The following is a 143,888-nucleotide window of genomic DNA, read 5'->3' as shown; positions in this document are numbered from 1 at the left end:
GTTTGAGGACTGACAATGGAGGATAATTTACTAGCGATGAGTTTAATGAATTACGTCAAAATGAAGGTATTAAGAAACAGTTTACTATAGCATACATTCCACAACAAAATAGAGCGGTAGAGCGGATGAACAGAACCTTGTTGAAGAGAACAAGAGCAATGTTGAAAACTACAATTCTAACTAAGTCGTTTTGGGCAGAAGCAGTCAAAATCGCTTGTTACGTGATCAATTGATCTTCATCAACTACGATTGATCTGAAAATGTTGATGGAAATGTGGACTAGTAAGCTAGTTGACTATTCTTACCTTCATATGTTTGGAAGTCTTGTGTACAACAAAACTGGATTCAAAATCCAGAAATTGTATCTTCTTGGGATATGCTGATGGAGTCAAGGGGTATCACTTGTGGGATCCCACTGCTCACAAAGTTATCATCAACAGAGATGTGATATTTGCAAAAGATAAATTGCAAGGAAAAGAAAATGATGGCATTGAAAAAGAGAAACAAGAGACTACTACAATTCAAATAGAAAATAAATAAGACAAATAAGATACATATTCTTCTAAAGTAGTACTGGAACACGATGTACAAGAACTAATTCAATCTGAGGCTTTTGAGGTTCAAAGGTTAGCTCGTGAGAGAAGGCCCCCGACTTGGCACTCAAACTATGTTACTAAGATCAACATTGCATATTGTCTTTTAACAGAGGATGGAGAGCCATCAACTTTCCATGAGGCTACTAAGAGCTTAGATGTATCCTTATGGATGATAGCAATGCAAGAAGAGATAGAAGCCCTACATAAGAACAAGACATGGGATCTTGCGTCATTATCACAAGGAAGAAAAGCCATTTGAAACAAATGGGCTTACAAGATCAAGCGTGATGCCAATGACCAAGGGGAGCGGTATCGTGCAAGATTTGTGGTAAAATGATATGCTTAGAAAGAAGGTATTGACTTCAACGAAATATTTTCTCTAGTGGTATGACTTACAACAATTAGAACAGTCTTGTCGATGTGTGCTACATTTGACCTACATCTAGAACAACTAGATGTGAAAACTGTATTTCTTCATGGAGAGCTTGAAGAATAAATTTACATGCTTCAGCCAGAAGGTTTTGAAGAAAAAGGGAAATGAAAGTTGGTTTGTAGGTTAAACAAATCTCTATACGATTTTAAATAGGCGTTGAGATGTTGGTAAAAGAGATTTGATTCTTATATCATGAACCTTGAGTACAACAGACTCAATTCAGACCCTTATGCTTATTTCAAGAGGTTTGGTGATGAAGATTTCATCGTTCTACTATTGTACGTGGACGACATATTTGTTATAGGCCCCAACAAAGATTAAGTCCAAGAGTTAAAGGCACAGTTGGCTAGGGAATTTGACATGAAGGACTTGGGACCAGCAAACATGATTATAGGGATGCGAATTCATCGAGACAGAAATAACAGGAATATTTGACTTTCTCAAAAGAACTACTTGAAAAAAATCTTGCAGCGTTTCAACATGTAAGATTGTAAGTCAATTTCTACCCCACTTCCTATTAATTTCAAGTTATCCTTAAGTATGTGTCTTAGAAATGAAACAAAGAGGAAGGAAATGTCTCGAGTATTGTATGTATCAGCAGTGGGAAACTTGATGTTCGCTATGATCTACACAAGACTAAACATTGCACAAGCAGTGGGAATGGTTAGCCGGTATATGAAGAGGATTCTGAGATGCATTAGAGGAACCTCATATGTTGTATTATGTTACGAATGATCAGAATTTATTGTCAGAGGCTATGTGGATTTAGATTTTGCAGGTGATATTGATAAAAGAAAATCTACTATAAGCTATGTGTTTACACTTGTAGGAGGAGTTGTAAGCTGGTTTCGAAACTGCAAACAGTTGTGGCATTATCTACAATAGAGACAGAATACATGGCAACTACACAAGCTTGCAAAGAAACAATTTGGATTCAAATGTTATTGAAGGAGTTTGGGCACAAACAAGAGAAAATTTCTTTGTTTTGTGACAGTCAAAGTGCCTTGCATATCATAAGGAATTCATCATTTCATTCACGAACAAAGCACATCAAAGTTCAGTATCATTCGAGAAGTAGTAGAGGATGAATGTATAGACATGCTAAAGATACACACCAAAGAGAACCTAACAGATGTGTTAACTAAGCCAATCAATACTGACAAGTTTATATAGTGTAGGTCCTTTATCGGCTTAGCAAAAATGTAAGCAGCATGAAAATGGAAAGTGCAGAATAGATAAGAAAGAATAGTGCAAAAATTGATTGATCCTTAATCAAATCTTTAAGTGAGAGATTGTTGAATGTGGAAAGGCAAAAAGAGTTGTAATTTTTGACAAAGAAAAATTAGGCAAGTCACAACCTTTGACATATGAATATTTTAAAGAAAAATATAAGAAGATGAGGGGCGAGGTTCAAGTATAAAGACCTTCCTCTCCATAAGGTTTAAGCATCCTCAAATCTCATTCCTCATTATAAGAGATGTTTTACTTCTATTGTTAGAGAGAGAAAGAGTGATAATTGTTTTTTTTTTTTTACAATTTGAGAGTAGTTGTAATTTCTTTATTCTTTCTAGTGAGATTCTTCTTTCACTTGCCTGTGGACGTAATCTATATTGGGTGAACCATGTAAAATCTTTGAGTTTATTTTATCTTTAATTTTTCTCATTTCAACTATTAGTTGCGAGCCATCTATGATCCATTATTTCCAATAACAATTATTTGAACAACAAACAAAAGTACTACAAACCAAACGAAAAAAAATAGTAAACTATACAAAATTCTGTGGCAAGTTCTAACGATTGAGCTAGCTAGGCAGTCGATGGGTAGTGACTTTGTAGCCTAATGAGAACAAAGACTGGTGCCCAGGGCCGACCCAAGGCTTAATGGGGCCGTCCTAGGCTATAATAAATTTTGTGCTCTCCAAAAAATAATAAAAATTATTGAAAATCACATTTATTGCATGGCACACTTTTCATTGTTTGGTTTGGAAGCATTTTTCTCACATTGGAAAGAATTTATTGTATCTACTTGTATTTTTTGGGGCCCCAACCAGCAGCTCCTATATTTTTTGGGGGTCCCAAAAAATTGGGGGCCCTAGGCATAGGTCTCAGTAGTCTATGCCTTGGGCCGGCCCTGCTGGTGCCACAACCACACCCCATGCTTGCATAAGATGAATTATATTGATGACTAGTTAGCTAGATCAACGTACGACTTCTGATGATGATGAGTTGTGGTGGTGGTCGTTGTATATATCCCACCATTTTTTCACAAGCATCAAGCCCCAGCTTAAGGCATAGACGGCATAGGCCACTAAGGCCTATGCCTAGGGCCTCCAAAAAGAAGGGACCTCAAAATCACTTTAAAATGTATTTTTTTTAAATGTAAATAATTAATTCTAATTTATGTTGATTTTTATTTGAATTTATATTCTGTTTATTTTGTTGTTCTATTTGGAGGAGGAGACCCCCACTTCCCAAGTCCATGAATTATTTTTTAATATTAAGTAGTGAATAGTAAGATGTCATTTAGACGAGAAGGCTCTCCAAGTTCACGGATCATTTTTCAATATTAGGTAACGAATAATGAGGTATAAACTAGTAACATAACAAAAAAAAAAAAATAAGAAGTGACGTTATTTTAAGAGAATAATTTGATAAAATGATTCTTTGGATGGTGAAAACTTTATCTGAGGAATCCACATTGATTTAGGTATTAAAGAAAAAAAAAATCGGTGACTTTTTAATTTATAAAACTTGACTGTGAATTCTTTATATTTTTTGTTTATTTAACTCATTTGTTTTCATTTATTTTCTTCTTGTGTATTATCAATTGGAAAAGATTTATTTTCTAAACTTAAATATAAAAATTTAATTAATGATTTTGTATCTCAAAAAATATATAAAATAAAAATTAAATATTTATCTATATTATTAAAGGTCACCAAAGTATCTTTCACCTAAGGGCACAAATATTCTTAAGCAGGCTTGCAAGCATCTTAACATTTTCTCTGTCCGTATTCTTTTCCTCGCCATTGTATCTCCATGGCTTCAACCCCTAATAATAATTAATACAATAATGATGGATCGATGATCCACAAACTTAAGATATTTAGATACTCTCTCTTAAATAATAAAATTAATATTAATTAATTACATGAGGAAATGAAGATTGAATCCATATGTCCATCATCAATCAATAGATATCATCAATCGATACATCGGAAGCTTGAAGCTGGCTAGTGATCATGATGATCGCCCAGCTACGTCCATATATACGTACCTTGGCACAGTTGTGAACAGCTTTGACTGTGCTGAGGCCATTAATAGGGTTAGGGTAACGCCACAGCATGGTCACAAGAAGATTCTAAGCTGGGGGATGGGCTTGTACATGTCCTTGAAGTACATATTTAAAAAGGGTCCTTGCTATTTGATAGATTCTATTCAAATAGAATTATTTTTTTTTGTCATTTCAATAATTGACGTTAAGATAATTATATCATTTAATATTTTATTTACCAACAATACTATCTTCAGTTACAATTCAAAATTTCATTCTCTCTCTTCCTTATTAAATTTAAATTTTAGTCTCTCACCTGATTTAATAAATTTTAGAATCTCAAGAGTCATAATAGCTTTAAATACAAATTATTCTACTCTATTTAAATTGATTGACGCACGAGATCATTAAAAATATCAAATAACAAAAATATCAGTAATGAAACCCGTCCAGTAATTCAGATAACCCCCAATTTCTAGCAGGACTACATCTAAATGCAGTTCGCCAGATACAGTGTTGGCGGACTACATCTTAGATGCAACCCACCAAGCACTGCATCTAAGATGCAGCTCACTGGCGGGCTGCATGATGCGCAGCGGACTGCATCTTAGATGCAGTCCGCCCAGTGTGGGCGCACTTCAACACAGATGAAGTTCATTCGTTTAATTCAAGGCAAGGCGATAATTTCAAGATAAAGATATTTTTATCATTTGATGTCTTTAATCATCTCATGCGTTAATCAGTTCAGACAAAATAAAATAATCTATGAATGAAATAAAATAGAAGAAGAATGTAAAGAGAATACATTGATTATAGTCAACAGTGTGATGCCACCTAAGTGTTATGATTGTCATTATTCATTTTCATAACTAATTTTTTTTACTTCGAAAATGTGCAGCTTTAATATGTTGGGTAGTAGTTTTATGTAGGAATTTTAGACGAGTGAAGAGTTAGAATTTTTATAAGATTAAAATTGTCTTTCTGTTTTGTTTAATATAATTAAAATATTATAAAATAATATAAAACAAGCATTAAATGTCTTTCTATCCGGATAGATTCTATCCAAATAGATTTATCGTTTAAAAAGTCCTCCAATTAATTAATATATATATAATAATTCAATTCAAGTTCAACCCACAAAGATGATATTAAATAAGTGAGTAAAGGATTATTAATTTGGTGATTGTTATTAATTAATATTGCCTGCTCAGCATAAGGAGTGGGGGGAGTGAGTTTGAGTTTGACGAGGAGGTCCTAAGAGGTAGGAAGAGTGGGTTCAAATTACACGAACATGCCGGCATTGAAGTAGAGGGCTGGCTCCTCCCCCAACTCCTCCGCCGGCCAGCGAACTTTTTCCGGGCACACTTGTGCTCCAAATCCATTAATGTTGCACACAGGCAGTGCCGTCCGGCAACTCAACACAGCTCGTCAATGTTGTCCAACACCTGGATGTCTCCGTCCAAGTATACCATCTTATCGTACTCCACAAACTGCATTCATGCATATATTCGTCCTCATTACTGTATATATTTGAAATTTGGTGGATACATTAACTATTGGAACGGAGAGAGATTTGAGAGAAAGGGAAGTAGGTAGGTTGGTGCAGTACTACGGTGGGAGCTTGCATGGAACAATCAATATCTGCATTCATAAACAAACGTCATAAAGTAATTAATTATTACTTAAAACTTGTAACCTCCTAAAAAGCATACAATACCCATCAATCTACCATTCCACTTAAAAAAAGGGAAAGAAATTGTTGAATAGAAACAATCAATATTCCTTTCTTTCTAATAAAAAAAATAAACAACTCTAGTTATGAAGAAAATAGCCGTCCACATAACAGAAGAATTATATGACGTGTATATCAGCAAACTTTAGACACAGAGTTATATAAAGAAAATATTATTTTGTCCTAATATAGTTGACGCATGGAATGATCGAAGGCATAAAAATAATAAAGTTACTCTCACTTAGAGAAAATGCTTCCGCTTTTCTTCTATAATCGGTTTTTTTTTCCTCTCTTTTTCATAATCATCTTCACTTTAACTGTCGCTGCATTGTCTCGCTGCCTCGCCTCTAGCCAACCGCCACTGCCTCGCCGCCTCCCCATTGTCTCCTCGTTATAAACTCCAATCACTTCATCCGGAATGAAGTTCGATCAATCCCCTTGTGCGTCGTTCAAATTCGGATAATGTAGTATGATCTGTTGGATAAAGGGTGCGGGTTGCAAGGAGAGTGTCCACCGCGCACCATCCATTCAACTTACTGATGGGACTAAGCGCCCCGCCAAGGCCACGTATCCTTTCCTTCACCACGTGGACATCAGCCCAAAGACACGCTGAAAGCCATGGTAACGTGTCTGTTTCATAGTACTTTATCGCACAAAACAACACGAGACGACAATTAAATCCCGCTTCAAGGATTTATATATATGTACGTATATATGGGTGGATATATATATATATGCTTGTATATAACGAAGTAATTTATATATTTGTTCACCATTCCATTACAAGTTCCACGAGTGGTCGTAGTGCTAAGTACGTAGCTAGTACGTAGTACTAGTTCAACAACACAAAGTAATTATATATATATAATAATTATCTAATTATTAATTAATCAAGCAGCTGATGGGGCTTCTAGCAGGCACTGGACGTCGACAGCGGTGCCGCCCGTCTCCGACAACAGAGCCAACAGCTTGCCACCAGCTTTATTGGGCGCCGGTAAGACGTCGGTGTCGGGCTTGAAATCCAAGGAGTCGTCCTCGTAAATGTCCCACCACTTCTTGACCAGCATCTTGATGTCTTCCCTGTCCATGTTGTCTTCTTTCCCGGTATGCCTCCACGGTTTGGACCCCTCAACGCAATAGTGAACGACTTTGACAGTGTGAAGCTGGACGCTTTGCGGGTGGCGCCACAGCATGGAAGGAAGGAGGTTGTAAGACGGATGGAGAGGCCTGTACATGTCCTTGAAGAACATATTGAGAAAGTCCTGTTCAGCGAAGGCAGTGACAGGGGTTACGTTGAGAGTGGTGAGGAGGCTGGCGTAGGTGCGGTGGCTGGGCTCGAACATGAAGATGCCAGCGTTGAAGTAGAAGGGTGGCTCCGGTCCCAACTCTGCGGCGGGCCAAGGCAGCCTCTCGGAGCAGGGTCGCTCCCACGTCGCGCACACGCAGTCCACCACCGCGTAGAAGTAGCCGTCTGGCAGCTCGAACAGATGGTCGATGTTCTCAAACACTTGAGTGTCTCCGTCCAAGTATATCATCTTATCGTACTCCACAAACTGCGTCCGTACATGTACATGCAACATTAATATTCATAGTCAATATTCCACCACAATTAATTTCCTTAATTTCATCATATACATACACATTTAACTAAACGTTATTTATTCAATTAATGTCAGTAGATATCACTACACTCGCATCACCATTAGTTAGTTAATTTGGTTTAATTTTTTGGTCTGATTCAGTTTAAAAAGATGGAAACTTAATTATTCATATCATTCTCTAATTAAAGTTACAAAATAGCTAATGATTAAGATGTCTTAAAGTTCAAGTCATATGATCAACCGCCTGATCACTTTATTGTATTTAGTCTTGACCGGTGACAAACTTATAATACTGTCTGTCCCTTGAGTGTAGGTGCAATCAGAAAGCAATTTAACGTGAACTTCATTAAAAATTGGCCTGTATTCGCCCTTGAATTATACACTAATCCTTTGTTTTTTTCTTTTTCATAATGTACGCTAACCCCTTCTTACTCAAAAAAAAAAAAAAAAGAGAGTTAATGGTACTTTGCAGCTCTAGTGGTACAAGTTTATTTTATTTTAAATGGGTAATTGGTATGTTGAATTAATATTAATTAACTACCTCCCAGATGCGAAGTTTGGAATAGTTAATGATGTAATAAGGGCGGGCGAAGCGGGCAGGCTGCAAGCAGTGGAGGGCGTCCAGTGCCTGAATCTGGCGGACAATGCAACCTTGAGCAAGCAGCATGCGGCGGTGCTCCTCCGGGACGTCAGGCAGCACAGCTACCACAAGGGGGTAAGCAGACTTCACTTTCCTCAACCCCTTGACCAGTCCGATCACAGTAGTCACCGTCCCCTGCCAGGAATGTCACGTAACCCCGGCTCCCATTCGCCTTACGACTCAGATGGCCTGTGGTGGTGGTGCTGGCGGCGGCACTAATTTCCTCTGGAGGAGCCATTAATTATTGAAACGATATCGAAGAAGATTGAGATTGATAGATAGTATTCAGACTGATCGATCAGAGCACTGAATTAGAGAGCTAGCTAAGCTAAGCACTGGGGTGTTCTTGGGGGGTGGGGATAGGGAGAGAGAGAGGCGTAAGTGGGCTGGTGGGGAATTAGGTAGAGAAGAACGATGCTCATCCCTCTCAAGCTTCCTCCTTATATAAACAATAACAATGCTAGCTGCCTCTTTAAAAAGTACTTCTCTTTTAACACTTTCAAGTATATAATTAATACCGTTTTGACTTGTTATATATACCATTTTGTACCGTATCATACATGCAATCATAATATTGTTTATACAGTTTGATCATATCTCAATCTCGCTCTCTCCCTCTCTGTTGTATAAGTGAAATAAATAGTGTATTTTACTCAATATTAATGCCATTAATATACATAGCCTCAATAATTAAAAAATATAAAATTTGATCTATTAAATATTATTAAAAAAATACAAAATATCAATGATTAATATTTAAATTATTAAAAAATATTATTTTAAATTCTTATTATAACTACTCATTAGCACCGCACATGTTTCCGTTTCTACAAGTAAATATCACATCAATAAAACATATCATATTAGATTTAATACATGAATATGATATTTAGTTTTATCAATAATTAAAAAAAATTGATATTTAGTCCCTAAAGTGAAAAAAGGACCAAATTTAATAAAAAAAATACTTGAATTTCATATCAGACCTAAAAATATTCAAAAAGTGACTTAAATTTCATTAAAAATATTAAAATTTCATAAAAAAATACCTAAAAATAATTAAAAGAATACCTAAATTTTATTAAAAAAACCCTACAAATTTCATAAAAGGAGCTAAAAATATTCAAAAATACCTAAATTTCATAAAAAAACCTACAAAATCCAAAAAATAACTAAATAAAACATATAAAATTAAATTTAGGTCTTTTATGAAATATAAAATTAAGGTTTTTTTTTAATTATTTTAGGTATTTTAATAAAATTTGCAGGTCATTGTTTTTGAATATTTGTAGGTCTTTTTTTGAATATTTTTAGGTCTTTTGATGAAATTTATGTTTTTTTTTTATATTTTTAGGTATTTTTTATGAACTTTAGGTCTTTTAAAAGTATTTTTAGTTCTTTTTTATGAAATTTTTAGGTATTTTTATAAAATTTAGGTCTTTTAAAAATAATTTTAACTCTTTTTTTTTATAAAATATATGCTTTTTTAATTATTTTTAGTTATCTTTTATGAATATTTTAGTATTTTTTTTAATGAAGTTTAGAACATTTTTTTTGAATATTTTTAGATCTTATATGAAATTTAGTTTTTTTTTTAAATTAAATTTGGTATTTTTTTCATATCGAGAACCAGATGCATGTCAAAAATTTTTAATTGTTGAGATAGCAAATGGCATTTTTATATATAAGTCTAATTTGATATATTTCGTTATCATAGTTATTTTCTATAACGCGATATAGATTATGATTTTATTTACTCTTAATTACAATAAATACTTAAAATAATAATTTTTAATAATTAAGATAGTGAATCTTGACATTTTGTATTTCAATACCAAACGTTATATTTTTTTAATTATTAAGAGATCAATGTATATTAAATTTTTATATTAATATGGTAAATAATATTAGACACAACAAATATAACCTTAAATATTAAAATTAAATTAGTTTTAAAAACTAATATTATATTAGAAGTGGTTAGTCAGTATTTAAAATCATACATAATACATGATGATTAATATGACACCGGCACATAGTGTTAGTATTTTCGTAAAGTTATGAAGGATATCTTAAGTATCTTCTTCATACAAATTATGGTTAGCCTGATTTTTAATGGCAGCATAAGCATTGGTTAATCAAATTAAGATATTAAGAAGAAATTAAGGCGGGTGAGGATGTGCCTGAGGTTTGCAAATCAGATATTTAACCGGGCATGCGCGGTGGGGGGCGGGTCTTCACTTTCTTTCTTCATTCACCGCGCCCCCGCCGACAGCAACAGGGATGACACGTGGAGGACACGTGGCAGGCAAAAAGGAGCTGCAATGGATGGATAAGGGCCATAAGGCAGCCTCTGCCACCAGTCACCGATCTGAAGGCCACGTTTCCGCATGCACCAGATTAATCACGTGCTGGTGCCGACAGATGTCAATCAACCGTGTCGTGTTGGCCCCACCAGTTCGCCTGGGCTGCACATACTATTCCAACTATGTTACTTCGGCCCAGCCCACGAGAAGAGTGAGCTGCCTAAATGGGCAGAGCCTGTCAAGTTTTTAATGAGTTGAGGCCCCTATGAAGTTATATAAGCCTAACCCAAACCCATAGGAATAAAAGTAAAGTAAAGATAAAATATTAGGAGCTCGTATCAAATATTTATTTATTTATTTATATATACACAAAACCCAACAAGACACAAAGCAGGACAGATACCTATCTAACTCCCTATGCATGCATGCATGCATGCATATTCAACAATCTTAATTTCACTACCGTGTTTAAAAAAATAAGCGAAACGGCCGCCCTTTAATTTAGCAACTATCAACTATGTATACATACATAAACCTAGTAAATTAACTATGTATAGTATATAGGAAGGCTTCCAATTAATGTTAGCCTGTCTAAGCCGCGGATGGGACCATAATGTAGTGAACAATGCTAGCCTCCGACAACTCCTTGAGCTCTGAGGGTGAGGAGCTAGGGCAGCTGAAGGAATAGTCTTCCAAACTTTTCTACTCTCGTGCAAAAAAGAGTTTTGCAAAAAATAAGATTAATGATATCAATTATTGGCTCGCTTCCCAACTCAAAAGTCCCCTCACCCTTCTCATGGCTCTCAAATAACTCTATAAAAAGGGAAGTGGACATGGTCCCCTCCTCCTAAACATTATTGGAGTGAAAGTATTCTTGGAGTAGAGTAAAAGGTAAAATGCCTCTCCCCACTCTCTTCTTTCTTTATTTTTTTATTATTTGTTTTTTGTGTGGCCAAGACCAGCAGTCTCGGCCTTACTGGCGGAGGCCGCGGACTGAGGCCCCACTGGCTGAGGTCACGTGGCTCGATCGCGTTGGCCTCGGTCGCACGAGCTGAGGCAACAAGGCCTCAGCCCCGCTGGCCGAGGTGCCGAGGTCACGCGGCTTGGTTGTGCGCCGCTGCCTATGGGGATCCCACCGACCCCTTTTTTTTGTTGGGATCTCTTGGCCCCTGCCTCTAATTGGCTTTTCTTGGCTGTTTTTCTTTTTTTCATGCAGGCTTGCCACGGGGTACGAGAGACTTTGAGCAGCGCCTTCAAGTTCAACAAGGGACGAACCGACTCCTTTCTAAGGGTTCTCCCGTGCATTTCGCTTTCATCTCTGGAATTCTTCTCATCAGCCGATATTCCTTTGCCTCACTTCTCTTATTTTCTGTGGTTTTTCGTTGTCTCTCTTTCCCGTGTCATGTTGTTTTAGTAAGCCAATCCCCATGACCTCTTCTAGCAACTCGGATGGGAATAGTTCGAACTCTTTTAGCTCCTCTAGCTCCTATTCCCAGTCTGGTATGCAAATAGGAGATGCTGCGACCTCCCGGCCCCACCCTGATGCCTTCTCTTTTGATGACGATATTGACATAGAGTTAGATCCCGATCGTAGTGGTCTCCCTAATGACCTAACCCTTGATTATTCTACCTTGTCCGAGGATGAGATCTCCGGACTCGTTCAAAAATATCATCTCCCCATTAAGGGCTTTTGGTACGCTACACCCTCCAATCTTAGAGCCCATCAATTCCCTCATGGTGGTTTAACCATCTATGAAATCTCTTTTGAAGTCGGGTGTTGATTTCCTTTCGAAAACAACCTAGCTAAGATCTTTCGTCTCGTAGGGTTATGTCCTTCTCAACTAGTGCCCAATGGGTGGAGGAGTTTAGTTGCTTTCGTTATATGTTGTCGGGGGAGAGGTATCGTCCCTAAAACTGAGCTCTTCTTAAAACTATTTCGCCTTGTATGCGTTGATAAGTCCGAATTTCACTATTTCTTCATGGTATGCCCTAGTTGTAAGTTCCTCATAGACACCCTGTTATCTTTGAAAGGTTGAAAAAATCGATTTTTCTTCATAGGATCTTCCTCTGTTACTATGGGTGTGCCTTCTGCCTGGCGTCATCCTCCCTTTACAAGTTTCCCACGTGAAATGTCCCTATTAGAGAGAAGGGATGCTGACTTTTTGATGGGTATGGAGCACGTCAGTACCATCAGATTGATTAATGAGCAAACTCTATTTCTTGGGGAAGTGTGTCGATACCCCTGCCTAGCAACCGACATTCCCTTAGGTTGATTTTTTCAATCCTCTCGTTTCGCTTCATGTCTCTAATTTATGTGTGCTTCTTTATCTTGACACTCAATCTTATTTTGTTATGCTTTGTAGCCAAGATGATTGACGACGTGGAGCTATGAGGGACTGATAAACAGGCCGTTGAAGAGGCCAAACGGGTCCAAAAGAATGCCAAGAGACATACCAAAGACTCTCGGTTCATACCTCGGCACAAAAAATCGAATGCCTCTAGGTCCCGCTCTTCTTTGCCCCGACCCGAGGCAGGGGACTCTCAACCCACCGAGCACCTTTCTGACATGATCTAAGAGGAGGCGTTCATTCCCGCCTAGGCTCTTCACCGACCAAACTCGAATGTCCATGAGTCAGATCACAACAGCGAGGCTTGGGTAGCGACTCAGCTTATTCAGGGCCTACCAACTCAGGCGGACATAAAGGGGGCCGCAGATTTGAGTTCGAAGACCTTGGAGTCGTGCTACTGCAGGGCTTGGTTCAAGTTAGTCTCTTGGTCCTCTATCATGGAGAACTTTCAGCACCCTATATTCTAATTTTTGCTATTTGAATACAGAGTATTGTCGCTCAAAATAAGCTCTAGAGGCAAATAGAGAGGAACTCATGAAAAATGCTTGAGTTAGATAATGCCCTTGCTGACTGCCATAGGACCATCGAGCAGCGGGATGAGGATATGAGGGCTTAACATCAACGAGCCGCAAAATTGGAGGAACGCCTCCAAGGGCTTGAGATTAGTCACCATGCAATGGAGGGAGAGTTGGGGCGGTCTCAACAGCGCGTCCGGGAGCTAGAAGAGAGATATACAGACCCCACACAACTTCCCGAGGTGAAAGGGTTTATTAGACGGGAGTTACAGGGTGTCTGGAAGAAAGGCTTCATTCGCTCCAAGGAGGAAGTGCAAAAAGCCTGCCCCGACTTTGATTTCTCCCTGTCAGGTCCATAAAGGACATGATCGCAGAGCTCAGCCGAGCATCATCCTCCCAAGCCTCCGTTATTGAATCCAAGGAGTCTGAAGAAGAAGAAGCCTAGTCGTTAGTTCTATGTTCGTATGTATCTTCTTGCCGTGAGTATGAGTTGTACTAGACCTTTGATCCTTTGTTAAATAAAATGTCTCGAAATTATGCTTTTCTGCAATAGTCCGAGTTGGGTGGTCTCTATTATCTGATTTCTTGCACCTCCACCGTAACTCTCATGTTGACGCAGTGGTGAATGCTGTTATACTTGATTCCTTTTTATTAGGGGTGATCCCCTAGGGTCACATCTGTCCCTATTATTTTTAACCCTCTTTAACTCCGATATGGAGGTGAGGCCTTAGGGGTCTCCTCCGGGATCCCTTAGGTGGGCTTCTTTGGGGGTCGTTTCCACCCCCTTAGCCTTTCTTTCCTTTTTATTTTAGGGGTGGTCCCCTGGGGCCATATCTGGTCCCTTACTTTTTTTTTTTTTTTTTTTTTATCTTTAGGGGTGGTCCCCTAGGACCATATCTGGCCCATTGGTTTTTCTTCATCCTCGTTATCTTTGATGACGAAAAGACTCAAAAAATTTCTTTGGAGGTTTCTGAAGTCGGGGGAAAAACAGTTCCTTCCCGCCCTTTCGTTCCCTCTTTTTTTATTTATATTCTGTAGGATAAAAATCTGCATATGTAACAAAAAAAACATAATGAGATTTTATTGAGAAAATATGTAGCTCCAAATTCCTTGGGGTAAACCTATTATTGATAAAATTTCCTCAAATTCTGAATATTCCAAGTATTCTTTATGGGAGTGCCGTCCATGGTCTCGAGCCGGTATGCTCTAGGGCTGAGGGTCTCGGTAACCCAATAGGGGTCTTCCCATGTCGGCAACAACTTGTTAGAGTCTCGAGGGTTGCTAACGCTTGCTCGTCGAAGGACTAGATCGCCAGGTAGAAAACTTCAAGATTTCACCCTTCGGTTGCAGTACCTCTCAATCCGCTAATTAGAAACCGCCTAGCGAACCTTTGCTTCATCCCAAAGCTCCTCTACTGTATCCAAGTTATTCCTCAAGCCTTGCTCACTAGACTCTGGGTCAAAATGCTCTACTCTAAAAGTTGGGATCCCAATCTCTACCGAAATAAGGGCATCTGAGCCGTAACATAAGCTGAATGAGGTCTCCCCAGTGGACCCCCTTCTCATGGTCCGATAAGACCAAAGAATGCTCGATAACTCGTCCACCCAACTTATATCTACCTTGTCAACCCGGGCTTTTAATCCATGGAGCATAGTTATATTGACAAGCTCAATCTGTCCGTTAGCTTGTGGATGAGCTACAGAGGTGAAGTGCTGCTTGATCCCCAACTCCTGACACCATTCCTTAACCTTCTAATCTGTAAATTGGGTCCCATTATCTGAAACAATCACCCGTGGGATCCCAAATCGACAAACCACGCTCTTCCATAAAAATTGCTTCACTTTTCGCGTAGTGATGGAGGCCAGGGGCTCAGCCTCTATCCACTTGGTGAAGTAATCTATAGCTGCAATCAAGGATTTTACTTGACCCACGACAGGCAGGAACGGACCTAGAATATCAATCCTCCATTGGACGAAGGGGCACGGTTGAACCAAGTGGGTGAGCATGGCACTAGGAACATGAATTAGGTTGGAGACCCGTTGGCATCTTTCACATTTCTTGACTAGCTGCTCTGCATCAGACACCATAGTCAGCCAGTAGTACCGTTGTCGAAGGGCTTTCTGATAAAGAGTTCGGGCTCCTATGTGACTCTCACATATTCATTCATGGATCTCTTTTAAAATATAGCCAGCTTCGCGTGGCCTCACGCACTTCAAGAGTGGTTGAGTGAAGGATCTCTTATACAACTCCTCGTTGATTAGTATAAACTTCTTAACCCTTCTTTTTAGCTCACGGGCCTCTAAGCCACTCTTTGGTAGCTTGCCGTCTTTTAGATATTTGACAAAAGGGTCCAACCAACTTGGTTCTAGTTTGAGACATAATTGCTCCACAATCTTGTCAATACTTCTCTAGGGTAGTGTCTTGATAAAAATCTGTATGGAATTGGTTGGGAAAGAGGCCGACGCGATCCGGGACAAGGTGTTTGCTTCCACATTCTGGGATCGAGGCACATGCTCTATTTTCACAAATCAGAAATGACTCATCAATTCTTGAATGAAAACCAAATATTTGGACATGTGGTCCTTCCTGGCCTCGTATTCTCCCTTCACCTGCTGAACAACAAGGTTAGAATCAGACTGTACGTTGAAATGCCTCGCCCTAAGTTGTGCGGCGAGCCTTAACCCCTCTATGAGGGCCTTATACTCTGCTGCATTGTTAGACACTCGGAACTCAAAATGTAGAGTGTATAACCAAGACTGACCCTCGGGGCTCTTAATCATCAGCCCAGATCCTCCACCCCCAGGGTTTGAGCTACCATTCACTGCCAACATCCATGGTCCTAGGTTGTCCTCTAATGATCTGCCAAGCCCAAATCCTTCGGCGATGAAGTCTATTAAAGCCTAGGCCTTAATAGTTGAACAAGGTTTGTATTATATGTCGAATGCTATTAACTCCATCGACCACTTCAGCATTCTCCCTGAGAGCTCCGGCTTCCCCAAAACCTGCCTTAGAGGCTGGTCAGTAAGCACGATGATAGAGTGCGCCTGGAAGTAGGGTCCCAACTTCCTCGCTGAGACGTCCAGGGCAAATGCTAATTTCTCCATTGGGGAATACCAAGCCTCTACCACAGACAATTGTTTGCTTGTTTAGTATACTAGCCTCTGCCTTTTATTCTCTTCGCACACCAGTATTGAGCTCACTGCCTCCTCTGCTACCGCCAAGTAGAGGTATAGCGGGTTGCCCATCCTTGGCTTGGTGAGGATTGACGGTGAGGCCAGACATGCCTTAAGCTCGTTGAAGGCCTCCTGGCACTTGATGTCCCAGACAAATTCCTTGGTCCTGGATAGGACTTTGAAGAAAGTGAGGCTTTTTTCTGCCGACCGGGAGAGAAATCTCCCTAGAGCCACTATCCTTCCTGTGAGCTGCTGGACCTCCTTAATGCTTCTTGGAGTCGGCATTTCTAGTATCGTTTTAATCTTCTTGAAATTCACCTCGATCCCACGATGATGCACAATATACCTGAGGAACTTCCCTGTAGAGACACCAAAAGCGCACTTAGAGTGATTAAGCTTCAATTGGAACCTGTGCAAGGTTTTGAAACACTCTTCCAGATCTTCATGATGCTCCTCTGTTAGTAGACTTTTTACTAGCATGTCATCCATGTAGGCCTCCATGTTGCGTCCTAACTGATCCTGAAAGAGCCTATTTACAAGCCGTTGGTATGTAGTTCCTGCATTCTTCAAGCCGAAAGACATAACAGTATAACAATAGGTGCCCCGGTCCGTAATGAATGTCGTCTTCTCTTGATCCTCTTTATGCAACGAGATCTGATGATATCCCTTCTCCCTTGGGGACCATAACCACATTTGCGAGCTATTCTGGATAATCGACCTCCCAAATATATCGTGCTGCCATTAGTTTTTCCACCTCGGCCTCTATAGCCCTTGCCCTATCTGAGGCAAAATTTCTTTTGTTCTGTATGACAGGTCGGTACCCCAACTTCAGTCCCAAATGGTGCGTCATCACTTCCGGGTCTATGCCAGGAATGTCGTGGACCGACCATGTGAAAATATCTACATATTGGCGAAGAATGGATACAATTCGAGCCCAAAGAGGGTCTTTCAATAGGGCGCTTACCCTCACGCATCTATCGAGTCAGTCCGAGTCCAATGGTACCTCTACGAGCTCATCCACCAGCTCAGCAGTTTTCGGGTCCTCTGGACCCTCCAGCAAAAAACTAACAGTGGCAGGAGGGGAGATTCCGACCTCTCTTACCTTGGGGTCATGTCCTCGTCCTGAATCTTCTTGGGGTTCTGATTGTTCCTGCACGATACCCCTAACTGTATTGATGGATGACATGTAGTACTCTTGGGCGGACCTTAGGTCTCTTCTGACTTCGCCAACCCCCGCAGCAGTAGGGAACTTAAGCACCATGTGGTAAGTACTCAGCACGACCCGTAGAGCATTTAACCTCGATCTCCTCTGGATCATATTGTAGGCCGAGGGGACCTCTACTATTAAAATGTCTAACATGACCTAGGCAGACCAATAACCCTTTCCAAGAGTTAACGAGAGCTGAAACATACCGTCCGCATACACCACTTCCCCATCAAATCCAATCAAAGGGAAATGAGTTGGCTTCAACTGTTCCATCTTGTATCCCATGCCCAAAAAGGCCTGTCGATATAAAACCTCATAACAGCTTCCTGGGTCCACGAGTATCCGCCGAAGCTCTCATTTTTCCAACTTTGCTGTGATGACCAGTGGATTATTAGAAACCGGATACCCGGGCAAGTCATTGTCTGTAAAGGAGATAACATCCCCTGGTCGAGCCCTCTTGACTCCACTATTTCGATGCAGATTAGAGCTTTCTCTCAACTCCTTACCTGGCACCATCCCAGCCGCTAAAGCGTGAAAAATTAAATGTTGTGGGGGACTCCCCTCCCCATGGTGACTCTCTCTCCTAGGCGGAGTTCTGGTTCTGCGCCTTTCCTAGGATCTACCACGTCTACGATGGGGCTTCTTGATCTCTGACGTTCTCCCCTTTGTGGCTCAGTATCCTTAGCTATGAACCTCTTTAGGAAACCCTGATTGATGAGCTCATGAATCTCCTCTTTCAGCTGATGGCACTCCTCCGTGTCATGTCCATGATCTCGATGGAATCAACAATACTTGTCTTTACTCATTTTGTTAGCCAGGGCCTTCATGGGTCTCGATTTTTTCAAGTAATCCTTATTCTCAATTGTAGCTAGGATCTCAGTCCGAGGGGTATTAAGTAGGGTGAACTTGACCGAACTCCATCGGGGGCCCGACCTTTCCCCCGTTGGCCTGGTTTATCTTCAGACTTCTGCTTCTTATTCTGACTTTTCTTCTCTTTCTTGTTCGAGTATTCAATTCTCTTGGCTCGTATTACCTCCTCGGTATTAATGCACTTGGTGGCTCGGCTCAGGATCTCCGTCAACGTCTGGGAAGGCCTCTTAGCCAGTGATTGGGTAAAAGGGCCAACCTTCAAGGCATTTTGAAAAGCCACCATGGCAATACTCTGATCAAGATTCTCAATGCTCAAATGCCTCCATATTAAATTTGGTTACAAAATTTGTTAATGACTCCCCTTATTTCTGCTTGAGTTTCAAAAGGGTCATAATTGACCTTCGGTGCCTTCGGAAGGGAGCAAAATGCGCCAAGAACTTGTTCTGAAGCTGTCCGAAGTTAGCAATTGACCGGTGTGCTAGGCTTAGATACCAGGCCCATGCATGTCCTCCAAAGTGGCCGGGAAGACTCTACACTGATTAGTGGTTAATTTTATAAAAATTTTGTTATAATTATACCCTTCTTTCGATCTTAAATATGGTTTAAATTAGATATTAATATATATTTTATGGTTATATGTAAATTTAAATTGAAAGATAAATGAAATGAAGTTCTAAAGTAAATAATAATAATATATAAAATTATATATAATACATATATATCATTATATGCATGCATGTAATATATATATAATATAATCTAATATATATGTGTCATGTGTAATACATATATATAATATATAATTTATTAATAACATTAAATTATTTTTATTTTTTTTAGGCATGAAGAATTCAAGTCCATGAAGAAATCAAACCCATGGAGAAATCAAGTCCATGAAGAATTCAAATCCATGAAGAAATCAAACCCATGAAAAATTAAAGTCCATGAAGAATTCAAGCCCATGAAGAATTAAGGCCCAATTTGAGCAACCCATGGAAAATATTATTTGGAGAAGGCCCAAGGATTATTTTTAATCCTAATGAAGATTAAAAACCAATTTATAGAAATCTATTTTTATTTTTTATGTGAGAGCTTTATTAGGTGTGTTTTTTAGCTAAAATCCATTTAACTATTAGGTGGATATTATAGCTAAAATCCATTTAACTTTATGAGTGCTTTATTAGGTATGTATTTTAGCTAAAATCCATTTAATATTAGGTGTGTATTATAGCTAAAATCCATTTAACTTTAAGTGTGTGAGTGCCCATTAGATATAATTATGTCTAATTGAATAATTGAAATTGTGTGGTTTGTATTGCATCTTGTGGCCTATAAATAGCTCACTTGATTGCATTTGTAAGTGTGATTATTATTCTTGAATAAAAATTTAGTTGTTTCCTTATAATTCTCTCTTTGAGAATTGTTCTTGTTTTTTCTCATTTTCTTTAGTACTTTCTCTTATAATCTTACTTTTTTCTTTCTTCTTTTAAATTCTTATGTCATTTATTATTACTTTATTATTCACCGCCTAAATGGCCGGTTAATTTGTGCCTTTAAATTTCTGCAATTTTAATTCTTGTCATTTAATTATTCACCGCCTAAATGGCCGGTTAGTTTATGCCTTTAAATTTCTTGTCATTTAAATTCTATTATTTAAATTACGTCATTTAAATTTATGTCAATTAACTTTCAAATAAAAATGAGTAGTTAAATCTAATCTTGGGTTAAGGCAAGAACAGTGTCCAACGCCAATGATTCCCAAAGAAAGCTGCGTTTTAAATAAGTAACATTAATTTAAATTTCAGTATGAGTGTGTATTAATTATTAAAAAATCACTAGGTTTGGATTGGAGCGTAAGCCTAACTTAGAGCTTTCATGCCATGTATGAGAGTTACTAGAACTGGAAACGCTATCATACCCAAATCCGGATGATTAATTTAGTTGTTTTGTATATTAATTGTAATTGAATTTATGGTAGTTGCTTAAATTAGAATCCCGCATATCATGTATGGGGATTGCTTAACCTAGAACTATCATCATCTCTAATTGCATTTAATAACAAATCCTCATATCTGAAATTAAATTAATGTTGCTAATCTTTTATGCTAAAATTTGGGAATCAACGGGTTAGTACTGAAATTGTCTTAACTCAAGCACTATCCAAATTCATATTTTTACGTTTAATGTTTATTTCAATTTTTGCCTTACTTTATTTTCTAGTATCTGTTGTCTAAAAACAAAACCATAAAAAATCTTGTTGTCAATTTGTCCAAATGCGTGTGCGTGACATTCTTTTTCTTTTGCCATAAATAAATCTCTCAGTGGACGACCTGGATTCATCCAGAAAATATAAATATAAATTTGGACTACAACTGCACTCGTACACTGGCGAGTATAAACCTCTCACTAAAATAAAAAAAAATATAAAAGTTTTATTATGATTTGTTTTTATTGTGTTTTAATTGCAGGGTGAGAGTGCAGTCATACACCACATAGCATCAGATGCTGCCTAGACCATCATGTGAGAGGCGAAAAGATTCAAGTGGTCAGCAGGGTCGGTTGTGCCTCCATATGGCTTGATGGCTGGGATTCGGAGGCGCTCGAATGGAATAATTGCCATGATCTCCTGACTTAATGGCTACTTAAAAACAATGTCATGTGGCTCTTCCTCCCTCCGTCTCAACTCTGCAACCTCCCTCTCTAAATGTCGCAGACGCCTTTCTCGTTGAGCCCCTCCGGCTTGGGCATAATTGGGACTAGAGGACTCACTACAAGAAAAATGCATTTTAGCGATGAAATTTAGCAACGGAATTTTTGTCGCTAATTTTTTTTAATATTTTTTCAATTTAGCGACGGACACCCCGTCACCAAATTTAGCGACGGAAATTCCATTGCTAAAAAATAAAAAAAAATTAAAAACTTAAATAAAATAATTCAAATTTAGCGACGAGACCAATCCTGTCGCTAAAAAATAAAAAATAAAAAAATAAAAAAAATAAAATTTAGCGACGGGCAAATCCCCATCGCTAAAAAATTAAAAAATAAATTAATTAATTAAAATTTAGCGACGAGGCCAATCCCGTCGCTAAAAAATAAAAAAGAAATTTAAAAAACTTAAATAAAATAATTCAAATTTAGCGACGGACTCAACCCATCGCTAAAAAATAAAAAAATTAAAATTTAGCAACGAGGCCAATCCCGTCGCTAAAAAATAAAAAAATAAAAAATAAAATAAATAAAATTTAGCGACGGGTAAAACCCCGTCACTAAAAAAAAAATTAATTAACTAAAATTTAGCAACGGGGCAAATCGCGTTGTTAAAAAATAAATAAAAAATTAAAATTTAGCGATGGGTAAAGTCTCGTGGCTAAAAATTTAAAAAAATAAATTAATTAATTAAAATTTAGCGACGGGGCAAATACTGTTGCTAAAAAATAAAAAATAAATTTGGAAAACTTAAATAAAATAATTCAAATTTAACAACGGGCTCAACCCGTCGCTAAAAAAAATAAATAAATAAAAAATTAAAATTTAGCAATGGGGCCAATCCCGTCGCTAAAAAATAAAAAATAAATAAATAAAATTTAGCGACGGGCAAAACCCCGTCGCTAAAAAACAAAAAATAATAATAATTAATTGAAATTTAGCGACGGAGCCAATCTCGTCACTAAAAAATGAATAAAAAAATTAAAATTTACTGACTAACAAAGCCTCGTCGCTATAAAATTAAAAAAAAAAATTAATTAAAATTTAGCGGCGAGACCAATATAGTTGGTAAAAAATAAAAAATAAATAAATAAAATTTAGCAACCAACAAAACCCTGTCGCTACAAAAAAAAAAATTAATTAACTAAAATTTAGCAACGAGGTCAACCTGTCTCTAAAAAATAAAAAATTAATTAATTAATTAATTAAAATTTATCGACACGGCCAATCTTATCACTAAAAAATAAATAAAATAACTAAAATTTAGCAATGGGAAAACCCGTTGCTAAAAAATAAAAATAAATAAATAAATTAATTAAAATTTAGCGATGGGCTCAACCCCGTAGCTAAAAAATAAAAAAAAATTAATTAATTAAATCAAAAAGTTTAAATTTAGCGACGGGTGCTCCTGTCGCTAAACAATAAAAATAAATAATTAAAAAAATGAAAATATAGCAACAGGGTCACCTGGTCGCTAAAAAAATAAAGTAAAAATTAAAATTTTTACATTTAAACATATCATAATAATTTTTACTAACATTAATATTAGTAAAAATTAAAATAATAATTTTTAAATATGTTACAAATTAAAATTAAAATAAAAACATAATTTTTCTCTACTAATATAATAATTAATAAATTTTTATTTGAATTAATAGGGAAATAAAATTAAAATTAAAATCTATTTCCCTTTACTAACATTAGTATTAAAATTAATATTATTAAATAAATTTAAGAAATTTTGGTGTATAAATATAATTTTGAAATATTTGGAAGATAATACTATAAATATATTTTATGTATAACAATAAGCAAGAAGGCTTCTAGATCAGCTGGCTCGCGCGTGAAATTTGATTATGAGAGGTTGGGGGTTAGAATTCGGTAGAAAGTTTGAGAATAATAGTTGGGGGAGTAATATCCCAGCGTTGCCATGTGGCGAGCAGAGGCGCAGCCACATGGCGCACATAGGGGAGGTCGCGGGGCCCGGCGCGATTTGAATTTTGAAATTTAGGATTGAATTTAGCGATGGGTTAACCTCGTCGCTAAAAAATAAAAAAAAAATTAATTTAGCAACAGGGTCAGCCCCGTCACTAAAAAATAAAAAAAATTAAATAAAAAGTATTTAAATTTAGTGACGGGCTCACAGCCGTCGCTAAAAAATAAAAATTAAATTAAATAAAGAATATTAAATTTAGCGACTGGTTAAACCACATCACTAAAAAAAAAATATTAAAATTTAGCGACGGGATCAACCCTGTCGCTAAAAAATAAAAAAAAAATTAAATAAAATAATTCAAATTTAGAGATGGGTCGACCCATCACTAATCAGCGACGAGTACAACTCCCGTCGCTAATTCTGTCACTAAAAAATGCCTGTCGCTAAATTTCAGCGACGGAAAGGTACCCGTCACTAAAAAATTTAGCGACGGAATTTGATGTTTTAGTAACGAAATTTTTCATCACTAAAACGCTGATTTTTTATAGTGATTCCTCCTCCTCTGAGCTCGGCCTCTCATACTCGCCACGCCTAGAGGGTCTGCTCCGTCTCTCGTCCCGATAGGACTCCTTCCCAGCATGGGGGGAATTCGCCATCTTGGAATTCTCTATGACTAGAGTGGCGGTTTCCCTGGTGCCGACTATTGTGGTTGGAGTGCTGCCCTTATCTCACATCTGGAGGCTGTTGTTGGGTAAAAAAGGTGCTGAGTAATTCTGTCAAGCGTTGGACCTGTTCCTCTAACTGGGCGACACGATCTTGTGATGGCGAGGGATCTGGGGGATGACTCCTTATGTGTTCACTCTCCGGTGGTTATTGTTGACTCTGATCTGGGACAGGTTGGGTATTAGCAGCTTGCGTTGGATTTCTTCTTGTTGCCATAACAGGGGGAAGTTGAGCTCGTCTAAGGTACTTGACGAACAAGAGCAGATAGAGCAACCGGCCCCACGGTGGGCTCCAAATGATGATACTGGACTGATCACCGAGGTCTATCTCGAAGCAAGTACCTGCAAGGGCAGGGCTTTAATCCCCCGGGAGGAATCTGAGGCTCAAGTTAGTAGAAGAAGATACCCGAAATGAAAAGTCACTCAGTAGTTAGATACCCATACCTGTAGAAGTTGACCTCTATTTAAAGATGTCGTAGAGTTTACTCTTAAAAGATAGGATAACCTTTGAAAAATTAGTTGGAGAGAATCTCGGTTGACTGAGTCACTCTCGTTCAAAATCAAATATGGGATGAAGATATGAAGGACACGTGGCGCTTCCTGAGACAGGCACGTGGCGGCACCAACGTAGTAGTCTTTGAGGATTGTATAGTAAATTTGCCCTTAGTAAAATATCCCATCACCACATGGTGAAGCTGAACGTTCTTCGGGTGGCGCCACAGCATGGGCAACACAAAGTTGTAATTAGGCGGTATGGGCTTGTAGACATCTCTGAAGAACATGTTCAAGAAATCCTGCTTTTCCAATGGGGTTGGAGGGATGACTTTGAGTGTTTTCAAGAGGTTGCCGTAGGTGGACAGGCTGGGCTCGAACACGAACATCCCAGCGTTGAAATAGAGCGCCTGCTTTGGCCCCATCTCCTCCCTCCATCGCACCTTCTCCGGGCACTGCTGGCAGTGCCCGATCTTGTACTGTGGGCTGTGAGACCACATCTTCTTGCAGAAGCAGTCCATCACCGCGTACAAGTGGTCGTTCGGCAGGCCGAAGAGGTGATCGATGTTGTCGAACACCTGAATGTCCCCGTCCAAGTATATCATCTTGTGATACTCCACAAACTGCCTCAACATATTCAATATTTAATCAAACTTTATATATATATATATATATTCTTTAATCAAACTAAAGATGATCAATCGGAAACTAATGATAACATGAGGAGGTTTAATTAATTAATTACATACGTACCTCCTAGATGCGAAATTTGGAGTAGTTGATGACGTAGTAGGCCATGGCTAACTGGGTCTGGTTCTCCGATGGGTACACGGGCTCGATCTCCCGGACAATGCAGCCCTGAGCGAGGAGCATGCTGTGGTGCTCCTCCGGCAAGTCCGACAAGACAACCACCACAAGCGGGTAGGCGGTCTTGGCCTTCCTCAAGCCCTTGGCTAGTCTAATCACGCCCTTCACGTAGTCCCCTTTCCCAACCAAAAAGGTCACGTACGCCCTGCTCATCAAGTTGGCCACCTTTGCCAGGTACCAGCGGTGGCGGTCTTGGCAGTCGCAGTGAAATCTAGACTAGAGAGAGTGAGAGAGAGAAAGAAGATAAAGAGAAATCTAGCTATTTGGATTGGAGGATATATGAGTTGGTGAGTTTTGAGCGGCAGGGAAGAAGTTGTATTTATAATGCACAAAGCGTCGGTTAACTTAATAATATTCTGAAATTGTGTGGATTAGCGGATGGATGAGTCTAGACAGGGCCGGACCTTTCATGAGGCCCGTGAGGCAGTTGCCTCAGGGCCCATGAAAATTTATGTATTTGGGGGCCCATAAATTGGAACCCCCCCTTTTTGCTAAGGGCCCAGCCGCCACGGTTTACCCCCTCCCCCTCTCGCTCTACATTCGCCCTTGCCCTTCTTCCCCTCTCGCTCTCGCTTTCGCTGCCGTCTCTCGCTCAGTCACTCTGTAACTCCCTTCGTCATCGTCATCCTCACGCCTCGCCTTCATCGGTTGCCCTCGCCGTCGGTGGGTGGCTCACCTTCGCTCTCGCCCCTCTCTCATTTCGCTACTCCGTCGGATCGTCGCCCTTATCCTTCGCTTTCTCGCCTCTTGCTGCTCGGTCGGCAGTCGCTTGCCCTTGTGGCCGATCACCGATGGCTCACTGTCTCACTCTCTCTTAATTGCTCCAGGTGGCTTGCCTTCGCTCTCGCCTCTTGCTGCCTCTCTCTCCTTTCGCTACTCCGTGGCGTCGGATCGTCGCCCTTCACCCTCGCTTTCTCACCTCTTGCTATGCTTGGTTGGCAGTCACTCGCCCTCGTGGCCGGTCACCGGTGCCTCTTTGCCTCGCTCTCAGTCGCTCCAACCTCCAGATCTGTGATCTTGCTGCCTCAGATTCGGTCCTTAAAGTAGATCTCCTTCTCCAGAATCCAGATCTACTTAATGCTTAGCTTCAACCGGTTAGTTTCTCCTTCACAAATCATTTTCATTTTGTTTAGTTTGTGATACATTGGGAGATTTGGATTATTTGATAGGTTGCCTATATCTATTTTATTGATGTTGGCTTTATTGATGTTGGCTGAATCTGGCAAAAGAAAATTTAATTTTATTGATGTCTCATTTTATTTATATACGTGATAATTGTTTTATTTTTAAAAATTGTAATTAGAGTATAGAGATGCCTGGTTCATTTTATTCTTCTTCTTATTATTACAAGTCTAGATAAAAATTAAGTTTAACATTATTATTACTTAAGTGTGTCGTGTAATGTCATAATATTTTTTTCCTTTTGACTTTTGTTAGGTTTAGGCAATAGTCACAAATCTGTTAGATATGAGCCCTAAAGACCAGTTCCAGTGACACAAAGGGACTCGATCTTGTAATTCTTTAAATATTATTTAAATGGCAAGTTTATGTTTTTATTTAAATTGCAATATGGTTTAAATTATAAAACATATATCCATTAGTATAATAAGAAGTGGATACCATTCTTAAGTGTTAAGAATACGAGTTACGGATAATCCACAATTTGTTATACTATAAACATGTTCCTGGCCATAGAATTCCTATCATGGATGATAGCAACTCGTAAAGGCCAGCACATTGTCTTCCTCCTTGTTTCAGTATGAGATACTGAAAGATAAGGTTGGTGAGTCTCGTGCCATTCTGTATGAGCTATAGAAGGAAGATAAGTGGGTGCTCGTTACAAGAACGAGTTCACTGAACGGGACTGTTAACATTAAATCACATGGGTTATTTCTCACGGGTCAATGATTTAATGTTAGCTGCGATTTTACAACTAGTCCTTAGACCTGAGATGACATGGATATCTGTGTATTGGTGGATTAGGATATCAACGATATCATGTGGTTGTTCTAATCAAGGATAATCATACGTATCTATGTGCCTGATTCAGTGATACATGAGGTATGTGTGCATTAGACATGGAATCTATCACCTCGAGATTTATGAGGAAGATATCCTATGCGATCCAGTAATCACTTGACGATAAATCCTTGGCCGAGGTAATATGACGATGGAATTTGTTCCATACGGGTTGTGTCATAATTTGTCAAGATTGATTTTGGATTTGGTCATATGACAAGATTAAGAGATTCGACCTACTGACCATGATCTCATATCTTGTCGGGATATAGGATGATAGAAGGACCGTATTGTATGGTAACGTAGTAAAAGGTTCACAATACCCGCTTCACAATAAATTGGGTAATCATGATATATTGCTAGATGTCACTCATGATTTACGAGAATTAATTGTTGATTATTCTTGTTGCCAATTTATTTGTGGACCCAGAAAGTCCCACCCAAAAAGAAATTACTTTCAAAGAGAAAATAAATAAATTAGTAATTTTATAATTACTAATTATAGTGCATTTATTTATTGGATAAATAAGAATAATTAAATAATTATATTATGAATGTAATTATTTAATCATAGATTGGGTTGGGCCTTTTGCTAGTACATTAGGCTTGGCCCAATGGCACTATTGGATTCAAATAAATTCCATTGGATTGGGCTTGGTCCAATTGCATTAAATGGAATGGACTTGAGAAGTCCAACCCATTTAATGAAGAATAGTTTTTAATTGGAACTATAAATAGCTCCAAACTCTTATTTTCTCTAATAAGTGTCTTCTTGATTCACTTGAATGTAGAGAGAATTTTGGAGAAGAGTTCTTGAATCCAAGAGGTAAGTTAGAAATTTTTGTGAAAAATTTCTTCTACTTATCTTCTCTCTTTGATATTCTTGAATAGAAGTGATTTCGGGTGGACCGACTCGGCATCCTACACTTGGAGGATTATACGGCGAGAAATCTAACGGTGAAATAAGATTTCATCAAAGAGGTATTTTTCGTTTATGCCTTCGTTTTATTAAACCATAATTTCTGAAAAACGGGATACCTGCAAATTAAATTTTAATTTCCGCTGCGCATATGATAAGATCTATGTAACTCAACAAAATCATGCCTCCTAAATATATGTCTGGAGCTCAAAAAAGAAAAAGGAAACAAAGGAAAGGAGCATTAGTTCAACATCAAGCTGGTGATATGTTTAAATACTTTAATAGCAGCAAAATAACACAGGGAGAAGAAATAATTGAAAACTTGGGTGAAACTTCAATAGAGGAAGAAGAAACTTGGAATGATAATGTCAATGAACAAGGAAACTTAGTTGATGAATTGAATGAAGACAAAGATGATCACGTTGATGTCAATGAATTAAACGAGAAAGAAGAAGACAATATTCAACATAAAGATTCATTGATTAATTTTTATGATCCAGGGTGTTGGGATAAAATTGACCAAAATATGAGAGATTTGTTAGTAGAGAAGGGTCCAAAAAGAGTTGATGGAGTTTTGTTTCCTAAAGATAGTAATGGTAGGCATTTTGAATTATCACAATATAAGCGAGTATTGCTCAATGGAGAAACAAATTATAGGAGATGGCTAGTATATTCAGTTCATTTAGACAAGGTTTTTTGCTTTTGCTGTAAGTTGTTCAAGACTCAAAAAACAATGAGTAAAATTGGTCCATTGGGAAATGAAGGATACAGAGATTGGCATAATATGGGTCGGGGTCTTAAAAATCATGAAGCAAGTAAGGAGCATATAGATTGCATGACTAGTTGGATTGAATTAGAAACAAGATTGAGTAAAAATAAAACAATTGATCAAAGTGTGCAGATTGAAATCAATAAAGAAAGAGAACACTGGAGACAAGTGTTGAAGAGGATAATAGTTGTTATGCAAAGAATGGCAAAAAATAACTTGGCATTTCGAGGAGATTGTGAGAAGCTTTATGTGGAAAATAATAGTCTTTTTTTGCAAATGATTGAAATGATTACTGAGTTTGATCCGATTATGAAAAAGCACATTCGACGTATTCAAGCACATGAGACTCATTATACATATTTGGGCCCTAAAATTCAAAATGAATTGATACAAATGTTGGCAAATGAGGTAAAAAGTTCAATTCTTAGAAAAGTTAAACAAGCAAAATATTCAGCCTATGTTGCACGGAAACACCTCATAGGTGTCGTTTCCCCGTTTTCGAAACGTTTCCTATTCCCGTTTCGGACCCTATTTATGCCTACTTTTTTAGAAAAACGTCCGTTTCCATGTTTCCATTTCCTATCGAAAACGTTTCCGTTTTCGTGCAACATAGTATTCAGCAAACTCTGTAATGGTAGAAGAATATTGGGTAGAATTTTTGAAAGTTGATGATATATCAGGGCTTAGACTTTTTACTGAGCTTAAAAACATGTTGACCAATCTTGAGCTAGACATTGACGATATTAGAGGTCAGGGGTATGACAATGGGTCTAATATGAAAGGGAAGCATAAAGGTGTACAGACAAGATTACTTGAAATAAATCCGAGGGCTTTTTATACTCCATGTGGTTGTCATAGTCTTAATTTGACTTTATGTGATATGGCAAATTGTTGTCTTAAAGCTATGTCATTTTTTGGAGTGATACAATGCATCTATACATTGTTTTCTTCATCTACCAAGCGATGAAAAATTTTCAAAGATCATGTGAAAGGTCTTACACTTAAGCCATTGTCACAAACACGTTGGGAAAGTCATGTTGAAAGTGTTAGGCCTATAAAAGAGTAAACTATACAAATAATAAATACTTTATTTGACTTGGTAGATACTAGTGAAGATCCTAAAACAAAGAACGAAGCTGAGTCATTAGCAACATATGAACTTCAGAATTTTGAATTCTTGCTTGACATGGTAATTTGGTACAAGTTATTGCATGCAATCAACACTGTAAGTAAATTTCTTCAAGCTGAAAATATGGATATTGATGTTGCTATCAATCTTTTAGAATGACTTCTTTTGTTTCTTGATGACTATAGAGAATCTGGGTTTGATAAGGCTATGGTTGAAGCGAAACAAATAGCAAATGAAATAGGAGTTGAAGCTGTATTTCGAGAAAAACACATGATTCGAAGAAAGAAACAGTTTGATGAGGATGGAAGTGATGAGATAACACAATCAGCAGAAGATTCTTTTAGAGTAAATTATTTCCTTTTCATAATTGATCGAGCTCGTTCTTCATTTCAAACTAAATTTGAACAATTTAAAAAATATAAGGAAACATTTGGATTTCTGTTTAATTTGGAGAGGTTGAAGTGTGTTGATGATGATACTTTATTGGGGTCTTGTAAGAATCTTGAAAAATCCTTAACGCATAATGGTTATTCTGATATTGATGGAGATGATTTATTTTTGGAGTTGACAATCTTGAAATACTCTTTACCTAAAGAAACAAAAAAAGCAATTGATGTGGTGAACTATTTGAAGAGAATGGATGGATGTTTCCCAAATGCTTGTGTAGCCTACAAAATTTTGTTAACTATACTAACTATAGTTGCATCTGTAGAAAAAAGTTTCTCCAAGTTGAAGTTGATCAAGACTTATCTCCGCTCAACTATGTCACAAGATAGATTGAATGGATTGGCTATGTTGTCTATTGATAAAAAAATGCTCGAACAACTTGATTATATAAACTTGATTGATATTTTTGCCTCCAAAACTACAAGGAGAGTAGTTTTTAATTGATAATTTAGAAAATTTTCAATTTTATTCTTTGATATGGTGTAAATATTTATTTATTTATTTTATATTTTATTATAAAAAAATAAAATTTAAATGTACTCTACGATTTGGGGGCCCATTTTTGCATTTCGCTTTAGGGCCCCCAAATCTCAGGTATGACACTGAGTCTAGAACGGAAAGAGGACTGTGAGCTTCTACTACGTAGTGGCCAGGTCCTGGTTGGGGAGGTTGGTAGGTTCGACAAGGGTTTAGGTGTTAAAGGATGTTGTTTGGTCAAGTGTCCTTGATTGCAGGCAACGGTGTCATTAATGATCGGATCGATCAAATCGCTGCCCTTTCTATAACCATGCGTGTCGGATGATGATATCTAAGAAACGTACGTGTCTTATTGTTGGGCAGCTACGAGCCTTCAACTACTATAGAATTGAAACGGTAACCCAACGTTAGAGTGTAGACCAACTGTTTGTCGGTGTCGCCGACCAAAAACAAAGCTACCAACGGAAAATGGTAACGTGTGGTGAGCTCACACGATAACAGTGTTCTAATAAGTTCTAGCATTGCATGGGTGGAGCTGGAGGCATGCATCTTTGACATGCCCCACACGGTACTGGCTCTTGGCTATCCCAGAAAGTTCACCCACCCAGGCCTAGCCAGCAACGCATGCAGTTAATTGAATTAAAGACAATTTTGTAAGATAATTCACAAATCTTAATTTAATAAAATGAAATGAATTAACGTAGATTTGGTTCGACTGTCTACTTGGGTTTACTAGAGTAGAGTAGGGCCGCCCCGACAGTTAGCAGACCAGATCTCCAAATAAGGAAGAAGAGGAATGCTATGGGTACGCCACCGGCTACACCCTCGACTACCGAAAGTATTTTAAATTTATTTTTAAATTCTTTTTCTGCTTTTGCAAGGCCCAAGAAAATGCACCACCCGCCCAAACGCAAAGCCATCTTTTTCTCTCTCTCCTGCTTCCCGCCCAAACCCAAAGCCATTTTCTTTTCTCTCTCCCGCCCCTTTTCACACATGACAGCAGACTCTCTTTCTCTTGCGCTCTTTTTCGCAGATACCGTCGACCCAGCCACCTCTCTTTCTCCGATCACCGTCTGTCCAGCCGCCGGCCACCCCTCTCACGGCCACCATTTGTCACTCGCCTAAAACCACACCGTCGCCCCCAACCGCCTTTCCCTCTTCTAACACTGTCGTCTGTCTCTCTCTCTCACCCAAAACAACATCATCGCCTCCACCCGCCTCCCGGCCACCGTCTTTCTTTCTCTCTCTCTCTCTCTCTCTCTCGCCCAAAACAACATTGTCGTCCCCAACTGTCGGCCACCGTGCTACATTGAGTTTAAGTTAGATATGGCGGTGAAGTTATCATGCATCTTATGGAGCTATTAAAAAAAAATAATGATGTCCAAAAAGAAACCGATACCAACACAAAGTTTGAAACAAAATAATCAACCCCTAACATAGATTTAATAGCAGAAAAACAATCCAAATCTGAATTTAGCCAGTTCCGAATAATAAGATGAAAATGTTTTTTAGCACTCCTACAAATACGAATTACAACATCACATTACCATGTTTGTCTATAATTAAAATGTGATTATTGCATCAATATATATGATCCTTGTATAATTGCTTACCAACATTAATTTGTATCATTCAAGCAACCACTCCTTTCTGGTCTACAAACATGGTCTTTTAGTTTTCACAATCATTCAGTCCGTCAGAGTAACCACCTCAGTAGATAAACCATGATTCCCAGAGTTCTTGATTGCATGTAAAGTTCTTAGTTTCTTGGTAATAAATATGAGATACTTGCATTTAATTTTGGACAAGTTGTCTTAACGTTTATCCAATGCACTTTCTTTAGATTGCACAAGAAATAGCCCACCCGATTGCCCTTGAGGAAGGAGGTTTTGGAATGTCCTATGATCTTCTTTGTGGTCGAGCTGGATTTTTGCGGGCTGCTCTGTTTATAAACAAAGATCTTGGACAAGGGACGGTTCCAAATGACCTTGTCATGCCAGTTGTTGAAGCTGTGTTTGCAGGAGGCAGAGCAGGGGCATCTGATAACACTAGCAGCCCCCTGAGAGAGAAAGAGACGGTGGTCGTGAGAGAGGTGGCCGACTGTTGGGGTCTAAGGTCGTTGTGAGAGGGAGAGGCGGGTGGGGGCAACGATGTTGTTTTAGGTGAGAGAAAGACAGACAGTGGCCGACGGGTGGGGCGACAGTGTTCGGAGAGGGAGAGGCGAGTGGGGGAGACGATGTTGTTTTGGGCAAGAGAGACAGATAGATAGACGCTGGCCATGAGAGGGGTGGCCGACAGTGATCGGAGAGAGAGAGGGAGAGGCGACTGGGCCGAAAGTGTCTGTAAAGGGGAGAGCAAGTGAGAGAGGGAGAGAGAGAAGATGGCTTTGGGTTTAGGCAGGTGGCAGGGAGAGAGAGAAGAAGATGGCTTTGGGTTTGGATGGGTGGTATATTTCCTTGGGCCTTGCAAAGGAAGAAAAAAAATTTAAAAATAAATTTAAAATACTTTCGGTAGCTGAGGGTGTAGCCAGTGGCGTACCTATAACATTACTCAAGGAAGAATGGATAGCGTAGGGTAGGGTGGCCTAATAAAGAAGGTCATCCGCCGATCATCGATCAAAGCCCACGTGTGCATCCAACCCGCTACACTACGTGGTGTTGCCAGTTGATATATATATATATATATATATTAGAGGTGTACACGGTTCAGTCTGACCGGTTTTTGGCCAATTTATTGCGCCGAACCGCACATGCGATTTTCACATGTAGTCAAACCGACCGGTTTGATTTGGCATGAAAAAACCGTACTAAACCGCACCGCGTAACGCGGTGCAGTTTGGTGCGGTTTTCACGGTTTGCAAATAAATTCCAACAACCCCAATCGACATACAAATAAATCCAAATCCAAATATCTTGATCAGACAATGTCCACCAAAGATCTCAAGCTTCCGCACCAAACCAAAGCCATCTTAATAACAAAACATTAAGGACTGGAAGTGCAAATGGAAGAGATACCTTATCAGAAATGGAGTTGGTATCGTTGGATCTGCTGATCTAGGATGAGGGGGAAAACAGATATGAGTCGTCCATGGACTGGTGGGACCGACAACAAGGAATGGGTCGTCGCAGCGGGGGTCGTCGCAAGTTTTCATCACTCGTGCGTGGACTGGTGCGACCAGCAGCTGGGGTCGTCGCTCGCTCGTGCGTGGACTGGTGCGGCCAGCAGCAGGGGTCGTCGCAAGTCTTCATCGCTCGTGCCTTATGGTTTAGTGTGGCGACCGACGGGGGATGGGTCAGGTGCAGCAGCCGACGGACGATGGGTGGGTGCAAGATTGGTGCGGCAGCCGATGAGGATGGGTGCGTGTGAAGCTTTAAGAGACGAAGAGGGAGAGATGAGAGAAATGCTGAAATGATTTAGGGTTTCCCCACCCCTTTTATATTTTATATTTTATTTTTTTATTTTTTATATTTTTAATTATTATAATATATATTGGGCGGTTCGGTTTGAAACCGAACCGCGAAACCCCCAAACTGCAAACCGTGCGGTTTGGGGGTTTCTCAAACCGTGTCGGACTGCCACTCTAAAAAATCGCACGGTCTGGTGCGGTCTGGTTCGGTGCGGACGGTATCTGCGGTGCGTCAATTTTTTTGAACACCCCTAATATATATATATATGTGGTTCGGGTGGGGTCCGCAAACACGTAGTCAGTATGTGCACTGTTTTGTCACGTGGCATTTTACTACTATTTGAACAGCCCATTGCTCACAGCCGACCGTGGGCGGGTTGCGGGGTTAGCCCTATTCCTTGTCTAGCCTGCCTGCCATGCACCATGTACTTCAGTTCAGTATTCAATACCATGGGCTGGGCTCACTCCCATAAATAAATATTCCGTCGGCTCATCTAACTTCAATCCCAATTCCTTCTCCCCCAGTACTCATATTCTTTACTCGTATTTCCTATAGAATACTTGTACTTGATGGAGATTCTTGTACACTCAATTTAAATAAATAAATATAAATATCTCAAAATTTAAGATTATTAAAATTAGTAATTCATTGTATATTAATTTTTAATTTAATTAAATTAGATCGTCGCTCTGATTAATACCCAATAACCCTAATCCTCATTAAGATATTTGGGTTTGGTATTATGTTATGAATATTCCACAAACATTAAGCTAAATATATTATCATAAAATTATTGCTATTGTGAGTAAACAGCAGATACTCATTCTGCTATTCTGCACAGAGTGCGAGTGTTGTCTACTAATCTAATGAATAAACGCGATTATTAAATCTAATAATTCTGCTGCTGCTACTAAAAAAAAAAAAAAAAAAATCACAATATGACGCTGACGCACCCGCACCCAATCGTATGTTTTGTTTTGATAACCAGTTCGTTCGGGCTTGGGACGCACGGGCACAGCTGAGGGCGCAAGGCGATCATCCTGATTGATTGTTTCTGCAAAGCCCTCTTCTCCTCCTATGGATCTCAACCCGGTACAAAGCCCTCTCTTTTTGTATGTTTGTATTTTAACCGCGCTTGTTCTATTGTACAATGGTTGTCCATTTTGGTTGATTTCGATTACTGCTAATTCAATTGGTTTGACCCTGAATGAATTTTTGTAGAGTAAAAATTGCCCTGGTGGTTTAGGGCAAACTTCTTTAAGCTCTGTATTATTTTATTGGTTATGGACATATCGCTACGATACAACGATAGATCTCACTTCTCATGTCATTACCCATTGAATGGATATTTTGATCTTCGTTTATGACAAATATGATCTTGTATATTGCAGATCTATATTTTGATTTCGTCGTCCTTGTTCTTTCATACGTGTTGCCCCAAATTCTGGAGCGTAACTAGACAGTTTGTCCCGCTTATCACCAAGTCAAATCTTGAATTCTGATAGGATTTGGGTAGTTGCTCCTGTTATCCCAAGTGCGATATTTGATTGGGATTTATACCAACTGAGTTGTGTAACTTGTGCTATCTTAATTTTATCCCAATAAAATTATTAGGATATTTTTCCCAGATGGAAAGTCAAAGATGCATGGAGGATGGAAATCTTATCTCTGCAACCATTGCAATGGCTTTTTTGCAGCTTAGGATGTTTCTAAAGGTCGAGACTTGAAATAGAATTGCATAAGAATATAGGAAGCAGAGTACTGGTGTTTTTCAACCTCCGAGATAGCACTTTCCTAGATGTTCATAAAAAAAAAAAATAAAAAATTGTACTAAATTACCCATTATGAATGTCTCTGAATGGACTTAATCTTGGAACTTGTATCATTTTTGCTAAGAAAATTTTGTAGTGCCTTTTATTGCATGACATTCAAATCTATCACCATTTTTCTGCTACATCCTTTTGGCAGTAGAGCAACAGTCGATCATCAGTTTCTAGGTACAATATACTGCAGTTGATAATGAAATGTGTGTGGTTCATCCATTATAAGTTTGGGTCAAAATACTCACTGCATTTCATGGAAGTTTTAAGAATAAAAATTGGATCCAAAAATGATTTTTTAAAGATTAAATATTAAAGATATAATAGAACATAGGGGGAAAAAAAGCCGGTCAGGGGAGCTGTAAGAGTAGGTTACAACAGAATCCTCCTAGAAGGATCCTGCTGTAACCAATTGAGTGGGTTGGTATAGGTTTGTTAAGAGAGGATTCTCCTTTTAAAAGTAGTTAAATGCTTGAGGTGAGGACAGACAAAGCTTGCTGAGAGAAATTTATTTGTAGAGAGACATACCAAGCTTTGTAAATAGGGAGAGGAGGAAGGAAATGAGGCAGAGCGTACTCATTTCTTCTCGGAAGATAGGTTATGGAAGGGACTGAACTCTTTTGGTATTCAAGAGGAGTTGAGAACTGGTCTAGAAGGAACATTTTTTGAGGTAAATGTAATTTACTCTTCCCGTTCCATTGAGCTGCACAGCATTGGCTAAGCACCATTGCATTTTTCTGGTGTACTGTAACTCTGATATATTGCTCTGGGTGTCCAAAAACCTCCCGTTGGGATGTGCTTATTCCCTTGCCATTACTAAAATCTCAGAGGGAGGATCCCTCCTGTTTGAGTCATACATGTTTATACTGATTCTGAAGTTCCTGTATTGCATTTATCTGTGGCTCATGTTTGTGTGTTTACATTGGATTTACTGAACTTCTGGTTCAAACCACAGATTCCAATTTGAAAGTCAAACAAGGGGAGAAGGGTGAGTTTTAGGGCAGGTTACTTACTGTGTAAAATTGATAATAGTCTAATATGGTCAGGTTATTTATATTTAAACAAATTTGACTTGCAACTGTATAATTAGACGTGTAAATTCAACCTGAGGTGCTGGAGCTAAGGTGAAGCTAGGTTTTTAAGTTCTGGCAGTTTGTTGCACTATCCTAACACAATTGCAGCTCAACAAACGAACTTTTGATCATTTAATTATTTTTAATTTGTTGAAAATATAATTAAGCCTAAGGCCAAACTTGGTCCAACCCTTGTGGGGTAGGCTCAAGCAATTATTCAATGAAGAGTGATGATACATTTGACAAGAGGAGTGGCTGATTGAAGCAGCCAAGTGGAGGAAAATATCATCTTGACATATATTTTCAATAGTTGATAATAGTTTACTGGTTCTATTTATACAACAACATATCAAGCCCTTATCCCACAATGTGGAGTCAACTACATGAATTTTAGTTCACCACTCATTTCAATCTATGGCTTTATGTTTAGTAACACCCTTATAATTCACATCATACCTGTGTCTTCAACTAAGTTTTGTTTGTTTTTTTTTCCGGGTGTTTCTCTACCTCTTTTCCCAAATACCTTTTTCCATTCCATTCACCCTGCTTACAACGGCCTCTATTGGTAATTTTTATTGTATGATCAAACCGTTTTATTCAGGTCTCACGCATTTTATCTTCGACAAGAACCACTCCAACCTTATTATAAGTAGTCCTATATCTTTTTATTGCTAGATTAAATAGTCCTATTTCTAATTTTAGCTTTTCTTAACATCCTCATTTCCCTTACACTCATATTTTGCACATATTGGTGCTTTACTAATTATATTTATTTTTTACGAAATAATTATATTGGCCAGAGGACTTGATTTTGGTTAAGTTATTTTGAATCAACATCTCATTTTCTAACTTGCCATTTTTTCCCTCAGTCCGCAGGGGAAAACTATGCAAACCCGAAGATATGTTTCTTTCATGTGCTTTTCAAGGTATTATTTTTTTTTCCCACTTCAATCTATGTTCTTCACTGGCTGTCCGTTGTGATTTCATTTACTATTTGATATTGCATTTCTTTTTCCGGGCAGGCAGCAGCTTTGGCATTCTACATACTTTCAGCTCTCTTCATTGATAACTTTGTCATCATCTTCGTGGTCACTGTTCTTCTTGCTGCTCTTGATTTTTGGGTAGTCAAGAATGTCAGTGGTCGTATCTTGGTTGGTCTGAGGTGGTGGAATGAGATAAATGAGCAGGGTGAAAGTGTGTGGAAATTTGAATGTCTTGACCAGGAGGTTGGTGATAAATTTATGTTATTCTTATTTTTCATTTTCTTATATGGACTCAAGAATTGGTGTACGGAAAATTATTTAATTCTTTATGTCTAAGGATGCCAAGACGTAACTGCATTTTATATTTCTGGAGTACTTTCTTTTATTTGTTTCTAGGGAGAACAGTTATATAAACCATCTATTAAGTGCTTGACAGTTGTGTGGCCAACTAGAGATGTCAAACATCATCTCATAGCCCTATCTAAGTGGTACTTACAGATACGAATTTAGAAGAGGTCATACCCTTTCTCAACCGTCCGGTGTAAATTTAGAAGATTATTAAATCTTCATTATAATACTATTACTTTTCTCCAAGAGTGTATTGTGGATATCACGAGCCTTTACCCTTGAATAATAGCATTTGTTTATTCTTGTATTTGCTAGGCATTGGCTCGGATGAACAAGAAGGATTCATGGTTATTTTGGTGGACCCTTTACCTTGCAGTGAGTACTAACATCTTCAAATTTTATTATAACTCTGTAATCTGAATAGAGTTACAGGATATGAAATCATTCGTTAGAGGTACTGTTATTGTGGTGTATTACTTGGTTTCAAATATATCCAGTGGCGTTTGTTCATCTTGCAGGCAGTTGTCTGGATCGTGCTTGGAATATTCTCTCTCATAAGATTTCAGGCTGATTACCTTCTGGTTGTAGGAGTTTGCTTGACCCTTAGCATTGCAAATATCATTGGCTTTACTAAATGTCGCAAAGGTGTGCAGAATCTCTTTCGATCTTAAACAATTAAGTGGCCTTTGATATTATCTGCCTAATTGTCAAGTTCAATATATATATATATATATATATATTTGCCTGGAGGTTTAACTTTAGGTCTAATAATTGTGAAAATTTAGAATTGACCTGTGTTCTAAAATGCGTAAGGTGCTAGTCGGGTGCCAAACTGGGGCTTCGGCAGATTACTGTTTTTTTTTTTTTTTTTTAGTTTTTAATGTAATTTCATGTTATTTTCAGATAAATCAAAGTTAAAAAGACAAATGAAACTTATATATATAGAAATCAGAAACTTATATATATTTATATATATATGTTATAAACATATATATAAATAGAAAAACTTATATATATATATATATAAACTAGGGTGATGGCTAGGGGGGGGGGGGAAGAACAGCCAACAGTGAGAGAGACGATTGGCGGCGGCCAAGGGAAATCAGGAAATCGGGGCCAAGAGAGACGACTGGCAGCGGCAAGCAAGGGGCCAAGGGAAATCGGGAAATCAGGGGCCAAGAGAGATGACTGATGGCGGCGGCGATGAGAGAGCTTTCAAAGAGGCGATTGGCGGCGGCGATGAGAGAGAAATTGGCCTAGGCACCTCTTGGGCCGCCTAGGTGCTGCCACTGACCGGTTAATCGGATCTGCGCCTAGGGAGACTGATTAGCCTATATTCGTGACGGCCAAGGGCTGCCTAACGCCTCGGCGGCTGCCTAGGCCGATTTTTAGAACACTCGAATTGACTTTGCTCTTTGTTTAAAAAGAGTAATCATGGTCCTAACTTCAAAATTTTGGGTATAATCATATAGTATAAACTCAACTAAGGCTTTTTTTGCAACTACTTGGGAATTTAAAAACAATTAGGGGCTAAAATATGTCAGCATGAATCAGTGGCTTGATCATCTATGTCATCTGAAACCAGCACTGTTTATGGTGATGTAGAGAGATCTTCTGACGAACGGATGAAGATTTAATTGACCTTACAGATATTCAATGCTTGGTTTAGGTTTAAGACATATTGAAAGAAATGCCCCTGCTTTAACATTAAAAATTTTAGTTCTCCAATTTTTAAGACAAATTAGAAAAAACGTTGCAGGATGGTAACATGTAAGATTACAGACAAGGAATGCATGTTACGGCATTCTCCCAATGTGGTCTTCTTCCTTTTTTGTTAGAAAATTATGGATGCCTTGTTTAGCTTTTCATTTTCATGATGTTATAGATATCCTATTTAAGTCCTTTAAATGTTAGATATATCATCTAGCAATAATAACAACTACAATCACAACCCTTAATCCCACTTGTTCTCTTCTCTCTCTTTTTTTTTAAAAAAAAATTCTTGTATGATTTGACATCTATCTTAATATTCTAATCTTAGTTAAGCTCATATTTTTGCACATACTAGTATTTGATTGGCCAACATTTTGAGCCATTATAACGACAAATGGTGGGTTGTGACCCACACCAGCCTCGAGGAAGGTGGGGGTGCCCACTCTCTCTTGGGATTGCAAGCCTGTACAATGATGTCATCAACCTTGGGGTGACTGGACAATCCATGACTATCTCTGGCTCTATATTGCATGGATAAGGGTGAATAACCTGAAAATGTTGCATAAAAAACCCAACAAGAATATATACATCAATATCCAAGGCCGAAGCCGATCCATGAAGGCCATGTCACGGGTAAATACCATTTATTGTCTCAAACCGCATAATGCTTTGTAACCAATATCTTAACTAATAAGCTGTGGAATATGTGCATTTTAATTTTAAATAAGTTTTTTGTCTTATCTTTTTATTATCCCACATAATGGTAGGTATGAAGGGTTGATATGTTTTATTGTTGTTTGGGATTCAATTTGATAGATATGATATATAAAATGAATATAGTACACGGCTTTGTGGCCCTGCCATGTCATGGAAACTTTGAAATTCACTATTCCAGTTCATTGTGTCCAAGGAAAGAGGGGTTGGGAAGAAGATGCAGGAGAAAGGGTTCGGCTGCCAGCAGAAGCAGAACCCCCCCTCTCGCGCACACTAATTGTGCAATTTGCCGTTACTTGTTTGCTACCCATTTATTATCCGTTTTTATCATACATGACGTGTCTGTTGGTTGGGTTTGTATTATTGAATCGATTCTTTTTTGTGCTTCTCCTCAGATGCTAAGAAGCAGATTCAAGCATTTGCCTCTCAGACAATTGCAACTCGCGTCTCATCCACAATACAGACTGCGTTTAGCGTAGTTTGAACTGTTCCTGCAACCTGAACCTGCAAAGAGCCGAAGAAATGCTGCGCACGGGAAACCTTTGCTGATCCGATTGATAACATGTATTGGACCACAGTTCAAAAAATATCAAACAATTATGGAAGTTGTTGTAGAGTTATTAACGGGGCTGGAGATGATGATGCTGATGTTGCTACATGATTTGTTGGAATTTTTGGGGGATTCTTTATTATGGTTTGTATATTAAGAATTAGGGGAAAACTAAGAGATTTCGTAGCCCCCACCTGGATTCTTCGTTTTTTTTTTTTTTTTGGGGTGGGGGGGGGGGGTCATTACTATATTATTTATTAGGAAGTCTTAAGTTGCAATACATAAATATAATAGTAATCTCCAAACATTTTTATGGGGTTGGTTATGTGTTTGGAAATCGAAATTTATTTTATTATCAATCAATAAAGTTGTTTGGATATTAAAAATTAAATATAATAATTTATTTAAAAACAAAGTGGAGTAGCATCGATTAAATTGTGTATAATTTTCCAAGTGTTAAAAATAGTAGAGAGAATCCAAGTAAGCTGGTCAAAGACTAAAATGTGATTTGTGATTTGGAGCAATGAATAATGAAGGCTGCCGAGAGAGAGAGATGTATGTATATGGCACGGTGCGTGTTTACAGATCTGAAGTATTCAATATGATATCATCTTAAGCCCGTCGCCGTCGGGCTGCCAAGATCCGGACCACGTAAAACTCCGTTCTGACCGGTTAGGACCTTATGGATCTAGTCCGGTTTGGATGCCGGGCCAGATTAAAAACAGCAATTCCACCTCTGCCGCTGCTGCTTCTTCTTCTTTCTTTTCCGGTAATCAGACTTCAGACAAGTTTTCTTTCTGGCTCTGCTTGTCGTAGAGATAGATAGAGAGAGAGAGAGAGAGAGGTAGAGACCGAGATGTTGCAGTGTATATTTCTTCTCTCAGATTCTGGGTACGTCCTCCGCTTCGAATCTTATGCACTTCGACTCTATTTTGTCCACTGATCTCAATGTCAATTCTGTATTCTACCCAAAAAAAAAAAAATGTCAAATTCTGTACCGTATGTGCCGATTTTCTTATTGCGTAACGATGAAAGTTGCACTCTCTCTTTCTGTCTTTGATTGTTGTGAAATCATGGGAAAGGATAACAATACCTGGAATCTTGGGATTGCCACTCTAAGCTGTTTGATTTCTCTTGGGTTGCGGAGTAAAAAATATTTCTATTATCTTGACCTGATTTTTTTCATCAATCTATGGGATCAACGGTTTCTAGATCTTCTCGACTTTAAGGAAATTTTATTTGTCATTGCTGGTTTGGGTGTTGTACAGGGAGGTCATGCTTGAGAAACAGCTCACTGGGCATAGGGTTGATCGGTCCATATGTGCTTGGTTTTGGGAACATGCAATCTCACAGGCTGACTCCTTCAAGGTACACCCCCCCCCCCCCCCCCCCCCAATGAATTAGTTGACTTTAATTTCTCGTCACATTGCAGTTTCATTTCATATCAATTTCTAACTTTCTGACTGCTTGGTAGTAGGCTTTACCTGTAATTGCTTCACCGACACATTACCTTTTCCAAATTGTTCGTGAGGGTATCACATTCTTAGCATGTACCCAAGTGGAAATGCCTCCTCTCATGGGAATTGAGGTGAGATGTTACACTTGGTGTTTCCTAGAATTTCATTTGAAGACATGCGTAATTTCTTGGTTTGATTAATTGGAGGTTGATCGTTTGTGAATGGTATCTGCCAATGTAAAAACTTGAACTTGACCATTTCCTTGACAAGATTAGTATTGTTTTTCTTCTTTTAAATGTAGCCAGTACAGTCATAAACAGGAATGATTAGCCAGATAGAATCTGTGTTGCTGACCCCACCTACTAGGATTAAGACTTGATATGTTGTTGTTTCAATGTAATAAAAAGTTAACTTCACTTGAAGGTTTGATATTTTGGCATGTGCCAAGAAGTTCTTAGTCACTTTCACACGAGCTTCAACTTGGAATTTGCTTTTACTTTTTTTTTTTAGTAAGCAAATTAGTCTATTGATAGAAAAAGGAGCACCAGCAGGAAGAGCTATGACATGTTCTTTCACATAAGAATCCAAGTCATCCTATTAGTAGTTAGGATAAGATGTTCTCCTTATCACATTTTAGTTGTGCCTTCTCGTAATACTTTCAATTGAATGAGTCCATTTTCTTTCATAGTTTGGGTACTCTGTCTGGGACTGAGTGCTGAAATGAGCTCATTTTTCTTACTTCGAACACTTGAGTCTTATGTCCTCTGGACATGAAGGGTATCTGCTGGTTATATTTTTCTTTTTATACATCAAAATCATCAAATTCTGACCCCTTATTTCTTGATATCAGTTCCTTTGTAGAGTTGCTGATGTCCTCACTGACTATCTTGGGGGGCTGAATGAAGACTTGATAAAGGATAATTTTGTTATTGTATATGAGGTATTTATATGAACTCTTCTTGTATTGTTGATTGCATCTCTTGGTATCATCATTTATCCTTCTCTTACACCTACTTAATGCCCAATATTTGGATCTCTTACTTTTCTAGTTGATGAATTGAGATTTTCAATATTGGATTTTGAATGATAATTTTATGTTTTAAAAAGAGGCCCGGGCTAAACTTGAGAATCATAAAGACTTTCCAATAGTTGACCATGTCACCATGCCAACACCGTTTAAACACTCCAAGATGTATGTCAAATTCTCTTGCCAACGTGTCATATTACTTTTTGATTATTTCAAGTGCACACTCTTTAGACACTTGGGGGACACATGATTTTGTCATTGGAACCTATGTCCATTTATTGTAAGTTGACAACTTGGAATCTAGTTATAAAATAAGAAAATATGTTGTTATACCTTTTAATTCTTCTTCTTTTAAATTTGAAGAATTATACAACTAAAATTTTCAATCTGTTCATGAATAGATAAATTATTAATTCTCATTTCTTTTCTCAAAATATAAACCAAGACTTAGTTATTTTACTATTTTTGTAATGAGAAAATGATTTTTTTAATTTATGCATATAAAAAGGTCTTTATTTTTGTTGTGTCCCCAAGATGTTTTATCATGACTTTTTAAAGGAATTACTATGTTTGAGATGTTCATATTATGATTTATCCATATTGTGACACATATGTGATTCTTACGGTTTGATCTTTTAAATGATCAAGAAATTATCTTTGTATGCTCTCGTGGGATTGGAAGAGATGATTGAGTGAGTTTCAAAGAGAAGTGTGTTGTGTTTAGGTGGTGTTAGACCATCAGGCAAGACATTTTGTCATTTTCTAATTTTTTTTTACCTTGGTGGAAAAGTAAGAATTATGGACTGTGCTATAAGTTGAGGTAATGGTATCTTTTGGAGGTGAGGTGGCTTGAGGAAGTGTAAGATTGGAGTTGACAAGTCAATACAACTTCTTTACATCTTCTACGGGATGAGGGATGTTAGGTAGTAAAGCACCAACATGTGCAAATTATAAGTCTAACAAAGATGAGGATACTATGATGGATATATGACCTTACAAGAAAAGATAGAATAAAAAATGAAGTTTTTTGTTACAACAGGTCGAAGTGGTTCCTATTAAAAATAAGATATGTAAGATACGATTAAGATCATTTTGTCATGTGAGAAGAAGGCCAATGGATCCTCCAACTCCTGTGAGGTAAGTAGATGAAATAGGAAAATTCTTAAGTATGATATGCTTTATAATGGCCTTATAGAAGATATTATCCTATATAGAAATGATTGGTGAGATAGAATCCATGTAACCAACTCCAACTAGTGGGATTAAGACTAGATATATTGTTGGTTAGTTGAGGTCATTTTCCAGGCATTTGGGCTATCAAGTCTCCTTTTTTCTTATTATCTTTTATTTATTTCTTTTCTGTTTTAAGGTTATTCATGAGGAAATTTTGACTATTCATAACTTGGTTTAGAAGCGATATTTATAGCATCCCAATTTTTTTGGATCTATTTTTGGGTTACTTGAGCTTTTGCAAGTTGTTTGTGTCACTTTATTGGCATGAAGTTTGTGTATTTCCTACAAACGTACATGCTACTATTCATGGCTGGTGGGATGGTGGGGAAAGCATGGATTTGTGCCCCCTTGTACTTTTTATGGTTCAATTGAAGCAAAAAGAGTAGAAAGACTTTCCAACAGGTTGCTTTTTAGAGAAAAGAAAAAATGGGACATGCCAATTTTATACTATTGTGTCTGTCTAAGGGAGATGTTTCCCAATTTTATTTACATTGGTGGACTAGTTCCTTGATTTGGTTGAATCTCTTGAAGTGTAGATTTTTGGGTTTCTTTTGCTGCTTCAAACTGGCCTTCTCTTCTTTTCCTTTTTGCCCTTTTGTGTTATGGTGGCTTGCCTTCATTTTTTATACAGGAGGCATTGCTGTGATGCCTTGTCAATAAATATATCCAACCTTATGCTTTTCCTTTTCTTTGTTTGTTGGTTTTTTCAATTACTTTTGGTCGGGGGGGCGCTAAAGGGATAATGATACCTTGCTCGATGCATCAGAAGAAACTATACAACAACAATAGCAGCAATAACAACAATCAAGCCTTTAGACTTTAGTCCCACCGAACTATCTTAATTGTGTCCCACCGAACATCCTATGCCATAAAACAAAGTTGCTTATAGTTGTCTTTTAAAATTTTTCTTTTAGGTTTAAAGGAATCTTACTACTAGATAACATGTTTGATTCACTGTTCCATTTTAATCACCTTTCTTTAATTTTATAGGTAATATCCTCATTAATCACTCCATTTGGATGATTGATCTAAGATATTTGAATTGATATTTTCTTGTGTGGCTTGATCTCTAAGTCTCACCATAGCATGATCCGCACATATATTTGTAATAAACTTATGCTCCATATATCGGTTTTTAATCAAAATCCATTTTTGTCGTATTTCATATAGTCAATTCACATTTGGTTAGCTTCTTCTTCAAAGGTCCAATTTCTATTGCTACATACTTTTTTCTTGTAAATAACTTGTTTTTCACCTTTTAATTCCCCCATCCTATTTTTGGACTTTGTTTTGTATCTTTTTTTCCACTTCCAGGACCATAAGTTTATGTTGAGTGGTTGGGCATTCTCTTGGTATAACTTTACAATCCTTGCAATATAAAAAGTCCTCTTTTTTCATAGAAAGTAGTCTATTTCGGTTGGTGATAAACCATTTTTAAGATGTCCCATGTTTTGAACCTGGTATTGGCTATGATAAGCTCATATATCCTGGCAAAATCCAAAATAGTTTGCTCTCACTATTTATTCTTCCAAATCCATAACCCCTATGTACATCTCTATATCCATTCATTTCTCTACCCATGACCATTTAAGTCACCTCCTATAATGATCTTCTCTGCTCTAGGCATTTCTTATACCAACTCCTTTAGATCTTCTCTAAATGTCTCTCTTATGCTAACCCGACTTGTGGTGCATTATATTAACAATACCCTATAAAAACTTTTGCTGCAATAATCCTGTCTCCGCCCATCCTGTAAGGCCTTATCCATAATAATTTCCACTCAATTCCTTGCACGATCATTCATGAGTACCAAAATTTATATCCAGATTTTGTCAACAGTTTAGCCTTTTGTCCAACTCATATTGTCTCTTGGAGGCACAAAATATTAATTTTTCTCTTTATCATCTTGTCCACCACTTACATAGATTTGCCTGTCAAAGTCCCAATATTCCACTATCCAATCCTTAATCTATGATCCTAGACTATCTTCTTTACTTGCATTCGTCCGTGAAAATGCAAGAACCCTTGCAGATTCAACACTACACCTGAGCACCGATGTAGTAGCCCTAGCTCATTTTTCACCTCACTTGGGCAATATGGCTTGTCGTTAAAAGGTTAGGCCCCCCACAATTTTCCCATTTGTCTAGAATTCATGATTTTTTATTCAATGAGTTTTATGCTGGCTATTAGCTACCTAATGCAACCCTTTTCCTTTCTTCAAGCTTGGGAACAGCTATAAAGTTCAATCAGCAGGAAGAGTTATAAGATGAAACTTTGTTGTGGTCAAATTATTTTTGGTTTTGCAGCTAGCAACCCTACTTTTGAATTAAGCTTTTTGTTGTGGTAATTTAAATTGTGCACTGGGGACACCTTTTATTGTAGTAATTTAAATTGCTAATCTTAGCTAAGAAGGAAAGGAGATGCCTTACTGCAAGTACAGAAATTCAGTGGCTTGATTTGCAAAACTTGGGTGTGGAATGATTGTGTCAATGCTCGGTTCTTGACTTTATGCTGTTTCTTTTAAGGTTTTAAAACCCTCCCCCCCCCCCCCCCCCCCGGCACGCGCACACGCACACTCACAACAAAACCCAAAAGAAGGGTCTTAGTGTTTGTATAGCATGGACATGGTGTTTTTTTTTTTTCTGTCAAGCTAATTTGTCATGTAAAAACTAAATAAATAAAACACCTGGTACTTTTTATTCTGTTCTTTGACAGGGTTTTGTTCATTTATATTTTGGTGTGCCTTATATGTTGCTTAATACTATTTATTCATCCACAACTAAAGAAATATGTAGTGCTGATCTTATTAATGAGTTCTTCCTAATTATCGTAAAACAATATATGATAACTGTGAGCATTTTGCTTGAAGAGCCTCAAGTTTCTTTTCACACCTCCCTGCCAGTTCTGCTAGAAATCTAAATGGCTCTCTCTCTCTCTACACACACACACACACACATGTTTTGATTTGTCACAAACCTGCAGCTTCTGGATGAGATGATAGATAATGGCTTCCCTCTCACAACAGAACCAAATATCTTGAGGGAGATGATAGCTCCTCCAAATATAGTTAGCAAAGTGTTGAGTGTCGTGACGGGTAACAGCTCCAATGTTAGCAACACCCTTCCAGGTGCAACAGCATCTTGCGTTCCATGGAGGACAACAGACTTGAAACATACAAGTAATGAAGTTTATGTCGATCTTGTTGAAGAAATGGATGCAATTATAAACAGGTTTGTATTTAAGGATTTCATGGGTTTTCCCATTGGATATTCTCTTGATAGCTTCCTTCATCTTCTGGCCTATAAAGTTGTCAATGTGCAACTTACTGGATTTTTAATTATATGTAATGTTCCATCACATAGTTGAGGTTGGTTTCACAATGTCAACTATGTGATGGAACATGAACATATCAATTATCTTCATTCACTGCCATCAAAACTTTCCGTATAAAGATGATGTTGGAACTTTATTCTCACCATTCCCTTGCTAGAGACTTGTGTTAGGAAGGGCATTTGGCATAAAATTTTGCCACATTGTTCTTTTGCATAGATTTGTATTGTCAATGTGAACTTTAGAAGTCAAGTGGCATTATGAATGTGGTTCCACTAATCCTATCTTGGCTAGGATAAGGTGCAGTTGATGATGATAATGTAATGTGGCTGACATGCTACTATTTATATTTTTGGTGCCTTTGTTAGACAAAAGCTATCAACAAAAAGAGAAAACAAGGTCCATATAAAATGCGCAATAAGTAGTAGGTGAATATATTAATTGGGTGGGGGGATTAACAAGGGCTATGTTAGTACTTGTCTAGTCAACAGTTGCTTAAATCGCCTAATGTTGTGGGGGTTAATAAATTTCTGAAATAGGAGACCCAATCTGTACTATAGTGTCCTGAATCCTGTGTACAAGTTCTTTCAGAAAGAATATATTTTCATACCAGCTGTGTGCGTGCAAATAGGAGGAGTACTAATAAAGGAGCCCATTGTGCCTCCATTTGTTTGCAGCTTTAATCTAGTTAATGAATGAAACAGAGTAACCTGTAAGTATGAAAAATTTAATCATTGAAAAGATTTATCCAATTTGGGAATCCTGACAATATGAGGTGGATCTTCTAATTGGCATATTGTCTAAACTTTTGCAAATATTGAATAAATAAGAAAGCCGTCAAACTTTCAAAGTTTGCACTGTTACGTGTTTATCAGATCTAGCATGGTTACAGTGATAAGGTTAACCTGACAGATCATGCAAATGTAAATAATCCAATCATAAAAATAAGCCAATGATATATTTAAAATCTAGGTACGAAAGAAACTATGAAGCTATCTCAATGCTAGATCAACAAGGCTCTATTGCCGGCTTGACAGCTACATGGTTCCCACTTACAGTCTAAACCCACTGAGTCACTCAACTGAGTACCAAAGATGTATTATTTGCTTCACAAGTGATTCGTTGTCTACTGGATTGAAAAACACCAGCTTTAAGTGCCTTTTAGCACTTGAAGCCAATGATATATTTTAAATTAATTTCCATAAGAGTCTAAATATATTTCTTTTCTTTTAATGATGTATAGACTCTGTTTATCTTCTGAATATGCTGTCCAATATCTTCAAGGTCTTATTGATTTCTCAAATACTTACTTGAACGTAACTCTGTAATCACACATTTTTGAGCAAGCTTGGACATCATTCAGATGTGTCTATTTGGAGCCTTATGTGAGGGACTATGTTCCAATGGTTTTCAGATGAATTTCAGATGTAGCTTTTAGGGTGATGAGATATGAATGTTCTGGCTAAAGTTGGAGCATCCTCCTGCTCCTTGATTTTTGTGTAATTTTGACTTCTAATCTCTAATTCTGAATCATAAGCTAGTACAACTCGTTTCGGCACTCCTAGGAGTAGTCCTAACAAACTTGTTAGTAACTAAGATCAGAAAATTAAATGTGTTTCATATCAATTTTTCCGAAAAGGAAGGAAAATTCTCTTTAAATAAATAATATAATTTTTAAATCGAATAAGAGAAAAAATGAATACATGAAGTGAATAATAGTGTTCTTATTGGTAACTATTGCTGTCATGGTAGCTCCTAGAATCTTCCAAGTCTTTTTTTTAAAGCTCATAGGGAAATTTCTAACTTGGAGTTGACTCGAATAGTTGAAGTTCACTTTTGAACAGAGTTAATGGTCATCATAGTCACATAACCCAAACAATTTGCACTAGACCTACTAAGGTTATTGCTTTCTAGGGGACAGGTAAGTGTGTAGGTAAGAGAAAATAGTTCATGATTGTTCACCGTTGCTATTATGTCTTGTATTGAAGATTAAAAATAATTGAATAATTTGGTACCTAACTCAATCTCCTACAACGACAGAGAAGTTGGTATAGATGTAACTCATAGAACTAAGGAAGGACTAAGTGGTGTATATCTCAAGAATTATGTATGACTGATGCATGCTTATATGACATTATAAGAAGATCTTTATGGTATGGAGCATAAAATATGTTAGCAAAAATGGGTGCAGTTAAGATGTGGATTTAAAGGTTGGATATGTGGTAAAAGTAGGGGAGATAATGTGAGAAATGAATGAAATGTTTGAAATGGTGGAGTTGCACCTACTGGGAATAAAATGAAAGAAAAATCAGTTGAGATCTTTTGAGCACATACAATATAGTGCCACTAAGTGTCCCCTACTAAAATGCTACACTACTCGTATTGATGGTAATGTTAGGATGAGGAAGACCAAATTTAATTTGAGGTGAGATTATATATAAAGGCATGCTGTGTTATGATTTTAAGAAAGTATGAATTTTGATGGAACGAGAACAAAATGGAAGAAGGGGATCAATTGGTTGGCACCAAATAATTGGAAAAACATTTAACTTATTCAAGTTATAGAGTTTTATCTATCTATTATCTATTTATTTAATTCGTATGTGAAATAAGGAAAGTGTTAAATGCATCCTTTATTGCCGAGTATTTTAAGTGCTTTTCTATTTGACAAACTTACTTCACAAATAGAAGTTTTGGAGGAAATTTTATATGGTTTGGTTTGCTTATCTCGTGAAGCATTTTGTTTGTTTGTTTATTTATTTATTTTTTTTATGGAATGTTGTGAAGCATTTAATGGGATTTAGATACTTTCCTTCTTCTTAGCCAAGCAAGGAAAAATAATTATTCTCCTCCCCCTATTGTTTCTTCTTTGCTTTCATTTCTTTACCTCCTTTGTGTTATCTTTTTCTCCTCAACCAAACGGATAAGAAGATTTTTGAAAATTAGTGTTAAGTTTGAGTCTAGATGGTTGTATTGCTTGTTCAGCTGCTGAAAAATGGTTAATTTAGAAGACAGAGTCCTTTAAATATTTTTGGAAGATATCTTGTATTTATTTTCTGTTTTCCATGGATAGAGATGGTTGTAGATTAGCATTCATATAGGCGACCTCAAATAGTGGGATAAAGGCTTGAGATTGTTATTATTGTTGTTGTTCTTGTTCTTCTTCTTCTTGTTGTTGTCTTGAATTTGTTTTCCAACTAATCCTAATAAGATTATACTGTTTCACTTGTTTTTTATCCACCATAAATAGTGCATTATTTCTTGTTGATAGGTATCCCAGTTGCTTTCTTAAGTCAGATTACTGATCTATTTGAAGGTTTCACATGTTTATTATACAACATGGAATCTAAACTCTGAAGATTAATAATTTTTACTTTTTTGGTTGTTGGAACAGCCTTTTTGCAAAACAAGGTTAAGGCTGCGAATAAGAAACCCTTCTCTGACTTTCACAAAGAGGGAGCCTTCTGCACTGAGAACACTCTTGAGTTAACCCCACCTAATATGGATTTAGGCTTGATATTAGTTGCTGTTGTAGTTTTTCTTGTACCTTTCCAGTTAGTGGCATACACGAGATGCCACAGAGCAGAGTTTTCTTTCCATGGTGCTAATTGATTCTATCTTTGCTATTGATGCTCAGGGATGGTGTCCTGGTGAAATGCGAGATATATGGTGAAGTGCAAGTGAATTCCCAACTCTCAGGTCTTCCTGATTTGACACTTTCATTTGCAAATCCTTCTATTCTGAATGACGTTAGATTCCATCCTTGTGTTCGGTTTCGTCCTTGGGAATCCCACCAGATTCTATCCTTTGTGCCTCCGGATGGACAGTTTAAGCTCATGAGTTACAGGTGTGTCAGGTTTAAAGAACATTTCTTCTTTGGTCATATCCATGCGTTATTCTTTCTCAGCCAGCATACTGTTTTTGGCATTAGTAGAAAAGATTGTTTTTGAGTAATTAAATTGAAGGTACTGGAACTTGCTGTTAAGACCTTATTATTTATGTTATCTTTTATCCCTTGTACAGGGTCAAAAACTTGAAGACCACTCCTATATATGTCAAGCCACAGCTGAACTCGGATTCTGGGACATGCCGCATCCATGTTTTGGTTGGGATAAGAAATGATCCTGGAAAGACAATTGATTCAGTAGCTGTAGAATTTCAACTGCCGCCTTGTGTTTTATCAGCTGATCTGACGTCAAATCATGGAACAATAAACATCCTTGCTAATAAGGTATTACTATAATAATCTCACTATTTAGGCCGGCCTAAAGCTCTTGTGCTTTACCACGTGTTGTTTTGTTTGTCCTTTGCAGACCTGCTCGTGGTCAATTGGAAGAATACCAAAAGATAAAGCTCCATCAATGTCTGGGGCACTAGTCCTTGAGCCAGGTTTGGAACGCCTTAATGTATATCCCACATTTCAAGTGGGCTTCAGGATCATGGGTGTTGCACTTTCTGGCCTGAGAATAGATAAATTGGACCTGAAGAACCTGCCTAATCGCCCATACAAAGGTTTTCGAGCTCTTACACGAGCAGGAGAGTATGAAGTTAGGTCATAGGGGATTGAGAGCTCGAACATGATGATGGATGTTGAACTGCAATGCGTTTGCCCCCCCCTATAACATCAATTGATTGATTCCTGTAAGCTACTCGGCACAATATTAATTTTCTGATACAAGAGATGAATGACGCTCAACCCAAAAACAAAATCGTAAAAACAGAGTTGTGGTTTATATCAACATCTATGAGAGTTTAATAGACGAATTCTAGCCTTTCCACAGCCAATTTAATAAATTTCAACAAAGGCTGTGTCCTACAAAGACACACACCTGGTAGTCGGCTTTTATTTATTTTTTTTTTTTTTGAAAGACGAATGTAAGCCACTGTTAAGAACTTTGCTTTCTTCGCTTTCTTATGGTAGACCAACTAACTACTCATCCAAATTTAAACAATTTAAACACTAGACACTAAAATGACAACAAAAATAAATGATCCAGACTTCACTCTTTCAGATGGGCAAACTTGTGGACTAGAGAGAGAGAGAGCCACAAAAAACTTATGTTGCTGCTAAAAGAGCAACAACTCCAAGTAGGATAACGGAGCCACAAACAAAAATCTTATCATAAAAAATTCCTCGAAATGCTTCAACTTTATGCCCTGGATCAACCGGCAACCTTATTTACTCTGAAGGAATCCATAACTTCACGAAGATCATTTTCCTCCTCAGTGAACACATTTTCAGGTGTTTGTAATCTCAATTCATACAGCCGCTTGTTTTCAACACCAAGAACAGAAAGGTAACGCCTATCCCACTCCAATCGAGCTACTCGGTCCTGTGGCATGACAGCTAACTCATTGTTGTTTGCATATGACTTTATATTGACCTGTGTGCAGCACAATAGGATAACAATCAGCGAAGGAGGTGATGCAGTTCAAAAATGAAACGAAACGAAACAAAACAAAACGAAACCGCATAGATGTCTTTCCATGGGGAGCTCTTCTCTAGCTTATAATTTAGCAAGCAGAGTAGTTAACAGACACCACGGTTCTACCGTCCCATGCTGCTGCCATCATAAGATCACTCACCAAAAACCAAAATAGCATCCAAAAACCGTGTAATGTGCAGAATTTTTGACAACAGAAATTTGTTGCCAACCCTAGTAAGCAATTCTCCATATATTATTATCTGTTAAGCCTAGCTAAGAGAGAACCAATGTCGTGAAGCAGTATATAGCAGAAATGGCCTACCCATGCTAAGCTTAGTGGGTTCTTAAATATAAAACGCATACAGATGAAATTTTGTTGACGTCACAAATGCCTTACCTCAACTTTATAGTACATCCTTCCATCATCAGCTATTCTTGAAGATGTAGAAAGAATATTTGATTCACGCCTGACACCAAGTCTAGTAGACATGAACTCTGTCAAATACTGCCTAAGTACTTTCTCTGCAGCTTCTTCTGGTGTGCCCAAATCTTCTACATTCTTGTACCTAGAAGATGAAGGAGATGATAACTCAACAGAAAGATTTTCATCAAGAACAAAAGGGTCCCTGAAGAATATGTCTGCACCAGCACCTCGGACTTGAATCCAGTTCTGAGGGTATTTGAATGAATATCCATCAAAAGTATCTATGTATTCCCTGAATCCAGCAGACTGTTGAGCGAATGCAATGTTGTGCATGTCAATCCTTGATAACATATAACTTGACAAGAACCATGCTATTGCATTCCTCCTTGGTACTGCAAAATCTCTACTCTGATTATGTAATAGAAAATGTACTGTGAGAAGCTGTTGCAGATGGAATAATGCCATTGGTCATGAAGACACGGGCAAATGCATCTACAATGCTAGTTTATAAAACACAAATCTGCATACTCAAGAATTTGGAACGAATTTAGTAAACAAAAAAACTACTAGAAAAATACTGCACAAAGAAAATCTAGAATTTAAGTAGCAGCTATGCTGGAAAAATTTCAGATCAGAAGTAACCTAATAATCATGGAATCAATAATGTTTCAGGTGTATTATTTGTTTCTAGCCGATTGATAATGTTATCTTGAAAATCTAGAAGTTAGGTAGCAGCTTTTGGATAAAAAATATCCTAATAATCATAGGAATCATGTATCCCTTTAGTTCTGGTTGTTTGATGATGTCATGTTGGACTCTCTTCTCTTTTGCCATAGTTTTCCCCAGTATGCCTTTTAGAAGATTGACATTGTCAAATTGATGCGATTTTTGTGAATGTTTTAAACAGATACTTCTGCTTGGCTTCAGCACTACAAGCATACACAACATGAAAATGGCAAAGCATACAATCAAGGCTAGCGGATTATCATCTTCCACCAGCTTCTTTGTACGGCTAGGAACTTACTATAGAAGACATCTCCATCGTGAACCAACATAAATTTCATTCTTTCATCACAAAAAGTGAATGGTCAGAAATAACCATAGTTGTTGTTGTAGTTCTTCCATGTCAAATGATCAGAAGTAACCAACTGCCAAGATGGGCGGTTTCATGGCTCTTATCTTTCCAACTCCATCCTACCATTACTGCAAGGAACCAGAAATAGAGTTGGCAATTGATGCAGTAAGGATAAAAGGTGGCACTAGTGCACAAGGCTTCACACTTTGCAAGGGTCAAGGAAATGTCATATTTGTATGTAGCTTATCCTTATTTTACAAAAAGGTTGTTTTCACAACTCAAATCTATGATCTCTCAGTCACAAAAGAGCAACCTCACTGTTGCTAACAAGGCTTGCTAACTAAAATTGACAATCCAACCTCTAGGTACATACTCGTACCCAACATCCGTACCCAAGTCCATGTAACATATGGAGTCCCTCAACTAGATAAAAAGAGTTCCAGTATTTGGAGTTGGGATGTGTTGGGAGAGCTATCTAATTTCTCTGAGCAAAACTACTGATTAACGGATTATCCCCTTATGGTGGGATTGTCAATGCAAGTGCAAGTTTATTGAGGTCGAATCACTATAAATTTTTTGTATTGTTATTCTCTCTTCATTTCTATGTAGTTTGCATGATTTGATTCTAACAGAAACCATGATGGTTTCAAGGAACCCTAAAAGAAAAAATCCACCCAAAGCTATTAAGACAGTGTAGAGAAGTCCTTAACTGACAGATGATATGACCCAAAGAAACAAGTGCGAAGGGAAAGTAAAGAAAAAAGTCATCTTGAAACCTTTAAATAGCTCTCTCTTTTTCTTCCCTTTTTTTTTTTTAATCCCCCTACATGACATTTTAAGTAGCTCAACCGAGACAGAAACAGAAATTTCTGCACAGCATTGTGCTCTGAAGCCTATGGCCAACAATCTGAGACTGCATTTATTTTAAACTGAAATCAAACGAATCAATGAAATGGAGTGGTAAAAACTCCAAGAACCATGTACTTAGAAACATTCTCGCTCTCTACTGCATTCTGTTTCCAATCATCACAATAATTCCAATTTTATCTTCTACAGCTACGATGGATATGCATTTCACTAGTTTCTCGATCTTTAACCTCTAAGCGCATCGTTCCATTCACCCCTGACAACTGACTCTTGTCCTGTTTTCTAAGCACATATCGAAATTTCATTGCATCACAGTGGTCTGCTCCTATATCTACCCGCACACGGAGGATTCAATTCGACAAATGTCAGAAGACGAAATCAACGAAAAGAAAAAAAGCGAATCAAATTGCGAGAAAACATTTGCTTGCCACTCAGAAATCACAAAAAAGAGGTTGCTCGAAACGCGAAATGGCAGAGAAGACTCACGGTTTGAGAATTGCAAGAAATTGAGTGGCCGCAACGGGAGGCACGGGATTGCCAGCGTGACGTTAACAGTCGAGGTGAAGGCGAAGGGAATGGTGTCGGAGGACGCTGCCGCACCGCGGAGACGGACGGTGGGGGAAGAGGCTCAAGTACGGTAGCCATGAGAGAGAGAGAGAGAGAGAGAGAGAGAGTTAAAACTGAAACGAAAAGGAGGGTAGAGCTTCTTCCGGTCCGGATGGGATGAGACACTTCTTTTCTTAGGGTAAAATTAATAAATTGAAATTTAAAATTATAATTATTTATTCACTAAATTTTAAATTATAACTAATTACTCACTAAATGATTACTCACTAAATTTTATTCAATATCAATCATCAATCACTCGTTATAACTCCGTTAATTATTACAAATGAAAAATACTAACGAAATCTGAGATAGTTAACATAATCTGATGTGACAAAAATTAATTTAACATACACTCATGATGATGGTTTTTGGGACCGACCACCACATGCCACATCTTCGACTGGACCTCGGGAATGGAACCTCGGACTTGGGGATGTCGGACCTCGGGTGTGGAACCTGCAAGACAATGGGGGGCCGGGACTTGGATCCCCCGGGGTGGACTCCGACGCTCAAATCAGTAGAGTAAATGCAAGTAGTAGTAAATGAGAGAGCTGTAGAGCTTGAATATACTTGACGAGAGTCCTTGTCTTTTATAGGTGAACCCGTTTTGGGTACCCGAGATGAGCGGGCACAACTCCCGAGAATCCCGGTCAAGCTGGAACGGGTCTTGCGGTTTGGCCCGAATTTCCCGAGCTCCACTCCGGAGTGTTGACTTACCACGTGTCGGTCTCTCAGGTGATCCAAGTGGCAGGTGAGACTATCAGCGCGTAGGGGTATTCTAGTAATTTCGGTTGGTGCCACATCACTTGCCCCCCACTCCTTGAGCCGAGCTGAAAATCATGCTGGGTCGAGGAGTAGGTTACTTGACTATTGATTTTTTCCAAGACGCACGAGAGTGTTTTTAAAGTTGAGATTAGTGCCTGAAAACCTCATTTACTGCCTTGAAATTATAGGGATGGGTTTTAGTTGGAGGGAAAAATTTGTTTGGAGGGAAACATTGTCATTTTGAAAATTTTCCCCCCTTGGGTCCCCTCTATATAGGCCCTAAGGCCCCACCCCACAATTATTATTTCAAGACAAGCATTCAACTCCTTAAGGTTAGTCTTTCTCATCCTCCTTTACTTTTATTTTTCCTTACTTGTTATTTATTTATTTTTTTTGCATTCTGCACCTCTTTGTTTTTATTTGTTTATTTATTTATTTATTTATTTTTTTTATTAAACTTTCCCTCGGCCAGGCGCCTCTGCCTGGCCGAGGTTGGCCTAGCCTGGCCCGACCTCGGCCGTGGCCGAGGTCGGCCGTGCGAGGCCGAGCTTCCTCGGCCATGGCCGACCCCCCTCCTGCTTCTTCTTTCTGTTTTTTTTTATATTAATATCTAATTTCTATACATATATATAATATATATATAGGTACAGGGTCGGCCATGGCCGACCCTTGAGACTTTTGCCTCTTTTTCCTTTTTATTTTATTATTATATATATATATATTTTAATTATCCCCCTTAGGTTAGCCATGGCCAACCCTTGGGCTTTTCCTTTGTTAATAATAATAAAATAATCTTTAAAACAAGGTTCAACTTGACTAACCCGTTTCCTTGGCTCTTCTTTTTCGCAGGCGTGACTTGAGATTTTTCCAAGCTAAATCACGCCTATTGAGTTCTCCTAGGCTCAAGCCCAGTCGTGGTTGTTCCTACCCGACCTCAGCCTTCACTCTCTTGGTCAGTGACCTTCTCTTAACTACTTCTGTTCGTTTTTTAGCATGTCTTCTTCCTCTTCTTCCTCTGATTCAGAAAGCTCTAGTAGTGAGGAATCAAATATTAAGTTATCCAGCCCCTCCCATGGCCCCCTTCGTCGGCCCGGGAAACTTAGGAGGCCTGAAAGAATTTCACTTCATCCCACTTCAAAGTCTCATGTGAGTAGTGATCCCAACTTAGGAAGCTTACCCGAGGATCTAACCACGGACCACTCTACCATAACCGAGAGAGAGAGTTGTTTCCCCTCCTCCGAAAATATCACCTCATTCATGATGAGTATTGGTATAGTGAACCCCGAGGTCTGAAAGCTCACCAGGCCCCCTATGGATGTATCACCATTTACGAGCAGGCCTTGGTTGCCGGCCTTAGATTCCCTCTCGCGACTCCTGTAGTTGAGGTGTTCGCTATCGTGGAGTTATGCCCCTCTCAGTTGACTCCCAATGGCTAGAGGTGCCTATCTACCTTCGTTCTCTGCTGTCGAGCTCGGGACATTGAGCCCACTGCTCAACTTTTCTTTAGGATATTCAAGGTAATTTTCATTAGCAAAACTGAACCTCGATTCGCCTTTTCCCCCCTCAACCAGCATCAGTTCATAGTCGATAACCCCACATCGGTAAAATGATGGAAGAGTAGATTTTTCTTTGCTGGCTTGAAAGACCGGGGGGTCAGCTTCGGGGTGCTAGTTGAGTGGGCTTTCCAGCCCTCAAAGGTCCGTAGTCGCAAGATCACACAGGACGAGCTTCATAATATTCAGATCTTGAGGGAGCTGAACCCTATCAGCGCTCGGGTCCTGATATGTGATCGCACCTTGTACCTGGGGGGTTTATCCACTCACACTTGCTTCGAGCCTGATGTCACTTTGGGTAGTCATTTTTCCACTATTTTCATACTTTTCTAACTGGCTTTTCTTGCCCTTAATATCTTGTTTTCGCATTTGTAGCTGAGATGGTGAGCACAGCTTTCATCTGGGGGAAGAACAAACGGAGACCCGCGGAGGACGAGGGCGCCCCAGCTCTTACGGGGGGAAAGGCTGCCTTGAATGCTCCTCCTGCTGAGGAAGGAGAGCCTAGTCGTGCTAAGAGGAAGAGGACTTCCCATCCTCCGAGAGAGCTCATGCCAGCCCCGGAGTCTCCTCCCCACAGTCCAGACCATGTTCCTGATTGGGGAGTGAAGGCAAGCGATCTCAGCCGGAACACTCAGGTGGCAAGACGTATGATTCACCACTTTGCCACTCCCGCCGATCGTCAGGTGCTGTCCGAGCAGTCCTCAGAGGCCATAGAAGCCACATTGTGCAAGTATCTGGCTCAGGTAATCACCTATACTTTATCAACATCCTCCAGTCTCATCTATGTTATCCTTACTTGTCTTGCCCATTGCAGGTGGTCACACTCGTTTCGGACTTTTCTGGACGTTTCTCTCAAGCTTCCAAGAAGACCTTGGAGCTAGACACCCAACTGCAGGAGAGGGACGAGTTACTGGAGAGCCACAGGAAGAACTTGGATGAGTTGTCCTCCCAGCGGCAGGCTTCAGACCTACGTATTCAGGGGCTAGAAGCAGAGCTATCTCGGACGAGCTCCAAGCTATCTCGGGCGAACTCAGTCATTCGCCAATACGAGCGCAAGTATGCCGAGCCCATCAAGCTTCCTGAGGTAGAGGAGTTCCTCCAGAAGAACCTGCAGGACGCTTGGACAAAAGGATTCCAAGCTCATGAGACAGAGGTATTACGAGCTCATCCAGACTTGGACATGTCCACTGTTCGGTCTGTTGCGGAGATTGTGGCCGGGATGGAGGACTCGGAGATGGCCGACGATGATGATGCGCCTCCTGATGCTTGAGCTTTTCTTCTTTTTCTAGCTAGGGCCTTTTGTACTTTCTCTATTATCATGTATTAGACCATCTCGCTTTTATACAGTGCCGATTTATTTTGACTGTTCATATTTTGCTTGCGAACATATGGGCTGAGACTAGTTGAACCTCGATCCCTTCCATAGTTGACGAGGGTGAATTTGACCCTTGGTTCTCCCTAGGTCAACAATCAGGAGGGTGCTGTGTTGTAATTTTTCCTTGGCCATTAGTCCACCCTTGGGGGACAGCCGAGAGCTCGTGACCCATGAACGAATCTTTTCGTGGCCATCAGTCCACCGTTGGGGACAGCCTAGGGCTCGTAACCCTTGGATTCTAGCGACTCCCACGTGAAGGAGGGTGTTAGCCAGAGTTTTTCCATGGCCCTTAGTCCACTTTTGAGGACGGCCTAGGGCTCGTGACCCTTGGGTTTTAGCCACTCCCACGCGAAGGAGGGTGTTGGTTAGAGTTTTTTCGTGGCCCTTAGTCCACTTTTGAAGATGGCCTAGGGCTCGTGACCCTTGGGTTTTAGTCACTCCCATGCGAAGGAGGGTGTTGGCTAGAGTTTTTCCATAGCCCTTAGTCCACTTTTGAGGACGGCCTAGGGCTCGTGACCCTTAGATTTTAGCCACTCCCATGCAAAGGAGGGTGTTAGCTAGAGTTTTTTCCGTGGCCCTTAGTCCACTTATGAGGACGGCCTAGGGCTCGTGACCCTTGGATTTTTCTTCGACGAAGTATAATCCTTTGTACAATTGCTATTAGATGAAGAGAATACGAAGTCTTTCTATTAGTCGTAAAGAAAAAGAGTACAAAGAGATTCAGGGAATTCCCCTGCTCATTGATAAAACTTCCTTAAGTTCTGCACATTCCAAGTATGCTTCAGGGGCTTGCCTTCCATGTCTTCTAGTCGATATGCCCCCGGACTTAGGGATTCCACCACCCGGTACGATCCTTCCCAATTCGGAGTTAGTTTATTCATGTCCCAAGGATGACTCACATCGAACCGTCGTAGTACAAGATCTCCTGGCATGAAGCTCCTAGCGTGGACTCGTCGATTGTAGTACCTAGCAATGCGCCAGTTATATGCGGCTTGTCGAATTCGTGCCAGGTCTCGGAGCTCATCCATCAAATCCAAGTTGCACCTTAGCCCTTGCTCGTTAATCTCAGGATCGAAATGCTCCACTCGGTAGCTCCTCACCCCAATCTCGACAGGGATGAGAGCCTCCGAGCCATAACACAATGTGAAAGGGCATTCTCCTGTAGCCGTTCGCGGTGTGGTTCGATAAGACCATAGTATACTAGGGAGCTCATCTAGCCATTGACCGTCCGCCTTCTCAACCCAAGCTCGGAGTCCTTGCAGAATGGTCCTGTTCGTAAGCTCTACCTGCCCATTAGCTTGAGGATGGGCGACCGAGGTAAAATGTTGCTTAATCCCCAACTCCCGGCACCATTCTTGCACTGATCGGTCTTCGAATTGGGTGCCATTGTCAGTTATTAGCACCCTTGGAATACCAAACCGGCAGACGATGGATTTTCAAAGGAATTATTTTACCCTCCGGCCTGTAATAGTCGCCATAGGCTCGGCCTCCACCCACTTAGTGAAGTAGTCGATGGCTGCTATCAAGTATTTGTTCTGTCCAGCCGCTAGTGGAAAAGGCCCGAGGATATCGACTCCCCACCTGGAAAACGGACAAGGCGAAGCCAGGTGGGTGAGTTCAGCTGCCGGGGTGTGAACCAGGTTGGAAGTTTTTTGGCATCTCTCACAAGTCTAGACCAAATGCCCGGCGTCGCTCATCATTGTCGGCCAGTAATACCCCTGCCGAAGTGCCTTCTGGGAGAGAGACCGAGCTCCGATGTGACTGCCGCAAATCCCTTCGTGGATTTCCCTTAGGATGTAGTCAGCCTCGACTAGTCCCACACACTTCAGCAACGGCTGAGTGAAGGATTTCTTATAAAGGTCTGATCCCACCAGTAGAAACTTAGCAGCCTGGTGCTTGAGTTTTCGACTTTTCTGTTCCTCCTCGGGTAGCCATCCCTTGGTCAGATGTGCTACGATGGGATCCATCCAACTTTCAACCCCTTCCACGCAAAGCTGCTCTGCCTCAGTCTCTATGCTCCTCTGGGGTAACGACTCCATGTAAACAGCTCGGGAATTCCTAGGGAATGAAGAAGCAGCTATCCTCGAGAGAGCATCCGCCACTGCATTCTGTGCCCGTGGGACACGATTGATTTTCACTGTCCGAAATCGTGCCATAAGATCCTTGGCTATCCCCAAGTATTGGGCCATGACGTCCTCTCGGGCCTCGAACTCCCCTGTGACCTGCTGCACAATTAAATTTGAGTTAAAATATACCTCCAGATCCCTGACTCCCATCTGTTCCGCTAGTCTGAGCCCAGCAATGAGCGCCTCATACTCGGCCTCATTGTTAGAGGCATTGAACTCGAAGTGGAGGGCATACGGCCAAGCCTGGCCATCGGGGCCCTGGAGTAGTAATCCAGCGCCACTGCCTCTGACACTGGAGCTGCCATCCACAGAGAGAGTCCAAGTCTGGTAAATCCCTTCGTCTGCTTCCTCTGGTAGGGTACCCTCCACGATGAAGTCGGCAAGAGCTTGCGCCTTGATGGCCGGTCGAGGTCGATAGTCGATGTCGAAAGCACTCAGCTCTACTGCCCATTTGAGCATCCTCCCAGACAAGTCCGGCTTTCCCAGCACATGCCTCAGCGGCTGACTTGGTAGGACGATAATGTGGTGTGCCTCAAAGTAAGGCCTCAACTTTCGAGCGGAGATGACTAGGGTATAGGCCAACTTTTCTGTTGGAGTGTAACGAATCTCAGCTCCGGCCAACCTTTTGCTCACATAATAGACCGGCTTTTGAATTTTGTCCTCCTCTCGTACCAAAACCGAACTGACAGCCTCATCCGAGGCAGCCAGATAAATATATAGTGACTCTCCCGGCTGTGGTTTTGCTAGGACTGGGGGGGAGACTAGACACTGTTTCAGCTGCTCAAATGCCTCCTGGCACTCCTCTGTCCATGCAAAATTCTGGACTCGAGTCAAGGCCTTAAAGAATGACAATTGTCTTTCCGCAGATCTTGACAAGAACCTCCCTAATGCTGTTATCCTCCCGGTTAGCCTCTGCACCTCCTTGATACTTCGAGGGGGAGGCATCTCAAGTATGGCCTTTATCTTTGAGGGGTTAGCCTCAATTCCCCGGTAATGCACCATGAACCCCAAGAATTTACCAGCTGTAACCCCGAAGGCACACTTGGCCGGGTTGAGCTTCATCTGATACTGGCGTAAGGTTCTGAGGCACTCCTCCAAGTCGTCCGGATGCTGTTCAGCTAATAGACTCTTGACTAACATGTCATCCACGTAAGCCTCCATGTTTCGATCGAGTTGAGCTTTGAACAGTTTGTTGACCAACCTCTGATATGTAGCTCTAGCGTTCTTCAGCCCAAAGGGCATAACTTGGTAACAATAGGTAGCCTTATCCGTGATGAAGGCGGTCTTTTCCTGATCTTCAGGGTGTAGTGGGATTTGGTGGTACCCCTGGAATGCATCCAGGAAACTCATTAACTGACACCCCGCTGTTCCGTCAATCAACGCATCAATCCTGGGCAGAGGGTAACTGTCTTTCGGGCAAGCCTTGTTAAGATCTTTAAAATCAATACAAAGCCTTTATTTTCCCGATCCCTTGGAGACAAGAACCACGTTGGCTAACCACTCTGGGTAGTTGACTTCCCGAATATGATTAGCCTCCATAAGCTTTTCCACATCCGCCTCTATAGCTTTAGTCTGCTCCGGGGCAAACTTTCTCTTCCTTTGTCTTACCGGCACACAATCCGGGTAGAGCCCCAAGCGATGTGTCATGATCGCTGGGTCTATCCCCGACATATCCAGGGTAGACCATGCAAACACATCTTGATATCGGCGTAGGAGTGAAAGGATCTCGGACCTCAAGGGCTCCTGTAACTTGGCACTGATTCGCACTGTCCGATCGAGCTCTTCCCCCAGTGGGACTTCCTCGAGCTCATCCACCGGCTCTGAAGTCTTAGGCTCTTCCGGACCTTCCAAGATGAAACTAGTAACCACAGTGGGAGGGGCAGCGGAATTCTGTCCCTCCTCCCTTACTGACCTCTGACCTGCTCCTATACTTGGGTCTCTCACATGTTTCGTCTCCATCTGGCCCTGGCTAGCTTGAGGGACCGCCTCCTGATTCGGTCCTGAGTCTAACTCTGACCCCTTGGCCATAGTGGCACTCAAGGAGGCCACGTAGCATTCCCTAGCCTGCCGCTGGTCTCCTCTTACCTTGCCAATCCCTCCCGAAGTAGGGAATTTCAACACCATGTGATACGTACTCGGTACTGCCCTCAGAGCACTAAGCCCAGACCTACCAAGGATCATATTATACGCCAAGGGCACATCTGCCACCAAAAAATCCAACGTCACCCGGGATTTATGAGGACCACTACCGACCGTCAGGGGCAACCGGATCAAACCTTCAGAATGGATCACCATTCCATCAAAACCCACCAATGGGACACGGACTGGCCTCAGCTGATCGAGCGTGAACCCCATCCCTAGGAATGCCCTCTTGTAGAGAATCTCTGAAGAGCTACCTGGATCCACGAGGATTCGCCTCATCTCCTACTCTCCCACTTGAGCAGTGATCACCAGAGGGTCCGAATAGTTGGGATAACTCGGAAGATCCTCCTCAGAGAAAGTGATGACCACTCATTCCTTTACCGTGCTCTTGGGAGCAGTTGAGTGGGACCTTGGAACTGTCCCTGCCGCCAGCGTGTACAAGATAAACTTCTGTCCCCCCTCCTCGGCGGGCTGCTTTCCTTCTCTCCGGGGCGGTGTTCGGCTTCGCTCTCGAAAGCGATCTCGAGTAGGAGACCTCCCTCGATGCTCCGACTTGGATTCTACCCTGCCCGAGCTCGTACCTCCTCGACCCGCGAAATCCTGGAGGTATCCTCGGTTGATAAGCTCTTGTATTTCTTCTTTCAGTTGGATGCAATCCTCAGTATCATGGCCGTGGTCGCGGTGAAAACGGCAATACTTCTTTTTGCTTCAAATGTTGGGTGGAGATTTCAGCGGGGGAGGACGCCGTAAATAATTCTTATCCTCCAATACCAGGAGAATCTCTGCTCGACTTGTATTGAGGGGAGTGTAATTCACCGGGCTTCCACGTGCACCCCCCAAAACCCGGGCGATCGGGAGCTTGGGAGGGGCGATAGTCCGTCTTCTGCTCTGGCGTCGACTTTTTCTTCTCCTTTTCTCTTTCTTTCCTGTCAGGTTGTTCTGCCCGCTTCACCTTCATCACCTCTTCGGCATTGATGTACTTATTAGCCCGGGCTAAGGCCTCTGTGAAAGTACGAGGTGGAGTCTTGGCTAAGGACTGAGCAAATGGCCCAGCTCTCAAGCCATTCTGAAGAGCCACCATTGCGATTCGCTGGTCAAACTCATCGATACTTAATGCCTCTTCGTTGAACCTAGCCCCAAAATCCCTTAGGGATTCACCCTGGTTCTGCTTGATGTTCACCAGAGCCATGGAAGACTTTCGGTGGCGCTTCAAGGGAGCGTAGTGGGCTAAGAAACAGGTCTTCAGCTCTTCCCAGCGGTTGATGGAACGATGGGGAAGGCAGGAGTACCAGGTCCGGGCATGTCCTCCCAAAGTGGCCGAAAATGCTCGGCACCACATCGCGTCCGACCCCGATTGCACCAGCATGTGAGAGGAGAAAAGCTCGACGTGGTCATAGGGATCTGTGCTTCCGTCATAGAGCTTGGTGGAGGGGATACGAAACCTTTCCGGTGGAACCTTTGCCATGATGTCCTTACTCAAGGGTTGGTTAGAGCCAAGGTGGAGTAGCTCTTCCTTTCCCTTCTTGAGTTCCTGGACTTGCTTCTCCAGGAAACGCAATCGTCTCTCCTGCGAAGTCCCTCTTTCTCGCGAGGGGGCAGAAGTGGATCCTACCGCCTCAGAGGAGTGGATTTCCTGACCCGTCTGGCGGGATTGACGAGGCTCCCGAGCAGGAGGAGGTGACTGATGCTCCGCCCGCTGAGAGGGCACATGCGAACGATGTTGTTCAGTCTGGTGTAGATAACCAGTCAACAACTCAGTTAGCTGTTGGACCTGGTTTTCCAACCTGGTGAGTCGGTCCTACAGCATGAGATTGGCTGGAGGTGGTGGATTCTCTCCTTGTTGCGGGGCTTCTAGATTGGCTCTGACCTGGCTGCGAGTCACATCTCTTTGGGGAGCCATGTGGTTAGTTATGACAAGGAGCGAAAGTCGTTTGACACTCGCGGAAAGACCGAGGTCCGAGGTGAGGAGTTGAAGTCCAAAGCGCGCGGTAGGGAATGAAGAGGCTAGCGAGTATGGATGTTGGCCCCACGGTGGGCGCCAAATGATAATGGTTTTTGGGACCGACCACCACGTGCCACCTTTGCGACTGGACCTCGGGAATGGAACCTCGGACTTAGGGATGTCGGACCTCGGGTGTGGAACCTGCAAGACAATGGAGGGCCGGGGCTTGGATCCTCTGGGGTGAACTCCGACGCTCAAATCAGTAGAGTAAATGCAAGTAGTAGTAAATGAAAGAGCTGTAGAGCTTGAATATACCTGACGAGAGTCCTTGTCTTTTATAGGCGAACCCGTTTTGGGATACCTGAGATTAGTGGGCACGACTCCCGAGAATCCCGGTCAAGCTGGAACAGGTCTTGCGGTTCGGCCCGGATTTCCCGGGCTCCGCTCCGGAGTGTTGACTTACCACGTGTCGGTCTCTCAGGTGATCCAAGTGGCAGGTGAGACTATCAACGCGTAGGGGTATTCTAGTAATTTCGGTTGGTGCCACATCAACTCACTAAATTTTAAAAATGTAATTACTTACTCATTGAATTTTACTCAACGTCAACCATCCATCACCCCATTACATCACTGTCTGATCTTGAAACATATTAAAAAAAAAATTATGCATTTGAAATAATTTATTTCTCAAATCAAAAGTCAAAAACTAAACTAATAATTCAAATTAAAAAAAGCTACTTATACAAACCAAAAGTAAAAAAAATGCTTGCTTAGATTTTTTTATCTCCATTACAAACAACAAAATTCAACATATTCAATAATAAGATCAAAAGTCAACAATTGAAGGTATGTCAGTCACCGGATATGACCAATTTAATCTCATTATTAAATACATTTTTATGAATTTTGTTGTTCGTAATAGAGATAAAAAATTAAATACATTTTTTGTGAATTTCGTTATTCGTAGTGGAGGTAAAAAATTAAATACATTTTTTGTGAATTTTATTGTTCGTAATGGAGGTAAAAAAATCTAAGCAAACATTTTTTTTTACTTTTAGTTTGCATCAATAGCTTTTTTAATTTGAATCATTAATATAGTTTTGACTTTTGATTTGAGAAGTAAGTGATTTTAAATGCATACAAAAATCTTTTAATATGTTTCAAAATCAGATAGTGATATAACATGTATTTCAATGTCAGATGGTAATGTATCGGGGTGATGGATGATTGACGTTGAACAAAGTTCAGTGAGTAAATAGTTTATATTTTTAAAGTTCAGTGAGTGTATGTTAAATTAATTTTTGTCACGTTAAATTTCGTTAGCCACGTCAGATTCTGTTAGCATTTTTCATTTGTAATAGTTAACGGAGTTATAACGAATAATTGATAGTTGACGTTGAGTAAAGTTCAGTGAGCAAATAATTACAATTTAAAATTCAGTGTGTAAATAATTATAACTTTAAAGTTCAATGAGTATTTATTAATTTTACCATTTTTTTTCTTACTTGTTTTTGTATAATTTCTAAAAATATATACTTTTGGTTCAAAAATTTTAATTTTTGAATATAAATTAAAAATATGCTTTTTATAATCACAATACAATGTGCCAAAATCAAAATTGGTCATTTCTAAATAATTAATCACAAATTAACAAACTATAATAATAATTATTATTATTAAACTTGAAAAAATATTATTTAATTATTATTTTATTTTATTTCACTTCTTATTTTAATTTTACATCATCGCCTGCCAGGGGTCGTGTCGGGTCGGGTCGTTACTATTACTATTTGGCTCCGGCTCTGGCTCTGGCTCTGGCTCTGGCTCTTGCCCCTTGGCTCTTGGTATAATTGATTTCAACAAAAGGGGAAATTGGATTGGGTGGGAAGCTAGTTGCAACTTGAGTTCTTCATGTGTTGAGGCGACTGTTGATTGGCTCAACAACAACGACCCTCGTCACTGACGTTCGGATTGAAGCAAAAAAGAAACCAAAGTCTTGATTTTTGTATGCTTTGCGATTTCGGTAGGTCGAAAGGGGTAAATTTGGTTGGGCGACCTTCACTCACTCACTTCACTGGTCCACGTATGAATAAACCAATTGTTGTAAGTAATAATCACCGTGCCTGTCGACGGTGAAGTTTTTCTTCTCGGTAGACCACCTCAAACGAAGTTCTCTGTTGGTTATTGTAATCGCTACTGCTCAGCGAAGGGAGGAAGCATAAACAGATTGTGGTAGTAAAGGAAAATGTTGGAGGAGGAGGGAGGAGGAGGATTACCCGAGCCTGAGGTGGTCGGCAACTGAATCCTCTTCCTGGTCAGTGTCTGTCTCATAATCATTCTTAATTTCTGCTTTCTGTATGATTTCTCTCTCCTCCCCTCTCATCTCCTCTGCAAGTGCATAGCCCTCTGAGAGTATGTTCGTCGCAGTTGGTGTGGTTGTGGATTCATATCACCTTTCCTGTTCCCTGTAAATCACGTTGCTGTTTTTAGGGTATCAGAACATATCTAAACGTACGTATATTTTATGCACTTTCCTTGCCCCGTTTTTATTTATTATTATCATTTTATATTTGCTCCGTGTCACAGCCACTCTCTCTCAGTATATGAATATGGCAAGAATTGGTGCTTCTTCAGCTACCAAATCAACTCTGACTTGTCTATGCACGTTAAAGACTACCATTACCTCATCAATCTTGGAGGCCCGCTTGCAAAAATGCCAAAATATCAAGCAATTTTGCCAAATTCTATCTCAGATGATCCTCACTGGCTTCATCAGGGACACCTTTGCAGCCAGTAGGCTCCTAAAGTTCTCCACTGATTCAACCTACATTCACATTGAATATTCTCGGAAAATTTTCCATCATATTGAGGACACTAATGGGTTTATTTGGAACACTATGATGAGAGCGTATTTACAGAGAAATAATCCTAAAAAAGCGATTTTTCTTTATGGATTGATGTTGGTGAACCATGTGGCTCCTGATAACTACACATTTCCGGTTCTTATTCAGGCTAGTGCTGTCCGTGGCTCTGAATTGGAGGGAAAACAGTTGCATGATCATGTGCTTAAGATGGGCTTTGATTCGGATGTGTATGTGGAGAACACATTGATTAATATGTATGCCGTGTGTGAAAATATGAGGGATGCAAGGAAGTTGTTTGATGAAAGTCCTGTGTTGGACACTGTTTCATGGAATTCCATTTTGGCAGGATATGTACAGATGGGGAATGTAGAAGAAGCAAAACTCATATACAATCAGATGCCTGAGAGGAACATAATTGCGTCAAATTCTGTCATAGTGTTGCTTGGTCAGTCAGGTCATGTAAGTGAGGCTTATGAATTGTTCAATGCCATGGAGGGAAAGGATATGGTTTCATGGAGTGCAATGATTTCTTGTTATGAACAAAATAAGATGTATGAAAAGGCTCTGCTCATGTTTGTGCAAATGAATTCTAATAAAATAGCAGTGGATGAGGTGGTGGTTGTTAGTGTTCTCTCTGCATGCAAACAATTATCTATTATCATGACAGGGAAATCAATCCATGGCTTTGCTCTAAGAATTGGGATTGCCTCTTATGTTAACCTTCAAAATGCATTGATTCACATGTACTCATCTTGTGGGGATGTAGTGGCTGCTGAACAAGTATTTAGTGTTAGCTACAACTTGGACCTGATATCATGGAATTCTATGATATCTGGATACTTGAAATGTGGGTTAGTAGAAAATGCCCGAGGGTTATTTGATTCGATGCCAGCTAGGGATGTTATATCATGGAGTGCAATGATATCAGGTTATGCACAACATGACCGATTCTTCGAGACTTTAACATTGTTCCAACAGATGCAGCTTGAAGAAATTAGGCCTGATGAGACTATTTTAGTGAGTGTACTTTCAGCATGCGCCCACTTGGCTGCCCTAGACCAAGGCAGATGGATCCATGCATATATAAGGAAGAATGACCTAAAGATTAATGTCATTCTTGGCACCGCCCTCATAGACATGTATATGAAATGTGGTTGCATGGAAATTGCATCAGAAATCTTCTCTAGCATGGAGGAGAAAGGTGTCTCTAATTGGAATGCTCTCATTCTTGGATTGGCAATGAATGGATTGGCCGAAAGTTCTCTTGACACATTCTCGAAGATGAAGAATTGTGGTGTGATGCCTAATGAGATAACCTTTATGGGAGTTCTTGATGCTTGTAGGCATATGGGTTTAGTTTCTGAGGGCCTTCACCACTTTCACTCTATGATTCAAGAACACAAGATTGAGCCCAATATCAAACATTATGGATCCATGGTTGATCTTCTTGGACGTGCAGGGTGGCTCAAGGAAGCAGAAGTTCTTATCGAGGGTATGCCTATGTCACCAGATGCTGCAACTTATGGGGCCTTGCTTGGGGCTTGTAGGAAACATGGCGACAATGAAATGGGAGAGAGGGTAGGAAGGAAACTTATCGAGCTCCATCCTGACCATGACGGGTTCCATGTCTCATTGTCGGAGATATATGCTTCAAGAGGTAATTGGAGAGGTGTTTGTAAAATAAGAGGAATAATGATGAAACAAAATGTGGTTAAAACTCCAGGTTGCAGCATGATTGAGGTCAATGGTGGTGTTCATGCATTTCTAGCTGGGGATAGGACACACTCGTGCGTGGAAGAGATTGAGAAGATGTTGGATGACGTAGACAAGGGGCTTAGGACATTGGGTTAGCCCCAAACACAAATAAGTTTCCTCTTGGCAATGACGAAGAGGAGAAGGAAAAACCACTCTCTCTCTCCTTTAACATAGCCAAAGCTTGCCATTGTCGCCCCCACGGGCATAGCACGGTTGGTTCTTAGGTAGTAGATTGCACCCAAAGCTTGCCATTGCCTTTGTCATTGCCTCTGGGCCTACCACTATCAACCGACCCGTTGTCACTGTCAAGGATTATTGCCCAATTTCTTAATTCTAGCGAAGGAGAAATTAGTAGGATTGGTTTGCTTATATTTATTTGTCAGTAACTTTTCTTCTGCTCTTTCCACGCGAGACAAATGCATTGCATGGTGGATCTTAACGAAAAAATATACACTATTGGTACAAAATGGCACATGTCTTAAGTCTCTAATTAAGTATAATAAGAAAGGCTATTAGCACCAAAAAGTCAAATCTTTTTGAGTTGTGATGATTTTATCCGATTCTTTTAATTTTGACAATTAAGGTCGAATTTATAAAATTTGTAAGAATTTTAGTCAAAATAAATAACGGACTGCCCGTCCATCAACTCTTGACCACGTGGCATGCCACGTGGATATTTTAGCGAGCCCATACTAATTGAGAAAGTAAATAAAATAAAATAAGGGTTAATCATGGTTAACCCACATATGCGTAATGGATTGGTTTAAAACATGAAATTTGGAAGTGGAAACCCTAAACCCTATGTAGAGAAGAGGAAGAGGTGACTTGAACGAAAGATCGAGGAGGAAATCAAAAGTCGAGGACGACGTCGAGGAGGAAATCAAAGGCCAAGGACGACGTTGAAGGATAAAGGATGAAGATGTCGAGGACGAAGAGGACAACAAGTGATGGAAGAGGGACTTAAAGGAAGCAACGTTCGCAATATGCACAACAAGGCAAAATGGTAAGTGTTCCTCCCTTGGTAGGGCATTGAGTCGAGTAGTTCTTTCCTTGATCTTGTTTGTTGACTTCTTGTCGAAAACGTATTATCCGTTAAGCAGTATAGATATTGAATGATTTGAATTATATGTACTAGGGTTTTAACGTCGGGGAAATAATGATAAGGGAACCACGAATTGGGGATACCTGAATTAGGGATTTGAATTGAGAAAACTAGGAGTAGGGTTTCATTGATATGCATTAGGGGGTATTTAAACTAAATTGAATTTAATTAGGCTTATTGTTTATGTTACATTTAATTGAAGTAGAATGATATTGTATGTCTTCGTCATTATGCATAAGGGTAAAAATGATCGAGGATTATGAAGCACAGTATTTGGGGATAATAATGTGCATTGTCATGAATGTCGAATGAATGTGGTTATTTTTAAATTTTCAGTGTTATGCTTCTTATGCTAATTGTAGTTATTATCTTTAATTGCTATATTTCCTTCCTGTATTTCATTATTTTCTTTTGTATTTAAATTTTCAGCTATGTGTCTGTTATGAGGATATTAGCGTAGGTAAGTCCCACAGATAAGAGCATATATACACACACACACACACACTCTTCCACTCATCCTCTCTTAAGCAATGACGTGCATTACGGGTTATTGAAATTAGCAGGCTTATTTATCTAAGGTATTTTCTTTAAGTAGATTTGAATTAAATTAGGGTTTAATTCTTTTTGTTAACAGTTGTCCTGTTGAGATATGGGTTGGTGGAAAATTCACGAAGGGTCCATGGCGTACGTATGTAGGTGGTACATATGTATTAGGGGGTTAAAAAAATTGCATTGGAATGTCCTACGAAGATATTGTGGCAAAGTGTAAGGAAGAGGGTTATGGGGATTTGTACAAATTAGAGTACTACAAATTGAGGGGGGAATGAAATTATCAAAGCTTGGTCCATAATGATGAGGAAGTCTTTAGGATTTGGGAAAAGGGAAGAGAGTTTGATTTCCTGAAAATTTACATTGAATGTAAATCAAGTGAGTCAAGTGGGAAGGAGATGGGCAAGGACAACGGAGGATGCAATGTTGATGTTAATGAGGATGAGTTGGATTCTAATGATGGAAGGGATCATTATGAAGCATCAGTTGATGTAGTCATTAAGGATACACATAATGCACTAGACAATAGTGATGAAGACAGTGAAGATGACGAGGATTTCGATATCCTATAGTCGGTGGGGATGAGCTTGACACCGATTACACCTGGGCTGAGGAATGTGAGACCGATGATGAGGAGTTTGTGATTGCACGAAAAAACAAGAGTCCTTAAATCAACCATTGTTGACAATGGTGAAAGGCTAGGGGTAGATCCTCAATTTGGAAATGATGATGGACACCTTAATTGTAACACTCCACTTTCCTGAGCGTGTTATAACTTAGAACAATTCTGGGATAATAATTTTTTTTTCTATTCAAATCTACGACTAAACCATATCATTACTCATATTCATCCCAAAATTTTCATTCATCCATCTCAAATGAGAATCATCATAAATATCAAATGCGAAAGTTAGAATCGAACCTTAACTTTAACATTAAGCAATAAAAAAGTTATACATCATCACTCTTCAAAACGTTCAGAATTCAAAGTAACAGAATTTTAAATACATAAGCAACATGAACACATAACCATTACATCATGTACTTAAGCTAAGTGCCATTACATGCCTCTTTCATCTTCATTTCTGCTACAATCTCCATTTGGAACATTTGAATATTCTAGGGACAAAGCCCACGTTAGATGTTGAATCATTTAAGTAAGGGTTTATCATTTAATGCACATGTATGTATGCAATGCAACATATCATCATTACTCTATATTTGGGTTGACCGCACCCAACTGCTGCTCGTCATTTTTACAGTCACCCTGTCAGACCGTGGTGTATGGGTGCACCCTTGGTAAAGCAGCGGCGTCAATCCCTAATCCCAAACCCATGCGAAGTATGATCGAAAATCTCATCGTGCACATATGCATATTTCATCATCAGAAAGTGTAAATGAACTCTACGTGATGCATAACATACCATGACATGACAACATGATAACAAAACGTTTTCATGAAACTGGGTTTTAGGTTAAACCACTTACAAATCAAACCATTTGTATAAACAAGCCAAGTTTTGGTAGTAAACTACTCGCAATAAATCAAATTTGAGGTAAGAACCACTCATAAATCAAACAATTTGTATAAACAAGCAAAGTTTTGGTAGTAAACTACTCACCTTGAACGTATCTCAGACCACCTCAATTTTCGTGCTAATACTCAACCTCAAGTTTTAACGATCCCTAGGCATCATACTACTTTTTGATGTATGTCAAATTCTCTTGCCAACGTGTCATATTACTTTTTGATTATTTCAAGTGCACACTCTTTAGACACTTGGGGGACACATGATTTTGTCATTGGAACCTATGTCCATTTATTGTAAGTTGACAACTTGGAATCTAGTTATAAAATAAGAAAATATGTTGTTATACCTTTTAATTCTTCTTCTTTTAAATTTGAAGAATTATACAACTAAAATTTTCAATCTGTTCATGAATAGATAAATTATTAATTCTCATTTCTTTTCTCAAAATATAAACCAAGACTTAGTTATTTTACTATTTTTGTAATGAGAAAATGATTTTTTTAATTTATGCATATAAAAAGGTCTTTATTTTTGTTGTGTCCCCAAGATGTTTTATCATGACTTTTTAAAGGAATTACTATGTTTGAGATGTTCATATTATGATTTATCCATATTGTGACACATATGTGATTCTTACGGTTTGATCTTTTAAATGATCAAGAAATTATCTTTGTATGCTCTCGTGGGATTGGAAGAGATGATTGAGTGAGTTTCAAAGAGAAGTGTGCTGTGTTTAGGTGGTGTTAGACCATCAGGCAAGACATTTTGTCATTTTCTATTTTTTTTTTACCTTGGTGGAAAAGTAAGAATTATGGACTGTGCTATAAGTTGAGGTAATGGTATCTTTTGGAGGTGAGGTGGCTTGAGGAAGTGTAAGATTGGAGTTGACAAATCAATACAACTTCTTTACATCTTCTACGGGATGAGGGATGTTAGGTAGTAAAGCACCAACATGTGCAAATTATAAGTCTAACAAAGATGAGGATACTATGATGGATATGTGACCTTACAAGAAAAGATAGAATAGAAAATGAAGTTTTTTGTTACAATAGGTCGAAGTGGTTCCTATTGAAAATAAGATATGTAAGATACGATTAAGATCATTTTGTCATGTGAGAAGAAGACCAATGGATCCTCCAACTCCTGTGAGGTAAGTAGATGAAATGGGAAAATTCTTAAGTATGATATGCTTTATAATGGCCTTATAGAAGATATTATCCTAAATAGAAATGATTGGCGAGATAGAATCCATGTAACCAACTCCAACTAGTGGGATTAAGACTAGATATATTGTTGGTTAGTCTAAGTTGAGGTCATTTTCCAGGCATTGGGGCTATCAAGTCTCCTTTTTTCTTATTATCTTCTATTTATTTCTTTTCTGTTTTAAGGTTATTCATGAGGAAATTTTGACTATTCATAACTTGGTTTAGAAGCAATATTTATAGCATCCCAATTTTTTTGGATCTATTTTTGGGTTACTTGAGCTTTTGCAAGTTGTTTGTGTCACTTTATTGGCATGAAGTTTGTGTATTTCCTACAAACGTACATGCTACTATTCATGGCTGGTGGGATGGTGGGGAAAGCATGGATTTGTGTCCGCTTGTACTTTTTATGGTTCAATTGAAGCAAAAAGAGTAGAAAGACTTTCCAACAGGTTGCTTTTTAGAGAAAAGAAAAAATGGGACATGCCAATTTTATACTATTGTGTCTGTCTAAGGGAGATGTTTCCCAATTTTATTTACATTGGTGGACTAGTTCCTTGATTTGGTTGAATCTCTTGAAGTGTAGATTTTTGGGTTTCTTTTGCAGCTTCAAACTGGCCTTCTCTTCTTTTCCTTTTTGCCCTTTTGTGTTATGGTGGCTTGCCTTCATTTTTTATACAGGAGGCATTGCTATGATGCCTTGTCAATAAATATATCCAACCTTATGCTTTTCCTTTTCTTTGTTTGTTGGTTTTTTCAATTACTTTTGGTCGGGGGGGCGCTAAAGGGATAATGATACCTTGCTCGATGCATCAGAAGAAACTATACAACAACAATAGCAGCAATAACAACAATCAAGCCTTTAGACTTTAGTCCCACCGAACTATCTTAATTGTGTCCCACCGAACATCCTATGCCATAAAACAAAGTTGCTTATAGTTGTCTTTTAAAACTTTTCTTTTAGGTTTAAAGGAATCTTACTACCAGATAACTTGTTTGATGCACTGTTCCATTTTAATCACCTTTCTTTAATTTTATAGGTAATATCCTCATTAATCACTCCATCATTTGGATGATTGATCTAAGATATTTGAATTGATATTTTCTTGTGTGGCTTGATCTCTAAGTCTCACCATAGCATGATCCACACATATATTTGTAATAAACTTATGCTCCATATATCGGTTTTTAATCAAAATCCGTTTTTGTCGTATTTCATATAGTCAATTCACATTTGGTTAGCTTCTTCTTCAAAGGTCCAATTTCTATTGCTACATACTTTTTTCTTGTAAATAACTTGTTTTTCACCTTTTAATTCCCCCATCCTATTTTTGGACTTTGTTTTGTATCTTTTTTTCCACTTCCAGGACCATAAGTTTATGTTGAGTGGTTGGGCATTCTCTTGGTATAACTTTACAATCCTTGCAATATAAAAAGTCCTCTTTTTTCATAGAAATTAGTCTATTTAGGTTGGTGATAAACCATTTTTAAGATGTCCCATGTTTTGAACCTGGTATTGGCTATGATAAGCTCATATATCCTGGCAAAATCCAAAATAGTTTGCTCTCACTATTTCTTCTTCCAAATCCATAACCCCTATGTACATCTCTGTATCCATTCATTTCTCTACCCATGACCATTTAAGTCACCTCCTATAATGATCTTCTCTGCTCTAGGCATTTCTTATACCAACTCCTTTAGATCTTCTCTAAATTTGTCTCTCTTATGCTAACCCGACTTGTGGTGCATATGTATTAACAATACCCTATAAAAACTTTTGCTGCAATAATCCTGTCTCCGCCCATCCTGTAAGGCCTTATCCATAATAATTTCCACTCGATTCCTTGCACGATCATTCATGAGTACCAAAATTTATATCCAAATTTTGTCAACAGTTTAGCCTTTTCTCCAACCCATATTGTCTCTTGGAGGCACAAAATATTAATTTTTCTCTTTATCATCTTGTCCACCACTTACATAGATTTGCCTGTCAAAGTCCCAATATTCCACTATCCAATCCTTAATCTATGATCCTAGACTATCTTCTTTACTCGCATTCGTCCATGAAAATGCAAGAACCCTTGCAAATTCAACACTACACCTGAGCACCGATGTAGTAGCCCTAGCTCATTTTTCACCTCACTTGGGCAATATGGCTTGTCGTTAAAAGGTTAGGCCCCCCACAATTTTCCCATTTGTCTAGAATTCATGATTTTTTATTCAATGAGTTTTATGCTGGCTATTAGCTACCTAATGCAACCCTTTTCCTTTCTTCAAGCTTGGGAACAGCTATAAAGTTCAGTCAGCAGGAAGAGTTATAAGATGAAACTTTGTTGTGGTCAAATTATTTTTGGTTTTGCAGCTAGCAACCCTACTTTTGAATTAAGCTTTTTGTTGTGGTAATTTAAATTGTGCACTGGGGACACCTTTTATTGTAGTAATTTAAATTGCTAATCTTAGCTAAGAAGGAAAGGAGATGCCTTACTGCAAGTACAGAAATTCAGTGGCTTGATTTGCAAAACTTGGGTGTGGAATGATTGTGTCAATGCTCGGTTCTTGACTTTATGCTGTTTCTTTTAAGGTTTTAAAACCCTCCCCCCCGGCACGCGCACACGCACACTCACAACAAAACCCAAAAGAAGGGTCTTAGTGTTTGTATAGCATGGACATGGTGTTTTTTTTTTTCTGTCAAGCTAATTTGTCATGTAAAAACTAAATAAATAAAACACCTGGTACTTTTTATTCTGTTCTTTGACAGGGTTTTGTTCATTTATATTTTGGTGTGCCTTATATGTTGCTTAATACTATTTATTCATCCACAACTAAAGAAATATGTAGTGCTGATCTTATTAATGAGTTCTTCCTAATTATCGTAAAACAATATATGATAACTGTGAGCATTTTGCTTGAAGAGCCTCAAGTTTCTTTTCACACCTCCCTGCCAGTTCTGCTAGAAATCTAAATGGCTCTCTTTCTCTCTACACACACACACACACACATGTTTTGATTTGTCACAAACCTGCAGCTTCTGGATGAGATGATAGATAATGGCTTCCCTCTCACAACAGAACCAAATATCTTGAGGGAGATGATAGCTCCTCCAAATATAGTTAGCAAAGTGTTGAGTGTCGTGACGGGTAACAGCTCCAATGTTAGCAACACCCTTCCAGGTGCAACAGCATCTTGCGTTCCATGGAGGACAACAGACTTGAAACATACAAGTAATGAAGTTTATGTCGATCTTGTTGAAGAAATGGATGCAATTATAAACAGGTTTGTATTTAAGGATTTCATGGGTTTTCCCATTGGATATTCTCTTGATAGCTTCCTTCATCTTCTGGCCTATAAAGTTGTCAATGTGCAACTTACTGGATTTTTAATTATATGTAATGTTCCATCACATAGTTGAGGTTGGTTTCACAATGTCAACTATGTGATGGAACATGAACATATCAATTATCTTCATTCACTGCCATCAAAACTTTCCGTATAAAGATGATGTTGGAACTTTATTCTCACCATTCCCTTGCTAGAGACTTGTGTTAGGAAGGGCATTTGGCATAAAATTTTTCCACATTGTTCTTTTGCATAGATTTGTATTGTCAATGTGAACTTTAGAAGTCAAGTGGCATTATGAATGTGGTTCCACTAATCCTATCTTGGCTAGGATAAGGTGCAGTTGATGATGATAATGTAATGTGGCTGACATGCTACTATTTATATTTTTGGTGCCTTTGTTAGACAAAAGCTATCAACAAAAAGAGAAAACAAGGTCCATATAAAATGCGCAATAAGTAGTAGGTGAATATATTAATTGGGTGGGGGGATTAACAAGGGCTATGTTAGTACTTGTCTAGTCAACAGTTGCTTAAATTGCCTAATGTTGTGGGGGTTAATAAATTTCTGAAATAGGAGACCCAATCTGTACTATAGTGTCCTGAATCCTGTGTACAAGTTCTTTCAGAAAGAATATATTTTCATACCAGCTGTGTGCGTGCAAATAGGAGGAGTACTAATAAAGGAGCCCATTGTGCCTCCATTTGTTTGCAGCTTTAATCTAGTTAATGAATGAAACAGAGTAACCTGTAAGTATGAAAAATTTAATCATTGAAAAGATTTATCCAATTTGGGAATCCTGACAATATGAGGTGGATCTTCTAATTGGCATATTGTCTTAACTTTTGCAAATATTGAATAAATAAGAAAGCCGTCAAACTTTCAAAGTTTGCACTGTTACGCGTTTATCAGATCTAGCATGGTTACAGTGATAAGGTTAACCTAACAGATCATGCAAATGTAAATAATCCAATCATAAAAATAAGCCAATGATATATTTAAAATCTAGGTACGAAAGAAACTATGAAGCTATCTCAATGCTAGATCAACAAGGCTCTATTGCCGGCTTGACAGCTACATGGTTCCCACTTACAGTCTAAACCCACTGAGTCACTCAACTGAGTACCAAAGATGTATTATTTGCTTCACAAGTGATTCGTTGTCTACTGGATTGAAAAACACCAGCTTTAAGTGCCTTTTAGCACTTGAAGCCAATGATATATTTTAAATTAATTTCCATAAGAGTCTAAATATATTTCTTTTCTTTTAATGATGTATAGACTCTGTTTATCTTCTGAATATGCTGTCCAATATCTTCAAGGTCTTATTGATTTCTCAAATACTTACTTGAACGTAACTCTGTAATCACACATTTTTGAGCAAGCTTGGACATCATTCAGATGTGTCTATTTGGAGCCTTATGTGAGGGACTATGTTCCAATGGTTTTCAGATGAATTTCAGATGTAGCTTTTAGGGTGATGAGATATGAATGTTCTGGCTAAAGTTGGAGCATCCTCCTGCTCCTTGATTTTTGTGTAATTTTGACTTCTAATCTCTAATTCTGAATCATAAGCTAGTACAACTCGTTTCGGCACTCCTAGGAGTAGTCCTAACAAACTTGTTAGTAACTAAGATCAGAAAATTAAATGTGTTTCATATCAAATTTTTCCGAAAAGGAAGGAAAATTCTCTTTAAATAAATAATATAATTTTTAAATTGAATAAGAGAAAAAATGAATACATGAAGTGAATAATAGTGTTCTTATTGGTAACTATTGCTGTCATGGTAGCTCCTAGAATCTTCCAAGTCTTTTTTTTAAAGCTCGTAGGGAAATTTCTAACTTGGAGTTGACTCGAATAGTTGAAGTTCACTTTTGAACAGAGTTAATGGTCATCATAGTCACATAACCCAAACAATTTGCATTAGACCTACTAAGGTTTTTGCTTTCTAGGGGACAGGTAAGTGTGTAGGTAAGAGAAAATAGTTCATGATTGTTCACCGTTGCTATTATGTCTTGTATTGAAGATTAAAAATAATTGAATAATTTGGTACCTAACTCAATCTCCTACAACGACAGAGAAGTTGGTATAGATGTAACTCATAGAACTAAGGAAGGACTAAGTGGTGTATATCTCAAGAATTATGTATGACTGATGCATGCTTATATGACATTATAAGAAGATCTTTATGGTATGGAGCATAAAATATGTTAGCAAAAATGGGTGCAGTTAAGATGTGGATTTAAAGGTTGGATATGTGGTAAAAGTAGGGGAGATAATGTGAGAAATGAATGAAATGTTTGAAATGGTGGAGTTGCACCTACTGGGAATAAAATGAAAGAAAAATCAGTTGAGATCTTTTGAGCACATACAATATAGTGCCACTAAGTGTCCCCTACTAAAATGCTACACTACTCGTATTGATGGTAATGTTAGGATGAGGAAGACCAAATTTAATTTGAGGTGAGATTATATATAAAGGCATGCTGTGTTATGATTTTAAGAAAGTATGAATTTTGATGGAACGAGAACAAAATGGAAGAAGGGGATCAATTGGTTGGCACCAAATAATTGGAAAAACATTTAACTTATTCAAGTTATAGAGTTTTATCTATCTATTATCTATTTATTTAATTCGTATGTGAAATAAGGAAAGTGTTAAATGCATCCTTTATTGCCGAGTATTTTAAGTGCTTTTCTATTTGACAAACTTACTTCACAAATAGAAGTTTTGGAGGAAATTTTATATGGTTTGGTTTGCTTATCTCGTGAAGCATTTTGTTTGTTTGTTTATTTATTTATTTTTTTTATGGAATGTTGTGAAGCATTTAATGGGATTTAGATATTTTCCTTCTTCTTAGCCAAGCAAGGAAAAATAATTATTCTCCTCCCCCTATTGTTTCTTCTTTGCTTTCATTTCTTTACCTCCTTTGTGTTATCTTTTTCTCCTCAACCAAACGGATAAGAAGATTTTTGAAAATTAGTGTTAAGTTTGAGTCTAGATGGTTGTATTGCTTGTTCAGCTGCTGAAAAATGGTTAATTTAGAAGACAGAGTCCTTTAAATATTTTTGGAAGATATCTTGTATTTATTTTCTGTTTTCCATGGATAGAGATGGTTGTAGATTAGCATTCATATAGGCGACCTCAAATAGTGGGATAAAGGCTTGAGATTGTTATTATTGTTGTTGTTCTTGTTCTTCTTCTTCTTGTTGTTGTCTTGAATTTGTTTTCCAACTAATCCTAATAAGATTATACTGTTTCACTTGTTTTTTATCCACCATAAATAGTGCATTATTTCTTGTTGATAGGTATCCCAGTTGCTTTCTTAAGTCAGATTACTGATCTATTTGAAGGTTTCACATGTTTATTATACAACATGGAATCTAAACTCTGAAGATTAATAATTTTTACTTTTTTGGTTGTTGGAACAGCCTTTTTGCAAAACAAGGTTAAGGCTGCGAATAAGAAACCCTTCTCTGACTTTCACAAAGAGGGAGCCTTCTGCACTGAGAACACTCTTGAGTTAACCCCACCTAATATGGATTTAGGCTTGATATTAGTTGCTGTTGTAGTTTTTCTTGTACCTTTCCAGTTAGTGGCATACACGAGATGCCACAGAGCAGAGTTTTCTTTCCATGGTGCTAATTGATTCTATCTTTGCTATTGATGCTCAGGGATGGTGTCCTGGTGAAATGCGAGATATATGGTGAAGTGCAAGTGAATTCCCAACTCTCAGGTCTTCCTGATTTGACACTTTCATTTGCAAATCCTTCTATTCTGAATGACGTTAGATTCCATCCTTGTGTTCGGTTTCGTCCTTGGGAATCCCACCAGATTCTATCCTTTGTGCCTCCGGATGGACAGTTTAAGCTCATGAGTTACAGGTGTGTCAGGTTTAAAGAACATTTCTTCTTTGGTCATATCCATGCGTTATTCTTTCTCAGCCAGCATACTGTTTTTGGCATTAGTAGAAAAGATTGTTTTTGAGTAATTAAATTGAAGGTACTGGAACTTGCTGTTAAGACCTTATTATTTATGTTATCTTTTATCCCTTTTACAGGGTCAAAAACTTGAAGACCACTCCTATATATGTCAAGCCACAGCTGAACTCGGATTCTGGGACATGCCGCATCCATGTTTTGGTTGGGATAAGAAATGATCCTGGAAAGACAATTGATTCAGTAGCTGTAGAATTTCAACTGCCGCCTTGTGTTTTATCAGCTGATCTGACGTCAAATCATGGAACAGTAAACATCCTTGCTAATAAGGTATTACTATAATAATCTCACTATTTAGGCCGGCCTAAAGCTCTTGTGCTTTACCACGTGTTGTTTTGTTTGTCCTTTGCAGACCTGCTCGTGGTCAATTGGAAGAATACCAAAAGATAAAGCTCCATCAATGTCTGGGGCACTAGTCCTTGAGCCAGGTTTGGAACGCCTTAATGTATCCCACATTTCAAGTGGGCTTCAGGATCATGGGTGTTGCACTTTCTGGCCTGAGAATAGATAAATTGGACCTGAAGAACCTGCCTAATCGCCCATACAAAGGATTTCGAGCTCTTACACGAGCAGGAGAGTATGAAGTTAGGTCATAGGGGATTGAGAGCTCGAACATGATGATGGATGTTGAACTGCAATGCGTTTGCCCCCCCTATAACATCAATTGATTGATTCCTGTAAGCTACTCGGCACAATATTAATTTTCTGATACAAGAGATGAATGACGCTCAACCCAAAAACAAAATCGTAAAAACAGAGTTGTGGTTTATATCAACATCTATGAGAGTTTAATAGACGAATTCTAGCCTTTCCACAGCCAATTTAATAAATTTCAACAAAGGCTGTGTCCTACAAAGACACACACCTGGTAGTCGGCTTTTATTTTTTTTTTTTTTTTGAAAGACGAATGTAAGCCACTGTTAAGAACTTTGCTTTCTTCGCTTTCTTATGGTAGACCAACTAACTACTCATCCAAATTTAAACAATTTAAACACTAGACACTAAAATGACAACAAAAATAAATAATCCAGACTTCACTCTTTCAGATGGGCAAACTTGTGGACTAGAGAGAGAGAGAGCCACAAAAAACTTATGTTGCTGCTAAAAGAGCAACAACTCCAAGTAGGATAACGGAGCCACAAACAAAAATCTTATCATATAAAAATGCCTCGAAATGCTTCAACTTTATGCCCTGGATCAACCGGCAACCTTATTTACTCTGAAGGAATCCATAACTTCACGAAGATCATTTTCCTCCTCAGTGAACACATTTTCAGGTGTTTGTAATCTCAATTCATACAGCCGCTTGTTTTCAACACCAAGAACAGAAAGGTAACGCCTATCCCACTCCAATCGAGCTACTCGGTCCTGTGGCATGACAGCTAACTCATTGTTGTTTGCATATGACTTTATATTGACCTGTGTGCAGCACAATAGGATTACAATCAGCGAAGGATGAGATGCAGTTCAAAAATGAAACGAAACGAAACGAAACAAAACAAAACAAAACGAAACCGTATAGATGTCTTTCCATGGGGAGCTCTTCTCTAGATTAGAATTTAGCAAGCAGAGTAGTTAACAGACACCACGGTTCTACCGTTCCATGTTGCTGCCAATCATAAGATCACTCACAAAAAACCAAAATAGCATCCAAAAACCGTGTAATGTGCAGAATTTTTGACAACAGAAATTTGTTGCCAACCCTAGTAAGCAATTCTCCATATATTATTATCTGTTAAGCCTAGGCAACAAATGAGTCAGGTTTTCATAACTGCGTGCAAGAGATGGAAGTGTGATGTTGTAATCTCTAACTTGGCTGAAATCTTCAACGATTATATACGCAAGACAAGGTGCTTTCCTATCATAGACATGTTAGAAGAGATTCGAACATCTTTAATGGTATGAATGTATGATAAAAAAAGAGATGATGAATAAGTGTTCAGATGAAATTTATCCACAAATCAGAAAACTGTTGGAGAAGACACAATTGGGGACAAGGTATTGCAATGTGAGGCCTGTTGTTGGACAAAAATTCCAAGTTAGCATTGCGGACCAAGATTATGTGGTCAGCCTAGAAAAGCATATATGCTCTTGTAGGCAGTGGGACTTAAGTGGCATCCCGTGCTCTCATGCTTTGGCATGTATACACTTTATGAAGCATAATTCAGTTACCTATGTAAATCAGTATTATAGCAAATCATAATATTTAAAGGCATACCAGTATGCATTGGAGCCATTAAATGGGTTCCCAATGCGGCCAAGGATTGATGCTTGTTCTATACTGTCTCCCTTCATATAAGAGAATGCTTGGCAAACTGAAAAAGAAACGAAATAGGGATGTTGCTGAAATGGAATGATAGGATGTGGGTGGTCAGCATGGCATGTATATGACATGCCAACATTGCTTGTAAACTAGCCACAATAAGAGGGGTTACCCAAATAAGGACAAGGCAACGGCACCAAGACCTCCCAAGGTATGAATATCTAATTATAAATGTTCATTATGTTATATATATATAATTTATTTACACTAATATTATTGTCCCGTGATAGGCAGAGAGAGGCAAACCACGTGCCACAAAAATGCCTCAGCAACGGCCCCATCAACTGCCAAATCACGTGCCTTCGCAAGATCAAGATCAAGTGTCTCAGCAACTGCATCAACAAATGTCCCAGCAACAGCCACAACATCTACCTCGGCAAGTGCCACAACGGGAGCCTCAGCCAATGCATATGCGAGTGTCGATGCAAGTGTCTCAGCAACAATCTCAGCGTCAACCCCAGCAACTGCATCAAAAAGGCAAGTGGCAAAAGATAGAAGAAAGGTATAATCTTGAACTAGAACAAAATAATTGGATATAATCTGTTTTGTGTTTGGCCTAATTGGTAGCTACACCTGTTTTTTTGCAAATTTAACGAAATTGGTTGACCCTAAAACTTCTACCTGATGCTTCTTATTCACCATGATGTATATATATAGGCAAGTCAAGGCTATGGAGTGATGTTCTCCTCAGAATCCAAAAATTTTTATGCAAGGGTACATGTTAGTTAATTAATTTATTCTTTTTTATTATAAGCTTCCCCATATAACAAATTAGACTTATTGTTATTTTACATGTAATTTGTGTGTCTTTTTTGAAAATTCAAATGTCAGAGAAAAAATGAGCAAGATATGTATGTGGACCTATAGCAACATCTGTTGTGACAAGGAATGCATTAAACTCCCAATAGCAAAAAAGTCAAGTAACAACTAGATCACAACCCATGCCATGAATGTATTAAACTCTCAATAGCAAAAAAGTCAAGTAACAACTAGATCACAACCCATGCCTTCTCAAGAGAAATTTGACCAAGTCAGCCCACCACCACCAAGCCCGTGAGCAGAAGTCGTTTGGTACGATCAAGTAGACGTGATGTAATTTGTAGACGGTGTGGAGATTTATATGTGTCATTTGAGACGGTTATTTGAGATGTGATGTAATTTGTAGACGGTATGGAGATTTGTATGTGTCATTTGAGACGGTTATTTGTGATGTGATGTAATTGGTTACGGTAATTTGAATTGTGTTCTCATTTGGGATGCTTGATTGCTTGTGTCAGTTATGTAATTCCGTACAAATGGGTAATTTGGATGAGATTGTGTTGTAATTTAGGAGGATTTGGACGGATTGTTTTCGTTTAACCAATTAAAATTAATGTTGTTTGATTTGTTTGTATTGGATGGATACTTATGATGGTGTCCCTATACTATTGTTTTTCAAATAATTTGCAACAAAAACAGAAAAAAAAAAAATATACATGTAAGAATTTGAAACTACAAATGTCCGCATACCATATTTGAATATTCTTTTAAGTTGGATAGATATGTGAATTAAGTCTCATTTAGACAATAATTCCATCAAATCATCAATGTCCCATTGCCCTTGTCTTGATTTTTTAACTAGTTGCATAGTTGTTTTGTTTTAAAAGTAGCATGAATCCATTGCACAACCTTTGTTTTATACTTGTTTTTTAGCATTCAATAGTGCATTTTGGGAATGAAGAGATGCTTGACTTAAAGCATCACAAGGGCAAAAATAAAATAGATACAACATGCACAATGCCAACTTTCATAATAGTCTTACATTAAATATACATAATAATGTTTCATTAGACATTCAAATACATCAACTTCTATTAGCTACGACAAGGACAATCATTTGGCACGTTGATCTTGCACCATGTTCACCCACCACCACATGCACAATACTAAAACAAATGATAAAATCCTAATTTTTCTAACATTATATTCTCTGACAGCCTTCTTAGCCTCCATCTTCTTAATTTTTTCCAGCAACCTAGCTCTTTCTTTCTTCCAACATCTTCATTTTTTTGTCTTTTTCTCATAAGTTTTGTCTCAACAGCCTTCATCTTTGTCTCAACATCCCTTATCTTGGTTTCAAATGCAACCCCAGTCTCTTCTTTCATTGCAATAATGACTTCCATTCTTTCCATCATGTCATATATGATATTTAAAAACTTTTTTTTGTCGAGAACTTGGCTTTAGCTCCTCATCACACCACTTGACAAACCCACAACTTTGATCCTACAATATGTGTACTTTCAACAAATGCCACAACAAATTAATGAACTGATAATCTTCAAACTTATACATATTACCTTAGGCAGAGGACAACATAAAAACATTCTTTTTGGATTATTTCGGGTATATGAAATTTGACTACGACATACCAATCTATGCACCTTGCATACAACCATATCGCCGTTACATCTACTACAACTCCCAGAAGATGTGCCAGATTGCTCATTCGGTGCCATCAAACCAATCCCCTTCACAACAATTTAACTTTAATTACGTAGAAAAGTGTGTTATAATTCTCAAATAAAATATTAATTTACCTTTTATAGTGACCTGCACGCAAATGGATCGTGCTATTCGTGATGAAAAATCATATATTACATGTCGGGCAACTTCTTGTTAGTTTCCACCAATCTTCTATCCCACCTCCTAACACCAAGTCACAAGCATTATTTTGGTGGATACACAAAACAACTAACTTATGTGTTTTTTAAATTCTTTTAGAAAAGAAACAATATAGGACAATACACTTACACTTCCATCTCATTCGTCTTCTCAAGCAAATGGCGACCTGAAAACCCTCAGAGAGTCATGCTTTCTTCGTCTTCCCAAACAACCTTTGTCTTCCTCCGAGTCGTGCTCTTCATGCCTCATGTCATTATCACCGTATGAAGTAAAATGTTGCCTAGGATGTCAAAACCCTCAATTCTTCCTCTGTCTCATCCTCTTCGTCCCCGATGTCTTCGTCGTTCGATCGCTCAGCCTTCAAAGTCGTCATCACCCTACAATTCCTTCTCGACGTCTTCGTCGTTCAATTCCTCATCTTTAACCTTGTCCTCAGCCTCCGATTCTTCCTTCGTCTGTTTTCCCCTTCATCTCGCCTCTTCTTAATCTGAATCTAGGTTTCAATTTCAACATGTTAGGGTTTCAATTTTAGGAGGTTCATAAGCTGTTAACCCTTAGCTTTTACATTTTTTTATTTTTTGGCTTAATCAACAATGGGCCCACTAAAAATATCGACACGGCATGCCACGTGATCAAGGGTTGACGACTGGGTAGCCCGTTAGTTACTTTGGCTAAAATTGTTATTAACTTTACAAATTTGGTCTTAATTGTCAAAATTAAAAGGGTTAGATAAAATCGGCACAACTTGAAAATGTTTGACTTTTTGGAACTAATAACCTTAATAAGAAACATGAATGCCTAACTGTTATGAGTATTTTCCAAACCACTTCTTATGGGTTGGACTCGACCCAACAGACTGACCCAATTGTCTGAAGCCTAATAGGTCCAAGGCCGAGCTCGTTAGAACAAAATCACACGTCGCTAAGACCCGAGCTTAGATCGCGGAACCGAACGAGCTCCCAACGTTGCTCTCAACTCGTTGGCTTAACCAAGCGAGCTCTTAGTGATACTTTTAGCTCGCTGGCCTAACCATTCAGCTCGCATAACAACAAGACCGCGGAACAACCAGAGGTAGGGACCCACTTACTTTATCTGAGACAAACCAGATCGCTGATAATACGGAACCTACTCTCGATTTTATGGAATTGATAATGACACTTTGTCCCCTGTGACATTATCCTTCAATTTATAGATTTTGTAAAAATTGTAAACACCCCATATTATAAATAGATGTCAAAAATACCATTGTAATAGGGGGCAACAATAACATATTGTTACTCTGTTGAGATAACCAGAGAACAGTCATGAAATAGGTATCGTTCTAGCCGAATCACGTAAAAAATCTATCTGTGAGTGATTTATTATATGTTCTATTTTGTTCATTCTCTTTGCATTTGGGCTCATTCTCTCATTGCGGGCCTACGAATTACGATTGATCAATTCAAAACGTCGACACTAACTAATTATATTTAGAAATTAATTAATTTTTATCATTCTCATTAAACAAATTAAAACGGTGTAGTTAGATGACCCCCATAATTATAGAGGCTCCTTATATTTAGATGGCCCTAGTAGTGGAAGTGGACCCAACTATGTCTATGTGCACCAATTAAAGACCAAGAAAAGTAGTGGATATGAGCTCTTTGACACGTCACTAGAACTTATCTCACGTTTTGTCCAAAGTCCAAATTAATCATTTAGAGAAAAAGAAAACACAAATAATCACAATTTATGATTTGATTTCTACGCTCACTGCAATGTGCATTGGGATTAGTTGTAACTTCGTTATTATTTATCTAAATATATATTTTGTAATAGTATATTTGATGTATTTATAACTTTAATACAAGGGATTTTTATTTTATATAAATTAGAAAAAGAAAATAATAATAATAAAAAGCAATCTTTAATTAGTAAGTGAAAAAGGGAAACAAGTGCAGGGCTGTTTTCGTCTTCCTCCCGTGCCGTCTGTTCCTTGCCCGGGCCTAGGCATGGTTGCCATCCGCTTCACCGCTATAAAAAGCAACCACCCACATCAAGTTGAACAACCCTCCAGAAATCTTTCACACGAATCTCTCTGCTCCTCTGATTCAACTGTGAGTGCCCAACAATCTTACTCCTAACCCTATATCCCTACATCATTCAATTCTTTATAGCTGCTGCCCGTTCATTTATTTTCTCACCGTACGTCTCCATATATTTGATTTGGCTCGTCTTTTGAAATTTTTTAATTTCCTCACGAATCTTCTTTCACGGCGATGAAACCCTGTCATAGAATCCTCTTTCATAGCCGAAATTCGGCTCTTTTCGGCTTCCCATCTCCCAAATGCCATCGTTCATTGACTGGTGGAATTCCGCCAATTTCTAGATTGAATTTAGACATTATTCGTAGGTTACATGGCAACTCACCCCGAATTTTGGGGCTTCGTGGCCCTACTGATGGAACCCCAAAACAATCCTCTCCCCCTAATTCGAGTTGGGGTCAATCTAGGGTTTTCTCTGGCACTTACAATGGTGGCGGCATAGGTAGGGGCGTGTATGTGATTGCTAGTGTTTCCTCGAATGTTCGGAATTATTCGACTTCCGTTGAGACACGTGTGAATGAAAAGAATTTTGAGAGGATATATGTTCAGGGTGGCATGAATGTGAAGCCTTTAGTAGTTGAAAGAATTAACAAAGATGAGAACATTGCCAGAGATGAAGAAGTTGGTGTGAAAAATGATGTTGCTAGTGTAAATACTGAAAATTCAGAAGGTCTAGGTGAGGTTGAGGTGTCAAGTGCCAGTAAAGAAGAATCCGAGGTTGAGAGGGAGGCATGGAAGCTATTGCAGCATGCAGTTGTGACATATTGTGGGAGTCCAATTGGTACCGTAGCAGCAAATGATCCAGCTGACAAGCAACCGCTTAACTATGATCAGGTCTTCATTCGTGATTTTGTGCCATCTGCTCTCGCTTTCTTGCTCAGGGGGGAAGCAGAGATTGTGAGGAACTTCCTCCTCCATACATTGCAATTGCAGGTAACTCACAATGCTTACAGAAGCATCATAATCTCTGGTGTTTCAATATTGGATCATGTGGTGAACCATGTCATGTGATTCAGCTTTTCTTTTCTCTTGCTTTACACCTTCAGGTATTTTTGAAATGAGTTGAAAAGTTTGCTTGCTTCCAATTTAGATATCTTGCACGACATTGTTCTGCTATTTGTTTGGTTTGTTTGATGTATGATCTTGTACCTGTTATTTTTTTTCCCTGTAATAATTTCAGTGGCCTTCTAACTTCAATTTTTCTCTGGAACTTTTGATTAATTTAAAGGCAATGAAACTCAAGATTGAAGAGTTTGACTTCTAAATGCTTCAATTTTGAAGCCCAGCATGGTCATTTGATGCACGATTGTTCTAATAAACTTTGGAAACATTTATCTTACCTGTCCTGTTTCTTGTCAATCATTGGATTGTGCGGAGGTGTTGTACACATTTATTGAGAAACTAACCCAATGCCAATTCATGCTTGTGGCCAATGATAGAAACTTTTACCTACCCTGCTTGGGAAAGTATATTTGCTTTCATTACAATTTTGCGGCAATAACAACAACAATCACAAATCTAGTTCCACTTTCATTAAGATTATAATTTGAGAAATTAAGTGTTAAGAAATTAACATTGAATGCCTTTTTCATGACTGGTCCTATCAAAAATTTTATTTTCCATTTTATTGAAGGAAATATCTAACTCCTCCATGATGCACTACTAATATGTTTCCTCAGATTTGGAAGTGCCTAGTTGCGAAGTTACATCACATCTTTTGTATTTGGTGTACGTGAAACTTTCTAACTGTTTTCCCATTTGTTTATCAGAGTTGGGAGAAAACAGTAGACTGCTACAGCCCCGGTCAGGGGTTGATGCCAGCAAGTTTTAAAGTTAGAACTGTGCCTCTTGATGAAAATAAATCTGAAGAGGTTCTAGATCCAGATTTTGGTGAGTCAGCTATTGGACGTGTTGCACCTGTAGACTCTGGTGAGCGTCTTTTTTTTTTTTTAACAAATGGAAATTAATTGACTTTCAACGTCTATCTAGTTATCTGCATAGTGGTTTCATTTTGGATCTGCATCTTTTACTGGAAGAGAAAGGATGGAATCTTTAGTGGGATTTGTTATGCACCGAATGAATTTTGAACTTTCTGTTTGCATCTTGATCCCTGTGATAGGGTTATGGTGGATTATCTTATTGAGGGCTTATGGGAAGATCACTGGTGACTATGCTTTACAAGAAAGGGTGGATGTTCAGACAGGCATACAACTCATTCTAAGGTTGTGTTTGTCTGATGGATTTGATATGTTTCCTTCCCTATTAGTCACTGATGGCTCCTGCATGATAGACCGGCGGATGGGTATCCATGGTCACCCCCTTGAGATTCAAGTGAGTTGACATCTGCAGATTACATCCCCTGTGCAACTGTTGCATTCAAGTCATATGTGATGTTGCCAAGCATATTGTTTCCAATACACTGGTATTTTCTGCATAGATACCTTTTGACAGAGAAATTATCAGCCTTGTTTTACAATGGCTTCACTTATTTAGGGAGTTCATATAGTAAGTATTGAACTAGTTTGCTGTGTATTTCATCATGCTGATGGGATTTTGTAGTTTAATGGACATATGTTAAATATTCTCTCTTTTCTAGATCTTTGGAGAATATTCAGTTTGGACAAAATGTCCTGTAACAATTGTGTATATCTCATAATCTATTATATAGTTTTGAAGTGGTTCCTATGTGTTAAGAGTTCTTCATGTCAAACATTCTTGTGAATTCTGATTATCTCAAAATTTTTATTTCACAGGCCTTATTTTACTCAGCTCTGAGGTGCTCCCGAGAAATGCTCTCCGTAGATGATGGATCCAAGAATTTGGTGAGGGCCATAAACAATAGACTTAGTGCATTGTCATTTCACATCAGAGAATATTATTGGGTTGACATGAAAAAGATCAATGAGATCTACAGATATAAGACGGAGGAATATTCAACAGATGCCACTAACAAATTCAATATCTACCCTGAACAAATTCCTGATTGGTTAGTCAATTGGATTCCAGAAAAGGGTGGCTACTTGATTGGCAATTTACAGCCTGCTCACATGGATTTTCGATTCTTTACACTTGGAAATCTCTGGTCCATTGTTTCATCTTTAAGTACTCCAAGGCAAAGTGAGGCTATTTTGAATTTGATTGAAGCCAAATGGGATGATCTTGTGGGACATATGCCTCTTAAGATATGTTTCCCTGCTCTGGAATATGATGAGTGGCGTATAATTACGGGCAGTGATCCAAAGAATACGTAAGTGCTCCATAAAACGTATATGCTCTCTTACTCTAATTGTGCATGAGTAGAATATAAATGCTGGTTAACCATGAGATAGCTTGGCCTTAAGTATTGATAGTCATTTGATTTGACTGTTGCAGCCCTTGGTCATATCACAATGCTGGATCTTGGCCAACCCTTTTATGGCAGGTAATTTTGGATTGGATGGCAATGTTTTCATATTGAGGGATGTTCTTTATGCTAATCTTTTCTGAATTGGGGTGTTTACAAATGGATATGTATGGATATTTATGGTGTTTACCCATACGATCCGCTAGCAGAACCAATCTTGTTTTTTGCCCTTCTGAAATAGGCATCACTGCAACGACCTTATGATAGACAATCATAGTTTATGCTCTTGTGTTATCCTGCCATTGTTGTAGGATTTTGCTTGTTCTGTAAGGTCATTTTTGTTAGAAACCAATGAGAGGTTGAGTTTCACAAAGGGGGCATATTCTGGTTCACCTAATTTTGCCCTGTATAAAAAGTACAAAAATATGGTGGAATTTAAGGTGAAAAACAGATATGACAATGTTCTCTTTTCTAGAATATTCTCTTCTCGTGTCTTTAATAAATAATTCCTTTCAGTTCACATTGGCGTGCATGAAGATGGGCAGACCAGAACTTGCTAAGAAAGCAATTGATTTGGCTGAAAAGAGGCTTCCGGTTGACAAATGGCCTGAATACTATGACACAAGGAATGGAAGGTTCATAGGAAAACAAGCCCGACTTCACCAGACATGGTCAATTGCTGGCTTTCTGACATCAAAAATACTGTTGGAGAACCCAGAGGTGGCTTCTTTGTTATTCTGGGAGGAAGACTATGAACTTCTAGAGATCTGTGTTTGCGCACTCAGCAACTCTGGCCGGAAAAAGTGCTCCCGCGGTGCCGCCAAGTCTCAAATACTTGTTTAAAAACCATGTCATGTACATATTAGCGACTATTCGAGCGTAGGGAAACAAATTTTTTCTGCAGCAATGTGTCTGTTCTGTACAATATTCATCTATTTGTTGTCCGATCAATTCGACAGGTTGACCGGTACTGATAGCTTGTTAGGTGGTGTTTTTTTTTTTTTTTTTTTTTCTGGAGACACCCCCCAGTATTATTATCGTGGCTACTTGATCATCACCCGAATGTATGTATGTATAATAACGAAACACTGGCTGGCTACAATCTCGCCTTATTTTTCTATTTCACCTGATTGGTTTTTGTAGAGGTGGTGGTATTGGGATTCCAGCGCTAAACACTCGTGGGTATTCCCCATGAATGTTTCGTGTTTTATCTAGTTCCGAGGTTTGAAATGCATTGGTCTTTACATTTCCACCAGGGAGCGCACACCATTCCGAAAAATAGCATCATTACCTTTCACCAGTCAGTCATCTTGCCAGGTAAGACCATTAAATGGTTAAGAAGGGGTGGTTTTTTTTTTTGAATTAAGCTTTCATTGGTCATATGAGTTTAGATAAGATGAAAATGTGACAGTGAATATGGGGTTATATTGAAAAAAGATAAAACAAAAAAAGAGTAATATATATATATATAAAATAAAAACGGAGATTAAATGACAAGTTGCAAATAACTAGTAGACCCACTTATAATTTGATTTACGGTTCAATAATCAGCCAGTCAGACTAATCAATTCGGTCTGACTAGACTGACCGACTAATGACTTGATTTACAAAATGAAAAATTTTATTTAGAACCCGAAAATTTACTCTTCAAAACCCATATTTCATCAAAATTTTTAATAATTTTAATATACCTCTTTTACCCCCACAATTCATAACCAATCATCTTTTCCGATCACCTCTCATTGTCAGCCATCACATTACATTCCTTATCGCTGACCATCACCTATATAAATATATATATACACTCACACACACTTATATATATATATATATATACACACATAACATGATCGCGGCCATGCAACCCAGCACACACACATATACACTCACACACTTATATATATATATATATACACACACACAGCATGGCCACGGCCATGGCAGCTGCGGCCATGCAACCCAGCACTCACACATTTATATAAATATATATATACACACTCACACACACTTATATAAATATATATATACACAAGTTCCATGGCCGCGGCCATGGAAACCCTCGCACCGCACCTTGCAGTGCAGGGGTTGCAGCAACCCCCGCACCGCGAGGTGCGGGGAATTAAGCCTTCCCCGACTGCTGTAGTCGGGGAAGGCTAGGTTTTATTTTTTTATTTTAATTAAATTTGTTTTATTATAATAAAAAATAATATAAATAAATAAATTCTAAATATATGTATTTTAAATAATTATAAATTAACTAATTTTAAATTTTAAATCATTGTAATTAGGTGCTGAATTTTTTATATTTAAAAAAATTTAAAATTAATTAATTTATCTTATTGAATTAGGTAAAGATACATATATTTAAAAAAATTATTTTAAATGATGATAGGATTTTTAAATTTATCTTATTGAATTAGGTAGAGATATATATATTTAAAAAAAATTATTTCAAATGATGATAGGATTTTTAGATATGTGTATTTTTAAGTAATTCAATAAAATAAATTGACTAATTTTAAATTTTTTTAAGTATTAAAAATTCAACACTTAATTACAATAATTTAAAATTAGTTAATTTATAATTACTTAAAATACAGATATTTAGAATTTATTTATTTATATTAATTTTTATTTTATTTTATTATAAAACAAATTTAATTAAAATAAAAAAAATAAAATCAGCCTTCCCTGACTGCTAGCAGTTGGGGAAGGCTTAATTCCCCGTACCGAGGTGCGGGGGTTTTCATGGCCGCGGTCATGAAACTTGTGTATATATATATTTATATAAGTGTGTGTGAGTGTATATATAAATGTGTGTGAGTATGTATATATATATTTATATAAGTGTGTTTGTGCTAGGTTGTATGGACGCGGTTGTCATGGCGGCCATGTTATGTGTGTATATATAAATATATATAAGTGTGTGTGAGTGTGTATATATATATTTATATAGGTGATGGCCAGCGATAAGAGATGCAAGGTGATGGCCGACAATGAGAGGTGATCGGAGAAGAGGGTTGGCTGTGGGTTGTGGGGGTAAAAGAGGTATTTAAAAATTATTAAAAATTTTGATGGGACGTGAGTTTTGAAGAGTAAATTTTTGAGTTTTGAATAGAATTCCCTTACAAAACCGATTCGGTTTAGTTTTAAAAGGGTCGCCTAAACCTAAACATTCCCTAATTTCTAAAATTACAGATCGAATATCCCCGTCATCGTCAAAAGACGAGAGAAGATTCTCCCCTTTCAGTCTCACCCCTTTCGCGATTGTTGTTAGTCTCGGAGCCGTTTTCGCTGGGAAAGGCTGAAAACAGTTTGAGAATCTTGTAAACGTACGTAACCAAGTCAAGTGTTTGTATTATCTCCCGCCATATTTTGCTTCATCACTTTCCCATTGATATAACAAGCTATTGAACCCTAGAAAGTTCAATTTTTGTCGCAGATGGCGGACCTAAACGACCATTTCAAGAATGGAGCGGAGGTGGAGATCAGCAGCAACGACGAAGGCTTCCGGGGATCGTGGTACGTGGGAACGGTGATCCGACCGCTGCGGTCAAAAGATAAGATCATCACCAAGTTCTTGGTGGAGTACAAAACTCTATTGGCGGACGAGGCCGGGAAGAATCGGCTCCGCGAGACGCTGGATGTGGTGCAGTTGAGGCCGCCGCCACCCCGAGAGGCCTGCCGGAATTTCGAGTTCAGCGAGGAGGTGGACGCGTACTACAACGACGGTTGGTGGGAAGGGGTGATCACTGAGGTGCTTGAGAATGACAGATACTCGGTTTTCTTCAGGGGGACCAGAGAGCAGCTCCAGTTCCAGAGCTTGGAGCTTAGGCTTCACCGTGAATGGGTGAAGGGTAAGTGGGTTCCGCCGCTGGAAGAAGAAGAGGTATGGAGTTCCCCCCCCCCCCCCCCCCCCCCCCCCCCCCTCCCCCCTCTATGGCTCTGCTTAAAAGCTCTGTGAAGTTTACTTGGATCATTTTAGGGGCTATAAAACTAACCAAGCTACTTTAGGCTGATTCATTGCTATCACTCTAAAAACTCCTTCAAGCTAGGTTCTTTATTTAAATATATCAAGGTCATACACATTTTAGACGTTAGTTTTTTATACTTGTTTTTTTAACTCAGTATAAGTTATCAGACCAAACTTGATCAAAGTAATAATCCAGTCTGCTCATTTGCACCCCTACATTTTAGGATTCCATCTTTACATGTTATCAAAGGATTGGTTTGATTAGACAGTTTTGTCTTGTTTGTATGAGTTGCTCAATTTGTAATAAAAGACTATCTTTTTTGTAATTAAATTGTTCAATACTTATTACATAATTCAAATCCGTACGAGCTTTGAATAGTAAAAATGTTGAACTCGATTGACGTATGTAATACAATACTTAATAAATCTCTTGTTTTTTCATTTTTATTAATAAAAACATCTAGACTCTAGTTATCTAATTCTTGTGAATGGCCACATCCAACAATGGCCCAATTCATATGTTGCGGATAAGCAACTGTGCTTTAATCTTATGAAATTCATAGTTGTTGTTCTTAAGAAAATTTATTAGTTCTAAAAATGGAAAATTCTAGTGCTGCAAAACTAGCACTTGAGGTTGTTCTTCTAATTTCTTAAGCCTAGATTTTGTAATGCCTAATTTGAATTCATCATTTATGGAGTTAGTCAGAGGCTTGCTTTCAGTTATAAACCTATAAAGATAAGTAAGATGCTTGTTTGTTAGTGGAATAATAGAGACATGAGGCTCCATAATTTGGTAGTGTCTCGGCACACAGTACGCCAAAACTGGAGAAACATCACTATTTAACATGAACTTAACCTCTTCTTTTCTTTTCTTTTTTAATTCTGTTCTTGTAACTTTGATCAATTAGAATATTTGTCATGCTTGGAGAGCACACTGATAACTAGGTTCCCATTCACACTTGCAAAGGAGGATTAAGTTTTTGAGGGAACATTCCATCCTTTGGCTCGGTATACATAAGTGCAGCTGGGTCTTATTTTGTATAATCCTTGAAATAGAGTTTCTAAAGAAATAATAATGTCATTGTTGTATCTTTTCTGGAAGTATATGAGAAAAATAATTGATAATGGTTAAATATATTCATTCTCCCTTCCAAAACGCAATTGATTTTTTTTGTTCTTTCCTGTGCTTTTGTTCAAAGCCTATTACAGAAAAAGTTCTGCCAGTCTCGTTTGAAAAAAATCTTATAAAAATGGTTAAAAAAAAAAAAGAAGCACGAACAAATAAAGAGAAGGGACACTTTTATGTGAAAGGTAATATATAAAGTTGTCCTGCATCAGAGCCCTTGTGTTTGTCATATAATGGCGTTGTGTTATTCTAAGAGCCTGCTAACATTGCTGAAGCTTATGCTGCAGAAAGTGTCAACTATTGATGAAATCAAGCTTAGCAACAAAATGTTGACAGATAACTTTAGCAAAGGGATGCTAGTTGAAGTTAGCAGCGATGATGATGGTTTCCAAGGTGCTTGGTTTGCTGGAACCATCATTGAACAACTAATGGAGGACAAATTCCTTATTGAGTACAAGAGCCTGAGAAATGATGACGATACAGAATTTTTGAGAGAAGAGGTTGATAATCAACATATAAGGCCCTATCCACCTGACACTTTAGTGGTTGACCATTTTAATTTGCATGAAGAAGTTGATGCTCTGTATAATGATGGATGGTGGGTGGGTGTGATTTGCAAAGTCCTTAAAGGTGGACGATATAAAGTCTACTTCAGGGGCACTAATGAAGTACTGGAGTTCAAACACTCAGATTTAAGGCCACATAAAGATTGGATTGGTGGCAAGTGGGTTACAGCTTCCAAGGTATGCCTTCTAGATGCTTCTACAAATTTATTGATGTGGATTTCATTCTGTGCTTGTTTGTAGGTGTCAGTTAGGGGACCTCAAATATCTGTGTTTCTTTTCACAATAAAGAAATATAATGTGGCCAAACTTGTCATGTTTCCCACATCTTATCTTCAGTAAGTGTCAATCTAATCTGATTATGTATAATCTTGTTTCTTATTGTCTTTTTTTATATAACCGCACATCCATTCTAACATCTAATCTCAACTACATTTATATTTTACACATGTTGGCACTTAACTGCCAAACCTGATGGGTCAAACAATAGAGATGATTTTATACTTGTTTGATTAGACATATTTAGCTTTAAAGAAATTTTATGATTGTATAAAATTATGACACTCCACTTTAACCATCATGCTTTCGGTTATGAGTAACCTTGTCTATGATCTCTTTTTTTGAATAATTGATCCAAGATATCAAAATTGATATTTCTTGGGATAACTTGATTTTCTAGTCTTACAATGACATCATCCACACTTATTTTTATTGAATTTAAATTTCACATGTTTAGTTTTTAACTACTCTCAAAGTCTTTAGATTTTAAGGAGTTTCTCTATGATTTAAGTTTATTCATGTCTTTTTTTATCTTACGCATAAAGACTAGTATTTTCAAATAACATACACTAGGACACTTCTTCTTGGATGTGCTTTGTGAGTGACAAGAGCAAAGAGGTAAGGGTTCAACGTAGATCCTTGATGTAATCTAATTATTATTGGAAAAACATCAATATCTTCTTCAAGTGTCCTAGCATAAGTTTTAGTTTAATGATACATGTCTTGAATGACTTGTATATAATCCATTCAAACTCATTTCTCAAAATCCTTTCAAAAGATGTCTCTAGAGATTTTGTCATGGATTTTCCCAAGCTTGCGAACACCATATGCAAATATTTTTTTTTTTTTATCTCTTAGGCTTCACATTAGATATTTCAATAAGTAAATAGCCTCCATTTTTGAGACATTGTTTTCTCAAGTCCTTATCCTTTGCTCCATTACCCTTTCCCAAAGTTCTATATTGTGGTTCATTAATTTGATTTGTTCCTTATAAAGAGGCACGAAAGTGCTCTTTCTGCACTTGTTTGATATCCCTTTTGATTTAAAGATCATATTACATAAATTCATTCAGAAAAAAAAAGGTAGTCTTCTCTAATGCATTTTCATGCTTTTATTGAATATTATTCAATTCAACTGTTTTATTATTCTTTATCTTTTTCTCGACAAATTTGTTTGTAGAACATTTAATTCTTATATTCTTTGAAATTACTAAAATTTTTCAGCATAACACTTTGTGTGTTTCCATGTATTGGTTGGTTTCACAATATCAACTACGTGATGGTAAAACAACCATACCAATTATCTTCATTCATTGCTGTCTCATGAAACTTTTCATATGAAAATGGTGTTGGAATTTTATCTCATCATTCATTCCATTGCTAGAGGGTTGCATCAATGTGACTTTTAGAAATTAAATTGACATTATGAATGTCATGCCACTAACCCTATCTTAGTTAGGATAAAGTGCAATTAATGATGATGATTTCAACATAACACTTGTTTCTCCATTTACATCAAATAACTTTGATGAACGATAAATACTTTTCCTTCTCTCCTGATCACCTCTTCGTTTATTAACACAGTTTGATTTTCGTCTTTTATGCATTCCATTTGGCTCAAGTTCTTATTTTTTTCTCTTTCTTTAGCTGACTTATATATTTCTCTTTTCCTATCTTCTATATAAAGTCAGTGGTACAAATTGTTATAAGCTTTTGATTATGCTTCACTAATTTCCTTCTTTGATTCCTTTTTTTTTTTTTTTTATTAAATTATACCCTTTTCAGGTTTTATTTTTTACATGTATGTAAAGCCTTTATCAAGCTAACTTAGTTTTGTGTTTTTCTTGTAAGTCCTCATGCTACCACCATGACTCTTTTTAGTTCGAAATTTTTCCCTTCAACTCTCAAAGTCATGTTTTGTTCTTTTTTAAATAACAATAGCCATCTCAATCAACATTTGGTTAACCTCTTCTTCTACAGTTTAATCTCTTTTACCACACTTTTTTCTTTAAAAATAGCTTGTTCTTTTACCTTCAAAATCCCATTATTTGATTCTTGGGCTTCATTTTATATCATTGTTCTTCCATTTTTTGATATAGATGTTAAGGACCATCATCCTATGTTAGTGATTGGGCTGTCATGACCCAAGATTTCATAGAAGGGCATTATAGTAATAGATTTAGCAAGTTGTTAGGAGATTATTTTGTAATGCTGTTACAGCACATGGATGCTGTTATTTTGTTAGAGGAAGCCTATAAAAGGCTGTTGGTAGGAGAAGGGAAGGAGATTATTGAATGAATGAAAATCTTAACTCTATATCTCTCTTAATTCTCCTTCCCCTCTCCCATCTCTCCCTCTCGTTCTTCTTTCCCCTCTTTTCTGTTCTTCTGTTTCTTCCCCCTTCTTCTTCTGATTTCCCCCCCCCCCCTCAATTCTTCTCATTTCCTCCCCCAAATCTGTCAATTCTTAGTTCTAAACCTATCGGAATCCTTTCGATTTCTGATCTAATCCTTGAGTAAACCCTAGGATCATGACATAGGCATTCTTCTTGTATAACTTTATAATCCTGACAATGTGTGGTCTTCTTGTCTCATGAGAGAGTCGTCTATTTGGGTAGTTGGGATGCTATTTTTGTATATGATCAATTGTCATCCCACTTCTTGAACCTAATATTAGCTATAATGAGTTCTTGTCATGGGAAAATCTAAATTAGGTTTACCTCATTGTTTCTTTCTCACAATCCATAACCTCCATCTGCATCCATATGCCCGTTCCTTTATTTGTCCATTCAACCATTTAAGTCACCTCCTACAACAATTCTCTCCAAATTCCTAACCATCTTTGTTGTATGACTAAGAATGTTTGGCACTTAAGTATTAATATGTGCAAAATATGAACATAATTGAGATGAAAATGTTATAGTATAGATGTGCGCTCATATAACAAAGAGTAAGATAAGAAATGAAATCGTACATAATAAGGTTGTAATGGCATGTATTGAAGATAAGAAATAAAAATCAACTATTAAGATAGTTTAGACATATAAAAAGAAAGGCTAATAGATACATGTGAGTCGAGCGAATACAAATCATAAAATGGAGAAAGTTTGTAGCGAAAGGATAAGTAGACAAAAAAAAAAAACTTGGGAAGAAATTCTTAAACATGAAATAGAGAGAATAATCTCGCAAAGGATATGATTGTGAATAGAAATGGTTGGAGATATAGGTTAAGTCCTGTTTTGTATCTCTTCTCCTAATCCAGCTTGTGGTACATATGTTCTAACAATATTCTTTTGCATTTTTTTTATATTTTTGAACTAATTTTTGTCAAATTTAGTGATCCTTTTGGGATGTGTTAAAACAGATGTTACCAAAACTTAAAAATTTCTCCAGAAAGTTTTTCTAAAGGTGTGTTTGATTGCATTACTTAGAATTTAATTTTAGGTAATATTGCCTAGAAAACAAAAACCATCCTACCCTCTTAGAAAATGAATTCTATGGAAAGAATCTTTAAATGCTTGTACCATATATATTTTTTCATAGAAAAATTAAGAGTGTTTGATTGTTTTTCATAGAAAATGTGTAATAATTATATATTTTTCATAGAAAATATGTGCAATCAAACACACTCTAATATTTTTACAAGTAGTTATATTATACAATATCATTGAACTTTCCATATCTTCTTTTGCACCGGTTAATGGATATTTCTGATTTGACACAATTTTGTTCACTCTTTACCTTCTTTCGATGTGCTGGTGTCTTAATTTTTGTTCTCAACAAATATTACAGTTTTCATGCGTAATGTTTAGCTATGTGAGAATGAGAATATATTTTGCAGGCTCTAAAGTTGTAGTTACCAGAAAAGTGCAGGGGAGAGAGAGAGAGAGAGAGAGAGAGAGAGAGAGAGAGCTTTGCTATCCGTACCTGATCGCCGAATGAGGGGTGTAAATTCTTCTGCCGCTGTTTTGATATTGAACTGCGTTGTTCGCAACATATGGTGCCAATGTATAATATCTTCATCTGAACTTGGGTGGGAATTAGAATACCCGGCATAAGATTTATTGTTTATGCGTTCTTTGTTTTTGTTTTTGGTTATTTTAACCTTTTTAGCCCAACAATTAGGTTGTCTTGGATTAAGTTAAAAATTTTCTTATTTCACCAAGCTATACCACTCTTCACTCTCAATGGTAATGATGTGCAGAAAGTATCCCAAATTGGCATCATTGATTCGACAATCGTTTAGTATAATTTTATTAATAGAGTTTCACTCTTGAAGAAGAATAAATTGAGAGCTTTAGAATAAAGATTTGACAGATAGATTTGAAATAACTAGGTGAATAGGGTTATTAGAACATTCTCTATGCAACATTCTATTTATTAATTCGGACTCTAATATAAAATTGGACGGACGTTTATTGTTGGCAACGTGGGTGATGGGTGGATATCACAATCACAGTGGGAAATGGACCATCAGAAAACATCATAATGGATATGGACATCCACCTATCTACCCCCTCCACTCGAGAAATTAACGACTATTCAAGATAGAAAGAGGGAAGGAAAGAAAGAAGAAAGAAAGAAACCCTTGTTCTAGTCATCAAATGGACCAATCCATGGGGATTAATTTAATAGAGTAGAGGAGTACAGTAGTCATCAAACCCTCCTTGTTCTCCCAAATTATATTATATATATATATATATGAGGGTACGGTACGGGCAGAGCAAAGCAACCTAACTGGCTCTTTCTCTGGACTACACCTCCTTGACTTGCTGCTGAGGTGCTGCTGCAGCAGCAGGTGCCAAATTGGGATTGGGTCCCTTGTCGTCCTTGGGCGGCTGCGGCTCTTCGACCTGGAAAGCCGAGACCGGGAAGCAGCGGAAGAGGCCTGCCGGAGTCTGGAAGGTGATCTTTCCGGTGCGTGGGTCGTCGACGTAGATGTCACTGAGCGTGATCCAGAGCAGGAACTCCTTTGTCTTGACGCCAGTGAGCTTCTTGATCTTGTTGGGCTCCACATAGGCCGTGACCTCGGGCGCGTAGCAAACCAGCTTCCCGATCTTCTCGAACTTGTGCTCCGTCTTCTTCTTCTGCTTCAGCCAGACAAAGCCAGTTTCTTTGACATACCCGCACTCCTCCATGTCCTGCAAGGGCAGCAGGCCATTGGGCAGCCCTACTTCTTTCAGCAAGAATTTAGACTTCTCTTGGCAGATTTCATTGCCATAGTACACCTCTGCATTGGCTTTAATCTCTTCCGTCACCAGAGACATGATGATTGGTTGCTGCTGTTGTGGGGTGGGGCGTTAAGTTGGGGACGAATGGGGAAGGCTGGGTACAATCATAAATAGTTGGGGAGATATGTAATTGCCCCGTGATTTGGGGAATTCCACAAAAATGCCATCTTAATTACTAAGGCTGGGTAAGAATAAGTGAACTGAAAACACTTTTCTAAAAGCTACGTCTATGTTCTTTTATTTTTAGTTTTTAATTTTTTTAAATAATAAAAATGTGTTTATTTATTTATTTTTAAAAATAGAAAAAAAGTTATACACGAAATTAAAAATAAGGAAATCTCATTTTGGCTATTTACATCACAAACACATTCAAAAATTTTAAAATGTTAAAAATGTTACAAATTGCTCTCCTCTTCTCTATCCAAATTCGATTCTTTTTTTCTCTTTTATTTCTTCTTTTCTCTTTTTTCTCTTCCCTTCAAGGCTCAGTAATGAATTGTAAGCTCTTCTTTTTAAGCTCTTCTTTCAGTGGTTCTTCTTCCTGTCGTTCTTTTTTTTTTTTGCAATTTTTAGCTCTTTCTCTTCAGGTTTTAAGTCTTTGTACTTCTCAAATTAGGTTTAATTTTTTATTTTTATTTCTAATTTGATGGTTTAATTTGGATTTGTAGTGACCCGAAATAGGGTTTCAGATTTGAAGTTTATAATTAGGGTTTTAATTTTGGAATTAAGATTTAATTTGATGGTTTAATTTTTTTTTTTTTTTTTTTTTTGGTGGGGGGGGGGGGGGGGGGGGGGAGGGTTGCGCAAAACTGACCATTTTGGACTCTGAATACATGGTTCAAGAACTGGATGCCTAATTTGGTAATTTAAAATTCATATTTAACTTGGGTAATTTAAATATCATATTTAACTTTTGTGAACTAGAAATCATGTCTTAAGATACCCTTTGATTTTTATGATTTCTATTATGATTCTATCGTTTAGTGAATAGTACTCATAAACTTAATATTACAGTTTACTACTTTTCGATACTGCAATTCACTTTTATTATTATTGTTTCCTGTTACTAGTGTATTTGGATTTGAGATCATGTTACCATTGCTGCATATCTTAGATTTGATGTATAAGAGGGTGTATTTTAGAAACATGATGTTGTTATGTATAGTTTTGTGGAATTTTACTTTGCGAAGAGCCATTATTTTTTACTCATTACTTTTGTTTTTTTATTACGCCCAACAACTATTGTTTTCTTTATCTATATTGAAGTTGGTGGATATATTTTGTTATATGATGTGTAGGAGTACACATCACATATGACTTATATATGTCTTGATATTTTTAATATAGAACATGAGAAGTCACATAGGTAAGATTAATGAACCAATGTCGTGGTCCGATGAGAACGAACATGTTTTTATCAAAATTCTTTACGAGAATGTGAAATCAGGGATACTGTAATGTTCTACATTCACGAAAGAAGAATGGGGCGAAGATCAATTAAACCATGATTGTTGTTAGAAAAATGGATTACAACATAGATAGATTAAAGAGGAAGTGGAATTGCTTACGTAAGGTGTATCGCTTGTTTTTTGAACTTTTAAGTCATTCATATGTTACACGGGATCTAAATACCAATTAAGTTAATGTTGCAGAGAAAGTTTGGTAACATTTTTATATGATATACATTTTTATTAAAGAATATTTTCACCATTATTTTTTTTATATCAATTTTACCTGTTTTTGCTATACAATATGATAATGTGACTTATTTTTACTATTGTAGGTTAACAAGTTCGAATACAAAATATTCAAGAAGAAATGATGTAAGCACTATAAAACTCTTGGAGAGATATTTAGCAAGATTACAACTACTAGAGGATTATGCAATGCTTCCACTCAGCTTCCTCCAACATCAGAGGAAGAAAGGCAGCTAGAAGATAATTTTTTGAATAAGGGAGTTCATGTACGTGTGAAAAATGATGATGAAGTTGATGAAGCTACAAATACTTGTCGATGTGAAGAAATTGATACATCTGGCGAATGCCGACGTAAGGAACCTAAGATCAGTAAAGGTGATAAACTCGAGACTTGCATGGTGTAATGGTCATCTACAGTTAATATGAGGAACGAAAAAAAATGAACTTATGACACTTTGCCTAAACAAAAAGCTTGCAAAGATCCAAGGAAAATCATATAATCAATTAGATAGTGAAGTTACTAGTTCGGATCCTTACTCAAATGTGGTTTGTTTGGACATCTTAAATAATATGTAAGGGGTGTCTAATGAGATTTATATGAAAGCGATAAAGATTTTTAAGGATCTAGATTTTAGGGTGTCATTTGTGAAGATGCCAGAAATTAGGAGATGACTTATCTTGGAACTTCTTTGATTTAGTTGGTTGGATTGCGTATTTTCTAGGAACGTGTTCTTTTCATTTGTGATGTTGTAACTGGAGGTATTATGTTTTCTTATATTAGCTTAAAGTATTGTTTTATTTTCATAGATTGATGTTGTTGGTTATAGAAATGTGTTTCAAGTGGAGTCGCTTGATGTTGAATTTCTCTATAATTGAATGCTTGTTTTATTTTAATCAATGGGTTGGAGTTTATTAATTATTTCTTTACTTTGATTATAATAAATGATGATTGATATGGCTATTGAGGATGATTATGAATATATTTGTGCACAAAATGTCTATTGAATCAAATGTAACCAACAAAAGAAGAGTCATTGTTTACTAGGAAAATATACGTGCTAGAAATTTTGAATGGACATCCATACGCGTGCTATCGTAATTTTCGTATGCAAAAACGTGTTCATAAATTTTTGTGATATTTTGAAACATAAGTTGTTGAAATATGAGAAAAAAATGAGCGTTAAGAAGGGCATTGCTATGTTTTAATTTGATGATTGTAAGGCACATTACATGATACAATATTATTGGTGATAGGTTTCAGCTTTCCAACAACACGATACACAAATGGTTTAAACGAATTTCAGGGACTATTTGTTTATTTGGCACAGAGATAATCTGTCCGACACATCAAAATATTGTATATGAGTAGATTTTGAGCAAATATCCTTACTTTACGGATTGTATAGGCATAATAAATGAACAAATGTTGCAGCTTGGGCACCTCTATCGAGACAAATGTCTTTAACTAATATAACACAAAATGTGATATTAATATGTGATTTTGATATGAAATTTACATTTATGTATTTTGGATGAGAATATATTGCTAATGATTCACTAATATTCATTGACGTAGTCACAAGAACTTCAAACAATTTTTCAATGTTATATGGAGATATATTTTAATACTTCAAATGATTTGTCAAATATTTTTATAATATTATAGTCTTTAAGATAGTTTTTTGGCATATCAATTTTACTTTGTTGATTTTGGCTATCCAAGCATGCATGATTTTCTTGCTCCTTATCGAAGTTAAATATATTATCTGGGTGATTATGTTGGATGAGAAAGACCGCATGAAAATAAATAACTGTTCAAGTGTAGACACTTCTCGTGTTGTAATATTATTGAACGTTGCATTGGAGTTTTAAAAGCAAGATTTCTTATTTTAAATTAATAACCAATTATCTACTTAGTAGACAGATAAATCCTTACTGCATGTTATGCAATACATAACTTTATTTGCTAGGAGCACGTTTTAGATAGATTGTTCTTTGAGTATTCATTAGAGAATATAGTATTTCAAGATATGTCGGAGTTAAGTCAAGATCAAGAAATCATACATTTTGATGCTAGTGTCAAGATCAAGATATGTCAAAGTTAACTTTATTTGTGAATTTATTTTATTGTTTAGTGTCTAAATTGTATTTATTTATGCCATGATTATTTAAACATGTAATCATAGTCCACTTATTATTATTATTTGATGTAATCTTATTTATCATGAACAATCACATTTTCTCATTCTCATTGGGCTTATCTTTAATTTTTATTTTTATATTTCTTTTTGTTTTTGTCAAAGTTAATTTATTTTTTGTTTGTATTTTATTTTTATAACGAGAAAAAAATATTGTAAGATTTACCTATTTCAAAATATATATTACTTAATAGTATATTAGCATTAAATTGTTTCCAATTTATTGAATAATCAAATTTATTGAACAAAATATCATAAAATAATTTTTTAATTTTTTTTAAAGTAAATACATTTTTTAATTTTTTGTTTTAAAAAATAGTTTTTTAGAATAACAAAAAAAAAACATTTTTAACAATCTCAAAATAGATATTTAAAATGTAAAATTAAAAATAAATTTAAAATTTAAAAATTAAAAATTAAAAATTAAAGCAGGAAGAGAATAGTCCCTACCTTTCTCCAAACCAACGGAACCTAAAGAAGAAATAACTTCCGGTTCTAAACTGACGGATAGGAGTGAATGAATGCATGCCAAAACTGTAATTTGAGGGAAGGGGGGGCGCCTTGAATTGAGAGGTGTAGTTGAATATATTTAAGAAGAGAATTGAAGGAAGTTAGTTGGGAGGGAGCGAGATGGCATGCACGATGGCCAAATGGATAGATAGTCTCTCTGATGATGCATTCATTAAACGGTTGTGTTGTGTGAGGGTGGGGTTACCTCCTGCAATTAAGGCATCCACCCTTCTGCTGCTTCTCATAGGCTGATACGGGATGCCCACCCACACCCACTTCTTTTATTATTCCATTTCTTTTTTATTTGTCCGAGATGGAGATGGTGTTTGTTGATTTACATTTACCTCCACCATTCAGCCGACAGCCATACAATACTGCAGTAGTATTACACTATTCTATACTTAGTTTCTTCAAGGTGCGCCCTGCACTAGTTGCTTGCTTGCTTTTAAGTAGCCATCAAGAATTTCATGACTTGGATGTAACATGAGTACTTCTCATCGTTATCATGTGTTTTTCTTCTCTTTAGGATGGTGCATACGCTAAGTAGCAATATTTGAACATTTTTAGTGATTGGATGAATAAATGTTAAAAGTTGAAAATTAACATAAAATTAGTTAAGAACTAATAAGATTTGGGCAACTCAATCAAACTTTTTTCTTCTTTTTATGATAACCATAATCCAGATCCAAATGATTACTTTTATCATCTCCTCCCATTCAAATCATCCTGTAGTTACCTAACAAAATAAAATGGTTCGCTGATTTTCAGAAAAAATTGTGCCAAAAAAGACTTAGATAAAGTGTTAAATAAGTCATTATTCTTAAGTCTCAAGATTAATTTAACCACTATATATACTTTAAAAGAGTTAAAAAGGTCACTATATTTTTATATTTAGCCACTATGCTTTTAAAAATATCAAATAAGTCAAGTGTACTTTTAAATTTTAAACTACATTAGCTATTAAAGTAAATATATTTTTTTTAATATCATCTACTAAAATCTACAGAACTCCACACAATCTCAAACATGACCCATACAATTGTAATTTGTGTATTTTCAAAATATAATAACCAATTTAGTTCATACTCTTAAAAGTATAGTGACTTATTTGATCATTTTTATAGTACAATAACTAATTTGATCCTAAAATTAAAATACAATAGTTTATTTGACATTTCGCCAAAAAAATTTCATCTAAACTGACCACTACACATCTTTTTATATTTAAGCTATGCCAAACACCGTCTAAGTTCATCTATTTGTTTAAGGCAATAGAAGCAACAGAGAAAAAGTTAAATGGCATTTACATAGCTCAAAAATAAATAAATAAATACACATAATGGCATTTAAAATTGCAATATATGGACTTACATAGGACAAGCTGGATGGGACGTATCAATAAATAGTGAGCTGCTTTCTGGGAGTTTACGCGGGCTGCAAAGTAAAATTCTATCAGCAGTCAACCAATGTTGTGAATCTTGATTTTTTCATCACTAATTGGATGCATCAACATTCTGAATATCCATCCCTCCTCCATGCAGGTGGTGGTTAAGCAACGACTCAATGTGCTTAACTTCTTTGGGTAAAGACCCACTAAGGACCTGTTTCCAGCATGAGGAGATCATTAGACCCTATGTAATGCATAAAACCACTGGCATTCAAACAAAATATATGAAAAAATAATAATTTTCCCTCGTGGTTCCGGAACAATTCCAGATCTGAGTTGCCCAAAAAGCAACACATCTAAGTGATTCTGATCTTTGAATGTGACTTCTTTTGGCTCTTCTTCTTTCTCGTCTATCTTTGGTATGCAAACCAAACCCAATCCTTGTTAAATTAATAGTATGAACCACAAGCAACTACAATTTTAAATATAATACGACATTCAATTACATAAAATTTACAATGATAACAATATTTACGATATAATCTCTAAACAAATCACTCAATATTTCAATGCTTGGGAAGTACTAGGTGAAACAAGGTTAATTATTTTCTTTCAATAATATTAGGATAAAAGTTTCGGTGGACTAAAATAAATAACTGTGTTAGAAGTTGTACTTGAAGTTTATAGTATTAGGATGAAAAAAAAAATATTGAAGATAGCATTTATATAGAAAAAGTACCCAGTTGTAACTACAAAAAATGAGAACTGACCGACCCCACTTTCTTCCATTTATCTCTCTGCTTTGCTTTGCATTTTGTCAAACTTTCAAACATATTCTTATAGTGAAGTACTTCATAATCTTTCCGAGAGTTTAGATGTGTTTTGGAATGTTTATTGTAAACATTTAAATTTTGATTTTCCCAATAAAGTTTGATGTAGTTCTATAAAGTCAACAAAAACATTTCGCATCTGGACTTAACTATCATCTTCTCTAGTTAGGCCTGTTATAGTATTATAGTAACAGGAAGTCATCAACTATGAGCCATACCTCGCATCCTGATTCCGTGATTAGGACTTCATCCTCAATCCTTATCCCAATGCCTTGGTATCTGCATTTTACATAACATACAAGTTGCAACTTTGACTTCAATGACAAATCTGATAAGAAAAGGTAATGGAGATGCTTTGGCATCATCATCCACAATAAGTTTGTAGCACTTTATGACATAGAGCATAACAATTCAAAAGCAAAAACTAACGAAGAAAATATTGTGAAAATAAATTCATAGTTACTGAAAAATAAAGAAATGAATTAGGGGAGAAATAAAAATGTTAATAAGACAACTTTCTTTTATCATTGGGATGGGAGAGACTCACTTTAACATTCTGTCATCATACAGGGAACCTCATTAGTGAATACAAAATTAACAGGAAGAACTGGTAATACAAAACTAATTCATAATCACAGGAGAAAAAACAATATATTGGGCAAATCGTTGGACATAATAAAAAAATGAATTTAGTCCGGTCGGGTACTGGAGGAAGAGAACTACCGAATGACCATTTTGGGGAGAGGGGCGCAAGCAGGACTAAGTCCACATTTATCACGTCAAACAAAAAAAATTAAGTTTATGTTTGTGCTTACTTGTTTTAAGTGATGCCTATTAAAATAAAAATGAACACCAGAAATCATATGACAAGGTAGCCAAGCCCCAGAAATGACGTGTCAAGATCTATGATACAAAGGAATTCTCCATGTATAATTGTCAGGTGCAAAACCCATCTAAATCTTTCTTCCCATCCAAGGCATAAAGCACAGCTCGAACTAAAATGTTCAGACTTGCAAAAATCTCAACTTAAAGAGCAAACATTTATTGATGAAGCGACAAAGTACCTCTCTGGACAACTAAAACCAGCAGGGATGTAAACACCGGGTTCAATTGTTATAACCTGTCGTACAAAAAAATAAACAAAAAAAATTGCAGGATGAGTGAATACTGCTAATAATAAGAATTCTCTTTTAAATCAAAGCAGTGAATCTCAGTTGAAAAGCAAACATGTAGCCAGAAACATCCACGGTTGAAGACCTGAATTAAAAATTCAGTATGGAGAAACAAGCCTAATTTGGCAATCTGTTACATGCTTAGAGAAAGCCCATCCTAGTCGTATGAAAGGAGCAACTTTGAGTCCTATCTATGACACCTGATAAACATTAACATGCCAAAGGCCAATCTCTAGACAAAATATGTTCACATCCGGACTGTGAAGGCTGAGGAGAACTTGCACCAACATTCTGGCTGTGGCTTGATAATGGCATTGCAAAAACAACTCTTTTCAGAAGAAGTCATATCACAGGCTTTTCTGCTATCATTTAAAATGGACTCGTAAGGTGAATAAGGGTGAGAACATGCGGAGGGAATACTGAGCCGCTTAAAATTACAATGGGACTGTATCAAGATTCTGCACTAAGTCCATACTTATTTTCTTTAGTAATCGATGAACTCATTAAACACATTCAAAACAGAGGTAACATGGTGTATGCTATTTGCAGATGACATAGTGTTGGTGGATGAAACAAAAGAGGGAGTGAACACTAAGCTTGAGTTGTGGAGAAACAACTTAGAATTTAAGGCTGCGTTCTTTTTACTTTTTAATTTTGAGTTTTGAATTCATTTTTAGTTTTTTATTTTAGTAGTCTATTTTTAGAAAATTGAAAATGCGTTCTCTTTGTTATTTTGAAAAACTATTTCTTAAAATAAAAAATTAGAAAACGCATTCTCTTTGAAATTTTAAAAATAAATTTTTAATGATATTTTATTCAATAAATTTGATTATTCAATAAATTGAAAATATTTAATGTTAATATATTATTAAAAAATATATATACATTTTAAGGTTAATGAATTTTGTAATATTTTTTTCCATTACAATAATAAAATATGAATAAATAAATAAGTAAATGTGTTTTGAGTTTAGAGTTTGTTTTGGATGAAAACACTTTTGTTGTTTTGAGTTTTCTTTATAATTTTTTTTTGTTTTCAAAAATGCATTTTTAAAAATAGCAAAGAGAACGCGTTTTCATTATTTTGAAAAATTGAAAACTAAAAATGACTTGAAAACAGCAAAGAGAACGCAACCTAAGGGATTTAAATTAAATAGAAGGAAAATAGAATATATGGAATGTAAATTTAGTAAAAATACAAGAGTGGAGGATGTTATAATAAAATTGGAAGACCAAATTATACAAAGAAAAGACCATTTTCGATATTTGAGATCAGTGATTCAAAAAGATGGAGAAATTCACGAGAATGTCACGCATAGAATTAAGGCAGGTTGACTAAAATGGAAAAATGCATCGGGGGTGTTAAGTGATGGTAAAATCCCATTAAAACTGAAAGAAAAATTTTATAGGATAGCTATAAGACCAGTTTTGTTGTATGACTCAGAATGTTGGGCAGTCAAATACCAGCATGAGCAAAAGATAAGCGTAGCGGAGATGGAGATGCTAAGATGGATGTGCGGCCATACAAGAAAAAATAAAATTAGAAATGAGGTCATTCGTAATAAGGTATGAGTAGTACCAATCGAGAAGAAGATGAGAGAGACTAGACTAAAATGGTTTGGTCATGTGATAAGAAGACTAAGAGACGCTCCTGTGAGGAGAGTTGATGAAACGGAACAATTAGTCAAAAAAAGAGGTAGAGGCAGACTCAAGAAGACTTTGAGAGAGATGTTAAAATTTGATATGAAATGTATGAGCCTAAATGAAGATATGACAAAAGACAGAAATATATGAAAGTTTAGAATTCATGTAGTCGACCCCACATAGTGGGATAAAGGCCGGATATGTTGTTGTTGTTGTTGTAAGGTGAATAAAGTTTTTGTTAGATATTTAAAAATGCACAGTTTCCATCAATGCATAATGGATCCAGCTATGCTACCCAGTAGAGACAGAAGAAACAGCGAGTACATCTGGTTGCTCGTCACAACCCAATTCACATTGTAGTCAATTGGAGAGGTTTTGGGTGTATTATTTGTCCCATGAACTGAAAAGTTAACTTCAACAAACGCTTTTTGGTAGAGGACCCATGGTGTTACAGGTGGTATAAGGGACAACAAAAGATCACTACCAAGTGGGTGCAGGCAAGGAAACTGTTCTGAGACTAGTTTGGGTCAGATTGAAATTTGAATTTTTGGCCTAGCAAGGATGCCAAGAATTAGGACAGTTTGTCACAACCCAATCCCACATTATTCAATCTATTGGGGACATCTTGGGTATATTACTTGGTCTGCCCAAAAATCACCTTCAATTAGCATTTTGAATGAGGACCCATGGTGTTAGATTGTTCTAAGGCCTTAATTGGCTACACCAGAGGGAAGACAAAAGGTCTGACCAATGTTAAAATGTCCACCTGCATGACTAACCTTACTTCTATTGTCCATGCATCAGCATATGAAGAAACATGAACAGATGTACCATAAATTGCACAGTAGTTGCATATAAGGTAAAGCATCAAGCCTCTCAGTAAATAAAATATTAAAGGTTGAAAAATTCAAGTCATTCATCAGTCAGACAACTTACAACGCCTGGTTTCAAAGGACGGTCATAACTGATTGTAGAACAGTCATGAACATCCATTCCCAGATAGTGACCTGGAAAAGGCAGAGAGAGAGAGAGATTAATGACTGCTATAGTACAAGACAAAATATTACTTATCAAATAAAAACTGAGACATGGGAATATAATCTTGGACTAATAATTCTGAATTAAAAACATACACAGCCTGTGCCCTGAATAGGTAAGAAAAAACCTATATTAGTAATGGTAAGAAAAAACCTATATTAGTTGGGTTCAGCTGATGGTAACTGCGATGTCTGTCATCTTTCAAAATTCCAATCTCCTTCAAGCCTTTGCGCATCTTATCAACCTATTCCATGTAGCATGAATACTAATAAAAACTCATTACTAAGAAGCCAAGTGTTAATGGCAGCTTCAAGGTGCTCTTAGTTGATCAGTCAAGTATGAACAGGAATCAGCGTTAAAGAAAAGCATTCCCCTACAGAAAGGAAAATAAACTGTCCACCTAGGAGGTGCCTCAAGGTAAAAAGACAATCAGAAAGTAGAAAAATAAGTATGATTTCTAAAATATGACTTGCATAGCACTTCAACTAGTAAATTAGTGTTAGTTTATGCAGAGTGCTGAGCTGTGGCATGATTGCACATGCAATATGTAACCGCCGGAAAACCATCCTTCTAACCCGGTTGAATGACACCCACATTTCCACTAAAATCACATGAATTTCAGAATAATAGAGAAAGACATGCAAGTAACAATTAAATAAGATCAAGACAATGTGCGAAACTGCAGTGTGAATATAGGGGCCAAAGTTACAGTTACACAAGTTACTACAACCACTATTAGAGCTAATTGTCTTTAATAAGAAATCAAATGTAGTAACAGAAAGAACCAAAGTTAAAATCATCAGAAACACTAATGGGACTCTATGTAAAGCATATGAAACAAGGAAAATTTTATCACACAATTTAGTATGAGATAAGGGCATAAGGAATATGGATAGTGTGTTGAGACTTGTGTTAAAAAAGAAAAAGGGGACATCACGTACCCAGACAAAAAAAAAAAAGTGACATGAGCATGCTGACCACAATCTAAGAATAAAAGCATTGGTGGTTATGTAATTAAACTAATTAAACATAGGATCAGCTGACAAATAAATTGTTTGCCTCTTTCGGTAAAAACAGCATAACACCAAGCCTTTGTCCCACTAGGTGGGAGTCAACTACATCAATCCTAACTACATTTCTATCTATGGCTCTTTCTTTTTATAAGGCCCTTAGAACTCATATCTTACCTAAGTAGGCAAAATTATTTGCTTCTCTCAGCAAATAAAAATAACGTATCAAGCCTTTATCCCACTATTTTCGGGATTGGCTTCATTAATTCTAACTCACAATTCATTTTTATCTATGGCCTTATCTTTTGTAAGAAAAAGATAATCAAAATTTCCTTCTTTATGAAAGTGTGAATGTTTCCCATTATAGCTTCCAACATTCTGAAGATCACCCCATACATGACAATTCCTCCACACTTCACAGGTAAAATTTCATTGACTTTTACTGTATTCTACTAATAATTGAACACTGTTTACAACAGTTGGATACCTGTTTGGAGACAAGTCCAGTTCAAGAAGGAGAAGATGAGGACAAATAAAAAGAAAATAGAAAATAAAAAACCTTCATGTTTTATCAGTGTCAATTTTGCAAGAGCCAATTGATTGCAAAGGAAAATACCAATTGCATTGTTTAAGCCATACCGAATAGTAGTGAATTTGCCCAATGCTCAAGCCAGGCTTGCAAAGGTCCAGACACTCCTTGTTTGTCTCTAAAATAAGATCATAAAGTTCTCCCTAAAATAAAAAATATCCAAATTGTATGTCATTAATCAATGCTTTGCCAGTGATTGGGCAAAAGGGATATCAAGAAAAATTGAAAATAAAATGGGTCCAGCAAACTTCAAGTCTTGTATAGGATACTTGAGAAATATTTCAGTACATGTGAACAACTAAAAAATAAGAAAGAATGGGCACTTTTCATCTTAAAAGTATGTTGTTAGTCGGAATAAAAATGTATTCGAATATGGATATAGAAGAGTAATGACTAATATAATGTTTGGCATATACTGATGTAGAACCCAAACCAAAAGAAATAAAAGTAATCCCGATTACTCAAAACCAATATCACTATTCAATATTATTCATCAAAATCTATCCTTCAATACTTCATTGAAGGATTATTTATAGACAATTAATAGATATAAACCTATTCTAACAAGAATTTCTTTCTAACTAGGATTCCTTGGTATTTAAGCTAATAAAGATAATCCTAATCTAATTAGGATTCTAGGACATAAAATAAATTAAAAGAAACTATGAAACAAATTAAAATAAAAAAATAATAAAACAATATCAATTTTTTACTTTTACACCTAAAATTTGTTTCCCAAAATATTTATCTCTATAACTTCATTATTCTCCCCCAGTTGAAAAGAACTCAACTCTGACGAGTTAGACTATAAATACCCCAAGAGCTCAGAATCTAGGATGTGGAAATCCTCTTCAGTAATCCTAGTTGACCAATTGCCCTTAAGACCACCAATTTTTTTCTGTCAGCATTCTGTGCTGATAGCGCCTGGTCAGTTGTACAGATATCTTATGCAACATTTTAAATTTAATAGAAGTTCTTTGTTTAAATTATTCAACACGGTAATCTTTAGTTTTTTTTTTTTTTTTTATTAGTTCATCTATCATCTACTCCTACAGTCTTACTTCCATTTCAAAAACCCCCACTGATCCCTTAGTTCTTGGATATACTTCGTCTAAGTGAAGACATGAATACACAGGTAATTATGCAGCTGTCTTTCTTGAACATGTAGGCACTCAACTAGGTTACGTGGCACATGTGCCTTGGATGTCCAAGACGATTTGACATAAAATATGGTCGACTGCTTCAATTCTATTTGGACTAATGGGGTGATGGGATCCCAAAATTGATTCACTGAAACTGAATTTCAACAGTCCGATTACAAGAAGAACTGGGCGTTCGAGAGGTCCTTCACTCTCCCAAAACTCAATACAAGAAAAATGATATCCCCTTTCTTTCATTCCCCCCCCTACATATTCTTCCCCCTCTCCTCCCCAACTAAATTCTGTTACACGCACTTGCTCCCTTCCCTGCCCTTACGCAACATGGCTGGCTGTTATGCCAGCCATCCAATTTACCCCCTTGCCCCTACCCCTTGCCCCTTGGACCTTCTTTGGTAAGTCAAGAAAACCGGGGGCCTATCATTACTTCCCCCCCCCCCCCCCCCCCCCCCAAACTGTCACCTTGTCCTCAAGGTGGAAAAGAGGAAATTGCTGCTGGATTAAGTGGTAAGGTTCCCAAGTAGCTTCCAATGGGGGTAGCCCTTTCCATTGTATGAGCACCTCGAACTCTTGTGAGTTCTTTCCGGATCTTGATCACACTCCCAGCACTGCCTCTGGTTCCACCAGCATCTCAAGGTCTTCAGTAAGCTGTTGAGGAAGCTCCACATTAGCTTCCAATGCCCCTCTTTCCTCTCGTAGATGTGATACATGAAATACCGGATGAATTGGACAATGAGATGGAAGTTTCAGCTTATAAGCTAGTGGACCTACTTCCTTCTCAACTTGAAATGGACCATAATAGTGGGCAGCCAACGATTTTTGTCGATAGGGCCTTAACTTCAAATAAACCCAATCCCCCTCCTTGTACTTTACCTCCTTTCTTTTCAGATCTGCCCTCTTTTTCATCACAGCTTGTGCTCTTATCAGTTGGGTCTTCAATTCCTCAAGAATTAGGTCTCTCTCAACCAGCTGTTGTTCCACCATTGAAACAGGGGTGGTTCCCTTCTCAAACCTCAATAAGTGTGGTGGTTCTCGCCCATACACTGCTTGAAATGGAGTCACCTTGGCAGCAGTGTGGTAGGAGGTGTTATACCATAATTCAGCCCAAGGTAGCCATATGTACCAAGCTTTCGGTTTTGAGGAAGCAAAACAACGAAAGTAGGTTTCTAAAGTTCAGTTAAGTACCTCAGTTTGCCCATCCATTTGAGGGTGATAGGCTGTGCTTCTGTTGAGTTTGGTACCTTGTAGTCGAAACATCTCCTCCCAAAATTTGCTCATGAAAATTTTGTCTCTATCCGATACTATGGACCTTGGAATTCCATGAAGTCTCACCACTTCTTTAATAAAAATTCCAGTCACCTCCCTAGCTGTAAATGAGTGCTTAAGCCTAATGAAATGCTCGTACTTACTAAGTCTGTCCACCACCACCAAAATGGAATCCATCTTGCCTGACTTCGGCAACCCTTCAATGAAGTCCATAGCAATGTCGTCCCAAATTTGGGTTGGGATTGGGAGAGGCTGCAAAAGTCCCCCGGGGGCTAAAGCCATATACTTATTTTGTTCGCAAATCGAGCAATCCCTTGCGTATTTGTGTATTTCCTTCTTCATTCCCTGCCAACAAACATTTGCTGCTACCCTCTTGTAGGTTTTTAGGAATCCAGAGTGTCCCCCTATGCTGCCATCATGCCCCTCATGAAGTAACAATGGAATGAGAGTGGAGCCCTTGGGTAAGTACAGCCTACCCTTGTAAAGGAGAAAATTGTCCACTAGCTGGAAGTTAGGGTGTGAATTAGAATCAACCTGAAGCTCCCAAATAAGTTTTTGCAGTCTTACATCAGCCTTCAATTCATTGGCTAACTTATCCATTTGGACCACTTTAGGCACTGTTAAGGCCATTATTTGTGCTGGGTGGCAGATCCTAGATAACCCATTAGCAGCCTTGTTTTCCAATCCGGGCCGATATTGTATCTCAAATTGAAACCCCAACAATTTCACCATCCATTTCAAGTATTCCGGACTCACTATCCGTTGTTCTATTAAGTATTTGAGACTCCTTTGATCTATTCGTACTACAAACTTCCGCCCTAATAAGTAATGTCTCCATTTTTTGACAACAAACACTATGGCCATTAATTCCCTCTCGTAAACAGATTTTTTTCTCCCCAACTGATTGAAAGCATGACTGAAATAAGCAATAGGCCTTTGCTCTTGCATTAATACAGCCCCCATACCTTGTCCCGATGCATTAGTCTCAATAACGAAGGGCTTCCCAAAGTCCGGTAAGGCTAAGACGGGTAGGGATACCATTTTAACCTTAAGTTGTTAGAAGACCTGCTCGGCTGCCTCATCCCAAAAGAAGTTATTCTTCCTCAACCTCCCCGTTAGTGGCCTTGCTAACCTGCCATAATCCCGCACAAATCGTCTATAATACCCCGTAAGTCCAAGGAACCCCCTCAATTCCTTAACTGATGTACGAGTAGGCCACTCTAGCATGGCTTGTATCTTACTTTGATCAGTTGAAACCCTGAGATGAGATATAATGTGGCCTAAATATTCGATTTCCAACTGTCCAAAAATGCATTTCTTCCTATTGGCAAAGAGCTGGTTGTTCACTAGTACCTTTAAGACACAACGTAGATGATGGGCGTGCTGTTCGAAATCCCTGCTATACACCAATATGTCATCAAAGAACACCAACACAAAACGTAGTAAATAATCTCTAAAAATATCATTCATCAAAGATTGGAAGGTGACTGGCACATTTGTTAGCCCGAATAGCATTACTAGGAACTTGTAATGCCCGTCATGAGTCCGAAAAGCTGTCTTGGGAACATCTTCCGACTTAACTCTAATCTGTGATGGTAACCAGATTTTAAATCGAGCTTGGAGAAGACCCTAGCACCATGCAACTCATCAAGTAACTCCTCTATCACAGGTATAGGAAATTTATCCGGTATAGTGACCTTGTTCAAGGCCCTATAGTCCACACAGAAACGCCACCCTCCATCCTTCTTTTTAACCAACAAAACCGGACTCGAGAATGGGCTGGAACTAGGCTGTATAATTCCAGCCCCCAGCATCTCTCCCATCAGCTGCTCAATTTCATTTTTTTGCAAATAGAAGTATCGGTAGGGCCTTACATTCACTAGTGTGGTTCCCGGAACCAGGTTGATGATGTGATCTTTCCTCCTACAAGGTGGCAGCCCCTCCGGTGTCGAAAAAACCTTCTCAAACTCAGCCAACACCCCCCCTGGCACTTCTGGAACTGCCTCTTGAGCTTCTTTGATCCCTGCTGCCATGGTTCCCAACTCTAACAGCATTCCTTCCCCATTTTCCCTAAAGGCCTTTGCCATTGCCTTCAAGGATACCAAGGTCTTACTCAAGCTAGGGTCCCCTTGTAAGGTGACTGTCATGCCTCCTACCTGAAATTTCATTGTGAGAGCCTTTCAATCCACATTCATTTTACCAACAGCCGCTAGCCACTTCATCCCTAAAATCACATCCGAACTTCCCAAGTCCAGAGGTAAGAAATCCTCTATGAGTTGCAGATTTTGGAGATTAAGCTTCACTCCCTTGCAAATTCCAGCCCCTTGCACTGCTATTCCAGTCCCTATAATTACTCCATAACCAGTTGTCTTCTCCCTTGGTAATGCCAATTGCCGCACCAGCTCGCTTGCTATGAAGTTATGAGTTGCCCCACCATCTATGAGCACCACCACCAGCTGCCCCTCGATGTCTCCCTTGAGCTTCATAGTTTGTGGTGTAGTCAAGCCCACCACCGAATTCATGGAGAGCTCAATTACCTCCCCATCCTGTCCCGGCTCTCCTACTAACTCTTCCAACCTTTCGTCCCCTTCCACCTCTTCATCATATATCATCATTACTTGCAGCTCTTTGTTTCTGCACTTGTGGCCTATAATATACTTCTCATCATATCGAAAACATAGGCCCTTATCTCTTTTTGCCTTCCACTCCGCCTCGCTAAGCCGCTTGAAGGGTGGATTACCCCCTCGCCCATAGGTTTGTGGCCGATTTGGGTTAGGAGGATGGATTGTTGTCAGTTTTTGGGGCTGTTGTGAGGGTGGCAGAATTCCCCCTCTCTAGAAAATTGAGATCGGGTTTGGCCCAGCCGATCCCTTGTTTGAACCTGCTCCAACTGCCCCTCCCCGAACCACTTGATTTCGCTCCTCTATCCGTTGGGCTAAGTCCATCATCTGCCCCAAACCCCTTGGCCTCAACACCCTCAACTCAGCCTTGATTTCAAGTTTTAACCCATTTATGAAATGCCCTTCTAGCATGGCTTCCGACAAGTTTTCAAGAGGAGATGCCAATGTCTCGAAGCATTGGCGGTACTCCATGACAGTTCCCTTCTGCCGGAGGGCTATAAACCTTTCCTCAGCAGAGCCTTCTTGGGTGGGTAGGAAGCGACTTCTCAATAGAAACTTGAAGTCCTCCCAGCCTCTAACCCTTCACCGTTTTTCCTCCCATTGGAACCACGACAGAGCAGCTCCCTCCAAACACAAAGCCGCTGCATCTACCTTCTCCTCATCAGTCATCCCCGTCACCGCAAAATATCGTTCGACTCTGAATATCCAGCTGTCTGGATAGTCGCCTTCGAAGAGAGGCATCTCCAAACGTCGCCTTCTGATTTCCGGCCGCCAACTCCCATCGCCACCACTTGTCTCGGCGCGCCGTATTCCCACATCCGAGGTCGCCTCGGAATCTTGAAAGAATTCCGTAGGCTGGCTTCCCATCTTCTCCTTGCTTTTCCGCTCCCGTTCCTACTCTTCCCACTTCGTTCTCATCCATGCAAACTGCTCCAACAGGTTCGAGACATTCTTCTCCACCGTTTGTATCTCACCCCTCATGGCCTCCACTCCCAGTTGCATGCCTTCCATCGTCCCTTCTATTTCTCCAACTCGGTCAGTCAAGTTCACCATCAAGATCAGTGATGCTCTAATACCAAAATGATGGGATCCCAAAATCGATTCACTGAAACTGAATTTCAACAGTCCGATTACAAGAAGAACTGGGCGTTCGAGAGGCCCTTCACTCTCCCAAAACTCAATACAAGAAAAATGATATCCCCTCTCTTTCATTCCCCCCCTACATATTCTTCCCCCTCTCCTCCCCAACTGAATTTTGTTACACGCGCTTGCTGGGTTGTTACACAACCCAACAATTTCCCTTCCCTGCCCTTACGCAACATGGCTGGCTGTTATGCTAGCCATCCAATTTACCCCCTTGCCCCTACCCCTTGCCCCTTGGACCTTCTTTGGTAAGTCAAGAAAACCGGGGGCCTATCATGGGGCTTGTTCCTCAAAGGTTTCATCCCATGTACCCTTGGTCATGATGCTATCTCCATGGCAGCTTTATGGTACACCATCCTTCAATGGTCATCTTGACCATGGCAGCCTCATGTGGCACCATTCTTTTTGTGGCACCTTCTTGCGTTGCCATCTTGTTTTTGGCCAAGAAAATATTTGCCATGATATCTCATTGCCTTCTGTAGACATTCTATACTTTGGATTCTAGAGGAAAAAATTTATGTTCCAATTTTCTAGATTGGAAATTAGGTTTCTATATTTCTAAACTTGGAACATGCTGTCAAGTCTCAAGAATGAGACTTGCACTTGCAGATTTATCAGAAGAGAAAGGAGAAAGAACAGAGAGAGAGAGATAGAGAGATAATTTTGGAGGGAGAGAGAGAATTTGAGAGGAAAAGAATTCAATATCATTCACCAATGAATTCCCATCCTCGTGACTAAGCCTTTTATATGCTCTTCCCTGCGATTCCAACTTGCCAAGGGGTAAAATAGTAATGCTAACATCAACTAACAATTTTGTTGGCTCCCGCCTTACATTTGAATTTTCAAAAAAAAATTACAAATAGACCCTCGGGCCTCGGGTCATGACACTCCCCCACCCTTCAAATCAATTCTTGTCCTAAAAAATTTTAGAGTAGACCCATAGTTCTGGGGAATTACTTCAACAGCTTCGATAGGTACTCCCAAGTGGTGTGGTCGGGCTGTAGTTGTGACCATTGGACTAGAACTTAGGTCAAGGGCACTATTCCTTGATAGATCACTCTCTTGTCTAGGATAGCTCTTGGCTCCAAGGTCTCTTCTAACTCATCCTTCATGGCTGGTAGTTGTTGGCTAGTGAAAGCACCCTGCTCAATGGACTTTTTGAGCAATGATTATTCTGGGAGGCAACTTCAGTTTATAGGCCACTTTCCCCACCTTTGACTTAACGGTGTAGGGCCCAAAGTACTTGAGACTGAGTTTGGATGCGGGTGTGGCAGTGAAGGGTTTTCATAAGAACCTCTTCATCTTAAGGAACACCCTATCCCCCACCTCAAAAGCCCTGTCACTCCTTTTTCTGTCCGCCTCTTGATTCATTTTGTTATGTGCCGTGGCCAATTCTTTCTTGAGGGTGGCTAGCATATCTTGCCTTTGCTACAAATACTATTGCTAAACTGGTAGTAGAGTTGGCTATAGCAGGTAAGATAGGAGGCTTGTGTCCAAACACTACATCAAATGGACTTCTCTTGATAGCACTGTGGAAGCATAAGTTGTACCACCACTGAGCTAGTGGCAGCCAATGGTTCCAGCTCTTTGGCTTGGTGAAACACATGCATCTGAGGTAAGTCTCTAAACATTGGTTGACCCTCTCCATCTCTCCATCTGACTGGGGGTGGTAGGCGATAGATAGGTGTAATCCCACTCCCAGCTTTTTAAACAACTCTTACCAAAAGTTGCTAGTGAATATCTTGTCCTTATCCGATACAATGGACTTAGGAATTCCATGTAGCCTTACCACTGAGTCTAAGGATACCCTTGCCACTTCCTGGGCTGAAAAAGGGTGTGTGAGGCTTAGGAAATGCCCAAATTTTGTCAGTCAGTCTACCATCACTAGTATCACATCATTTCCTTCCGATTTGGGCAATCGTTCCACAAAGTCCATTGAGATGCCTTCCCATGCTTGCTCTAGAATCTATAAGGGTTGTAAGAGACCGAAGTATGGCACTTGTTCATGCTTGCATCTTTGGCATGTCTAACATGCCAAGACAAATTCTATTACATCTTTCTTTTGTTTTGGGTAAAAGAACAGTTGTTTTACCTTGTGATGAGTGGCCTTGATTCTTGAGTGCCCTCCTACAGGTGAGTAGTGGAGTGATTGAAGTATCCTCTCCTTTAATTCTCTGTCATCTCCCATTACCAACCTCCCCTGAAATCTAATCAAGCCATTAGACAGTGAGTACCCTTGATTTCCCGATGGTTGAGCAGCAAGTTGGGGCAAAAGATCCCTCAGCCAATTTGTCTGGTCATAGCTTTGCACAAGTTCCTTCACCCATTCGAGTGCCACTGCTGTAATGGCATGGCAGCTACCCTCACTCTCACTACTTCCCCTTCTAGATAGAGCATTAGTTGCTACATTCTCCTTTCCCTGGCGGTAAAGGATGGTATAGTCTAACCCCATAAGTTTGGAGACCCCCTTCCTTTGTAGCCGAGACTATAGCCTTTGTTGGGACAAGAACCTTAGGCTCTCGTGATCGATCTTGATCACAAATGGGTTACCCTCCAAATATTGTCTCCATTTGTCCACAACCTTTAGCACTGCTAGTAATTCTTTATCATACACATTCCACCCCAAATGCCTCGGAGCCAAGGCTTGGCTGATGTATGCTATAGGCTTTCCTTCCTGCATCAGCACTGCTCCTATCCCCTTCTCACAAGCATCTGTCTCTATGATGAATTGTTTGGAAAAATCCAGGAGTGCCAACATAGTGGCTTGAGTCATGGCCTTCTTGAGTGCCAAGAAGGTTGCCTCTACTTGGGGATTCCAATGGAAGCCATCCTTCTTGAGAAGATCTGTCAATGGCCTACTAACAACCCCATAGTGCCTTATGAACTCTCTGTAATACCCAGTTAGACCCAAAAACCCTCTAAGCTCTTTCACAAATAGAGGTCTAAGCCACTTTACCATAGTTGTGACCTTACTGGGATCTGTTTTAACACCCCGCCTAATGATTATATGCCCCAAATATCCCACCTCATTCTTGGTAAAGATACACTTAGATAGTTTGACATATAGTTGGTTGTATCTAAGGACCTCAAATGCAGTTCGAAGGTGGGTTAAATGTTGTTCTAAGTTTGGGCTGTATATTAGGATATCATAAAAAAAGACTAGGATAAATTTTCGAAGGTATGGGGTAAAGATTTGGTTCATGAGAGCTTGGAAGGTGGATGGAGCATTTGTAAGCCTAAAAGGCATGATAACAAACTCATACAAGCCTTGGTGAGTCTGGAAGGCTATTTTAGGCTTCATTCGGATTTTATGATATCCGGATCTGAGGCCTAATTTGGAGAATACTTTGGCTCCAACCAATTCATCTAATAGGTCATCAATGAGAGGAATTGGGAATTTATTTTTAATGGTATGAGAGTTGAGTCGACGATAGTCAACACAAAATCTCCAAGAACCATCCTTCTTTTTTACTAACAAGACAATGGATGCAAAAGAACTTTGGCTTGGCTATATAAAAGAAGTGGCTAGCATGTTAGAAATTTGTTTCTCGATTTCTACCTTTTATGCGGGTGAGTATCGATATGCTCGTACGTTAATTGGGGTGGTTTGGGGTTTGGCATGGTCCAAGGGTCTTGGGGAGGTGGGGAATTAGGCTCAGCGAATAGGCCCTTAAATTCTTCCAAGAGTAAGTGCAAGCTATCTAAAGTATTTACCTGAGAAGAACAGGGGCTGGATTCCTCCTTCCTTTCTGTTTGAGCCTCCTTCTCCTTTGCTGATCCATCCCTCTCCACCTGCATGGATAGAGTAAAGTTGCGAGATCTGTCCCCCTTTGTTTTTCAACAGCTTTTGCAACTGCTCCCCTTAATTAGATTGCATTCCCCTTGTTCCAAACTGGCTATCAATGTTAGCTTTTTCCCTTCCATCTCCACTGTCACTTCCAGCTTATTGAAACGTCAATGGGCTAACCGTCCTCATCCAGTCCACCCCTAGCACAATATCACAACCCCCAAGTTCAAGGACCCTTAAATCAGCCTCCTTGCATAATCCATTTAAAGTCAACACACAGTGACTATACATTTTGTCCATTGGCCATAGTTACTAACAGTGGGGTGATGAGTCATCTTACACATCAGTTCAGAGGCTATAGCTTCATTCAAGAAGTTATGGGTGCTTTTACTATTTATAAGCACCATTAGTTTCCTCTTCCCCACCTGTCCTCTCACTTTAATGATCTTCCCGGTAGGGCCTCCTTTGAGTGCATGAAAGGAGATTTCTCCCCCTTCTTGACCTTGCTCCTCCTTAGGTGCCTCCTCTAACTTCTCACCCTTCTTTTCCTCTTCATTATTCTCCATTTCTTCCTCATCCTCATCCTTCCCTTCCATGTTGAGTAGGTGCCTCCTACATTGATGCCCCAAGCTGTATTTTTCACTGCACCTATAACATAACCCCATCAACCTCCTCTACTGCAATGTAGTATTTCTGTTGGTTGTTGAATTAGAGCCCCCTTATGTCCACCTATGCCGTAACTAGCACTAGAGCCTTAGAATTTCCTCCAGTCAAGGGCCCAATAAAAGTGAATGCCCTGTCTTAGTCCTCTTGAAAATGACCTCTAGAGTTAGCTCTTGTAGCCTGGCCTTCTCTATCGCCTCCCTCACCGTGGCCGGCATTGTCATGTTCACCATGGACCTTAATCATCCTTAAGGTCACTAATGAAGCTTGAAACAAAGTACTGATCTGTAAGAGTGGGCTGAGCACTCCACATCAATGCCCCCAATTCCTCAAACTTTTCCTGGTACTCAGTGATCGTACCCTCTTGTCTAAGTTTATTAAACTCCTTAATAATGCCAGCCATGTTCCTTTCCCCGAAATGAATGCACAATTCCTCCGCAAAATCAATTCACCTAGCCCCCATACCCCTAGATCTAGACTATCCTTGGTACCGACAATTAGCCACATCGTTTAGATAGGCTATAGCAAGGGTGATCTTTTGGTTCTCAAGGATACTATAGTATTGGAAATACCTCTCGCACCTACAGATCCACCATCGTGGTTTGGATCCCTCAAACAGAGGTATATCTAGCCTCGGCATAGGTCCTTGGCTAGATCTAGGGGAATTCAACTCCCTTACTTGGTCACTAGTCTCTTCAAAGTGTGAATTCCAACCTCTGTTGTACCCAGAGGCCTCAGCAGAATTCCTTGGCCAGACATCCTAGCCTCTAAAACGGATTGGGGAGGGAATTCTGTTAGCAATCGAAATTGTGGGAGTGCTTATCACGCTGCTGATCCATTGATCTAGAGACTCTATTTGCCTCGCTAACTCCCTCAAAACTCCATCTCGGGATGCCACCATGTCCTCCCTCAACTCCTCACAAATTGCTCTCACTTCCCCCCTACTCTGTGACACCGCTTCCTCAGTTTGAGTCAACCCAAACTCTATTGCCTCCATTCAATTCTCTACTTGCTTCAATCTAGTGTGTCAAGCCTCCCAATTGAGACTTCAATCTTCCAGAACAAGTAAGAGAATAGAGGGAGAGATAATGAGAGAGAATTTGGATGGAGAATAGAGAGAGAGAGTTTTGGAGGGAAAGAATTCAATGTTATTTCATACTTGAATTCCCATCCTCGCGCTTATGAGCCTTATATAGGTTGGTCCCCTACGATTACATTCATACCGAGGGTAGAATCATATAGCTACCGTTAACAAATTCAATTGGCTCCTGTTAATACAGCTTAAAAGTTTCAAAAAATTACAATACGACCCTTGGGTCATGACATAGTGCCTACTGCCATTTGATCCCCTAACTTCGTTTGGACCGTAATTCCACTCAATTCCATCCTAACGTCACCGGATCACAATCGAGGATGACTGACTCTGATACCAATTGTCAAGTCTCGAGAATCAGACTTACGCTTGCAGATTTATCAGAAGAGAAAAGAGAAAGAAACGAGAAAGAATAGAGAGAGAGATAGAGAGAATTTTGGAGGGAGAGAGAATTTGAGAGGGAAAGAATTCAATATCATTCACTAATGAATTCCCATCCTCATGACTAAGCCTTTTATAGGGTCTTCCCTGCAGTTACAACTTGTCGAGGGGTAGAATAGTAATGCTAACATCAACTAACAATTATGTTGGCTCCCACCTTACATTTGAATTTTCAAAAAAAATTACAAATAGGCCCTCAGGTTGTGACACGCTTTCAAAATTTTTTATGGAAAATGAAAAATAGAGATTTTATAGAAATTTGGATATGGAAAACTATAAATTATTTTCTACAACTAAACAGTCACATAAGGTCTTTCCTAAATTTTCTCAGATCATTTGGGGTTGAAAAATAAATATCTCAAACTCAAGGGTTCAAATTGTGATTAACTAAACTCCTTTTTTATTTCCTTAATGGGTCACATAAAACCCCCAATTGGATCCTCACGGGCTCTAATTGGGTAATCAAGGATTCCTATTTTGAACGGGCTAAGCCCCACTTCGATTCCTCATTACAATGAATGCATCTACGAGGGATTTGATTTCTTCGACAAAGAGCCTCTTTTGGAGTTGTTGTCATCAAATGAGGGTTGATAGATGGTCGACAACCTGCATGGTGATCAACAATGGTTGTGATGCTCTCTTATGTGTCAGTAACTCAAACGAAATGAACAAAAAGCGAAAAGATGACCAAGAACAGTTCTTACCTTAGTTCATTGCCAGTGAAGAATCCAATATACTTTTTGACCCTCTTGCAACTCTTCTTCCTCCTTAGCTTCATTGCTGCCTTCTTCTTGCTTCGAACCACCAAGAATCTTCTCACAAATAAATCTCTCTCAAAATACCAATTGCTTATTGTGATTATTCAAACCCTCTAGACTAGATTTTAAATAGCATCTGAAGACTTATACAATCCTTCCAGAATTTAGATTCCTTCATTTCTTTTGTTTCTAATTATTTGTGAATCCTAATCCGTCTCAAATCCTATTCTAATAATCTACAATTTGCCACTTGGACTCAATCCTAATTCCACTCATTCATCAACAATTGGTCATCACCATTTGCATTAGTTTTACAAATCCTTTCGTATTTTGGATTTTGTTTCATTTCTTTATTTTTTTCCAGATGTTACAAGACATTCCTATGAGAAGGGTGGATGGAATGGAAGAAATTTGTAGGAAAAATGATATAATGATAGAGATGATTGGCGGGTTAAAATTCATAAAATCCATTGCACTTGATGAGATTAAAAGCTTAGTGTTTTGATGTTTCCCCGATGTCTAGAAAACATTATCACAATATTTCATTTTCAAGCAAAGTGAAAGAACACATCAAAGAGATATTTTCAACCTATCACAAAACAGCAGCTTTTTCCTTGGGGGCGGGGGGGACCACTTCCAGTAGGCCTATTCTCAACAGAAATACTTTTAGTTATTGACCTTCTTCTTGTTTGTCTTGTTTTGCAAACTCGTGAGTAAACTTGTAGAAAGAAGTGTCCCATCAGTGGCACACACATTTCATTAACATTGAATTGATTGCTTCTTATAGCTAGTATGACAAAGTGCCACACACAGTATGCTTAGAAAACTATTATATTTGATGTGCTTTGTTTGGCATGAGCATAACATTACAGCTTTTCAGGGCATTGAACATTTACTTTCAAGGAAATTGCACCTGTTCCCTTTTTATTGTGGTTAAGAAAGGATATTCCTTTTACATCTTGCTTGCTGCCGTGCCAAAAGCTTAGTCTACCTCTATGTGAGAAGAAAGGTTCAAACCCAAAAGCAAACACATTAAGGAAAGTGGTAATGGTTAGGCCTCTGCAACACCTTGAATTAATGAGGACAGGTCCAGAACTGTGAAGAACCTTTCTTTTCTTTTCTTTTCCCCTTCTTATTGCAACTAAGATTGCTGTGTATGCCAAAAAAAAAAGGGAAAGAAAGAAAGAAAATAACTACATACATGAATGGGAGAAAAGCTTCCACAAGGTGGCCAGGTGCGAGTGATGTCACTAACATAACCATGCAATTCACATCCAATGTCCATTAAAACAAGGTCCCCATCCTTGATCTGGTAAAAGAAATGATAACCAATCATCTTTCATGAATACTATGTTTATACAGAAAAAAGAAAAATAAATAGCAGCTGACAATCAATAAACTTACTTTCTGGTCATTTCGAGAATAATGTATAACAGTACCATTAGGTCCACCACCAACCACAGGGTTAAATCTGTTTAATGTGAAAACAGAAAGCTTGAAATCAGAAGTGGAATCCCTGATTACTATATGATGGCAATGCGTGGAGGCCAATAGTAATTTATTTTCATTACAGTCAACATCTTTCCCTGGGACTAAGGCTTGTGATTATTGTTGTCTTGTACAACCAACTTGTTTACGTAAAGTAAAATACATAATAATAAAGGAAGTTGGTATGGTAGTGATGGGGGTCTCCAAATGATATTGCTTTCAGAGTTTCAAAAGATCCACACAAGGACAAAAAGCTTACGCCATTTTCTGGGCACCTCTCATTTTGCATTCATATTCAACTCTAGCAGACAGCATACTCTCATAAGGAAATGCCTTTGAATGCAACATTGTTTGTAAAAGAGCCTATTGAAGACAACAAAAATATATTAGCAAATATTTGAATAAATGGTGGCTCATAATTTAAACAAGAAAGTTTTAAATGTCTAAGTACCTGGCAACCTATTGCTGCAGAGTCTCTCATTAACTTGAGCTCAGCCGGTGATTTTATCCATCGGGCTTCATGGGTGTACACAGAAAAATCTTTCACTTTGCCATCATTATCAGCCTTTTGGAAGGCCTCTAATTCTGTGTAAGCCGGTGTGGCTGTTTTGACATTATGGAACAAGTTGGAGGAACTTCTTATCATATCCGGAAGGATCTGCAGGCACATATAAAAATAAATAAATAGAATAAAGGGACAAAAGTGGCTGGCGTGGACTAAGCCCTCCCAAAATCTTTGAGAGTTTTTGACAGAAATGACATTTTGAAGGCTTTATGGTCAATAGACTGTCAAATTGGGCCAACATTGACACTGAGAGATGAAACGAGGAGAGTAAATGGGATTGGATAGCCCAGTAATCCCAGCCCTAAACAATGGCTACTAAGCGTATGTTTGTCGAACAATGTAGCAAAACACCTACTTAAAACACCTCAATACCCCCTAATAAATGGAATAGGAGGGAGGGAAAGCAGGTAGGTTATTGGTGACACATTCAACATTCTACAATTGTTGATAGCACATGTTGAAATGTCAACCAAATATTAAGTTTATCTATGTCTATATGCATCCAAACTCTTGCTTGATATGCTGGTGCTCTACTCTTTGCTAAAACCATATCACATTGCCCAACAAAAGATTTTCTGTGATGAGGGAGGCAACACTATCTACAACAGAAATTGAAGCAAAACTAACAAATTGCTGAATATTCAATGTCACTTTCAAGAATCTTAAGAGTCCTGTGCCATTCTCAAAACAAAATTCCTATACTCTGAATTTTTTTCTGTCCAAAAAAATCTACCTTGTAAGCATTTTCCTATGTGTCATATACTATGCAATAATGCCTGCTGAAGGCTCAGGTGCTGCATGCTAGCATGCATGTCAATCACTAGAGGGACGCTATGGTGACGGAATAAGGACTCTCAAGTGCTAACCATGAGATACTCACAGGGGCAACATTCCCTTCTATCACTTCTGAAATGGCTCAACTTTCTATTACAAGGAAGAAGTGGTAAATGAAATTCCACTTAACCAAGTTGTACCCTTTTACTTGTCGCTTCCACCATAAAAAGCTAGTGATCTTCTTTGCAAGTGAACTGTGTTTCTTCACAAGTAATTGTATGTGTGTGATCGCCTGGGATAGTGGGAACCTATAGTGCTTGGTTTGCTACAGAATTGGCAAATGCCATAGCTAAACAACAGCCTCATCATGTGTAGTTACCTCAAACATGAACAAGACCATGCCCGTTGCTCATCCCATTCTAAGCCCATTGGTTTTGAATCTACTAATCTAAGTTAGTTATGTTCACATATGGCCACATTCTTGACAACTGATCCCATGACACCAAATGCATCATTCACTCCTTGTAGCATTTGTCTGGCCAGACTCTTCCAACTCCCTTTTAGACCCTCTCCACAATTAATATGCGCTACTCTTGGTATTTTGATCTACTCCGATGCATCTATATACCCATGTCAATAAATGCAAAAACATGCATAGCCATATATCAAAGGAAGTTAGTCATTCGTTGTTTCTCACGAAAAAAAAAAAAAAAATACCATTCATTGTTTCTCACAAAAAAAAAAAAACCCAGCAATCCCATGTGATTCCAACCTTCAATGGTTGGAATAAACAAAAGCCAATGTTGAAAACTATTAACTTATGAGTTGCTACTTAGTTGAATGTTGATTTAGCATTTGATTGTGCACCACCGCTCCAATGTTGCAGACAATTTCATCATTGCTCACTCCTAATTGTTTGGTAGAGCTACAGTGTTTCCTGGATTCTTTATCCTCTCTTTGTTTCAGCAGTCCTAGCACACTTACAGAGTACTGTTCAGCAGTACCATTTTTATTTTTATTTTTTTTTAAGGGGGGGGGGGGGGGGGGGGGGGGGGGGGGCTCAAATACTTTTCCAACATCCTAAATGGAAAACATAAGAAATTCACCTTCTGCAATCTGTTCATTGAATATGATTGTTCAGCCTTGAACATGTCTAAAGCTGCCTCAACTCCAGCAATCTTTCCTTGCCAAATAACATCCTAAAGCATTTAAGACATGATTAGTAAATCATCAAGTTGCTTTTTCTATCTTTTTGTTCATCAATCACATAATATAGACATGTGTTTTCTTGTTTTCAATATATTCAAAACAAAATGTAGCCTCCATTTGCATAATATAATTATCACAAGCACATGCTTATAAGTGACATATTTTAAATAGAAGATTCAGTGGGAAGTCAATATTTGAACATAAGTTGATACCAGAATTGAAATTAAGACCTCTAAAGTTGTTCCAGTTCATCTTACTTTTTAGTTTTTTTTATTTTTAATGTGAATTTTTTATTTTAAGAAAAAAAATAGTTCTTCAGGTAAGTAGTAATTAACCAAAATCTGAATATGCAAAATTAACAAATCAAATAGCAACATAATTCTACATGGAAGATATGGTCAAAATCAAATATTTAAAAAATTAGTCTGAAAATAAGCATAATTTCGTGTAGAAAATATAATTAGATTACATGTCTAAGAAAAGTGTAGTTAAACCCCAAGCCACAAAAACTTTTGCTGCAAAAGTTTTTAATCCCACATGGAGTATAAGGAGAATTCCTAGGTTACAAATCTGGGCATACATGAGGGCTTGCTTCTGGCATAAACATGCATAAACCACAATCATGACCTAAAACTGCTACACCTCCAGGTTGTTGGCAGCCTGTAATGTAGAAATAATCAGCATCCTGTCGAAACATGTAAGGGACAACATCAGTCATCATCTTCACAGGTGCAGCTGCAATTATTGCAAAACTCTTCTCCGGAAGAAGCTCCAATAATCTCTTCCTTCTCAACAAATATTCTTCACTAGTTATGCCAGGCGTTATTTCCCCTTCCTTAAGTAACTATAATCAGAGGCAAGGGAATCTAGTAAGTAGAAAATAAAAATGCTTCACTAAACCATACTGGAATGATAGATCCTGCAAAGCAATACCTCTGGGTGGGAAGCAGCAGTAGGCTGCCCTACATCAGGGACGTTCTTGGTGGAATATAGACGGCATCTGGCTGCCTTTTTATTCAAATAAACAGACTATAAATAATACGAACATGGAAAAAGGTGCATGAATAAATTTGCACAATTCAATGACAAACATAACACAGAAAGTCCAATTTGAACTAAAAGCACGTCAAAATCCACTCATATTAGACGTGAAAATACAGAAAAGAGAAAAATTACCTAAAAAGATACCCTACATAATATTAACATTTAAATTTTGTCTATAAGGAAATGCTTGAAGTTCAAAAGGCAAGAAATAGAAATGAACATTCATAACGAAACAGCTTTACAATATTCTTTTTCTCAACATTTGAAAGACTGATGGAGACCAAAAACTGCACTTGAGTTCAAAAATAAACCAACAATATCATTAGAAGTATGTGTGCGTGCGTTTGCATACACATACATATATATGCAAACGAACCTGGTCAACTGAAATCCTCTGCAGCAATTTTATGCGGAGAATTCGCATTTGGACCTTTTCTCTTCCTCCACAGTCTCGAGTTCCTCGTTGTACTTATGTGCGTCTGTGCGCGCATACAATCTCTCTCTCTCTCTCCCTCTCTCGTATCAGCAGATTCAGCACTGCTTTTGCTCTGTTCTTGCTAGCAAGATCCAACCATTCTCGGGTTAGGGTTTTTGGTCCCTGTGTTCTCTGTATTTGCTTATCCGCCCCTTGAATTCTGCCATTATTTGTCACATCATGCCAACGAATTTAGGGAAAGTGTGACGGTGAAGTGAGAAATGCATTAACTTTTAGCATTTAGGGCGAGACTCGGGCAAGAAATGATAATTTTCAATTTGATTTGATTTGTTCGAAAAGATGCATTATAAAATATAATGCTGCGTTCTCTTTATTATTTTTTATGTTATTTTTAATTTTTAATTTTTTAAAATAACCAAAACGCGTTCTTTTTATTGTTTTTAAAAATATATTTTTGAAAACAAAAAAAATTGTAAAAAAAACTCAAAACAACAAAAAATTGTTTTGAGTGTTTTCATCCAAAATAAACTCAAAACTCAAAACACATTTATTTATTTATTTATTCATATTTTATTATTGTAATAGAAATAAATATTCTAAAATTCATTAACTTTAAAAAATATATATTTTTTTAATAATATATTAATATTAATATTAAATATTTTTATTTTATTAAATAATCAAATTTATTGAATAAAATATAATTAAAAAATTATTTTCAAGATTTCAAAGAGAACAGGTTTTCTAATTTTTTGTTTTGAGCAATAGTTTTTTAAAATGATAAAGAGAACACATTTTCAATTTTCTAAAAACAAACTACCAAAACAGAAAACTAAAAATGAATTCAAAACTCAAAACTGAAAATTAAAAATCAAAGAGAACGCAACCTAAGTGTTTGATAATAACGTGTCCTTAAGACACATGTTAAGTGATTGAGTTATAATAAGTTGAGATTCACATTAGTAGATCGTGAGTTCAATTCCTTGCTCTATGCAGCGAAACAAAGTCTCCACCTATGATTACCTCTTCTGTCAAAATAGAGGGCATGAGCGACAGCAGATCGCACAAGAGTGGTAATCCCAAGTGTTTGATAATAACGTAAAGTGAATGTTATGCTTATTTATATGCAGAAATGGGAAATAAGTAGAATAATTAAAAATTTTAATTTTTTTATAAAAAATTAGAAAACATTTTTAAATGTTAGAAATACAAACATTAATTTTTAATTTAAAAAATTATAATTGTTGTTACTCAACTACAATAATGATTTTATAAGTGGAAAATCATTAGTGGATAAGTCATATATAGCTTATCCGAGCAATAGATGACTCACGTATAGCTCATTCGGGGGATGAATGACTCATTCAAGAGATGGATAACTCATTCGAGTGATAGACGACCTGCTTGGAAATAAAATCGGTTAAGGGCGTGGGTGAGAATCCTTATACAAATTCTTCGATGCTTAAATCATATAAGAAAAATGCTTGAGGCAAAAAATGAGTACAAGTCTTAGAGTTTGCATATCGTATGGGGGAAGAAACCCTCTATTTATAGCGATGGGAGAGGCTACTAGGTGTTGAGTGTGCGGGTGTGGACATATGGGCGCATGGACGTGATAGTGGCATTTCGAGTACAGGTATGGACACGAGCGCGGGTGAAGACAAGTATAGATGGATAAGGGCACGGGCATATGGGGGCATAGAAGGACGCGCACGAGTATGCGGGTATGAGTGAGCACACCGTGTACTAAGGCACAACACCCTTAAATGGCCCCCACTCGGGGTGCAGCCAGTAAGAGAGGTCATGCATGGCCTGACCCTCAAGTGCGGTTACTCGATGGTACCCCTACTCGAGGGGTGGTCGCCATCCCGGGTACTCCCCACCCGGGGCACCCGTGGTTGCTGCCTGCCACGTGATGCTTCTTCTTATTGCCCATAGCAATTTGTAATACCTGAGAGTAATTTGAGGACAAAAATGATATTTGATAAAGGGCATAAATGGAATTTTGGGAAAAATAAGACTATAAGGCACACTAGCACAGCTTTGGACGACCGAATTAGCCAGAGGGAGTACCTCGTACCCTAGATAATTAAGAAAAATGGTATAGTATCATCGAGTAGAATAAATTATGATTTTTGGTGATGAAAGAAATGAGATCGGGAACAGTTTTCGGTACAGCAAAAATACAGCTGCCAATTAGGTCGTATTACCGAATTGTTATAAACAACATCCAAAAAGTCAACGGAGAGTATCAAGGACTAGTATTTGATGTATAAAACAACCCTTAAGTGGTTTCAGGTTGAATCGAGTGGATTTGAGGTCAAATAAATCAATCGGGCCTAAGTGCAATTTTTAAATTTGCCCGAGGGAGGTCAAAACAGTAATTTTTCAAAAGTTTCTAAGGAAAAATGAGAAGTATTAATCTTGTGGGTCTTAGTGGTGTAGTTGGATAATTCAGGGGCTTGAGAATGAGAGCCAAAATGTAAGAAATAGTTTTAAGGGGGCCAAAGAGTAAATAACAGAAAAATGAAGCTCTGCCATGGCCGCCCATGCCCACTGACATCGCCGGCCAGCCTTCAGGCGGCGCCGTTGAGGCCATCTAAGGGTACGAAAATGGACCCCACCTCGTGGGGGTTTGATTAGGATCGGATTTGGGTCGAGATCGGCCAAGTGTGGCTGTGATTTGACAGAAAAATGGCAAGGCATGGCTGCGATCGTCGGATTTTTGGGAAGGATGATTCGCACGAAATCATCACGATTTGAGGCCATTAAATGGTTGTAAGGATGATAGAGGCGTCGATTTGACCAGGTATGGCTCGATTGAGCTTCAAAAACGGGTATAAATAGAGGTTCGATTATGGCCGAATGTATCAAAAATTTTACTTTGGATTTCTCTCGAATGGGAGCAAATTAGAGGTCTGGGATAAGGGGCTTTTGATCCTTGGGTCAAGAGGAGAAATCCTGGTAAGTTTTGTGAATTTTGGAAGTGGTTTGAAGGTGTTTTGGGGGCAGATCGGAAAAGGAGGAGGACGGCCATACCGCACGTAAAACGGCCCGATCGAGGGTCTTGCCGGAGGTCTTTCGGCCTGAAAATGATGGCATCGGGATTGACTTGAAGGAAGCTTCCAGGAGGTGTGGTCGACATCAAATTTCGATCGCCGGCCGACGACCAGCTCGCCGGAGAAGACAAGGCGCGTGCAGTGCACGCGCTGTCTTCACTCGCAGAAACGTGCCTAGGCGCGTGGGGGCGCGTGCCATGTAGGTAAATTCTGATTTTTTTTCCAAAATTCTTAGAAAATTATTTTATGAATTATTGTGTAAAAATATTTGAGAAAATAGATGTGTAGATATTTATTTTGAATTATTAGCGAAGAAAAATAGGAGAAAATAAGAAAATGTGAGAAAATTAAGGAGAAAATTATATTTTAATAATTATTGGGTGATTAGGGTACCTTGCGGCTTGAAGTAAAGTGACTCGTGCAAAGTGAGAAGAGGGCACGCAAATCGAGGCAAGCACGCAAATCGAGGCAAATCACGCTTTTCAAGCAGAATTCGAATTGCCCCTAAAGGTGAGTGTTCTCCCCCAACTTTGTTTTGACTTGTGAGTGGTTCTACCCGAAAGGACCTTGAGTGACATGTGAATGGTTTACTGTGAATGTTCATCCCTATAGCTTGGTTTATTATGGTTGTCCAAACGATTATTTACACATGCATTGAATTTCGTACGGTAAATTGCATACATTAAGATGTTGATTTTATGCATGTTATGATTTTTCGGCATTGGCTTGTTTTGTGTCGACCATGTGGGACATGGGTTGGTAACCTGTGACGTAGCCCAGAGTGACAGCACTCCGGATGCGTACCTAGGATTAATGCTAGGTGACCCACTTGGGATGGGGATGAGACAGACTTCACCCTACGGGACCCAAGTGGCGGGGCTGAGAGTGGACACCACCCCAGTTGTTGGCTCAAGTGGTGGGGCTGCGAGTGGACACCACCCCAGATTCCTTTGAGCGATAGCATTAATGCCGAGGTGACATCGATTCCGAGGATAGTGCTGATGTGACACTCTTGGGGCTAGGGTTGCGTTGGGTTTTGGAATGCTTTTGAGTTGGAGCGTAAAGCCTAACAATGACAATGGGGTGATTCCCGGGTTCATAAGTTGAGGTTGTCCCTCTTAAGCAGGATTGTTTTGCCAATGGGCCGAAGTGGTCGTGTCGCCTTTAGAGAGATAGCATTTTCCCCGGTTAGGGTTAAGTGCTATGTGGGATTCTCTTAGGTTGGTGCATGTCGGGATTTATCGATTTTGTATATGATTTTTCGTATTTGCATGAAAACGTTTTTGAACTCTCACTTAGATGATTCAGCATCTAATTTGGACTATGTCCTTGGAATATTCAAACGTTCCAAGTGAAAGCAGTGACGTCAAGGGAAAGAATGTCATCGAGATGTAGCTGCTATGTTTAGTTTTCGTAGGTTTTGTCTATGATTACGATGTTCAGAGGTTATGTAATATTTTGATATTTTCATGTGAAACATCGATTGATTATTATAAAGGAATTGTCGGTTATATATCATTGAGGTTTCGATCTTGCTTTCGCTGATGTGATTGTTAATACCTGTCTTAGTTCATTATTAAATTTTGATATGCTAAGAAGGTACGATCGGGATTTTCGAGAAATGACTATGACGAAAGAATGTATGTAGTGTGTATGATGATATTAAAAAAAAAAAAAAAAACCCGAAATCTCGAGTTAACGCTCGTTCTGGGAAAACGGGGCGTTACACAATTGATCCCTACTTTTTCTGTCGGGTATGCCAAGAGGAAGAGTATTTCGCTAGCGTTGCTACTCTATTTTCAAGAGACCATTTTTTCCATTTAGTAATTTTTTTTTTTTTTGGTAACCATCTCATCCGTCTTCGCATCTCTTGTAGTTATTTTGTACACAATGTCTCCTAGGGGCCACTATAAAAAGAAGCCTTAGCCCTTTATTTGATCATTGCTTCAACAACTCTCCCGCAATAATTCTTTTAAAGTTTCTCAGCATTCTCAATTTTTGCACAGCATACTTCCTCATCCATGGTCTTGTGATACGCTCGAGAGACATTCATCCATAGGGGCTCTTGGATATATTCACAACCGAGTGACTCATCTATAGGTGTTGCTGGCGATTCCTTCCCAGGTGACCCTCATCCATGTGTCTTTCGTCGGCCATTCCCTCATGTGATCCTCATCCATGGGTCTCTTCATCTGCTATTCCCCCACGTGACCCTCATCCATGGGTCTCTTCGTCGGCTTCACCCTCACGTGACCCCCACCCATAAAAGTCTTAGTCCTCCTAAAGCTTATGTGATTTTTTTGCTTTGAGATTTAAGAGTTTGACATAGGTTGTTTTAAGAATGCTATACCCTCTCCGCCTTCTACTCCCAATGTATATATATCCCTTAGGCAGCGATCTTTGATAAAGGATAGGGAACTAACTGGAATTTGGTCCCATTTCCAAATTCTCATTGATCACAATATTAGGATGTAACACCCTACTTTTCCTAGGGTGTTAGATAACGTAAGATTTCGGGGATATATTTTTTTTCAACATAAACTCACCACATAAATCATTCCCCGACAATCTCGTTACATCTTCTCAGTATATCAAACTTAATAGTTGATAAATTAAGGCAAGTAAATCATTTCAAATGCGGAAGTTAGATCGAAACCTCAAATGATACATAACCGCAATTCCTTTTTTCATAATATTGAAATCGTATCATCGCTTAACATGACATCATCAAAATGTAATACATAGGTACATCTCTTAACCATAACGACAGAAACATGCTAAAGACCACCTATATAAATAACAGCTATATCTCGATAACCTCTTTCCCCTTGGCGCTGCTTCTTTCACCTGGAATGTTTGAATATTTCAGGGACATAATCCAAATTAGATACTGAATCATCTAAATGAGAGTTTAAAAACATTTTCATGAATATATGTAAGACATGAAACAAACCGACACATCCTGACAAGCCCTAGCCCAAGAGAATCCCACATAGCGCTTAACCCCTACCACAGGAAAAGAGCAATCTCTATAGAGGCAACGTAACCACATTGACATATTGGCATAGCACCGTCCTAGTTTAAGAGGGGTAACATCAATTCATGAATCCATGAATCACCCTATCATCATTACGTTCCCACTCAGAAGCATTTCGAACCACGTCAACAAAACCTTGGCCACAATATGATCAACATTATCCTTGGGAATCTACGTCCACATCGAAAACAATGCTACCGCTCAAAGGCCCCGGGGTGGTGTCTACTTACAGCCCCGCCACTTAAGCCAATCCGGGGTGGCGTACACTCTCAGCCTCACCATTTGTCGACTCGCAAGGGTGGTGTCCACTCTCAGCCCCCTTCACAAGTGGGCATTAATCCCTGGCACGCTTTCCTAGTGCTATCACTCAAGTGCCACATCACAGGTTGACATCTCACATCGCACATGGACAAACACAAAAACATGTCAATGCCATATACCATGATTTGATACATCATTTAAAACAACATTTCATGTACATAATTTATCACATAAAATTTAATGCACATGCATAAACATTTTGGGATGAACCTCCCATATGAAAACAACTATCACAAGTAAAACCGTTCACATACAACAAAACCATTTGCATGTAACTAAATCAAGTTTAGGTAGAAACAAAACCAAGTTTTAGGATAGAACTACTCACAAGTCAAAACCAAGTTTAAGAGTAAAACCACTCACAAGTCAAAACCAAGTTTAAGGGTAGAACCACTCACATTGAACGAAACTCAGAACACCTCGAATCTTGTGCCCAATCTCAATTTTCATGTAACTACTCAAGTCTTTTGACCAAACCATCTCCTTACAAGCCTTCATGCACTGCCCAAGTGCTCTGCGTGTGTGATGCCTCGCGTATGCTTTAAAATCCCTCTATCCACTAAATTCGAAGCACTTTCGTCTAGTATGAATTTATCACAACTTTGAATAAGAAAACCATTGGCCATGAATACCCTATTTATAGGCTTTGAAACTTGGCCACCAAGTAAGTCACATTATATTACAATATTTCTTAATCATTTCAAATATTTTCCAAATCTTTCAAGATATCATTTCAAATCTTTTAAAATCTTTTACAATCATTCTAAATCTTCTAAGATTTTTTGTAATCATTCAAAATCTTATAAGATCTTCTCAAATCATTCCAAAATTTCAAAGATTTTCTCCAATCATTCTAAATCTTCTAAGATTTTCTATAATAATTCCAAATTTTCTAAGATCTCTTGTAATCATTTCAAATCTTCTCAAATCTTATCCATAAAGTCATCACGAGTCTCATACTTATCTCTAAAGTCATCATAAGCCTTTATCTTTATCTCTAAAGTTATCATGAGATTTTATCTTATCTCTAAAGTTATCATAAGGCTTCATCTTTATCTCTAAAGTCATCATGTAGCTTTATCTTTATCTCTAAAGTCATCATGAGCCTTCATTCTTATCATTAAAGTCATCATGAGGTTTTATCTTTATCTCTAAAGTTATCATGTAACTTTATCCTTATCTCTAAAGTCATTATGAGGCTTTATCTTTATCTCTAGAGTCATCATGGGGCTTTATCCTAGATCTCCCAAATGCCCATAGGAAAAAGGTTTCAAGAATTACACATTGGTCCAAACTTTTCGAGTAATTGCACTTAGACCCCTTTCAATTGGTCCTCGGGCCATTTTTAAATTGCACTTATGCCCTTAGAGAGAAGATTTATTATGCTAATATCTCAATATTTTAGGTAAATTATACTTTTACTTGAACTTCAATATTTATGATTTTGTCCCTGGCTCAAAAACTGAATTTTTATCTTAAAACTTTCATAATCCTTTGAAATGTCATATTTTCTCAAATATCTGAATCAAGAAATCTCGGGTATTACATCCTTTATGATCATTCAGTTTTTCAGGCTGAAATTAGTTGTACCGAAAACTGTTTCTGTTCCTATTGCTTTCAGTGTCATAGATATTGTCTCAAGACACTCGTCAGTGATATACCTCTTTCCTTAGATATTTACATTTCGAGGTACTCCCTTCTATCGATTCGCCAATTATTTAACTAAATTCTCAAACTGATTTCTAGTTCCATGAAATTACTTAACACTACGAAATATAGGGTATTACATAGGATCCCTATGCCCAAAAAGACAAGTACCACCTTGGTAGGAGGACATGGTTTTGAGATCTACTTGGCTTATTTAAGAATAGGTTTTTGTTTCCCTTTGTCTAGTT

General features: G+C 38.2%; 9 protein-coding genes and 3 pseudogenes across 15 annotated transcripts; 6 read left to right on the top strand and 6 right to left on the bottom strand.

Moving 5' to 3' along the window:
- Positions 1–3,226: 3,226 nt before the first annotated feature.
- LOC127801446 (galactinol synthase 2-like) lies at positions 3,227–5,798 on the bottom strand (annotated as a pseudogene).
- Positions 5,799–6,924: 1,126 nt separating this feature from the next.
- On the bottom strand, positions 6,925–8,513 carry LOC127801445 (galactinol synthase 2-like). Its single transcript, XM_052336616.1, is given in 3 exon segments — positions 6,925–7,587; positions 8,177–8,396; positions 8,398–8,513. Coding segments are annotated over 3 exon segments (999 nt in total).
- Positions 8,514–24,618: 16,105 nt separating this feature from the next.
- Positions 24,619–29,859, bottom strand: LOC127801442 (galactinol synthase 2-like; annotated as a pseudogene).
- A 5,651-nt stretch (positions 29,860–35,510) lies between these two features.
- Positions 35,511–41,971, top strand: LOC127801930 (Golgi apparatus membrane protein-like protein ECHIDNA). Its single transcript, XM_052337463.1, has 6 exons — positions 35,511–35,676; positions 38,347–38,403; positions 38,500–38,703; positions 39,124–39,183; positions 39,327–39,453; positions 41,631–41,971. The coding sequence occupies exons 1-6, from the start codon at positions 35,662–35,664 to the stop codon at positions 41,717–41,719; spliced, it is 552 nt and encodes a 183-aa protein (XP_052193423.1). The 5' UTR covers positions 35,511–35,661; the 3' UTR covers positions 41,720–41,971.
- A 119-nt stretch (positions 41,972–42,090) lies between these two features.
- Positions 42,091–84,283, top strand: LOC127801927 (AP-3 complex subunit mu). Its single transcript, XM_052337460.1, has 9 exons — positions 42,091–42,676; positions 43,054–43,153; positions 43,263–43,373; positions 44,093–44,182; positions 48,485–48,732; positions 52,470–52,679; positions 52,856–53,063; positions 53,146–53,384; positions 84,065–84,283. The coding sequence occupies exons 1-9, from the start codon at positions 42,642–42,644 to the stop codon at positions 84,069–84,071; spliced, it is 1,248 nt and encodes a 415-aa protein (XP_052193420.1). The 5' UTR covers positions 42,091–42,641; the 3' UTR covers positions 84,072–84,283.
- LOC127801929 (psbP domain-containing protein 1, chloroplastic) lies at positions 53,806–57,347 on the bottom strand. 2 transcript variants are annotated; one of them, XM_052337461.1, is made up of 3 exons: positions 57,111–57,347; positions 54,656–55,090; positions 53,806–54,216 (listed from the first exon to the last, which is right to left on the bottom strand). In XM_052337461.1, exons 1-3 carry the CDS (start codon positions 57,267–57,269, stop codon positions 53,995–53,997), a joined length of 816 nt encoding a protein of 271 aa, XP_052193421.1. In that variant the 5' UTR covers positions 57,270–57,347; the 3' UTR covers positions 53,806–53,994. The 2 variants fall into 2 exon arrangements, with proteins under 2 accessions (XP_052193421.1, XP_052193422.1); XM_052337462.1 differs by having other exon boundaries at positions 54,656–55,202; positions 57,111–57,257.
- LOC127801926 (pentatricopeptide repeat-containing protein At1g05750, chloroplastic-like) lies at positions 69,303–72,758 on the top strand. Its single transcript, XM_052337459.1, is given in 3 exon segments — positions 69,303–69,450; positions 69,723–71,840; positions 71,843–72,758. Coding segments are annotated over 2 exon segments (2,238 nt in total). The 5' UTR covers positions 69,303–69,450; positions 69,723–69,739; the 3' UTR covers positions 71,980–72,758.
- Positions 69,447–84,283, top strand: LOC127801928 (AP-3 complex subunit mu-like; annotated as a pseudogene).
- A 6,120-nt stretch (positions 84,284–90,403) lies between these two features.
- LOC127802750 (alkaline/neutral invertase A, mitochondrial-like) lies at positions 90,404–95,118 on the top strand. The gene is made up of 6 exons (XM_052338756.1): positions 90,404–91,476; positions 92,313–92,472; positions 92,663–92,874; positions 93,297–93,790; positions 93,916–93,964; positions 94,403–95,118. The coding sequence occupies exons 1-6, from the start codon at positions 90,718–90,720 to the stop codon at positions 94,727–94,729; spliced, it is 2,001 nt and encodes a 666-aa protein (XP_052194716.1). The 5' UTR covers positions 90,404–90,717; the 3' UTR covers positions 94,730–95,118.
- Positions 95,119–97,066: 1,948 nt separating this feature from the next.
- On the top strand, positions 97,067–107,478 carry LOC127802478 (protein AGENET DOMAIN (AGD)-CONTAINING P1). 3 transcript variants are annotated; one of them, XM_052338313.1, is made up of 4 exons: positions 97,067–97,218; positions 97,329–97,775; positions 99,273–99,728; positions 106,840–107,478. In XM_052338313.1, the coding sequence occupies exons 2-4, from the start codon at positions 97,329–97,331 to the stop codon at positions 106,876–106,878; spliced, it is 942 nt and encodes a 313-aa protein (XP_052194273.1). In that variant the 5' UTR covers positions 97,067–97,218; the 3' UTR covers positions 106,879–107,478. The 3 variants fall into 3 exon arrangements, with proteins under 3 accessions (XP_052194273.1, XP_052194274.1, XP_052194272.1); XM_052338314.1 differs by lacking the exon at positions 106,840–107,478 and adding an exon at positions 103,667–104,754; XM_052338312.1 differs by lacking the exon at positions 106,840–107,478 and adding an exon at positions 99,792–103,660.
- Positions 104,414–105,129, bottom strand: LOC127802480 (uncharacterized). The gene has a single exon (XM_052338315.1). It carries the CDS (start codon positions 105,090–105,092, stop codon positions 104,580–104,582), a length of 513 nt encoding a protein of 170 aa, XP_052194275.1. The 5' UTR covers positions 105,093–105,129; the 3' UTR covers positions 104,414–104,579.
- A 3,268-nt stretch (positions 107,479–110,746) lies between the features above and the next one.
- Positions 110,747–135,813, bottom strand: LOC127801557 (intermediate cleaving peptidase 55, mitochondrial). Of its 4 annotated transcripts, none has more exons than XM_052336797.1 (14): positions 135,517–135,801; positions 135,030–135,104; positions 134,677–134,940; positions 133,994–134,086; positions 132,000–132,206; positions 131,808–131,911; positions 131,465–131,531; positions 131,262–131,369; positions 117,182–117,274; positions 115,686–115,776; positions 115,431–115,501; positions 112,743–112,798; positions 111,897–111,957; positions 110,747–111,062 (listed from the first exon to the last, which is right to left on the bottom strand). In XM_052336797.1, exons 1-14 carry the CDS (start codon positions 135,562–135,564, stop codon positions 110,955–110,957), a joined length of 1,446 nt encoding a protein of 481 aa, XP_052192757.1. In that variant the 5' UTR covers positions 135,565–135,801; the 3' UTR covers positions 110,747–110,954. The 4 variants fall into 4 exon arrangements, with proteins under 4 accessions (XP_052192757.1, XP_052192759.1, XP_052192758.1 ...); XM_052336799.1 differs by lacking the exon at positions 110,747–111,062 and adding an exon at positions 111,071–111,262 and having other exon boundaries at positions 134,739–134,940; positions 135,030–135,100; positions 135,517–135,813; XM_052336798.1 differs by lacking the exon at positions 110,747–111,062 and adding an exon at positions 111,071–111,262 and having other exon boundaries at positions 135,030–135,100; positions 135,517–135,810.
- Between the last annotated feature and the right edge of the window lie 8,075 nt (positions 135,814–143,888).

Source organism: Diospyros lotus, chromosome 5, assembly GCF_014633365.1.
Source record: "Diospyros lotus cultivar Yz01 chromosome 5, ASM1463336v1, whole genome shotgun sequence".
Classification (NCBI taxonomy): Eukaryota; Viridiplantae; Streptophyta; class Magnoliopsida; order Ericales; family Ebenaceae; genus Diospyros; species Diospyros lotus.
Note: the sequence above shows the minus strand (reverse complement) of the source record. Positions and strands in the feature narration are given on the sequence as shown.

What these genes read in the sequence shown, in the direction of transcription:
- LOC127801930 (XM_052337463.1), top strand. An exon ending in TTGAATGTCTTGACCAGGAG is followed by an intron (nt 38,704 to 39,123) that starts GTTGGTGATAAA and finishes TGTATTTGCTAG; the next exon opens with GCATTGGCTCGGATGAACAA. An exon ending in GGTGGACCCTTTACCTTGCA is followed by an intron (nt 39,184 to 39,326) that starts GTGAGTACTAAC and finishes TTCATCTTGCAG; the next exon opens with GCAGTTGTCTGGATCGTGCT.
- LOC127801927 (XM_052337460.1), top strand. Translation starts at nt 42,642, where the DNA reads ATGTTGCAGTGTATATTTCTTCTCTCAGATTCTGG. An exon ending in ATGGATGCAATTATAAACAG is followed by an intron (nt 48,733 to 52,469) that starts GTTTGTATTTAA and finishes ATTGATGCTCAG; the next exon opens with GGATGGTGTCCTGGTGAAAT. An exon ending in TTTAAGCTCATGAGTTACAG is followed by an intron (nt 52,680 to 52,855) that starts GTGTGTCAGGTT and finishes TCCCTTGTACAG; the next exon opens with GGTCAAAAACTTGAAGACCA.
- LOC127801929 (XM_052337461.1), bottom strand. Translation starts at nt 57,269, where the DNA reads ATGGCTACCGTACTTGAGCCTCTTCCCCCACCGTCCGTCTCCGCGGTG. An exon ending in TTTCTTGCAATTCTCAAACC is followed by an intron (nt 55,091 to 57,110) that starts GTGAGTCTTCTC and finishes TTACATAATCAG; the next exon opens with AGTAGAGATTTTGCAGTACC. An exon ending in GGATGTACTATAAAGTTGAG is followed by an intron (nt 54,217 to 54,655) that starts GTAAGGCATTTG and finishes TGCTGCACACAG; the next exon opens with GTCAATATAAAGTCATATGC.
- LOC127802750 (XM_052338756.1), top strand. Translation starts at nt 90,718, where the DNA reads ATGAAACCCTGTCATAGAATCCTCTTTCATAGCCGAAATTCGGCTCTT. An exon ending in GTCACCCCCTTGAGATTCAA is followed by an intron (nt 92,875 to 93,296) that starts GTGAGTTGACAT and finishes TTTATTTCACAG; the next exon opens with GCCTTATTTTACTCAGCTCT. An exon ending in GGCCAACCCTTTTATGGCAG is followed by an intron (nt 93,965 to 94,402) that starts GTAATTTTGGAT and finishes AATTCCTTTCAG; the next exon opens with TTCACATTGGCGTGCATGAA.
- LOC127802478 (XM_052338312.1), top strand. Translation starts at nt 97,329, where the DNA reads ATGGCGGACCTAAACGACCATTTCAAGAATGGAGCGGAGGTGGAGATC. An exon ending in CGCCGCTGGAAGAAGAAGAG is followed by an intron (nt 97,776 to 99,272) that starts GTATGGAGTTCC and finishes CTTATGCTGCAG; the next exon opens with AAAGTGTCAACTATTGATGA. An exon ending in AGTGGGTTACAGCTTCCAAG is followed by an intron (nt 99,729 to 99,791) that starts GTATGCCTTCTA and finishes GCTTGTTTGTAG; the next exon opens with GTGTCAGTTAGGGGACCTCA.
- LOC127802480 (XM_052338315.1), bottom strand. Translation starts at nt 105,092, where the DNA reads ATGTCTCTGGTGACGGAAGAGATTAAAGCCAATGCAGAGGTGTACTAT.
- LOC127801557 (XM_052336796.1), bottom strand. Translation starts at nt 135,564, where the DNA reads ATGCGAATTCTCCGCATAAAATTGCTGCAGAGGATTTCAGTTGACCAG. An exon ending in TGCCAGAAGCAAGCCCTCAT is followed by an intron (nt 134,087 to 134,676) that starts GTATGCCCAGAT and finishes TAAATGCTTTAG; the next exon opens with GATGTTATTTGGCAAGGAAA. An exon ending in TCACGGAATCAGGATGCGAG is followed by an intron (nt 111,263 to 111,896) that starts GTATGGCTCATA and finishes TGCATACCAAAG; the next exon opens with ATAGACGAGAAAGAAGAAGA.